At 39.3% G+C, this 144179-nt stretch overlaps 2 protein-coding genes and 1 pseudogene across 6 annotated transcripts; 1 reads left to right on the top strand and 2 right to left on the bottom strand.

Annotated features, from left to right (window-relative positions):
• Positions 1-17416: 17416 nt before the first annotated feature.
• CD163 (CD163 molecule) lies at positions 17417-54340 on the top strand. 4 transcript variants are annotated; one of them, XR_014233083.1, is made up of 17 exons: positions 17417-18448; positions 19592-19678; positions 20338-20658; positions 23588-23908; positions 25839-26159; positions 26681-27001; positions 36102-36416; positions 36514-36828; positions 37201-37293; positions 37372-37686; positions 39110-39430; positions 47731-48039; positions 48397-48432; positions 48634-48741; positions 49984-50079; positions 51059-51155; positions 54106-54340. XR_014233083.1 is itself a non-coding variant. In XM_082349166.1 (17 exons), exons 1-17 carry the CDS (start codon positions 18403-18405, stop codon positions 54115-54117), a joined length of 3351 nt encoding a protein of 1116 aa, XP_082205292.1. In that variant the 5' UTR covers positions 17417-18402; the 3' UTR covers positions 54118-54340. The 4 variants fall into 4 exon arrangements, 2 of the variants coding, with proteins under 2 accessions (XP_082205292.1, XP_082205293.1); XR_014233084.1 differs by having other exon boundaries at positions 51059-51194; XM_082349166.1 differs by having other exon boundaries at positions 51142-51155.
• A 22500-nt stretch (positions 54341-76840) lies between these two features.
• On the bottom strand, positions 76841-141414 carry LOC309609663 (antigen WC1.1-like; the record flags this gene model as incomplete). The annotated part of the gene is made up of 16 exons (XM_082351366.1): positions 76841-77110; positions 84277-84423; positions 84950-85033; positions 85306-85398; positions 85817-85954; positions 86547-86579; positions 86829-87143; positions 87235-87276; positions 94812-95126; positions 96208-96522; positions 96601-96696; positions 102187-102495; positions 102588-102896; positions 118341-118673; positions 140296-140335; positions 141391-141414. The coding sequence occupies 16 exons, from the start codon at positions 141412-141414 to the stop codon at positions 77058-77060; spliced, it is 2646 nt and encodes an 881-aa protein (XP_082207492.1). The 3' UTR covers positions 76841-77057.
• Positions 124095-126768, bottom strand: LOC309608764 (pre-B-cell leukemia transcription factor 2-like; annotated as a pseudogene). The gene is made up of 2 exons (XR_014249699.1): positions 126016-126768; positions 124095-125896 (listed from the first exon to the last, which is right to left on the bottom strand). The product of XR_014249699.1 is annotated as a pre-B-cell leukemia transcription factor 2-like (transcript).
• Positions 141415-144179: the final 2765 nt, after the last annotated feature.

The raw sequence follows: 144179 nt of genomic DNA, 5'->3' as shown, positions 1-144179 counted from the left end.
CTGTGCGAGGGCTTTCTCTAGTTGCGGCAAGTGGGGGCCACTCTTCATTGCGGTGCGTGGGCCTCTCTTGTTGCGGAGCACAGGCTCCAGACGTGCAGGCTCAGTAGTTGTGGCTCACGGGCCCAGTCGCTCCGCGGCATGTGGGATCTTCCCAGACCGGGGCTCGAACCCATGTTCCCTGCATTGGCAGGCAGATTCTTAACCACTGCGCCACCAGGGAAGCCCTAAGTCAAGTTCTTGATCTGGTGGCCAACATAACAGATGTCATTAATCTTGATCATAAAAGCTGTCACACAATAATTACAGTAAATTATTTTTTTGTTCATTTGTTTAGGGTTTGTTTGTTTTTTACCCACTGACCTTTGGTGGTTACTATTTAGGCACTTGTTTCTCTGTGTATTTATAAGTTGAGCTGATTGACAGGTCATGATCTATATGAATGATTCTTCTTTCTTTTTATCCATACTCTGATGGTTTTCATGTACTGATAATTGCAGTCAATGTCAAATCTCTCAAAATTTCTTCCTCTCTGACCTAGTTGCTTGGCAGAAAACCTAGAAGTCATCCACACCACTCCATTATCACTCTCATCCATAACCAAGTCTATTTTCTTCTTTATTTTAATATCTGTTAGCTACAGTCTCCTCTCAATGTGCACCACACCTGTTTCAACTCATCCTTAACATTTCTTTCTTGAATTACTTGTGTAGCAAATACAGCAAAAATTACTTATTTAAAAGCCATCTATAGTTACTTCAACATTCTAGGAATTGCAGAAGTCATCTTTACGGGCTCATTTGTTTGGAAAAACCCATTAATGGACCTCTGATTATAAAAGCTAAAGACACGTAGCTGAAACTAGTAGGAAAGCTCTACAAACAAAGCAAAATAATTATCCTCAATGTGTGTCAAGATTATTATTTGGCTAAATTATGATGGATTATTACTATTTTTATATTTCTTACTCTTAGAAGCCCTGGGACCTGGTAAAGCAGTAATATTAGAAAGAGACATCTGATTTGAGTAGAAACAAGTTCCAGAAACATGACAGAATGTTAGAGGAAGCCCTGTGACAGGGCAAGGTTAATAGACACAAGGGAAAGCACTATCTGAAACTCAATTTTAAGTTTTCAGTTTTGTTTTCCTAATGATTTTTTAAATCTTTATTTAAGAATTATCTGCAGTAATATTAGGAAGAAACATGGACAAGAGAACAGAAGTAATCCTAAGTAAGGAGGAGAGGTAGTTTGAGAGGTAATCAAAAGATGTAAACATCCACTGAAAAGTTTGAGAACTTTTAGGCACCGGGACTGAATTCCTTGACGGATCACAGGGGAAAGGCTCAAATTACAGATGTTTGGGTATTAAAAGGAAAGTTAACTTTAGATGTGTGGGTATTTTGTGCCCACTTGGGATACACAGCCTGCTTTCAATATTGTTCTTTGTTCTCTTTCTGAGCGATCATTCTGTCTTTCGTATATAACCATATTTCCCTCCTGACTAACCTCTTTCATTAAATCCCTATTATCTTCTATACAAAGTAAAGACTGCTTGCTTGTCCTTTTCTCCTTAACTTCCAAATGTAAATCCTTCCATATCTTTAGATAACCTATATTTTATTCATTCAACTTCCAAGTTCCTTAGTGTGTCATATTTTCACATGCTTCAAAGTCTTTGCACTAATTATACCTGTGATGGAAATATTTCCTCCCTTATCTGAATGACGATTATTGATGCAGTTACAGATTTAGCCCAAGACAGAGCTTTCTTGATCCCCTTTATGTCGAGTTAGGAGATACTTATCCATGCTCTCAAAGTATCCGTGTACACTGCCATCAAAACCTATGCCAGACTCTGCTGTAGTTGCTGATTTTCTTGTTTATGGTGTCATGTTCATCTATGAATTCATACCAACTATCCCAGATACTAGCATCTACTGGGTGTTCAGTAAATATTTCCTAAGTAATCAAATCAATAAGTTATAGTAGTTGGGGAGCCACATGATGTTATAAAAAATACTCATTTACTTTTAATATAAAAATAAAATATTTAGTATAGATCAGTCATAAATTAAATACAATTCAATTTTTGTTTTATTACTTCAGAACTTTAAGTAAATGCATAGATGTATGTGTACAAATACAAGTATTTTCAGATATTTGTAAAATTTTATCATATTGTATCATAATATTCCTGCTTCTCTCACTCATAAAATAGTATGGGTTTTCCCAGTCAGTACATAGAAAGTAAATTATTATTTTTAACAGCTACATAAAATTCCATTGAATGGATGTTCTAAATTTTATTGACAATTGTCTCTTGTTAGACATATGCTTATTTCAAAACTTTCACTATCCTAAATGACTATGCATATTTATATTTGCCTACTTGTCCACTTGTTTCCTCTGGATCTATGCCTATGAGTGAATTCATAAATATCTTGGACTTAAGTGTTTAATAGTAAACACAGGGGGAAAGTCTGTGCTGTGTACATTTTGTACCCTTCTTATGGATATAAAAGGCTGAGGTTTTCTGCAAGTAACTGGGTGTGATGTTCCTGGTTTTTGCAACAGCTGCTTTCAAAAAGGGAAGAACATTACACTCTTCCGAAAAGAATCCATTTATGAAAACATTCATCTCTATGCTGACAAAATATAAAGCAATTTTACCAGAATGAATATAGTTTACATACCACTTTTGGATTTCAACAGGAAGAATAATTTTGGTTGCCACCTAACTTACTACTCTTTTTTTTTTCTAGAAAGAACAAGAGAAATGATTCTTTTCACCATAAATAAGTGACAACATCCTTACACAGGGAACATCAACAATAAAAAAAGATACAAATATCTCAGAACCCCACCAAGTTATATTTGCCCACTTGTACTGGCACTTTAGTAAGGATTTAAGTTTTGCTTGAAGTTCAAATTTTCCCTTCTTTCCAATTTCTTCATCCAAAATACAAGTTTCTGGCCTCTGGGATTATGTTCTTCATGATGGAAAGGCATTGTATGATTTGCTTTCCCTTAAGGATTTCTGGGATCTCTTGATAAAGACCTCAAAGAGTTTTCTAACTCTGAAGTAGGATATGCTTAAATGGAAAGGAAAGTGGGCATGGAGTCAAAATGTCACTGTGTCAATCCTTGTTCATCTACATAATAAACAATGTTGGGTAAACCATTTAACTTATTTAAGCCTCAGTATTCTTATCTGCAAGATGAAGAAATTATTAATTATTTCACAAGGTAGCGGGCAAGAGTACATGAAATGTACAGCACATTACCTGAGTAAAGAATGAGTCATTTGCGACTGTTAGCAGACGAGATTAGCTTGTCTTTCACAAAAGCCTTAGTTTCCTCCTCTTTGTTCTTTTGATGTCAGAATTCAGTATTTAGTATTCCTCTTTGTCCCTGGGAATAGGTTTTCCTTCCTCATGTTCAATATCTGATTTTTAGAGTAACTTTTCCTTCATTTTAAAAGAAGAAGTCTAATACTTTCCAATTTTGATACCCATTTCCCAGACCTTATGATTTTGCAGAAAGGAAAAAGACTTCTGCAATGTCTGCTTTCTCTTCTGGATATGCTATTCTGTAGCCCCCTCATACTGGCAATCCTGCTATTTTGTGCATGTATAACAGCACCAGCAAATTTTAATAAACCAAAGGAAGTGCCCTCTTTCCTGCATTCTTGCCTAATGGCTACAACTGGACTCTACTCCTGCCTCATATCCTATGTTTCTGTTTTTAATACTCAAGGGAACGCTTGCTCTGTCCTGTGTCCTAATCCTCTCTTATTTGGTCAGCCTGCTATTTCCCCCAACTTTGATCATTCTTATACCTTCACTATTTATTGGACCTAATTTTTAAATGACCTACTTTTATATCCTGCTTTTTTATTCTTTTAAATTTAAATCATATATGCCTGAATTTATTATTGTGGGCAACTTGGCCACAAAATAATCCAGCTGTGAAAGACAAAGCATCCAGCTCAGAAGACACTTTTAGAAATGCAGTGAAATTCTACTATCTGGGAGGGTCTCTGGGGTCAACTTCTAATATAATAATATCCTCAGCATAAATATTTTCCATTTTCTTCCATTTTATTACTTATTTACTCATATAATTATTTAAAATAGGGTTATCTTATATTATTGAACTGGAATTTGTTTTGAACCTCCGAGTATCAAGAGCAGAGTTAATAAGTTCTGCTTTTTTAATGCTCTCATAAGACTTTTTTTGGTAACTCTCTAAGTTCTAAATTAGATAGTAAATTCTTCGAGGGCAGGGATCATATTTATTTTTATTTTGCGCTTAGGACAGATTCTGGCGTACACTGAGCTGCATTAACTAAATTACATGGACTAATAGATCCATTAAATGAAAATTTTCTCCATGGTCTACTCAGACATTACCTTAGAACAAGACTCAAATGAGAGATTGTATAAAAAAAAACTTTTAAACAAAATATTTTGAAATTACAGGATATTCTTTTATTCATTTACTCAGTAAACATATTTTCATTTCGTGCCCAGTATTATGTGCCAAGCTCAAAAAAATTACTTACATTGGAGTAGTTTTTAGCTTTATCCTGTGACTTGTTTTGTTAAACTAAATTTTGTTTTTGATAATTTATTCTAAGATTCATATTCTACATGTCTATCGATATTTTTCTATCTCTTGCAATTTTCCTTATGGGCCTTAATGACACAGTTTTACCTAGTATTTCATTCCCAAATCTTGACATTTTTAGAACTATGTTTTTCTTTACCTTTCCTGGGAGTTCCACATGCTATTACCTATTTATTTGGTAAAGAAATTTCTGCTAGATTGATTATTAACAGATCTTAATGAGCTCATATGTTATTACTCTCTGATACGATGTTTGCATTTTTGTCTAAGAATCATCTCATTAAGTTTTTTCACCATAATAGTTCATAATTCAGATATAGTTTTCACCTAGGTCAAGTTGCTTTCTGTGCATACATATTTTACTCTTACGTTTGAAGAAATAAATTTTGACACATATTTCAATAATCATTTGATCCAGATGATTAAATTTTATAAATATCTTCTCACCCAAAGGTGAAATTTTCAACATCTGAAAGTAATTCTAGTAAAAACTGTTGAAATGTATTTCTTACATAGTCATAAAGTAAATTGTAGGAAATGCTTTGGCAAAAAGTGACTAGAAGGTAAAAATTCATGTATGATTGGAAAACTTTTGAAAGGGGTTGAAATCAGAGAAAAAGCAAATAAAAATCAGTGGAACTATTTTTCTAAATTAAAAATAAAAGTAAACAGTCAAAACATTCTAGAATATGTTTCTCACATACTGAGAACTAAGATTTACAGTGTTGCAGTGCCAAATATAAACCTCAAATATGCAGGAAGATTTAAAAAGGTGTTTTTTAAGATGCAAGAAACTTGAATGAACTTTCAGGTACTGTAGCAGAATAGCAGGGCTCACACTTCTCCTTTCTCCTCTTATCAGTTCAACCGAGAAGGTCCTGAATTCAAACTCATGTTGACGGTGATTCCCTTTACTTCTCAGAAAAGGGGATTGGTTAAATTCATAAATCGTTTCTTGTTTCTTGGAGCCATATATGCATGTGCTATGTCAATAGAGTACTGAAATTAGCAACCCTGTAGGGCTTTCATCTGCTCTGCATTGCTGTTTTTTTTCTCTTCACTTGTCTGGTGTCAAGTTAAGTAAAAAATTATCTTTCTTGTCTAATTTCTAAGACGATACAAGTTGAACTTTTTTATGTTCCTTCAAGATACATATTATTCCTCTTTTTGAAACCACTAACCCTTAACTCTCCTTTCAGTCAAACTTTTACTGTATCTGTTCCTGGGAATTGCAGTGGCCAGTTGCAGAATAAGAGAATTGTCATCTATCACATTTCTTTAGAATGTTTTCACAGGGGCTAGAAGAAAATATTTACACAATGGTCTGGTGAAAAAAAAAAAAGTGGGATGGGAATAATGGGAAGTGGCCCCTTTCTTGTAGGATTGCAGTGTAATTGCTTCTGAGATTAGTAAGAATGATGAATTGTTACACAGTGGTGGGGAAGTTCTGAGTGGGTGACCCAGAGAGACATTGTCGTTGGATTTTGTTCTGCTCTAGCTTATCTCCCCTGGCTGTGATCACTGCTGAAAAAAATGAAGAAATAGGAACCATTTTAAATGATCTCAGTCCTCGCCTGGGCTCTCAGTTCTGTCATTAGGCTCATTCTACCACAATCTGTGCTATGTCACTTTCTCATATTTCACATAAAAAAAAAATCACTTCACTGAAGCGCTTCTCACCAAATTCCTTATTGACCTCTACATCACAAATCAAAAAACTCTTGCCAGCCCTCATTTTATTTGATATGTCAACATTATTTGACACATGGACTATTTTCTTTTTGTTTGTTTGTTTCTAATATTTTATTTTCTTGAGTATAGTGTTTCATTCTCCAGGATTTTCTCATATATACCTGTACATTTCTCCTCTCTTTTTCTTTGAAAACTTTTTCTGCTTTATTTAACCACTCCATACTGGAGTTTCTTGTATGTTCATCATTACCCATACTCTCGTGGCAAGTGACCTCTTTGATTTCTGTGTCTTCAATTGCCATCTGCATACTCTCAAGCTTACATCTCCAGTCCAGATTTCTCCTCCATGATTCTTAATTGCACATGTATTGTTTACTTATTGTCTCCTCTTGGATGTTTCAAAGAGATTTCAAATGTCACATGCCCAATTTTGAACTTGCTACCTTTCATTCCAAATCTGCCCTTTTTCCATCCAGTGTCTTTATCATAGTTAATGATAACCTTATCTGTTGTGCAATCCATAATCTTGAATTCTTTCACCCCTTCACCATCAATCATCAAGGTTTATCTTTTAGACTACCAGAATGTATTTTGCCCATATCCACGTGTTTTTTTCTCCCTCTATTCTTGGATCTCAAGAAGACATAATAGAATCACTGATATCCTTGAGCTATGGCACATTGTCATTATGCGTACATGTGTACACCTTATTTATTTAGTCAGTCAGTCATTTATTTCTAGGAATAATTAAATGCTGTTGAACCCACCGCTACAGCCAACATCCATACCATATGTCATTTATTACTGAGCCTCGTTAAAGCCTCCTATCTTGCATTATTACATCTACTTTTGCCCTTTTGCAAGCTCTTTTTATAATGTAGCCAGAGTAATTGTTGAAAATAGAAATTTGACCATATTACTATCTTGTTGGCTACCACTCAGGATCTTCTTTATGCCCTTAAGAAAAAGTTCTTAACATGGCTTTGAGTGTTCTGTGAGATCTGTCCCTGCCCTGCCTCTAAACTCATCAAATGCCAATCTCATCCTCAGTTTCTATGTTGCAGCCATACTGCATTTGTAACTCCTTCAATGCAACAGTCTATTTCTTACCTCATGAACTAGAAACATGTTTTCCATTCTGCCTGGAGAAACTTCTGCTCTCTTATGGTAGCTATATAACTCATCCTTCAGAGCTCACCTTATAGGACACTTTCCCCTGGATGTCATACAAACCCTCTAGAATTGGTTGTTAGAGGTTAAGTCCACTTGCTATGTTCTTGCCCTCTATATCACATAGGACAACTTATTTGCTTATGTTTATGTTTATCATCCCTCCTAGACTATATGCTCAATGAAATGAGATGCCTTGAATGAATGAATTCCTAATGTATCCCAAGAAACTAACAGTATTTAATACAAGTAGATGTTTACATATATTTGTTTATTAAATGCAAAAATATAAAATATGGAGTGGAAACCATATTGTATTGAGTTTAGCTGGGTGAAAGGAAAAGCAAACTGTGAACAAAAACTGCTTTCTCACAAAGAACTCTTAAAAAGGAAAAGCTGGAATTGCAAGTCTTTGCTGAAGAATATTGAGAAACTCAAATATCAAATGCTGAGGAATGTCAAGTACGAACATGAAATCTAAGCTACCAGGAATAGATCAGAGTCTAGAGTTAAAGCAAAGAGTTTATATTACAGGATGTGTGGTGGGAAAAGAGCAAGAAAAGATTGAGAACAAGAAGAAAGGTCAGTGTCAGATTATCCATAACGTATTCAATAACTGCTGTGTACAAAAAGTGTAGTTGTGTTTGACTAGCTTAAAGAACAAATGCAAGGCTAAGCAAATGATAATTTTCAGGGGGATCGTGAACATGGAGGGGCACCCATAACATTACTTGGTAGAGAAAAATAATTTATACTCAATATGGGTGTAATCTAGGCCAGCTGTAAACCATAAAAGTGTGATATTAGGTAGGTTAGCCATGGCAATTGTTGGATGGAGTAGAGAGAATGATATCTAGTCTGTGGCTGGTGAGAAAATGGTACAAAGACAACATATTGCTTTTGTCTCATAAATATCTGTTGGAAGGCAGGACCCCCAGTTTTGAAGCACTCATTGATTTGAGGAGGAAGTCAAGATAGTAAGTGAAGCATAAGTGGATCATCTGGAACAAATTACTGGAACTGGTACATGACAAAAACTATCACAAGGCACGAACAAAAGCAGAAGTCCATTTACTAGAATTGGGGGAAAAGAAAATCGGTGTATGATGGAATCAAAGCCAACTATTTGTCAATAAGCAGCCTGTAATGCACTATTTATACACAACAAGCATCACATTATGCCAACATCCACACTTTATATGTTCAACGTAAATGATGAGTTTGCAAGTGTGAAGCTTAAATTTGTACTCAATGTGCTAGAATATTAGGGAAAATAATCTGAGAAAAAGGACAATATTGAGTTAATTAAAGTGAAGAGCACAAAGGAGTCAGAACACATTGCGCTCTGGGGTTTTGAGGGAAAAAAAAAATCAAATATGAGGGACAAAGAACTTTCAAGGAAAGCTGAAAAATAATAGTTGAAGAGTTTGAAACCAAGGGAGTCCTGGCACTCTATCACAAAGGATAATTAGGTCTAGATGACCATTCTTCATGAACTGCAACAGAAGACTAGATAATTAATGGACTGTTTATTCAGTGATTGGTAGCGCCTAAAAAAAGAAAAATTGATCAGCATTACAAAGAGACTATAACTCAGGCAAATTAGAAAGAGAACACAGATATTCTCAACAATTGGGTGGTGGAAGGCTGAGTAAGGCATGGGTGTGTTCCATGATTTGTATAATAATACTGTAAATCTGCAATTTGTATGTAGAGATTTTTTAAAACAGCAATACAGAAGTTTATTTCATTATAAAAACACTAGGTGATTCTAACAAAGCTAATGACTTCATTTAGAGAAGGAATAAATGGGAGAATGGACACAAGGACTTTGCTAACAAGCCCAAAATCTGTTCCAAAATCCAAAATGAGTTCCAAAATCTGGTACCACCTCTTTCTCTATTCCTGTTCCTTCTTCCTTTTGCCATGCACAAGCCCATATAAAAATATAAAAGTTTTCCTACCAAATTATCTTCTAACTTTCAAGTGCACTCAAAATTTTTCACATCTTCAGTTTTTCCCAAAATGGCTCTCATTGAAGGGTTTGCCTTGCACCGTGTATTGCTGTAAACCTGAAAGATGGGGCTAAAGCTAGAGTTTTCCCTTTTCTTTATCCTCCATCAAAAAGCATTCAATGCGACTTCTCTGTTGGCGCAGTGGTTAAGAATCCGCCTGCCAATGCAGGGGATGCGGGTCCGAGACCTGGTCCGGGAAGATCACACATGCCACAAAGCAACAAATCCCGTGCGCCACAACTACTGAAGCCTGCGTGCCTCTTGCAGAACAACTAAGCCTGTGTGCCGCAACTACTGAAGCCTGCGCACCTAGAGCCCATGCTCCACAACGAGAAAAGCCACCACAATGGGAAGTCTGCGCACTGCAACAAAGCCCCAATGCAGCCAAAAATAAATAAATAAATAAATCTATTTAAAAAAAAAAAAAAAGCTCACTAAGATTTTCTAAACAGCTTTATTGAGGTAAAATTGATATACACTACGCTGCACATACTTAAAGTGTTCAATTTTTTATTTTTGATAAACAGGTGTGTACCTGTGAAACTATCAACACAATCAAGACAATGAACATATCAATTACCCTCCGAAAGTTGCGTCATTTTTACCCCTTGGTGTAATCCCTCCTTTTCACCCTTCCCAATCTATCCCTAAGCAACCACTCCTTCCAGACACAATAGATTAGTTTGCATTTTCCAGAATTCTATATAAATAAGATCGCAAAGTATAAGATTCATTGCTGTTGTAACACGTATCAACAGTTCATGCCTTTGTAATGCTGAGTAGTAGTCTCACTGTTCGTTTACCCATTTACCAGTTGAAGGACATTTGGTTTGTTTCTAGTTTTTGCCCATTACAAATAAAACTGGTGCAAACATTCATGTACAAGTCACTAAATGGATATATGTTACCATTTCTCTTAAGTAAAACCTTAGAAGTTTGTTTAGTGTTCAAAAAATAATTGCCAAATTATTTTTGAAAGTGCTTACATCATTTAAATTCCATTAAGACTGTAGGAGAGTTCTAGATCCTTAACATCCTCAGCAACATTTTATGTAGTCAGTCTTTGTAATTTAAAACAGTCTATTAGGTATGTAGCTGTATCTCATTGTGGGTTTCTTGATAATTTGCATTTCCTTATGGACTAATGGTGTTTCGAATCTTTCCGAGTGCTTTTTGCCATCCTGTACATTCTTTGGCGAAGTGTCTGTACAAATTTCTTGCTTATTTTTAAAATAAGGTTGGTTGTTTTCCTATGATTGAGTTTTGAGAATTTTTTATGAATTTAGAGTACAAGTCCTTTATCAGATACATGATTGGCAAATACTTCTCCCAGTCTGTGGCTTGTCTTTCATTCTTTTGTGACTTTTAAAGAGCAAAACTTTTTAATTTTGATGATGTGCAATTTATCAAATTGTTGTCTTCATTATGGCAGTTTTATAAAAAAACTCGAAATAGGCTAGTGTTAATCCTCCAACGTGTTCATCACTTTCAAATTTGTTATGGCTATTCTAGACCCTTTGCAGTTCCAAATAAAATTTAAAATCAATTTTCCAGTTTTTATGGAAAAATGCTCACTGGGATATTGGTTCCGGTTACATTGAATTTAGAAATCAAATTGAGAAGCATTGAAATCTTAATAATATCTTCTAACCCAAGAACGCAGTATACCTCTCGAATTATTTAAGTCTTCTTTAATTTCTTTCAGGAATATTGTGTAGTTTAGAGTGTATAGGACTTTCACATTTTTGGTCGAATTTATTCCTAAATATTTTGTATAATTTTGATACTACTACAAATGGAATTTATTTTTTCAATTTTAATTTCTGATTTTTTTGTTGCTTGATTTTTGTATATTGATCATTTATCCTGCAACCCTGCTAAACTCAATTACTAGTTCTAGTAGTCTTTTTGTAGATTCTATTAGATTCTATTCTATTAGATTGTAATCGTCCTACACAGACGATTGTGTCATCTGCAAAACAAGACTGTTGTACTTCCTTTTCAATATGGATGCTTTTATTTCTTTACCTTGACTGATTGTACTGGTTAATATCTCCAGTACCATGTTGAATAGAAATGATTAAAATGAACATTTTTGTCTTTTGATCTTAAGGAGAAAGCATTCAGTCTTTCAGCATTAAATATGATTTTAGCTGTAGGTTTTTCATAGGTGCCCTTTATGTACCTAGTTCACTAAGAGTTTTTATTGGGAATTAATACAGCACTTTGTGAAAGGCTTTTTTACATCTATCAAGTTGATTGAATTATTTTTCTGTTTAAGTGTCTTAATATAATGAGTTGTGTATAATGATTTTTGAATGTTAAATTAACCTTACATTTTTGGGATGAACCCTGCTTGGTCATGATATATTATCATTTTATAAATTGTTAGATTTTATTTGCTAACATTTTGTTTAGAGTTTTGCATATATGTTTTTGAGAGATATTCATATGTAATTTTCCTTCCTTATAATGTCTTTTTCTGGTTTTGATATCAAGTCATATTGGCCTCATAGAACATGTAGGAAAGTAGTCACTACTCTTTATTTTCTGGAAATGTTTGTTTAGAATTGGTATTATTTTTTTTCCTTAAACATTTGTTAGAATTTACCAGTGAAGCCAATGGGAGTTGGAATATTCATTGTGGGAAGATTTTTAGTAAGTTTAATGCATATACATATATATGTATTAGATGTATGTTTATATTTTTTCAGGTTGTTTCTTCTTCAGTGGTCTTTTGTAGTTTGTGCTTTTTAAGGAATTTGTCCATTCGATATAAACTGTCAATTTATTGGCAAAGAGTATTTATACTAATTTATACTATACCCTTATTTTCATTTAATTCTGTAGAATTTCCAGTGATTCCCATTCTTAATATTGGCAATTTGTGCCTTTCTTTTTCCTAATCAGGCTAGTTTTAGTTCTAACCATTTTATTTGCATTCTCAGAGAACCAGGTTTGGGTTTCATTTATATTCTCTATTTTTCTGTTCTTTATTTCATTGATTTCAGCTTTGATCTTTAGTAATTTCTATCTTCTACTTACTGGGTTGAATTTTCTCTTCTTTTTCTAGTTTCTTAAATTGATGCCATTAATTGAGACCTTTCTTCTTTTTTAATATAGGTGATTAGTGCAATAAATTTCCCCTTAAGTACTGTTTTAGTGATGTCCCACAAATTTTGATGTGTTGTGTTTTCATTTTTATTCATTCCTAAATATTTTTTAATTTCTTTTTTGATTTTTTTCTTTTTGAACCCAACAGCACATTAAAAGGATCATACACCATGATCAAGTGGGGTTTATCCCAGGGATGCAAGGATTCTTCAATATGTGCAAATCTCTCAATGTAATACACCATATTAACAAATTGAAGAATAAAAACCATAAGATCATCTAATAGATGCAGAAAAAGCTTTTGACAAAATTCAACACCCATTTATGATAAAAACCCTCCAGAAAGTAGGCATAGAGGGAACTTACCTCAACATAATAAATGCCATATATGACAAACCCACAGCCAACATTGTTCTCAATGGTGAAAAACTGAAACCATTTCCACTAAGATCAGGCACAAGACAAAGTTGTCCACTCTCACCACTGTTATTCAACATAGTTTTGGAAGTTTTAGCCACAGCAATCAGAGAAGAAAATGAAATAAAAGGAATCCAAATCAGAAAAGAAGAAGTAAAGCAGTCACTGTTTGCAGATGACATGATACTATACATAGAGAATCCTAAAGATGCTACTAGAAAACTACTAGAGCTAATCAACAAATTTGGTAAAGTAGCAGGATACAAAATTAATGCACAGAAATCTCTTGTATTCCTATACACTAATGATGAAAAATCTGAAAGAGAAATTAAGGAAACACTCCCATTTACCACTGCAACAAAAAGAATAAAATACCTAGGAATAAACCTACTTAAGGAGACAAAAGACCTGTATGCAGAAGACTATAAGACACTGGTGAAAGAAATCAAAGATGATACAAACAGATGGAGAGATATACCATGCTCTTGGATTGGAAGAATCAACATTGTGAAAATGACTATACTAGCCAAAGCAGTCTACAGATTCAATGCAATCCCTATCAAACTACCAATGGCATTTTTCACAGAACTAGAACAAAAAATTTCTCAATTTGTATGGAAAAACAAAAGACCCTGAATAGCCAAAGCAATCTTGAGAAAGAAAAACAGAGCTGGAGGAATCATGCTCCATGATTTCAGACTATACTACAAAGCTACAGTAATCAAGAGAGTATGGTACTGGGACAAAAACAGAAATGTAGATCAATGGAACAGGATAGAAAGCCCAGAGATAAACCCATGCACCTATGGTCACCTTATTTTTGATAAAGGAGGCAAGAATATACAATGGAGAAAAGACAGCCTCTTCAATAAGTGGTGCTGGGAAAACTGGACAGCTACATGTAAAAGAATGAAATTAGAACATTCCCTAACACTATACAGAAAAATAAACTCAAAATGGATTTCTTCTTTGACCATTGGATTATTAAAAGTGAGCTATTTTGGTTTCCAAATATTTGAGGTTTTCCAGAGATATTACTGTTATTGATTTCTACTCCCATTGTGATCAGAGAAGATATTTTGTATGATTTGAATTACTTTAATTTGTTGAGAATTTATTTATGCCCCAAAACATTATCTATCTTAGGAAATGTTCTGTATGCACTTGAAAAGAATGTAAGTTCTGTTGTTATAGGAAGAAATATTCTGTATATGTTGTTCAGGTTATGTTGATTGATAGTGTTGTTCTGTTCTATTCCTACTGATTTTCTGCCTACTTGTTTTACAAATTGTTGAGAGAGATTTTGAAATATCCTACTATAATTCTGGATTTTCTATTTCTCCTTGTAGTTTTATAAGTTTTTGCTTCATGGATTTTGAAGCTCTGATGTTAATTTCACAAACATTTAGGATTGATATGCACTCTTGATAAATGTACCATTTATCATTATGAAATGATTTTCTTTATTTCTGGACATATTTATTCTCTGAAATCACTTTGTGCTAATTTTAACATAGTCACTCTGTCTTCCTTTAAATTGGTGTTAGCATGGCATGTCTTTTTCCAATCTTTTACTTTTATTCTACTTTTTCTTTATATTATTTAGACATTATATAGTTGAATTTTGATTTTTAATCCAGTCTGCCAATTTCAGCCTTTTAATTGGGTGTGCTCTATTTACATTTAATGGGATTATAGATACAGTTGGGTACAAATCTACTATCTTGCTCTTTATTTTCTACTTCTCCAATCTATTCTTTGTTCATTTTCCCTCTCTTTTACGCCTTCTTTTGGATTAATTAAATACTTTTTATGATCTCATATTATCTACTTTATTGGCTTATTAGCTATAACTCTGTTTTATTATCTTAGTGGCTGCTTTAGGTTTATAGTATACGATTTTAGCTCACCATAGTCTGCCTTTGACTACTTTACACAGGATAAATAAACTTTATAATAATATTCTTTCATTTGTGTTTTCATCCTTTGTGTTATTATTTTCATACATTTTCCTTTTACATGTTATAAGCTCACCTTGTATAGCTGTTATTCTTGTTTAAACAATCAATTATTTTAAAAAATAAATAATGATAAAAACCACATATTTACCTATGTAGTTACCATTTCTGGTGTTCTACATTCCTTGTGTTGAACCGTATTTCTATCTAATACCATTTTTATTCTGCCTGAAAGACTTCCATTAACATTTCTTGTGGTGTGGGTCTACTGGTGATGAATTATTTCAGCTTTTTAAAGTGAAACAAAAAATCTTAAAATTTGTATGGAAACACAAAAGACCCCGAATAGCCAAAGCAATCTTGAGAAAGAAAAATGCAGCTAGAGGAGTCAGGCTCCCTGACTTCAGACTATACTATAAAGCTACTGTAATCAAAACAGTATGGTACTGGTACAAAAACAGAAACGTAGATCAATGGAACAGGACAGAAAGCCCAGAAATAAACCCACACACCTATGATCAAGTAATCTATGACAAAGGAGGCAAGATTATACAATGGAGAAAAGACAGTCTCTTTAATAAGTGGTGCTGGGAAAACTGGACAGCTACATGTAAAAGAATAAAATTGGAATGCAACTTCTTAAGACATTGATTGAAAGTCTTACCTGAGCAGGTAACTTCTTGTAAAAGAATAAAGTTAGAACACTCTCTAACACCATATATAAAAAATAAACTCAAAGTTGATTAAAGACCTACATGTAAGACTGGATACTATAAAACTCTTAGAGAAAAATGTAGGCAGAACACTCTTTGATATAAATCACAGCAATATCTTCTTTGATCCATCTCCTAGAGTAATGGAAATAAAAACGAAAATAAACTAATGGGACCTAATTAAACTTAAAAGTTTTTGCACAGCCAAGGAAACCATCAACAAAACAAAAAGGCAACCTACTGAATGGGAGAAAATATTTGCAAATAACATGACCAACAAGGGGTTAATATCCAAAATATATAAACAGCTCTTGCAGCTCAACATCAAAAAAAAAAAAAAAACCTGATTTAAAAATGGGCAGAAGACCTAAATAGACATTTCTCCAAAGAAGACATTCAGATGGCCAACAGGCACAAGAAAAGATGCTCAACTTCACTAATTATTAGAAAAATGCAAATTAAAACCACAATGAAATATCACCTCACACCAGTCAGAATGGCCATCACCAAAAAGTCTACAGACAATAAATGCTGAAGAGGGTGTGGAGAAAGGGAACCCTCCTATGCTGTTGGGGGGAATGTAAATTGGTACAGCCACTATGGAGAACAGTATGGAGGTTCCTTAAAAAAACAGAGCCACCATGATCCAGCAATCCCACTCCTGGGCATATATCTTGAGAAAACCTTGGTTCAAAAGGGTACATGCCACCCAATATTTATTGCAATACTGTTTATAATAGCCAAGACATAGAAGCAACCTAAATGGCCACCAACAGATGAATGGATAAAGAAGATGTGGTACTTATATACTATGGAGTATTACTCAGCCATAAAAAAGAATGAAATAATGCCACTTGCAGCAACATGGATGGACCTGGAGATTATCACAGAAAGTGAAGTCAGAGAAAGACAAATGTCATATGATATGGTTTATATGTGGAATCTAAAAAGAATGGTACAAATGAACTTATTTACAAAACAGAAATAGGCTCACAGACATAGAAAACAAACTTATGGTTACCAAAAGGACAAGTTGGGGGAGGTAGGGATAAAGTAGGAGGTTGGGATTAACATATAAACACTATTATATATAAAATAGATAATCAACAAGGACCTACTGTATAGCACGTGGAACACTATTCAATACTTTGTAGTAACCTATATGGGAAAAGAATCTGAAAAAGAATAGATATATGTATATGTATAACTGAATCACTTTGCTGTACACCTGAAACTAACCCAACGTTGTAAATCGGCTATACACCAGTATAAAATAAAAGTTAGGAAAAAAAATACTATTCAACCTCCTTTATTCCTAATGCAGAAAAAAACCAGTGAGAATTGTCTTTATTTCTCTTTATTTCTTTTTTTTTTTTCTTATACCTTAAATCCCTTTCTCTTTTTTCCTTTTAGCAAAGTGTTTCTCATACTTTAGGACACAATTTAAGCATCTTATCACAGAAAAGAGTTTTCTAACTGTTTGTTCCTGTCTTCTAGTTGGTATGACTAGTTCTATCTTTATTTTTCACACTGTGCTTTGAAACTATGTTTATTATTGCTATTAGATGTATTTCTCTTACTTGAATTTGACTTATTTAGAGCTAAAATCAAATCTTGTAAATTTTTATTTCACAATTTGTAGAATTTTTAACAGTCTTGGCTAATTTTATTGCTGCTCTTCATCCCATTAGAAAAGAAAAAGGAATGAAATAATGCCATTTGCAGCAACATGGATGGACCTAGAGATTGTCCTGCTGAGTGAAGTAAGTCAGACAGAGAAAGACAAATATCATATGACATCGCTTATTTGTGGAATCTAAAAAAATGGTACAAATGAACTTATTTACAAAACAGAAATAGAGTCACAGATGTAGAAAACAAACTTATGGCTACCAGGGAGGAAAGTGGGGGTGGGGGGAGGGAGAAGGACAAACTGGGAGATTGGGATTGACATACACACAGTGCTATATAAAAAATAGATAATAAATAAGGACCTACTGTAGAGCACAGGGAACTTTTCTCAATACTCCATAATGACCTATACAGGAAAATACTCTAAAAAAGAGTGGACATATGCATATTTATAACTTATTCACTTTGCTGTACACCTGAAACTAACACAACATTGTAAGTCAACTATACTCCAATAAAAATTTTAAAAAAGAGAAGAAAAGAAATGCAAGTGCTTTCTATAGGTAATCTGCCCAAAATTATTCATTAGACATATTTGATTATGCAAATAATATTAAAAGTTGTTATAACACTCAAGCTTTTGTGATTTAATTATATTTTGCCTATTTTACTTTAATTTTTTGACATAATTTAACTACAAAACAATAGCTATTTTATGCTTCTAATATATTAGTCCAAAACAAAGTGCAGAAATTTAAAATATTCGATTCAATAACAACAGTATATAATTCAGTATTTTCCCTTTAATTTTTATAAATCTGTAGTGAGTGTTTCTCAGTTTTCTTTGGTTGTTTCATGTCCCAAATGGAAGAAAACATCAGCATGAAAGAGAGCCTCCCACTTTTAATTACTTCCCTTTTCTGGTTGACTCCACCTCCATTATGAAGTCTTTCTGTTTTTTTGTGGATGTGAAATGATTTTTAGAATTCTTAGTGGTCCTCTTCTTTAGGAGACCATTCCTAGGGAATAATACAAGAAGATTTAAGTATCATAAAACTTTGGAATGGACAAACTCAGAATGGTGCTACATGAAAACTCTGGATCTACTGGTAAAAGCTTCTCATTTGTTCTATTTACCCTTTAATGGAGTACAGCAATATTCTGGCAGTCAGTGGATCTGATTTAATAGTGATGGGCATCAGGAGGGTAAGTTATAGGAAAAGGGCAATAAGCCTATAAGGCAGTACCTTCTATCTTCCATAGATTCTAAATTGAAGATGTGAGATAAGGATTAGATTTGGCATCAAGTCTGTAAAACTGCTGAGGTGCAATTAAGTAAGGAACTAAAACTAACTGAATTGTATTGAGTTTGAAACTAACAGTTGTTAGAAAAATAGAACAAGTAGGAATGCATATTGATTGAAAGTTGATTCCCTAGAGGACATTTAGAATAACACCCCTGATTGGTGAAATCTACTTCGTGACCTATGTGGATGCATTAAACTTATTTAGCATTCTTACTCTTTTTTTTTTCAAGCTTTTAGACTGAGGTATAACATACCACATGAAAGCATAGGTCGTAAATGCACAGTTCAGTGAGTTATCGCAGAGGAGTGACTACATAGCGTTTTTACTTTTAAATTACTGTTGGGTGAGAGTAAGAAGGAGAATTGAGTGATAGAGCATTTTATGCTATTTTTGGAGATAAGTCCCAATAGTGGGGGTTTCCAAATATGAACTTTGTCACTTTTTACTCCAATGTATTGTTCAACTACTATTTAGCAGGCACTGTGCCAGGTACTGGTGAAACTGGTGAACGTGATAGATATAATTCATTCCCTCATGGAACTTGCCATCTAATAATGTGGATCAGGTAGGCTTGGAGATGAGGGTATCAGTGGTTGAATATTGCTCTGTGTCTGAAGGGAGAACTGCCCACTTCTAAGTTTCATCAATGCCTTTTCAGTTTTCCAGGTTTTAAGGCTCAATCTTGCAATGCTTTTTCCATCCCCAACTCTCTTGTAATTCCTCGCCCCTAGATTGCCTATAAACATGAACGTTTTCAAAGCTACTTCACTGAGGCTGTACGATCCTGGGTACGAATTTTTCCTGCCTGCCTTGCCATTTAGGGGGAAGGATATTCTGTCTTGGTTTGACCTTCTTTATTAACCTCAAACCTCTGAAACCGTCTGTCTCCTCCAAAGCCTCTTTTTGGGAAGACTCTACTTTTGCTCTCTTTCGTCTTTTCACAGAATTTAGAAGATGTTCTGCCCACTTAAGTCCCTTCACTATTGCTGTGGTCTCAGTTCTCAGTGCCTGTTTGGTCACCCGTTCTCTTGGTGAGTACACTGTCAAATTTACTCACAACCTTAGCCCACTGTGACAAGAGTCACTAAAAAGCAAATAATTCTCCTGAAGGCTAAATAGCATCTAAAAACATGCTTCATGGTTTCAAAGTAGAAGATAATAGGAAAATATCTCCATTTCAATTTCCATTTGAGTCAATAAATTTGTTAGATTTTAACTAGCATTTTAAAAATTCATGGTATTTTCCATATATGTGTGAAATAGGCACTAAATTCCTTACAACTGGTCTTTCCATCCTCACCCTCAGCCTTCTTTCTACCGATCTTAGGATTCTGGAGAAACTTACATAGCTTATCCCTATAAAATTTTGTAATATCTTTTTTTATAGTAAACTATCCATGAGAATATATAAATTGACGTTATAAAGAATATCAGCCATTAAATAAAGATACCATACAGTATTGGATTACCCAGATTTACTGGTTTTATGTCATTGCTTAATTTGAAGCCTGTGATACTGACATTTGTTTTTTTAATTTCTATGAAATAACATTCTCCTATTGTACCATGGATAGGTGCAGAAATATTTCTCGAATCTGGCTTTGAAAAATAAATAAGTAATCTAAAGAATAATAATTTTCTACTTGCTCTTTGGATCTTGACCAATTGCTGCCTTTACTTATTGTTACAGGAGGAACAGACAAGGAGCTGAGGCTAACGGCTGGTGAAAACAAGTGTTCTGGGAGAGTGGAGGTGAAAGTCCAGGAGGAGTGGGGAACTGTGTGTAATAATGGCTGGGACTTGTCTGCAGTCTCCATTGTTTGTAGGCAGCTGGGATGTCCAACTGTTATCAAAGCCACTGGATGGGCTAATTCCAGTGCAGGCTCTGGACGCATTTGGATGGATCATGTTTCTTGTCGAGGGAATGAATCAGCTCTCTGGGATTGCAAACATGATGGGTGGGGAAAGCATAACTGTACTCACCAACAGGATGTTGGAATCACCTGCTCAGGTAAGACTTGCATAAGTCAAGCCTTAACATGAAATGCTTTGTGAAAAAAAATCTATGGGTTAAAAATTAAAAGGAGCCAGTTTTCTGTAAGTAATCTAGTCCACGTATAAAATTACCCAATCCATTGCTAAAAGACCAGAAAACACATGACAAAGCCCATATTAAAAAAAAAAAATCAAAAGAGATTCTGAATACTACAATCAATGAGGAAGTGACTAGCTTCAATTTCATATTAAGTAATCCTACTATAACTTACTACTTCTACATAAAAATATCATGATATCTAAGTTAATTCCTTGTCCCCTTTCCCCATAAAATGCTGCTTTCATGCTTTGGCCCATAAATCATGACCCTTTTGCCCATTAATTGATAATCAACTTACTCTATCAGGAAATAAATATTCTTAGCACTAATCCTTTTTTGTTGGAGGAAGGATGTTTTGCACAGTAGAATTGCTTCTTCCACTGTACAATGCTATTCATTTACTATTACAAGGTAGTTTTAGTTTTAATTTATAAAACATTTCATAAGTTTCATCTCACTTGCCCTTACAATAGCCCAGACCTTTCTGCTGACGAATCCCAAGGTCATGTTTCTGACCCAGTTCAGATTCCTGGGCTTCCAATTTCTCTTTGCTCATGTCATTGACCTTTATGCAACTTTATCACCACCCAGCCTTTCTATTAGAGATCATCTCCTCCATAGGACTGATTTTAGATAGGACTAATCTCTATCCAGGCATGGTGGTGTAATGGGAGCAACAGAGGCTAGTATCTAGAAAATTGCTCAGCTGCTCATTAATGCTATTATTTTGAGCAAGTTGCTAAATCTTTCTAAACTTCAGTTTCTGAGCACCCAATGATATAATACATGTAAAGCTACTGGTACACTGGTAGGTAATAGGTGTTAAAAATTAACATTAGTTTCCTCGTGGCTCACTGCCTCTCATTACCTAGACAACTCATTTCTCTTTCTTCTTCCTTCTCTTCCTCCACGCTTCTCCTCTTCCCCCTTCTTCTTCTCTTCTTCTTGTCTTTTATTGTTAATCATTTTGCAGGGAAAGATAAGAAATAACAGTTGTAACATCTACATCAAACATCTACAGCAAAGTTTAAAATGATAATAAATCTTGCCAGGCTCTTACTATAATTATTGCTGTCTATAGAGTTGACTGTTTAAGCTAAGACATCAATGTAGTACTTTTAGCTCGTGTTCTGTTTTTCATACCTTTACATAAGGATCCTTTATATAAGGATGACATTAATCAAACTTGGTTTTTGAAGTTTATACACCTAAACCTCCAACTGGTGCGTAATAATAGAAAGGGATGTGTAGCCACTCAGGGACTCATGAGTTTCATGAGGTTTCTGAGTTCATATTTCTGAGGTTTCAGAGTCTGTATTTCTGAGATTCTCTACCCTGGTCAATGCTAAATCCTCAGAACATCTACTTGGGAAATTCTATTATTATCACATGCATAATAGTAAAGAGGATAGACTCTGGTGCTAGGTTGTTTTTTTGTTTGTTTGGGTTTTTTTGCATTCTGTCTCTACTGTTTTCTGGGTGTTTGATCCTGTGTCAATTATTTAACCTCAGTTTGCTTATCTGGGAAGTAGAGATAGTGGTAATGACACATAATGCTTAATGTTGCTGTGAAAACTGAAGATAGCATATGTAATACATTTGGAACAGCATATGCATATTTTGATTGTAAGCTATTATTATTATTCATGATACAAAATCTTGTTGAGCGGAGGTCCTTGCCTGGAGTTCAGTGCTTTTAAAATTGAATTACTTTTTCAAAAAAGAATTTCTAAGCATTTTATTCAACCATAAACAGTTTCTGGTTTTTAGGTGCCCCAAAATTTCATCCCAAGTCTCTTTTTCTCAGGTATTTTAGTCATCATAGAAAATCTAAGGATAGTGTATAGAGAGAATTTTCTTTATGAAAAAGCCATTCTTTGCTAAAAATGGTAGCAGGTGCTTCGGGGGAGGGAAAAGAAAGCTTTGATTCAGGAAAAAACTGGTAAGAAATAATCTTGATTAATTTTTTCCCCAATTTTTAATGTTTTTTAAAAAATTTGTTTATTTATTTATTTATTTTTGGCTGCATTGGGTCTTCATTGCTGTGCATGGGCTTTTCTCTAGTTGGGGCGAGCAGGGGCTACTCTTTGTTGCGGTGCGCGGGCTTCGTATTGCGGTGGCTTCTCTTGCTGTGGAGCACGGGCTCTAGGCACGCGGGCTTCAGTAGCTGTGGCATGCAGCTTCAGTAGTTGTGGCTCACAGGCTTAGTTGCTCCGCAGCATGTGGAATCTTCCCAGACCAGGGCTCAAACCTGTGTCCCCTGCATTGGCAGGCAGATTCTTAACCACTGCGCTACTAGGAAGTCCTAATGTTTAATGTTTTTGTATACCAATTTTGCAAACTATCATGCATGCTTATGCATTTTTTTTTTTTGCTTTTTCCTGTTTTCTAATTTCAAATTCAACTTCAAGCAATCATTCATGCTCTAAACTGATGGTCATAAAAAAAGATTAAAATAAAAATTTTAACTGTTCAACAAATGACTGGTTTGTCATTTTTGCTTCTTTGTAGTATGAACAAATTTTATTTTTTCAACCTTTTTAAATAAATACTTTGAGGCAAACGTATCTATTTCTACATAGAAGTGTTTATTATGCCTTAGTAATGGAAGGAAACAAAACAAAACACAAAGTAAAGTTTAATCTGTAAAAGTTTTTTTACAGATTAATCGTTGGTTGGTTTTCAAAAGATTAAAATTATCCAAAATGTGAACAGGGACAGCATCCAAAATGAAGCATCATTTTTAAGGATAGGATCAAATCTCAACTGACTAGAGGAATATTATTTTCTAAAATCACTTCTGAATAAATATTACTTCTGAATTCTGGTCTTTTCTCCGCTCTAGATGGATCTGATTTGGAGATGAGGCTGATGAATGGAGGAAACCGGTGCTCAGGAAGAATAGAGGTCAAATTCCAAGGACAGTGGGGAACTGTGTGTGACGATAACTTCAACATAGATCATGCTTCTGTGGTTTGTAAACAACTTGAATGTGGAAGTGCTGTCAGTTTCTCTGGTTCAGCTAATTTTGGAGAAGGTTCTGGACCAATCTGGTTTGATGATCTTGTATGCAATGGAAATGAGTCAGCTATCTGGAACTGCAAACATGAAGGATGGGGAAAGCATAATTGCGATCATGCTGAGGATGCTGGAGTGATTTGCTTAGGTAAGGACTGGCCTGCGTTTTTTCTGTTCTCCATGAGAGGACAAAAAAAGGGGGTAAAAGTCTCAAAAGACTGAACTCCTAAAAACATAATGACGTCTGCTTCTTTTATCGCCTTATTATTACCTAATTTCAGGATGCAGTTCTGATACCTGTGGAATTTTTACCTTAACTGTAATTAGGATAAATAGGTTAGGGGGGAATGATGACAGTGAAACTGAGATCCAAGTCATGAGGGTAGAAGGAAGTGTTTAGAGAATAATCCACTCCCCCCATCCCTCCAAAAAAAGAAAGAAAAAGAAAAAAAAGTTAACTGTTAAAAACAGGTTAGAATTTTGCTTTCTGGATGTTTTGGAGCACCCCCCTTATCATCCTCTACCTACAAAAGTCTCCTCTTTAGCCATTTTAACCCACCCTTTCTTAAACCCACCTTTTCTTAAATCCACAGAATCAAATGATTAAAAAATTGGTTTCCTATTAAAACCTCACTTATGCTAGTGCTATGTTATGAGCAGGCACTGTATCTGTCTAGAAACTTTCATGTTTCACACTTGATTACGGGACAGGGACATGGCTTTGTGTGTACAAGACTGTCACTCTCCTTTCTTCACTTGAGTGCCGAGTTTGAAGAAGACCTAGTAAGTCTTGAACCCCAGGGAATATTTAGGAAACTATAACTAGGGTAAAAATGTCCCTGTATTCACCAGGTATTTTTTCTTCAAATGAAGGAAATTCAATTCAGACTAACTTTAAAATGAGAGAATACTGACTCAGAAAACAGGGAAATCCAGGAGGTACAGTTGGCTCCATCCAAGCACTGCGCGGCTTGCGGGATCTTAGTTCCCCGACCAGGGATCGAAGCCCGGTCACGGCAGTGAAAGTTCTAACCACTGGACAGCCAGGGAATTCCCCAATTTGCTTTTTTCTTGTTGAATAATGTGACCATCTATAGTCTAAACCACAGAGAATGGGATTCCTACAGAAAAGATGGATTCTGTTAGCTGAAGAAAGTGAAAGGGATTTGGCATAGAAAAAACACAGTATGTACCTTCTGTTTTCCTTTACCCATCAAAATCTTTCTAGGTCCCCAATCAGCACGTTTCTTCTCAGTGTGTTTTATACATGCTGAGTAATCACAATAAACAGCAATTATGACAACAAAAACCAAAACTGCCTGAGGAAAAAAGCAATTTATTTATTATAAGGTATTACTTAGAATCAAGTTCTGTTCTTTGAGGAATATTGATTGCGGGAAGTTGAAAGTAGTAATGGTGAGGGCCCTTTTCTCTTTACTTTGTTTTTAAACTACAGAAGTGGTCAGAAAGGGGTGAGGCATGTAATACAAACCAGGTAGTCTGGGTAGGCAATGAAGTCAGAGGCAAAAGTGAGTATTGAGGCAAACTGGAGTGTGTAGGTCCCACCTAGACACCTGCAAATATATATTTAAAAGGGAAAAAACCAAACAATTCCAACAAAAAATCTGTGGTGATCAAACAAGCAAATCTCTAGATAAATTTCAGTCCCTGGGCCTCCCGTTAGGAACTCTTCCTATAATGCATTCTCTCCATAGTGAAAAGCCTTGTCTTCTTTTTTTTATTTTTATTTTTATTGATTGATTGATTGATCTTTTCCATTATGGTTTATTACGAGATATTGAATATATTTCTCTGTGCTATACAATAGGACCTTGTTGTTTATCCGTTCTATATATAATAGTTTGCATCTGCTAGTCCTAAACTTCCAATCCGTAAAAAGTCCTGTCTTCTTGCCTGATCCACTCCTCCTTCCATCTTTAACGATTTTCAGTGGTAATATATCACTGTTTTCTCCATCTCTCCTTATATCTCCCCCTCAACTCATCTCAGGTATAGCTGTTTAGAGTGCCTCCGTTCTTGTTTCTTTATCACTGACTTGTTTTGTTTCCCTCTTACAGAGGGAGCAGACCTGAGCCTGAGACTGGTAGATGGAGTCACTGAATGTTCAGGAAGATTAGAAGTGAAATTCCAAGGACAATGGGGGACAGTGTGTGACGATGGCTGGGATAGTAACGATGCCGCTGTGGCATGTAAGCAACTGGGATGTCCAACTGCCGTCACTGCCATTGGTCGAGTCAACGCCAGTGAAGGAATTGGACACATTTGGCTTGACAGTGTTTCCTGCCATGGACATGAGTCTGCTCTCTGGCAATGTAAACACCAAGAATGGGGAAAGCATTATTGCAATCATAATGAAGATGCTGGTGTGACGTGTTCTGGTAAGTTAAAACAAAACAAAACAAAAAGAAAAACAGAGGAGGAAGGACCTGTGTTCTTTAGGAGTAGGAATAGGTGTGAGATGTGAGAGAGAGAAATATCTAATAATTTCCTTGTTGGGAATTCTTTTACAGTTGTGAGGAATCTTTAACACATTCTTTATATGACTAGTTTGGTGGGTCCTCTGACTCTATTTTCTATAATAATTTTCCGACTGCTATTAGGGACCACACTTCAAATTCTAAATCTACCTGGAGCTCCAAAAGACAAAATGATGTAGGTCTTTGCTTTATATCTGATTTGCTCATATTTTTTAGCCACTGACAATTTTTATTAAGTTTTGAAACTGTAATCCCATTTCTAACAAAATTCATGGTCTATACTGGCTCTTCAAAAAGCCAGGAGATGGGTAAGCCAGAATTTCCAGTGTCTCAGTATTTGGGAAGGAACAAGATTTTTAAAATACCCTTTGGGAGCTAACCTCCATATGTATCTGTGACCTAAGTTTATGTTTCTTTTGCAGATGGATCAGATCTGGGACTGAGACTTAAAGGTGGAGGCAGCCACTGTGCTGGGACAGTGGAGGTGGAAATTCAGAAATTGATAGGGAAAGTGTGTGACAGAGGCTGGGGACTGAAAGAAGCTGATGTGGTTTGCAGGCAGCTGGGATGTGGATCTGCGCTCAAAACATCCTATCAAGCTTATTCCAAAATTAAGGCAACAAACACATGGCTGTTTTTAAGCAGCTGTAATGGAAATGAAACTTCTCTTTGGGACTGCAAGAATTGGCAATGGGGTGGACTTAGTTGTGATCACTATGATGAAGCCAAAGTTACCTGCTCAGGTAAGACTTTCAATCAGCGTGTTAAGAAGTTGCATTCCAATTTTATTCTTTTACGTGTAGCTGTCCAGTTTTCCCAGCACCTCTTATTGAAGAGACTGTCTTTTTTCCATTGTATATTCTTGCCTCCTTTGTCATAGATTAGATGATCATAGGTGCGTGGGTTTATTTCTGGGCTCTCTATCCTGTTCTATTGATCTATGTGTCTGTTTTTGTGCCAGTACCATACTCTTTTGTTGACTGTAGCTTTGTAGTATAGTCTGAAGTCAAGGATCCTAATTCCTCCATTCCTCCAGAATGATTCCTATCATTCCTTAATGATAGGGATTGCATTAAATTTGTAGATTGCTTTGGGTAGTATGGTCATTTTAACCATATTGATGCTTCCAGTCCAGAAACACAGTATATCTTTCCACCTGTTTGAGTCATCTTCAATTTCTTTCATCAGTGTCTTACAGTTTTCTGAGTACAGGTCTTTTGCTTCCTTAGGTAGGTTTATTCCTAGGTATTTTATTCTTTTTTATGTGATGGTAAATGGGATTGTTTCCTCAATTTCTCTTTCTGCTAGTTCATTGCTAGTGCATAGAAATGCAACAGATTTCTGTATATTAATTTTGTATCCTGCAACTTTACCGAATTCGTTGATGAGTTCTAGTAGTTTTTTGGTGGCGTCTTTAGGACTTTCTATATACAGTATCATGTCATCTGCAAACAGTGACAGTATTACTTCTTCCTTTCCAGTTTGGATTCCTTCTATTTCTTTCTCTTGTCTGATTGCTGTTCCTAGAACTTTAGATACTATGTTGAATAAAAATGGCAAGAGTGGGCATCCTTGCCTTTGTTCCTGATCTTAGAGGAAATGCTTTCAGCTTTTCACCATTGCGTTTGATATCAGGTAGATTGCCTATCTGCACTTCACTTAATTCTTATTCTGGAGTTTTATCTTGTTCCTTTGTTTGCAACATGTTCCTCTGTTGCCTCATTTTGCCTAACTTGCTGTTTTCAGTTCTACATATCTGGTAGATTGGTTACATTTCCCAACCTTAGAGAAATGGCCTTCTGTGGGAAATGTCCTATGCTTTCAGCAGCACACTCCCCTCTGGTCACCAGAGCTATATGCTCTAGGGGTGCCCCCCATGTTGACTGCACAAGTCCTTCTGATGTGGTTGGCATGGGGTAGCTGGCTGCAGAGACCAGGGGTGTCCCAGGACTAGTGCTGTTTCACTGTGAGTTGAGCCAAGTTCTACAATGGGTGATTGCAGAGCCAGGGTTCTCAGATCTAGTGTCATACTGCTGGTGGGTGGAGCTTGTTCCTGACATGGCTGGCTGTGGGTTCCGGGGTGTCCCAAAGCTAGTGTTGGCCTGCTGGTAAGTGGAGCTGTTCCTGGGGCAGATGGCTGAGGGGTCCAACATGTCTCAGAGTTGGTGTCCACCTGCTTGTCAGTGGGACCAATGTCCAAGGGATCCTGGGGCTGGTGCCCACCTACTGGTGCATGAAGCCATATCCTGGGGCTAATGCCAGCCACTGGAAGGCAGACAGGTCCTGGGGTCCCAGCTATAGGGCCCAGGGATCCCAGAGCTGGTGTTGGCTTGCTGATGGACAGGGCCAGGGTCCCAGGGGTGCTGGTACTGGCCTCCTGGTGGGTGGGCTGTGTCCTGACAAGGCAGGTTGTGGGGCTACGGTGGTCCTAGGGCTGGGGTCTGTCCACTGGGGGATAAGGCTTGTCCCAGGGCTAGCACCAACCCTCTGGTGGGTGGAGCTGGGTCCCAGGGTCTCTGGCTGCAGGGCCCAGGGTTCCAGGAGCTGATGTTGGCCTGCTGGTAGGCAGGGCCAAGGCCCAGGGTGTCCCCAGGCTAGTGTCAGCTCACTGCTGGGTGGAGCCGGGTCCCAAGGGCTCTGGCTGCAGGGCCCTGGGGATCCCAGGGTTGGTTTGTCAGCCCACTGAGGGCAGGGCTGGAGCCCAGGGAGTCCTGGGGATGGTGCCTGCCCACTGGTGGGTGGAGCTGGGTCCCAGGGTCTCTGGCTGCAGGGCCCTAGCAGTCCCTGCACTCGTGCCGGCCCACTGTTGTGTGGGGCTAGGTCCTGGGCCCTCTGGTGGGCAGGGCCATGTTCCAGGGTAGCTGTGGGCTCAGGATTTCTCAAGAAGCCTGCCTGCTGGTAGGGGCAGTAGTGGGGGAGGGGTGTCGCTGCCTGATAAATTGCTTGGTCTCAGGTGTCTCAGTACTGGTGCTGACAGGCTGGTGAGTGGGTCTGGGTCCTGGTGCTAATAAGCTAAAGAGAGGATTCCAAAAATGACTTTTTCTAACACCAGTATCCTTGTGGTAGAATGAGCTCCCCACAATGACTGCTGCCAGTGTCTATGTTCTCATGGTGAACCCCAGTCACCTCCTGCCTCTCCGGCAGGCTCTCCAAGATCAGCAGGTGGAGCTGACCCAGGCTCCCTTCAAATTACTGCTTCTGCCCTGGGTCCCGGAGAGGGTGAGATTTTGTGTGTGTCCTTTATGAGTGGAGTCTCTATTTCCCACAACCCTCGGCTCTCCCAAAAGTAAGCCCTGCTGGCCTTCAAAGCCAAACGTTCTGGGGGTGCAGGACCCCTGGGCTTGTCTTCCTGGTGCAGGATCCCTGGGCTGGGGAGCCCGATGTGAGACTTAACTTCTCGAGTTGGATGCTTAATTAATTTTGATTCTTTCCTGTTTATTAATATAACCATTTGAGGTTATAGGTTTTCCACTGAGTGTACCAGTAGCTATATCGTATAATTGATGAATTGATGCTCTGTGACTCTGGGACACAGAACTTCCTATGACTGTTCTGTAGTCGTTGTGAATTGCTCTTTTTAGTATTATAAGGTTTCCATCTTTTATGGTTGAACAATTTTTTTTTTTCTGGCTATGCCACACAGCTTGTGGGATCTTAGTTCCCCGACCAGGGATTGAACCCGCGCGCTCGGCAGTGAAAGCGAGGAGTCCTAACCACTGGACTGCCAGGAAATTCCCAAAAACTTTTTGTTCTGAATCAGATTTGTCTGATATTAATATCTCACCTGTTGCTTTATTTTCTATTCTCTTACTTTCAACCTTTACAAATAATTTTGTTCCAGGTGCATCACTTGTACTCATAATAGAATTGGGATTTATGTTGAAAAGGACTCTGATAGAATTACTTTTTTTGAAATGGGAGATGTATTTGACCTTAAGTTAGTCATATTATGCATTATTATGTTGTCATATTATATATACATAATATTTATTGTCGTGTAATATGCTACAACTGAAAACATATTTCACTCTATGACCTTTATGGGGCCTTTGCATGTGTTTGGGAATGTGTAAGCATATTTGTATGTCTGATAATTTCCTTCTAAATTTAGAAAGGGTTGTCTATTTTCCTATTAATTTATTTTATTTAATTAGTATGAAGTTCAGCTGCAACTACAAGAAAAACCACCTGAGTGGCTAAAGAAAAAAAAATTTTTTTTCTCATTTAAAATAAGTCAAATAGGTAAGAAGTTTAAGGCTGCTTGGGTGGTGCTGTGGTCACCAAGAAACACCTAGAGTTGTTCTTCTGCAGTAATTATCAAATCCTACTGGACAAGAATAATGAGTTGCCCTGCAAATGATGACATGTGTTGGTGAGCCAGTTTGATAGACCAGGTTCTGCCCTCTGAGAAGCTGCTCTCTGCGCACTATCCTTCATGAGCCCAGGCGCTCTTCTCAGGGCAGTACTTCCTAGTGCGTTGTTCTCATAGTCAATTCTGAGTTCAGTCTGGAGAGTATACCTGTCCGGGGGCTGCACATCTTTCACAACCCACTTTCTGCTGATACTGATTTAGGGACCCTTGGATTGCTTTTAGGGTTGAGTAATCATAAGCCGATGTCGGCTGCCCTCAAAGTCAGCAAAAAATTCTCTCCAAACTTAGTAGGCTTCTAGTCTGTTTTGCTTTAATCCAATGCCATGTGAAAGTAACAACAAAGAATAAATTACGTACTTTGATCTATCCTGTGACCAGGTCCTTCCTCTTAATTTATTGGCCACTGCCCTAAGGTCATTTGAAACCCTGTGTTTGGAAAGGCAAGACCTAAATCCTGTCTCTGCTGGTAGGCTCATTGTCTTTGTATGGAGAGCATCAATTTTATTGTCTGCTAAATCCACAATTTTATCACCACCTTAATTTAGGGGACAGGATACGTAGGGTTTGTTTTTCTTCAATCCTGTTAAGTTCCAAATTATAGGACTCTCAATTAACTACATATAGTAGCTGCAGGCAGAAGATGTCTCCCTCATGAGATTAGTATTTATCCTTCCATTTCTTCTTGCAGTCTAACTGCTTCTAGTCTGAGCTCATCTCTCTCTTAAGTGTTAAAAGTGGCAAGGAGGATTCATGTCATGTCAACATTCTGATATTTTTCTTTTTTTATACCTTTATAAAAGTATACTTTTCTTTTTTTACACTTTCCCCAATATGTTCTCAACTTTTTCAGCTTTAGTAAGCAGATGGTTTTCTTTTCAAGGTGACATTTGTCCAAATATCTTACCATGGATAACATGACTTATTAGCTTTCCAGCCTACAATATCTGAGTCATTAGTATATTCTGCCCATGAATTCCATTCAACCACATCCAAAATTTAGGTTTTATTACTAGAGTACCTCACTTATGATAACACATTCTGAATTATTTAGGATTCTACTAAGCTGCCTATAATAGAAATCGCAAATAGCATAAATCTGCAACTTAAGGTGGGCCCCTCTCTTTACAAAATTATATTTTTGTTTGCTATCTGCCGTATGTGCACTTTGCTTCCTTTTGTAAACTCTCTTACTATATTTCTGTAGCTTTTTGGAAGCTCTTCTATTAATACTTATTTTGGGGCCTAGATTTTAGCTCTCTCCTTGTTTTTCTAGAAATAGAGTTTGTAATTTTATTTTTTGATTTACTTGATACTTTCAGAAGATTTCTAGGAAAAAATTATGGAAATATTGTCTCTGTGCCTGTCAAGTTCAAACTATGGATTCCATAATCTGTTCAAATTCTTAGACTTTTATAAAGCACAAGGTTTTATGGATGACAGGGGCCAGAACTCAGTAAAGCTGGAAGACTAGAAAGACAAAGTAACAATTTATCCCTGACACATAGTTTAGACAAGCCAGCTACAAAGAGGTCTAAGAATTTTGGCCACAAAATTGCTTTGAATCCCAGACCTTTTGTTTGTGATGACTGTATATTTGCTGTAGAGGACATCTGAACCTAAGAAATGGTTCATTTGAGTTGTGTTTTATTTTACTAAAGTCTAAAAAATAATTTTGAGACTAGAATGATTTATACTTCTTCAGAGTCTGGAAAGGAATAAATGATGAAAATGTATCAATGTTTCTTAAAAGCATATTGTGTATTTTATCTATTACTAAACAAAAGGAAGTAACTCTAATTATTTCTTATATTTGTTCTTCATTTCTCCATTTCTTCATTTATTCATTTCTACAGAAAGAAATTAATACAGATTCAGTCATTGATGTCAGGGAAAGTTTAACTTATTGATTAAAGGAGATAAATCCAGGCACAAAAATTCAATTAATGGCTTTTATGTTAAAATGCACTCATAGGTTTAACAGGAAAAAAAAATCCCTTAAAGGGGTAAATTACCAATATTCTAACCATGTACACAGAGTAAATGGTATAAGGAAGCCAATCTGTGGTACGGATTAATGCGTTACTAGCAGATTCATGAAATAAAGGCTGAGGATACAGTCTCCAAGACATTTCTGGGTGGAAGAATGTCTCTTTTGCCCTGGACTCAAATATTTTATGACAAATGAAATAAGAGGATACTTACAGAAGGGACTTGTTTTCAAGTGCTTCACAAGTTTTCACCATTAAAGAGAAAATTATTTGTTTTTGCTTTTTTTTGGTTGGGGGGAGGTTGTTTTTTCACTGGTTGTGTTTTATTTTGTTCAAGATTGATCTAGATGAGAGAGCAAGAGGTTAAAGGAAAGCTGAATTTGGCTCAATCTAAGAAACTGTTTTTATTCAAAGGTTTAGGTCTGTCCAAAAGTGGAATAGGATTATATGAATATTAGCTAATGATATCTTGGAGGAATTTCATGCTCAAATAATGATTCAACAAGATTAAGTCAAGGACTTGACTCAAGAATCTTTCATTACTTGTGTTGTAGAGGCATTATTTGCTTTAAAGTCTTAGCTGTGTTTAGAAAGCAACGTGTTCTTCAACTCAAATTTGGATGGAACTTGCTTTGTACATATTTAATGGATAAGTGGTGAAAGTTTTGCATGCTGAGTTATTCTATGCTTCTATAATAGAGAATATAGTCAGATCTAGAACACTTTAGGAAATTGGCAAGGGCTGATAGTATATCTGTGTCATGCTGATAGTAGTGTTGAGGGATCGTAAAAATTAGTGATATTTAACAGCAGGCATCTCTAAAAGACTTATGCCTTTTAGAAAGTCCAATTTCATATGCATTTCCTTCCTTTCCTCTCTTTTAAGATGAATTAAAGGAAATAGTTTGCACCTCGCACGTAACTTGAATTACCGCTGAGGATGTTAAAAAAAACTCACACTTGTCTTGATGAGTGTGATCTCAACCTGGCAAAGAATGTCCTTAAAAGCTGAGCCCCATTTCTTCAGCTTTATTTCTGGTGTGTCTTTTCATTACGTTTTAAATTCCAACCATGGTAAATTATCCATAATTTCTCAATTACATCATGTTATTTCATGACTGTATTCTTTAAATGCCATATCACACATTATTTACTTGGCAAACTCCTCATCTTTTTATCAAACTCAGTTCAGATTTAATAGAGCTGATGACTCCTTCATTTGTTAGTTTTGTATCTAAAATATGTATCTAGTTTTGGACTCAAATTATTATTTGAACATGTATATCTTCTACTAAATTATGTGTTCTTGAAGGAGAGAGCAATTAATGAGAAACTGAGCAGCCTTGAAAAGAAGTAACTTTTTCCCAGGTACATAAGGTTGGGAAATACATAATAAGTCGAGAAAAAAGTGTCTGCAGAGGTACAGGAGCTTAAGAAAGCATATTTAGGCTGAGGTGTCAGGTATGATTGGTAGAGTAATAGTTGTTAAGGCTTTTCAGGTGACATCATAGAGTATTTTCAAGTATGCTAAGAAAACAGTGCTTATTATCCCCCCTTAATTTGAATAGCTGGGTGATATTGGGGAAGCTGCCAAAGCTCTCTGTGCTGCAATTTCCTCAAAAGAAAAAAATGGTGATAATAATAATATCTACTCCCTCATGGGAATTACACAGCAAGTGATCAATACATGTTAGCTACTGTGGTTATGATTATTATTAGTAGTATTAGAATTATCTATCCTCACTGATAGACTGAACTCTGTGCCCATCCAAATGCCTAAAATATTGTAGGTGCTTAATAATATTTGTTAAAAAGATAAAGTATTATATAAGTAGTAAAGAAACACTGACTTACCTTGAAGACAAAGAAATTATGTGAAAATATTTGAACTTTAATAATACACTCATGGCCATGGTGTAGATTTATTGGAAAGAGGATTTAGAAGCTAGGAGACCACTTAGGAAGCTATTGCAAAAGTCTACATAACAGGGCTTCCCTGGTGGCACAGTGCTTAAGAATCCGCCTGCCAATGCAGGGGACACGGGTTCGATCCCTGGTCGGGGAACTAAGATCCCACATGCCGCAGGGCAACTATGCCCGCGTGCCACAACTACTGAGCCTGCGCTCTAGAGCCCATGAGCCACAACTACTGAAGACCGTGTACCTAGAGCCTGTGCTCTGCAACAAGAGAAGCCACTGCAATGTGAAGCCCGCGCACCGCAACGAAGAGCAGCCCCCGCTCGCCGCAACTAGAGAAAAGCCCGTGTGCAGCAACGAAGACCCAACGCAGCGAAAAATAAATAAATTAAATAAATAAATAAAAAGTCTACATGACATATGATGACAAATTACATCAAAGTAACGATAAATATGGAGGAAAAATATGCTGGAGGACTGACACATGCTGGTGGCTTCTACATGTGCAGTGTATTGTAGGGGATCAAGATTCTAGGCTCTCTAGTATACTGCCTGGCTTCAAATCCTGGCCCTTCACTAATTTGCTGTGCGACCTTAGCAAATTACCACAGTTTTCTATGTTTCAATTTCCTTGTCTGTAAAACTGGAATGTTATTAATAGTTATACCCTAAGGCAATTGTAAGGATGAAATAATGTTTGTTAAATACTTACTAAAATGCCATATATATATATACACACAAAATAAGTGTTCACTTTAATATTCACTACTATCATTATTACCATTATTTATGGGGAGTTAAAAAGGGGGTTCAATTTCAGGTGATTCTAATTTGGTCCTGGATACCATTAATTGAGTAAGGAATACGGTGGGCTTGTCAGTACATAATTCATTCAATTTTGAACACCTTAAGTTCCAGATGTCCAAGTAGATCTGCTTATAAATATAAATTTAAAGAGAAATGTGTAGATGAAAACATATTTATTGGCAGTTGAGAGAAGATGTCCATTGAGAAGATGAGAAAGGAGGATAGAACTTTGGTTGGGGGACACATGAAAGGTTCTGATAAAGCCCTGTCAGGCAGGAAGGAGGAGAAAACAGGAGAAAAGGAGCATCTCCCGTCAAGTGTGACAGGGAAGAAGAGGTCTGCTGTTCATTTTGGAAACAGGAAGTATTGATATATTAAAAATCCTTACCTAGAACCATTTGCAATGGTTGGGGCAGACCCCTTGGGTGAAGGACTGCATATAGGGCTAAAAAGTAGAGAGAATGGACACCCATTATCTGTGGTCTCCAATGTGATGTATAATATAGGCAAAATAATAAAAGGAAAGAGTAATCATGCTCCAGGAATTACAGGTTCCAGGAGGCAGAGTTCCAGAATTGTCTCTGATGAAGTGGTCTAATGAAGGATGGGGAGGTCTGGAATTTGCCAAGCCGAACTCTAGGCAGAAAAGCCAAGAGGAAAGAATAGCTTCCCTTTCTCACTTTTCACTCCCTGCCTCACTCTCATCATGAAGGAAAATCTTGGAATCATGTTCTCTCTCACTGAAATATTATTTTTCAGCCCACAGGGAACCCAAACTAGTCGGAGGGGACATTCCCTGCTCTGGTCGTGTTGAAGTGAAACATGGCGACACCTGGGGCACCGTCTGTGATTCTGACTTCTCTCTGGAAGCGGCCAGTGTGCTATGCAGGGAATTACAATGCGGCACAGTCGTCTCTATCCTGGGGGGAGCTCACTTTGGAGAAGGAAACGGACAGATCTGGGCTGAAGAATTCCAGTGTGAGGGGCACGAGTCCCATCTTTCACTCTGCCCAGTAGCACCCCGCCCAGACGGGACTTGTAGCCACAGCAGGGATGTTGGAGTAGTCTGCTCAAGTGAGACCCAGAGCACATGTTCAATTTGTTCCCATACTGTGAAGAGGGGAGGGTTAGGTAGTCACAGACATCTTTTTAAAGCCCTGTCTCCTTTCAGGATACACAGAAGTTCGCTTGGTTAATGGCCAGTCCCCATGTGAAGGAAGAGTGGAGCTCAAGATTCTTGGGACCTGGGGATCTCTCTGCAACTCTCACTGGGACATGGAAGATGCTCACGTTTTTTGCCAGCAGCTTAAATGTGGAGTTGCCCTTTCTACCCCAAGAGGAGCACCTTTTGGGAAAGGAAGTGGGCAGGTCTGGAGGCACATGTTTCACTGCACTGGGACTGAGCGTCACATGGGAGATTGTCCCATGACTGCTCTGGGTGCATCGCTATGTCCTTTGGGGCAAGTGGCCTCTGTAATCTGCTCAGGTAAGAGAAAAGGGGCAGCCAACGATGGGCCTCTCCCATGGTGGTGTGCCTTAAGAGAGGGTGTAACTATGGCAAAGAACAGAAGGAAAAGGGAATGATCCATTTTGAGGGATCATGAGAAGTGTGCCAGAATATTAACTTCATTTGTCTTTTTAGAAGGAAAGTAAACTTAATTTTCATGGACCTCATAGTTATTTAGTGCTTACCATGTGCCTTCTCAGAGTACCTGATTCATTCCCAGCCTGGTTGACCCATCCACCTTTCTCTAAAGCTATGTTTGTCCTAGCTCACCTATTTAACACTCCAGCTGACCTCCTTTCCTCACCCCAACTTTTTGTATCTCTTGTGACTGATGACGTTTGGTGTTTGCAGGAAACCAGAGTCAGACGCTACCCCCGTGCAATTCATCATCCTCGGACCCAACAAGCTCTATTTTTTCAGAAGAAAGTGGTGTTCCCTGCATAGGTAAGAATCAGTGACCAGTCTATGAAAATGATCTCAAAATCCTTAGAAATGCATTTATATTTTATTTTCTCTTTGCAGGGAGTGGTCAGCTTCGCCTGGTAAATGGAGGCGGGCGTTGTGCTGGGAGAATAGAGATCTATCATGAGGGCTCCTGGGGCACCATCTGTGATGACAGCTGGGACCTGAATGATGCCCACGTGGTGTGCAAACAGCTGGGCTGTGGAGGGGCCATTAATGCCATTGGTTCTGCTCATTTTGGGGAAGGGACAGGGCCCATCTGGCTGGATGAGGTGAACTGTAATGGAAAAGAATCTCGTATTTGGCAATGCCATTCCCATGGCTGGGGGCGCCACAACTGCAGGCATAAGGAGGATGCAGGAATTATCTGCTCAGGTAAGTTCTGCATAATTACAATAGATTATAATTATATAAGAAAGGACTGAGGTGGGGCAAAGGGTAGTGAAGGATATTAATCTGAGCAAATTCCCTAAAATACAGGTTCAGAGGGAACACTTGTGAGATTCAGGCTGCCAGAAGTGTGGATTTGATGAATTAGTGCTACCTCATGTGCAAGGCAGTATAATATCAGAAAGAGAAAAATTCAGAAGTGAGTTTGCATATCATGAAAATGACAGCAAAACTAATCATAAGTTCTTTTATAAACATATGTGGAGCTGGATATTGGGTAAGGATTTAGTGCACCACTTGATGATAGCTGTATTAATAAAGTAGATTAAAAAGGACAGCAGAAATACATTTGGTGCTACATTGTACAGAGAAGAAGATAATCACCATGCCCAAGTACTTTTTTATTTATTTATTTATTTTTATATTTATTTTTGGCTGTGTTGGGTCTTCGTTTCTGTGCGAGGGCTTTCTCTAGTTGCGGCAAGCGGGGGCCACTCTTCATCGCGGTGCGTGGGCCTCTTACTATCGGGCCTCTCTTGTTGCGGAGCACAGGCTCCAGACGCGCAGGCTCAGTAGTTGTGGCTCACAGGCCTAGTTGCTCCGCGGCATGTGGGATCTTTCCGGACCAGGGCTCGAACCTGTGCCCCCTGCATTGGCAGGCAGATTCTCAACCACTGCGCCACCAGGGAAGCCCCCAAGTAAGTTTTAATGACAGATAAATTACCATAACAGGACACTGCTCTTGTTTTGTATACATGGTAAGATTTTAGAAAGCATTGTGAAGTACAGAAATGTACTCAGTTGTAATGTATTGGAAAAAAGAGTGCTATGACTTAGGGAAGTGAAAAATTCTGTATGCCAGAAGAGATTTTGCTATCACTCACATTCAGTGACGTAAATCTGGTAGAGGACATACACAACAAAACTGTGAAGTGTCAGAAAGGGAAATACTTCATTTTAAGGAAATGTATATAAAACATTGGTTTTAGTGTCTGAGTATCTCAATAAATTTTAACTATCAAGGACAACTGCCAAAAAATGAACAGAATAGGGTTAGAAAGCTAAAATTACAGTAATTTAGGGAGAAAAAAATCCAAACTATGTAATTCATAAAAGGCTCTGGGCCTTTGATTAAGATTTAGAAGTCAACTTAGAATCACTGTTGGCATTTTAAAGAGGTCTCTAATTACAAAATCCAAGACTAGAAAACCAGAAATATTTATAGAACAAATACTATATTTTAACAAAATCTACCAAATCATCCAGAAGTTTCTAAAGAATTACTAGTAATGAAATTCCTAGTGTATCGTACCTATTTTTAAATCCATTCTCACATCAGAGTAAAGGGAGAGAGTCCTCTGAATCTTCAGAAAAGATTTAAAACTGCTAACTCTCTATTTCACCCCAGAGTTCATGTCTCTGAGACTCATCAGTGAAACCAGCAGAGAGACCTGTGCAGGACACCTGGAAGTTTTTTACAATGGAGCTTGGGGCAGCGTTGGCAAGAGTAACATGTCTGCAGCCACGGTGGGAGTGGTATGCAGGCAGCTGGGCTGTGCGGACAAAGGGAGCATCATCCCTGCATCTTCAGACAAGACGATGTCCAGGCACATGTGGGTGGACAATGTTCAGTGTCCTAAAGGGCCTGACACCTTATGGCAGTGCCCATCATCTCCATGGAAGAAGAGACTGGCCATCCCCTCGGAGGAGACCTGGATTACGTGTGCCAGTGAGTATCCGTTGGACTATATGAAGCTTCCATTCTGTGGCTCCACTAGCATCTTCTGATCTAAGCAAGAATGAGTAAACTTTGGTTAATCCTTATTCTACCTGGATAATGTAATGGGTTGTATTTAATTTGGCCTATAGGTACTCAGGATCAGTGATCATTTCCCCGAAGACTATCATATTCTGATGGTCTTCTCAAAAGTTTTATTCAGTTGCTATCTCTGTGAACAAATGAGGAGAAGAGAATATATAATTGAGCATTTGACTATTGAGTCGCCCCATTTTTCTTTCAAATAGTATCTTGTTACACTTAATATTAAGAGAGAAGCAGTCAGAAAGATCAATCCTGAATTATTTTCTCATTCTACACCTTTTTAAACTGGAAGAAGATTTCTATCTACCTGGCAGTTTGAGAGAATTTAACATTATATATTTACAATGTTAACTTTATATATTTGACATTTCCTAAGTCACACTAACATTCTTTTTTTAAAAATTTTATTGGGGTATAGTTAATTTACAATGCTGTGTTAGTTTCAGGTGTCACACTAACATTCTTATGTCCAGGATGAAATACACCCAGTTTGCTGGAGGGACATAGGCTTTCATAAAAGATGAATTTTGTAAAAATGTAAAATTTAAAATACACATTAAATAAGCAAACTTTTAAAACAGATTTTTTTAATATCATAATCCTTTTTTTTTAGACATCTTTATTGGAGTATAATTGCTTTACAATGGTGTGTTGGTTTCTGCTTTATAACAAAGTGAATCAGCTATCCATATACATATATCCCCATATCTCCTCCCTCTTGCGTCTCCCTCCTGTCCTCCCTATCCCACCCCTCCAGGTGGACACAAAGCACCGAGCTGATCTCCCTGTGCTATGCAGCTGCTTCCCACTAGCTAACTATTTTACATTTGGTAGTGTATATATGTCCATGCTACTCTCTCACTTCGTCCCAGCATACCCTTCCCCCTCCCTGTGTCCTAAAGTCCATTCTCTACGTCTGTGTCTTTATTCCTGTCCTGCCCCTAGGTTCTTCAGAACCATTTTATTTTTTTATTCCACATATATGTGTTAGCACATGGTATTTGTTTTTCTCTTTCTGACTTACTTCATTCTGTAGGACAGACTCTAGGTCCATCCACCTCACTACAAATAGTTCAATTTCGTTTCTTTTTATGGCTGAGTAAAATTTCATTGTATATATGTGCCACATCTTCTTTATCCATTCATCCGTTGATGGACACTTAGGTTGCGTCCATGTCCTGGCTATTGTAAATAGAGCTGCAATGAACATTTTGGTACATGACTCTTTTTGAATTGTGGTTTTCTCATGGTATATGCCAAGTAGTGGGATTGCTGGGTCATATGGAAGTTCTATTTTTAGTTTTTAAGGAACCTCCATACTGTTCTCCATAGTGGCTGTATCAATTTACATTCCTACCAACAGTGCAAGAGGGTTCCCTTTTCTCTACACCCTCTCCAGCATTTATTGTGTCTAGATTTTTTGATGATGGCCATTCTAACTGGTGTGAGGTGATACCTCGTTGTAGTTTTGATTTGCATTTCTCTAATGATTAATGATGTTGAGCATTCTTTCATGTGTTTGTTGGCCATCTGTATATCTACTTTGGAGAAATGTCTATTTAGGTCTTCCGCCCATTTTTGGATTGGGTTGTTTGTTTTTTGTTATTGAGCTGCATGAGCTGCTTGTAAATTTTGGAGATTAATCCTTTGTCAGTTGCTTCATTTGCAAATATTTTCTCCCATTCTGACGGTTGTCTTTTCATCTTGTTTATGTTTTCCTTTGCTGTGCAAAAGCTTTTAAGTTTCATTAGGTCCCATTTGTTTATCTTTATTTTTATTTTCATTTCTCTAGGAAGCGGGTCAAAAAGGATTTTGCTGTGATTTATGTCATAGAGTGTTCTGCCTATGTTTTCCTCTAAGAGTTTTATAGTATCTGGCCTTACGTTTAGGTCTTTAATCCATTTTGAGTTTATTTTTGTGTATGGTGTCAGGGAGTGTTCTAATTTCATTCTTTTACATGTAGCTGTCCAGTTTTCCCAGCACCACTTATTGAAGATGCTGTCTTTTCTCCATTGTATATTCTTGCCTCCTTTATCAAAAATAAGGTGACCATATGTGCGTGGGTTTATCTCTGGGCTTTCTATCCTGTTCCATTGATCTATATTTCTGTTTTTGTGCCAGTACCATAGTGTCTTGATTACTGTAGCTTTGTAGTAAAGTCTGAAGTCCAGAGCCTGATTCCTCCAGCTCCATATTTCTTTCTCAAGGTTGCTTTGGCTCTTCGGGTCCTTTTGTGTTTCCATACAAATTGTGAAATTTTTTGTTCTAGTTCTGTGAAAAATGCCAGTGGTAGTTTGATAGGGATTGAACTGAATCTGTAGATTGCTTTGGGTAGTATAGTCATTTTCACAATGTTGATTCTTCCAATCCATCTATTTGTATCATCTTTAATTTCTTTCATCAGTGTCTTATAGTTTTCTGCATACAGGTCTTTTGTCTCCTTAGGTAGGTTTATTCCTAGGTATTTTATTTTTTTTCTTGCTGTGGTAAATGGGAGTGTTTCCTTAATTTCACTTTCAGATTTTTCAACATTAGTGTATAGGAATACAAGAGATTTCTATGCATTAATATTGTATCCTTCTACTTTTCCAAATTCATTGATTAGCTCTAGTAGTTTTCTGGTAGCATGTTTAGGACTCTCTATGTATAGTATCATGTCATCTGCAAACAGTGACATCTTTACTTCTTCCTTTCCAATTTGGATTCCTTTTATTTCTTTTTCTTCTCTGATAGCTGTGGATAAAATTTCCAAAACTATGTTGAATAATAGTGGTGACAGTGGACAACCTTGTCTTGTTCCTGATCTTAGTGGAAATGGTTTCAGTTTTTCACCATTGAGAACGATGTTGGCTGTGGGTTTGTCATATATGACCTTTATTATGTTGAGGTAAGTTCCCTCTTTGCCTACATTCTGGAGGCTTTTTATCATAAATGGGTGTTAAATTTTGTCAAAAGCTTTTTCTGCATCTATTGAGATTACCATATGGTTTTTATCCTTCAGTTTGTTAATATGGTGTATCACGTTGATTGGTTGCGTATATTGAAGAATTCTTGCATTCCTTGGATAAACCCCCTTGATCATCGTTTATGATCCCTTTAATGTGCTGTTGGATTCTGTTTGCTAGTATTTTGTTGAGGATTTTTGCATCTATGTTCATCAGTGATATTGGCCTGTAGTTTTCTTTCTTTGTGACATCTTTGTCTGGTTTTGACATCAGGGTGATGGTGGCCTCGTAGAATAAGTTTGGGAGTGTTCCTCCATCTGCTATATTTTGGAAGAGTTTGAGAAAGACAGGTGTTAGCTCTTCTCTAAATGTTTGATAGAATTTCCTGTGAAGCCTGGTCTTTTGTTTGTTGGAACATTTTTAATCACAGTCTCAATTTCAGTGCTTGTGATTGGTCTGTTTATATTTTCTATTTCTTCCTGGTTCCGTCTTGGAAGGTTGTGCTTTTCTAAGAATTTGTCCATTTCTTCCAGGTTGTCCATTTTATTGGCATAGAGTTGCTTGTAGTAATCTCTCATGATCCTTTGTATCTGCAGTGTCAGTTGTTACTTCTCCTTTTTCATTTCTAATTCTATTGATTTGAGTCTTCTCCCTTTTTTTCTTGATGAGTCTGGCTAATGGTTTATCAATTTTATTTATCTTCTCAAAGAACCAGCTTTTAGGTTTACTGATCTATGCTATTGTTTCCTTCATTTCTTTTTCATTTATTTCTGCTCTGATATTTATGATTTCTTTCCTTCTGCTAACTTTGGGGTTTTTTTTCTTCTTTCTCTAATTGCTTTAAGTGTAAGGTTAAGTCGTTTATTTGAGATGTTTCTTGTTTCTTGAGGTATCATTGTATTGCTATAAACTTCCCTGGTAGAACTGCTTTTGCTGCATCCCATAGGTTTTGGGTTGTCATGTTTTCATCATTATTTGTTTCCAGGTACTTTTTAAATTTCCTCTTTGATTTCTTCAGTGATCTCTTGGTTATCTAGTAATGTACTGTTTAGCCTCCATGTGTTTGTATTTTTGACAGATTTTTTCCTGTAATTGATATCTAGTCTCATAACGTTTTGGTCGGAAAAGATACTTGATACGATTTCAATTTTCTTAAATTTACCAGGGCTTGATTTGTGTCCCAAGATATGATCTATCCTGAAGAATGTTCCATGAGCACTTGAGAAGTATGTGTATTCTGTTGTTTTTGGATGGAATGTCCTATCAATATCAATTAAGTCCATCTTGTTTAATGTATCATTTAAAGCTTGTGTTTCCTTATTTATTTTCATTTTGGGTGATCTGTCCATTGGTGAAAGTGGGGGTGTTAAAGTCCCCTACTATTATTGTGTTACTGTCATTTTCCCCTTTTATAGCTGTTAGCATTTGCCTTATGTATTGAGGTACTCCTATGTTGGGTGCATAAATATTTACAATTGTTATATCTTCTTCTTGGATTGATCCCTTGATCATTATATAGTGTCCTTCCTTGTCTCCTGTAATAGTCTTTATTTTAAAATCTATTTTGTCTGATATGAGAATTTACTCCAGCTTTCTTATGATTTCCATTTGCATGGAATATCTTTTTCCATCCCCTCACTTTCAGTCTGTATGTGTCCCTAGGTCTGAAGTGGGCCTCTTGTAGACAGCATATGTACAGGTCTTGTTTTTGTATCCATTCAGCCAGTCTATGTCTTTTGGTTGGAGCATTTAATCCATTTACATTTAAGATAGTTATCAATATGTATGTTCCTATTACCATTTTCTTAATTGATTTGGGTTTGGTATTGCAGGTCTTTTCCTTCTCTTGTGTTTCCTGCCTAGAGAAGTTTCTTTAGCATTTGTTCTAAAGCTGGTTTGGTGGTGCTGAATTCTCTTAGCTTTCGCTTGTCTGTAAAGGTTTTAATTTCTCCGTCAACTCTGAATAAGATCCTTGCTGGGTAGGGTAATCTTGGTTGTAGGTTTTTCCTTTTCATCATTTTAAATATGTCCTGCCATTCCCTTCTGGCTTGCAGAGTTTCTGCTGAAAGATTAGCTGTTAACCTTATGGGGATTCCCTTGTATGTTATTTGTTGTTTTTCCCTTGCTGCTTTTAATATTTTTTCTTTGTATTTAATTTTTGATAGTTTGATTAATATGAGTCTTGTCATGTTTCTCCTTGGATTTACCTTGTATGGGATTCTCTGTGCTTCCTGGACTTGATTGATTGTTTCCTTTCCCATATTAGGGAAGTTTTCAACTATAGTCTCTTTGAATATTTTCTCTTCTTTCTCTGGGATGCCTATAATTCAAATGTTGGTGCGTTTAATGTTGTCCCTGAGGTCTCTGAGTCTGTCCTCAATTCTTTTCATTCTTTTTTCCTTATTCTGCTCTGTGGTAGTTAATTTCCACTATTTTATCTTCCAGGTCACTTCTCTGTTCTTCTGCCTCAGTTATTCTGCTATTGATTCTTTCTAGAGAATTTTTAGTTTCATTTATTGTGTTTTTCATCATTGTTTATTTGCTCTTTAGTTCTTCTATGTCCTTGTTAAACGTTCCTTGTATTTTCTCCATTCTATTGCCAAGATTTTGGGTCATCTTTACTATCATTACTCTGAATTCTTTATAGGTAGACTACCTATTTCCTCTTCATTTGTTTGGTCTGGTGGGTTTTTACCTTGCTCCTTCATCTGCTGTGTATTTCTCTGTCTTCTCCTTTTGCTTAACTTACTGTGTTTTGGGTCTCCTTTTTGCAGGCTGCAGGCTTGTAGTTCCCATTTTTTGTGGTGTCTGCCCCCAGTGGGTAAGGTTGGTTCAGTGGATTGTGTAGGCTTCCTGGTGGAGTGTACTGGTACCTGTGTTCTGGTGGATGAGGCTGGATCTTGTCTTTCTGGTGGGCAGGACCACGTCCAGTGGTGTGTTTCAGGGTATCTGTGATCTTATTCTGATTTTAGGCAGCCTCTCTGCTAATGGGTGGGGTTGTGTTCCTGTCTTGCTAGTTGTTTGGCCTAGGGTGTCCAGCACTGTAGCTTGCTGGTCGTTGAGTGGAGCTGGGTCTTAGTGTTGAGATGGAGATCTCTGGGAGAGCTTTCATCGTTTGATATTATGTGGAGCCAGGAGATCTCTGGTGGACCATGTCCTGAACTCAGCTCTCCCACCTCATAGGCACAGGCCTGACTACCGGCTGGAGCACCAAGAGCCTGTCCTCCCCATGGCTCAGAATAAAAGGGAGAAAAAGAAGAAAGAAAGAAAAAAATAATAAAATAAATTAAAGTTATTAAAATAAATGAAACATTATTAAAAATTTAAAAATTAAAAAGTCATGAAAGAAAGAAAGAAGAGAGCAACCAAACCAATAAAGAAATCCACCACTGATAACAAGTGCTAAAAACTATACTAAAAACAAACAAACAAAAAAGACGGAAAGCAGAACCCTAGGACAAATGGTAAAAGTAAAGCTATACAGATAAAATCACACAAAGAAGCATACACATACACACTCACAAAAAGAGAAAAAGGAAAAAAAAATGTATATCTGTAAATTAAAAAAAAGGAATAGAGCAACCAAATCAATAAACAAATCTACCAATGATAATAAACTCTAAATAGTAAACTAAGGTAAACATAAAACCAGAAACAAATTAGATGCAGAAAGCAAACCCCAAATCTACAGTTGCTCTCAAAGTCCACTGCCTCTATTTTGGGATGATTCCTTGTCTATTCAGGTATTCCACAGATGCAGGTACATCAAGTTGATTGTGGAGTTTTAATCCACTGCTCCTGAGGCTGCTGGGAGAAATTTCCCTTTCTCTTCTTTGTTTGCACAGCTCCTGGGGTTCAGCTTTGGATTTGGATCCGCCTCTGCATGTAGGTCACCTGAAGGTGTCTGTTCTTTGCTCAGACAGGACAGGGTTAAAGTAGCAGCTGATTCAGGGGCTCTGGCTTACTCAGGCCAGGGGGAGGGAGGGGTATGGAATGCGGGACGAGCCTATGGCAGCAGAGGCCAGCGTGATGTTGCACCAGCCTGAGGCACGCAGTGTGTTCTCCCGGGGTTGTCCCTGGATCACGGGAGCCTGGCAGTGGCGGGCTGCACAGGCTCCCGGGAGGGGCGGTGTGGAGAGTGACCTGTGTTCGCTCACAGGCTTCTTGGTGGCGGCAGCAGCAGCCTTAGCATCTCATGCCTGTCTCTGGGGTCCGCGCTGATAGTCGCGGCTCATGCCCATCTCTGGAGCTTGTTTAGCCGGTGCTCTGAATCCCTTCTCCTCACACACCCTGAAATAATCGTCTCTTGCCTCTCTGGTAGGTCCAGACTTTTTCCCGGACTCCCTCCCGGCTAGCCGTGGCGCACTAGCCCCTTCAGGCTGTGTTCACGCTGCCAACCCCAGTCCTCTCCCTGGGGTCTGACGTCCGAAGCCCGAGCTTCAGCTCCCAGCCCCTGCCCGCCCCGGCGGGTGAGCAGACAAGCCTCTCGGGCTGTTGAGTGCTGGTCGGCACCGATCCTCTGTGCAGGAATCTCTCCGCTTTGCCCTCCACACCCCTGTGGCTGCGCTCTCCTCCGTGGCTCCGAAGCTTCCCCTGCCCACCCCCCGTCTCCACCAGTGAAGGGGCTTCCTAGTGTGTGGAAATTTTCCTCCTTCACAGCTCCCTCCCAGAGGTGCAGGTCCCGTCCCTATTCTTTTGTCTCTGTTTTTTCTTTTTTCTTTTGCCCTACCCAGGTATGTGGGGAGTTTCTTGCCTTTTGGGAAGTCTGAGGTCTTCTGCCTGCATTCGATAGGTGTTCTGTAGGAGTAGTTCCACATGTAGATGTATTTCTGATGTATTTGTGGGGAAGAAGGTGATCTCCATGTCTTACTCCTCCGCCATCTTGAAGGTCTTTCCTTTATTGGAGTATAATTGCTTTACAATGGTGTGTTAGTTTCTGCTTTATAACAAAGTGAATCAGCTCTACATATACATATATCCCCATATCTCCTCCCTCTTGTGTCTCCCTCCCACCCTCCCTATCCCACCCCTCTAGGTGGTCACAAAGCACCGAGCTGATCTCCCTGTGCTATGCGGCTGCTTCCCACTAGCTATCTATTTTACATTTGGTAGTGCATATATGTCCATGCCACTCTCTTACTTCATCCCAGCTTACTAAAACAGAGATTTTTAAAAGAGTTTCACATCTCTCTTTTCCCCTGTGACCTCCTGGGAGTTTTATCTTCTCAGAAATGATCTAGGTGTCTCTCTCTGGCTTTTCAGACAAAATAAGACTTCAGGAAGGAACCACTAATTGTTCTGGACGTGTGGAGGTCTGGCACGGAGGTTCCTGGGGCACAGTATGTGATGACTCCTGGGACCTTGACGATGCTCAGGTGGTGTGTCGACAGCTGGGCTGTGGCTTAGCTTTGGAGGCAGGAAAAGAGGCGGCGTTTGGCCAGGGGACGGGGCCTATATGGCTCAATGAAGTGAAGTGCAAGGGGAATGAGTCCTCCCTGTGGGACTGTCCTGCCCTATCCTGGGGCCACAGTGACTGTGGGCACAAGGAGGACGCTTCTGTGAAGTGCTCAGGTGAGTGCAGGGAGTCTGGACTGAGCTTGGGATCTCTGGCAACAAAGAGAGGGTGGACGGTGAAGTGCATTATGGAAGGTCTGGAAGTACCAACCCAGGGATCTAGTGGAGAAAGAATCATGATGTTTCAGTCTCAAGAATGATGAAAACATGTGTTGTTATACATTGGCCTTCTCCGAGGACAAGCACATAACTTACAAGTATCCGTGTGCAGAGAGACAAAAAACTAGGGGCCTCTAGTTTTGGGTGGGAAGGAGTAATTTTCTTGGTTGAGAGGCTAAAGCCTCAGACAGGAAACAGACATAGTGGTTCCATATATTACTCCCAGAACTGAGTCTCTCCTCTTTTCTCCTACAGAAATTGCAAAGAATGAAGGATCACTAAATGCCACAGGTATACAAGGGGTTTATGAGCATGGGACTAATTGTCTGCATTATTTAGAACCCCTCTTATTAAGATACTTTGGGTCAGAAGTTCTGAGGATTTGAAATTTACTTCAGCAATCCTGTATCTGACTTAAGAGAGGGATAGTAACTGGGGACCCAGGTCTTTTATCTAAGACGTTAACCTCTTGTGATGTTTATCTGTGCTCAGGTCACTCATCCGTTGTTGCACTTGGGATCCTTGGGGTCATTCTGTTCGCCTCTCTCACCGTACTCCTCTTGTGGATTCAGAAGCGAAGACAGAGACAGCGGCTTACAGGTCTGAACCAAATTATGTTGTCTCTAACGTTTCTATGGGGTAAGAAGTTTCTTGGGATAATAAAACAAAAAAAAAATTAGATTCCGGTATCAAATGGCCAGAAAGAAGAAACCTAGTAGAGATCTAAGCGGTTTCCCAAAAGAGGGAACAGGAATTCAGAGAAGAAAAGGGGCACTGCTTGTATTGATGATTGCTATACGTTATGTACATGTATAATTGGGACATTATAGAATTGATAGTTTAGAATGAGTATGCTTGTACGGTTCAGGATGATTCCTTTATTGCCCAAACATTTATTTGCTTGTACTATATACTTATTACTAATTTCACTGTTCTGTCAAGAAATGTGCTAGGTTCTAAAGATGGTTCAGACTCGGATAATCAAATGTTTTTGTCTTCGTGGAATTTCCAGTCTAGTGGAAGAGATATATATGTAAACAAATAAATTGCAATGTATTATTATACAGTATTATGAATAAGGAACAAAGGGGCACAGAGAATAAAGTAATTTACTGAAAGGGGAAGGGGATTATTGGAGGCTTCTAGGAGGTTTTGAGACAAATTTTGAAGATAGAGATCAAAGAACTGGGTAAAGTGCATTCCAGGGAAAGAGAAAAAAATGTACAAGTGTAGAGAAGCTTAGAGGATGGAACGTTTATGGTTTTGGGGGGAAGTAAAAGTTGAGTTCAAGGAGAGAAGCTCCTGATAAGGCTGAAGAAGAGGGAAGAAACGAGTAATGAAGTTCTGTATTGCCCAGTAAGTTAATAGTCGCTAGAGAGTATAGTGTAGAGGAGCAAGGTAGTCAGGCAGGCCCTTACAAAGTTCTGTTTGGCAATGGGATGTCTGAGGGGTTGAAAGAGAACCACATTACTGACAAGGATAGGATTTTGAAATTGTTGAGATGAAAGATGAAAAGGACTTTATAGTGGGAATGAAAGGGAAAGGATAAATTTTATAAAGATGTTAGACAAATCTCCAGTGAACTACAGAAGACTGCCGGCTGCCTTGGGGGAAGAAACTGGGTTGTTATAAGATGGCAACTGGGGACCCAGTTTAGCCTCACCCTATTACATTTGAGTTTGTGGCATCATGAGGGTAAAGCTTGGTAGTAGAATGGAATGGAAACAAGACAAGGGCATGGGTAATGATTAGCTGCGTTTGCACTGCTGGGAAAAAGCACACATAGGGAGGGAAAGTTTTATTATGGCCCTCTGATCCCTAAACTACGACCTCTGTTGCCAGTTTCCTCGAGAGGAGAGAATTCTGTCCACCAAATTCAATACCGGGAGATGAATTCTTGCCTGAAGGCAGATGATCTGGACCTACAGAATTCCTCAGGTCTGTGAGTTCTTTGAGGGTCTGTAGCCCTGGGGTTCAGACCAGTAGCTGCAGTTTAGGCTGAGGCATTCTACTTTGCATAGTAGTGGAAAGAAATCTCAGACATAATAGGAAGTCTGTGATGTACAAAAGGAAGAAAAGCAGGAATGAACTAAAAATTATTCTTAGAGAACATAAAAATTGCAGTCATGAGGAGACCTCTGGCTAAGAGGTCCATGATTATTTCTGACAGAGGAACCATGTGGTAGAATATTATGACTTGGACCTCTTCTTATTAAAACAGAAATTAATCTTCTAAAAGTTAAACTTTTCCTATCTCTCATAGTTTCTTCCATTCCCACTCCCTGCTACTTTCCTTTCTCTAACTTATATTTATTATATTTTTCTAAAAGTTTAAACTTTCTATATCTTCATCCCATCAGAAGCCATCCCTATTCACAGGACTAGCCTTATTTCCCATTACATAATAATTCTTTCTTTGTCCTCTGACTTCTATTTAGCACCAATTCTACCTCTAGGAAGCGTAACTCTGCTGGGTTGTAAGAAATATTGCAATAGCCACTTACTCTGTGAAGGCTCAGTGCCTTCTCAATAGTCCTTACCTTCTGAGAGGGACCTGCCTCACTTCTTCAATCCAAGGGATTTGGTATTTGCCGAAACTAACACAGGGAAATATATATAAGGCATAGGAAAGACTTTCTGTGCCTCTTAAATCACACTGTTTGTCTTCCTAATTGTGAACATTGTTTTGTTTTTTTTAACATCTTTATTGGAGTACAATTGCTTTACAATGGTGTGTTAGTTTCTGCTGTATAACAAAGTGAATCAGCTATGCATATACATATATCCCCATATCTCCTCCCTCTTGCATCTCCCTCCCACCCTCCCTATCCCACCCCTCTAGGTGGTCACAAAGAGCTTCTAAGGCACTTGAGGGGAGGTCTGATTTATTTCCCAGTAATTATTTTCTTCTTTTCAGAAAATTCCAATGAGTAAGATGGTTTTAATGATGCTGGACTAATTTCTGTGTCTAAATCTCTTCCTATTTCTGGATGAAAAAAGGAGACCACTCTGAGGTACAATGAAAAGGAAAATGGGAATTATAACTCAGTGAGGTGGGTGAGAAGAATCTATTCATCATTGTTCAAAACAGTTACATTCCTTTTGAGAATTGAGGACACCTCTGGTATTAAAAAGAAAGAAAGAATGTATATACACATATATTTCCATATATACGTTTATGTTTGTATGTATATCCATACTCAGGATATGCAACAACTTTTTATAAATATGACTCTTGTCCATCCCTTAGTTACATATATTTTAAGCAATAGCAATTGTACATCATGTTGCTAAGGAGAAGCTGGGTAAGTAAATATGAATAACTTTTCTAAAGATATTATAGGAGTCATTTCAGAAAAGAGATAAAGACATATCTACAGTTGCATAATGCATGCTAGGGTAAAGATAGTATAAGATACTATAGGAGTATAGAAATCTTGCCTGAGACAGTTTGGAGAGATTGTGAAGATGTGATGTTCAAGATAAACATCAGATGACTGAAAGATAGACCATTCTAGGGAAAGGACATAGCATGTACAAAATGTAGCATAGAAGAGAATCACACCTTTGGGGAACAGTAAGTTTTTCATTCAAAAATATATTATGAAAAAATATATATATATATATATATTATGTTAAAAAAATATTGAACATATTTGTGGTGACAAGTGGTGTCCTGAGCACTGAAGATACAGATATAAAAGATGCTATTGACAATGACATGATTGTTTAATGAAAGATCTCACAGTCTTTGTGTGGGAGTGTGGAGAGGCTATATGGAGGGAGGGGAGTGATGAGAATCTAGGCGGGGAAGGCTGGGTAGAGCCCAATGACAAATGGTCTTATCTGTTGTATTTCATGTTCATACTTTATTTTAGGGACTGTTGGGGAGATGGTGGGCTTTGGAAGATAAAGCTGGGGCAAGATATGATCAGATTTGCAATTTATAATTTGCTTTCATGAGGAAAGTGTAACCAAAAAAGTGAATAAGGCAAAAAATTTAAGTTATACATCAAAAATAAAAGATGGTGAAATGAGTTAGTGGGTACATCTTCTATTTTTTTAAATTAATTAACTTATTATTTATTTTTGGTTGCATTGGGTCTTTGTTGCCTGCACGCAGGCTTTCTCTAGCTGCGGTGAGCGGGGTCTATTCTTCATTGCGGTGACCGGGCTTTTCACTGCGGTGTCTTCTCTCGTTGCGGCGCACGGGCTCTAGGTGTACGGGCTTCAGTAGTTGTGGCACACGGGCTCAGTAGTTATGGCGCACGGGCTTAGTTACTCTGTGGCATGTGGGATCTTCCTGGACCAGGGCTCAAACCCGTGTCCCCTGCATTGGCAGGTGGGTTCTTAACCACTGTGCCACCAGGGAAGCCCCACATTTTCTATTTTTTAAAACGATTTTGAGAGGACTACACATTTGGAAATTATATATGGCAAAAGTATGGGTTTTTTTGTAGGGATATTTTATATGACATATGAGAAATACAGATTGAGACAGAAAAAATTTGGAATTCTTAAAAGTATATAATGTAAAGTGTAATATCATATTTATATAGACATACACATAGAGCTGTTATAAATTGTATACAGGATAAAGTGTTAATATATGTATATAAAACATACATAGTATTATAATATATATATATATATATATATATATATATATATATATATATATATATATATATATATATATATATATATATATATACATAAAACCAATTGTTAAGACAGAGAACATCTAATAAATAATTGGGCAAAGTTATAAAAACAGTTCACAAAAAATGAATTTTAAATGACTACTAAATATTTTTAAAATGCTCAGGTTCACAGTATGTCTGGGCAATTCAAATTATGATTAACAATGAGATATTGCTTTATATAAATCAGACAAACAAAAATTTAAAACAGCACCAATATTTCTTGCTGGTGGGAATACAGAGAAAAATGTAATTTCAAACATTGCTGTTGGAAATGAGAAGTGTGGTAGCCTTTGGAGAAAGCAATTTGGAAACTTCTATTAATTTTTTAAAAAAATACTTCACGGATCCTTTGATCCAACAATTCTACCCCTAAAAATTTCTTCCATACAGATAAAGCTATTAGTATGTAAGAACAAATATACAAGGGTTCCTTTTTGCAGCCTTGTTAGTACTGCCCAAAAGCTGGAAACATAATGAATGCCAGTCAGTGGGGCTGTGGCTGGAAAAATTATAGTGCAGCCAACTAAAAAAGGAAAAATCATGCACAAAATTTAATAATATGATTCCAATTTTGTATTCATGTTATTGAATACAATTAAACATAATATTTACATCTATAAAATTATCCTGTGTATACATGGAAAGAAACATTAAAAAATTCTAACAGATTGTAAACTAAGGACTATGAATGACTTTTTAAAAAATTTTTATTGGAGTATAGTTGCTTTACAATGTCATGTTAGTTTCTACTGTACAGCAAAGTGAATCAGCTATACATATACATATATCCCCTCTTTTTTGGATTTCCTTCCCATTTAGGTCACCACAGAGCATTGAGTAGTTTTGACTGATAATCTCAAACATATGAATATTATTCTGATGTAATAAATAATGATTAAACTACCTTTTCCTTAAAGAGTAATCACTACTGAACCACTGCTTCAGAATCACATGGGGGTGCTTTTAAAAATGGCATTTCTGCACTGTAGTTCTCTGGAATAGAAGTAATTCTTATGCACACTGAAGTTTGAAAACCTTTGCATTTAAGTTTTCTGTTGAGGAAAGTAGTATGATTTTTAATATATGTGAGTGAGCGAGCATGTGTGTGTGTGTGTGTGTGTGTGTGTCCGTGAGAGAGAGAGAAAGAGAGAGAAAGAGACACAGATGTAATGTAATACATTATATTACATTATAATATAATTCTTCTAGCATGTGCGTATGAAGAGAAAAGTAACATTTTTTCTATGTATGTCTTTAGTTCAGCATTTAAGATACCTTGATGAAGACCTGGACTATTGAATGAGCAAGAATCTACCTGTATACTGAAGATTACAGTACAGTCCTTTGTCTCCTAGTATTCCAAAGACCACTGATGAATTTCTAAAAATTAAATTGGTGAATGTGACCACTAAAAATTGTATGTAAGACTTTCAAGGGTATTAAAAGGAATACCCTTTTAATAAATAAATAAAAAGGAATATTGCTGATTTGAATTTGTCTTCACTTCTTGTTCTTGATTTTATGAATTTCTGAATGGGCTTTCTGACTATTTTAGGATTATATAAATATGTATTTTTATTTGACAATGTTTTCATTTGCATGTATCTTTTTCTAGTTTGGTTTAAATAATAATTTTCTTCTTATTATCAAATCAAACTTATTTTTCCTATACTTTTTTAATGAAGGGAAAGTTAATGATTTTTGAAGGTTTTATTAATAACGTATGGTTATCTCTACAACGCATAATGCTCTTGGGTTCTTTCATTTCTTTCTGTCACTGTAATTCTGATCACTGACAAAAAATACGCAGCAAAGCCTGCTAAGGGTACAAAGACTCAATGGCTCACTTCCTCGTTTCTTAGGGCAGCATAACTAAAGCTGAAATGAATGCATAAATTATGTCTTTTCTATATAAATATACCTCTTACAGTGAAAGTTTATATTTTACTAAAAATCACTTATCCATGTAACATATTAATATAAGGAAAGGTTAACATTTAAAGAAAGATATATAGTAATTCAAGACTGTTTAGAGTTTATTGACTTGTTAAATATCCAAGTGTTAGATGCAACTCGATTTCTAATCCTTTCTCAGTATTTGAGTACTGCATGCACCCTTTTCTAGCACTTAGGGCTTCAAAGCAACTATCATGTAGAAACATGACATTTGGCTCATTTCCCTTTTCTTTTGCACCTCTTGTCAATTTCAAAGACAGATCTTCCTCGACTTCCAATGGGGTTACCTCCTGATAAACCCATGGTAAATTGAAACTATCCTAAATCGAAATGCTTTTAATACTCTTAACCTCCCGAACAAGATAGCTTAGCCTAGCCTACTTTTTTTTTTTTTCTCACATCTTTATTGGAGTATAATTGCTTTACAATGGTGTGTTAGCTTCTGCTTTATAACAAAGTGAGTCAGCTATACATATACATATATCCCCATATCTCCTCCCAATTGACTCTTTTATTGGTTTTTCCTCCTTCTCTACCCAGATCTCTCTGCTCCCTCACCCCTGCTTCCTGTGATCACCTCCTAAATAAACTACTGACACTAAAGTCCTTGCCTCAGGCTCCACTTTCAAAAGAACCCAATCTAAGACCCTGACCTTGCAGTTCTCTTCTTAAAATTCTTTTTTTTTTTTAAACATCTTTATTGAAGTATAATTGCTTCACAATGGTGTGTTAGTTTATCTCCTCCCTCCCGCATCTCCCTCCCTCCCACCCTCCCCATCCCACCCCCCCAGGCGGTCACAAAGCACCAAGCTGATCTCCCTGTGCTATGCGGCTGCTTCCCACTAGCTATCTATTTTACATTTGGTAGTGTATATATGTCCATGACACTCTCTCACCCTGTCACATCTCACCCCTCCCCCTCCCCATATCCTCAAGTCCATTCTTTAGTAGGTCTGTGTCTTTATTCCCATCTTGCCACTAGGTTCTTCATGACCCTTTTTTTTTTTTTTCTTAGATTCCATATATATGTGTTAGCATACTGTATTTGTTTTTCTCTTTCTGACTTACTTCACTCTGTATGACAGACTCTAACTCCATCCACCTCATTACAAATACCTCCATTTCATTTCTTTTTATGGCTGAGTAATATTCCATTGTATATATGTGCCACATCTTCTTTATCCATTCATCCGATGATGGACACTTTGGTTGCTTCCATGTCCTAGCTATTGTAAATAGAGCTGCAATGAACATTTTGGTACATGACTCTTTTTGAATTATGGTTTTCTCAGGGTGTATGCCCAGTAGTGGGATTGCTGGGTCGTATGGTAGTTCTATTTTTAGTTTTTTAAGGAACCTCCATACTGTTCTCCATAGTGGCTGTATCAATTTACATTCCCACCAACAGTGCAAGAGTGTTCCCTTTTCTCCACACCCTCTCCAGCATTTATTGTTTGTAGATTTTTTGATGATGGCCATTCTGACCGGTGTGAGATGATACCTCATTGTAGTTTTGATTTGCATTTCTTTAATGATTAATGATGTTGAGCATTCTTTCATGTGTCTGTTGGCCATCTGTATATTTTCTTTGGAGAAATGTCTATTTAGGTCTTCTGCCCATTTTTGGATTGGGTTGTTTGTTTTTTTGTTATTGAGCTGCATGAGCTGCTTGTAAATCTTGGAGATTAATCCTTTGTCAGTTGCTTCATTTGCAAATATTTTCTCCCATTCTGAGGGTTGTCTTTTGGTCTTGTTTATGGTTTCCTTTGCTGTGCAAAAGGTTTTAAGTTTCATTAGGTCCCATTTGTTTATTTGTGTTTTTATTTTCATTTCTCTAGGAGGTGGTTCAAAAAGGATCTTGGCTGTGATTTATGTCATAGAGTGTTCTGCCTATGTTTTCCTCTAAGAGTTTTATAGTTTCTGGCTTTACACTTAGGTCTTTAATCCATTTTGAGTTTATTTTTGTGTATGGTGTTAGGGAGTGTTCTAATTTCATACTTTTACATGTACCTGTCCAATTTTCCCAGCACCACTTATTGAAGAGGGTGTCTTTTCTCCACTGTATATGCTTGCCTCCTTTATCAAAGATAAGGTGACCATATGTGTGTGGGTTTATCTGGGCTTTCTATCCCGTTCCATTGATCTATATTTCTGTTTTTGTGCCAGTACCAAACTGTCTTGATTACTGTAGCTTTGTAATATAGTCTGAAGTCAGGGAGCCTGATTCCTCCAGTTCCATTTTTCGTTCTCAAGATTGCTTTGGCTATTCGGGGTCTTTTGTGTCTCCATACAAATTGTGAAATTTTTGTTCTAGTTCTGTGAAAGATGCCATTGGTAGTTTGATAGGGATTGCATTGAATCTGTAGATTGCTTTGGGTAGTATAGTCATTTTCACAATGTTGATTCTTCCAATCCAAGAACATGGTATATCTCTCCATCTATTTGTATCATCTTTAATTTCTTTCATCAGTGTCCTATAATTTTCTGCATACAGGTCTTTTGTCTCCTTAGGTAGGTTTATTCCTAGATATTTTATTCTTTTTGTTGCAATGGTAAATGGGAGTGTTTTCTTAATTTCACTTTCAGATTGTTCATCATTATTATATAGGAATGCAAGAGATTTCTGTGCATTAATTTTGTATCCTGCTACTTTACCAAATTCATTGATTAGCTCTAGTAGTTTTCTGGTGGCAGTTTTAGGATTCTCTATGTATAGTATCATGTCATCTGCAAACAGTGACAGCTTTACTTCTTCTTTTCCGATTTGGATTCCTTTTATTTCTTTTTCTTCTCTGATTGCTGTGGCTAACACTTCCAAAACTATGTTGAATAATAGTGGTGAGAGTGGGCAGCCTTGTCTTGTTCCTGATCTTAGTGGAAATGGTTTCAGTTTTTCACCATTGAGGACAATGTTGGCTGTGGGTTTGTCATATATGGCCTTTATTAGGTTGAGGAAAGTTCCCTCTATGCCTACTTTCTGCAGGACTTTTATCATAAATCAGTGTTGAATTTTGTCAAAAGCTTTTTCTGCATCTATTGAGATGATCATATGGTTTTTCTTCTTCAATTTGTTAATATGATGTATCACATTGATTGATTTGCGTATATTGAAGAATCCTTGCATTCCTGGAATAAACCCCACTTGATCATGGTGTATAATCCTTTTAATGTGCTGTTGGATTCTGTTTGCTAGTATTTTGTTGAGGATTTTTGCATCTATGTTCATCAGTGATATTGGCCTGTAGTTTTCTTCCTTTGTGACATCTTTGTCTGGTTTTGGTATCAGGGTGATGGTGGCCTCGTAGAATGAGTTGGGGAGTGTTCCTCCCTCTGCAATATTTTGGAAGAGTTTGAGAAGGATAGGTGTTAGCTCGTCTCTAAATGTTTGATAGAATTCGCCTGTGAAGCCATCTGGTCCTGGGCTTTTGTTTGTTGGAAGATTTTAAATCACAGTTTCAATTTCAGTGCTTGTGATTGGTCTGTTCATATTTTCTATTTCTTCCTGGTTCAGTCTTGGTAGGTTGTGCATTTCTAAGAATCTGTCCATTTCTTCCAGGTTGTCCATTTTATTGGCATAGAGTTGCTTGTAGTAATCTCTCATGATCGTTTGTATTTCTGCAGTGTCAGTGGTTACTTCTCCTTTTTCATTTCTAATTCTATTGATTTGAGTCTTCTCCCTTTTTCTCTTGATGAGTCTGGCTAATGGTTTATCAATTTTGTTTATCTTCTCCAAGAATCAGCTTTTAGTTTCATTGATTTTTGCTATTGTTTCCTTCATTTCTTTTTCATTTATTTCTGACCTGATCTTTATGATTTCTTTCCTTCTGCTAGCTTTGGGGTTTTTTTGCTCTTCTTTCTCTAACTGCTTTAGGTGCAAGGTTAGGTTGTTTATTCGAGATGTTTCCTGTTTCTTGATGTAGGCTTGTATTGCTATAAACTTCCCTCTTAAAACTGCTTTTGCTGCATCCCATAGGTTTTGGGTCGTCGTGTCTCCATTGTCATTTGTTTCTAGGTATTTTTTGACTTCCCCTTTGATTTCTTCAGTGATCATTTCGTTATTAAGTAGTGTATTGTGTAGCCTCCATGTGTTTGTATTTTTTACAGATCTTTTCCTGTAATTGATATCTAGTCTCATAGCGTTGTGGTCGGAAAAGATAATTGATACGATTTCAATTTTCTTAAATTTACCAAGGCTTGATTTGTGACCCAAGATATGATCTATCCTGGAGAATGTTCCATGAGCACTTGAGAAAAATGTGTATTCTGTTGTTTTGGGGTGGAATGTCCTATAAATATCAATTAAGTCCGTCTTGTTTAATGTATCATTTAAAGCTTGTGTTTCCTTATTTATTTTCATTTTGGATGATCTGTCCATTGGTGAAAGTGGGGTGTTAAAGTCCCCTACTATGATTGTGTTACTGTTGATTTCCCCTTTTATGGCTGTTAGTATTTGTCTTATGTATTGAGGTGCTCCTATGTTGGGTGCATAAATATTTACAATTGTTATACCTTCCTCTTGGATTGATCCCTTGATCATTATGTAGTGTCCTTCTTTGTCTCTTGTAATAGTCTTTATTTTAAAGTCTATTTTGTCTGATATGAGAATTGCTACTCCAGCTTTCTTTTGATTTCCATTTGCATGGAATATCTTTTTCCATCCCCTCACTTTCAGTCTGTATGTGTCTCTAGGTCTGAAGTGGGTCTCTTGTAGACAGCATATATATGGGTCTTGCTTTTGTATCCATTCAGCCAGTCTGTGTCTTTTGGTGGGAGCATTTAATCCATTTACATTTAAGGTAATTATCGATATGTATGTTCCTATTCCCATTTTCTTAAATATTTTGTGTTTGTTATTGTAGGTGTTTTCCTTCTCTTGTGTTTCGTGCCTAGAGAAGTTCCTTTAGCATTTGTTGTAAAGCTGGTTTGGTGGTGCTGAACTCTCTCAGCTTTTGCTTGTCTGTAAAGGTTTTAATTTCTCCATCAAATCTGAATGAGATCCTTGCTGGGTAGATTAACCTTGGTTGTAGGTTTTTCTCCTTCATGACTTTAAGTATATCCTGCCACTCCCTTCTGGCTTGCAGAGTTTCTGCTGAAAGATCAGCTGTTAACCTTATGGGGATTCCCCTGTGTGTTATTTGTTGTTTTTCCCTTGCTGCTTTTAATATGTTTTCTTTATATTTAATTTTTGACAGTTTGATTAATATGTGTCTTGGCGTGTTTCTCCTTGGATTTATCCTGTATGGGACTCTCTGTGCTTCCAGGACTTGATTAACTATTTCCTTTCCCATATTAGGGAAGTTTTCAACTATAATCTCTTCAAATATTTTCTCAGTCCCTTTCTTTTTCTCTTCTTCTTCTGGGACCCCTATAATTCGAATGTTGGTGCGTTTAATGTTGTCCCAGAGGTCTCTGAGACTGTCCTCAGTTCTTTTCATTCTTTTTTCTTTATTCTGCTCTGCAGTAGTTATTTCCACTATTTTATCTTCCAGGTCACTTATCCGTTCTTCTGCCTCAGTTATTCTGCTATTGATCCCGTCTAGAGTATTTTAAATTTCATTTATTGTGTTTTTCATCGTTGCTTGGTTCCTCTTTAGTTCTTCTACATCCTTGTTAAATGTTTCTTGCATTTTGTCTATTCTATTTCCAAGATTTTGGATCATCTTTACTATCATTATTCTGAATTCTTTTTCAGGTAGACTGCCTATTTCCTCTTCCTTTGTTAGGTCTGGTGTGTTTTGACCCTGCTCCTTCACCTGCTGTGTGGTTTTTTGTCTTCTCATTTTGCTTATCTTACTGTGTTTGGGGTCTCCTTTTCATAGGCTGCAGGTTTGTAGTTCCCGTTGTTTTTGGTATCTATCCCCAGTGGCTAAGGTTGGTTCAGTGGGTTGTGTAGGCTTCCTGGTGGAGGGGACTAGTGCCTGTGTTCTGGTGGATGAGGTTGGATCTTGTCTTTCTGGTGGGCACATCCACGTCTGGTGGTGTGTTTTGGGGTGTCTGTGGCCTTATTATGATTTTAGGCAGCCTCTCTGCTAATGGATGGGGCTGTGTTCCTGTCTTGCTAGTTGTTTGGCATAGGGTATCCAGCACTGTAGCTTGCTGATCGTTGAGTGAAGCTGGGTCTTGATGCTGAGATGGAGATCTCTGAGAGATTTTTGCCGTTTGGTATTACATGGAGCTGGGAGGTCTCTTGTGGACCAGTGTCCTGAAGTTGGCTCTCCCACCTCAGAGGCACAGCCCTGATGCCTGGCTGGAGCACCAAGAGCCTTTCATCCACACGGCTCAGAATAAAAGGGAGAAAAAAATAGAAAGAAAGAAAGAGGATAAAATAAAATAAAATAAAGCTATTATAAGAAAAAATAAGAAAAAAATTATTAAGAATAAATGTATTCAGAAAAAATTTTTTTTTAATTTTTAAAAATAGATTAATTTTTATAGTAAAAAATAAGAAAAAAATTATTAAGAAAAAATTTATTAAGAAAAATTTTTTTAATTTTTTAAAATAAAAAATATGAAAAAACTTATTAAAATTTTTTTTAATTTCTAAAAATAGAAAATAAGGAAAATATTATTAAGAAAACATTTATTAGGAAAAAAAATTTTTTTAAGTAAAAAAAAAAAAACAAAAAAAAAACATGGACGGACCTAACCCTAGGACTAATGGTGAAAGCAAAGCTATACAGACACAATCTCACCCAGAAGCATACACATATACACTCACAAAAAAAGGAAAAGGGGAAAAATTAATATATCCTGCTCCCAAAGTCCACCTCTTGAATTTGGGATGATTCGTTGTCTATTCAGGTATTCAACAGATGCAGGCACATCACGTTGTTTGTGGAGCTTTAATCCGCTGCTTCTGAGGCTGCTGGGAGAAATTTCCCTTTCTCTTCTTTGTTCGTACAGCTCCCGGGGTTCAGCTTTGGATTTGGACCCGCCTCTGCATGTAGGTCGCCTGAGGGCGTCTGTTCTTCGCTCAGACAGGACGGGGTTAAAGGAGCAGCTGCTTCGGGGGCTCTGGCTCACTCAGGCCGCGGGGAGGGAGCGGTACGGAGGAGGCGGGGCGAGCCTGCGGCGTCAGAGGCGTCGTGACGTTGCAGCAGCCTGAGGCGCGCCGTGCGTTCTCCCGGCGAAGTTGTTCCTGGATCACGGGACCCTGGCAGTGGCAGGCTGCACCGGCTCCCAGGAGGGGCGGTGTTGAGAGTGACCTGTGTTCGCTCACAGGCTTCTTGGTGGCGGCAGCAGCAGCCTTAGCGTCTCCTGCCCGTCTCTGGGGTCCGCGCTGTTAGCCGCGGCTCGCGCCCGTCTCTGGAGCTCGTTTAGGTGGCGCTCTGAATCCCCTCTCCTCGCGCACCAGGAAACAAAGAGGTAAGACAAAGTCTCTTGCCTCTTCGGCAGCTGCAGACTTTTCCCGGACTCCCTCCCGGCTAGCTGTGGTGCACTAACCCCTTCAGGCTGTGTTCACGCCGCCAACCCCAGTCCTCTCCCTGCGATCCGACCGAAGCCCGAGCCTCAGCTCCCAGCCCCGCCCGCCCCGGCGGGGGAGCAGACAAGCCTCTCAGGCTGGTGAGTGCTGCTCGGCGCCGAGCCTCTGTGCGGGAATCTCTCCGCTTTGCCCTCCGCCCCCCTGTGGCTGCACTCTCCTCCGTGGCTCCGAAGCTCCCCCCTCCGCCACCCGCAGTCTCCTCCCGCGAAGGGGCTCCTAGTGCGTGGAAACCTTTCCTCCTTCACAGCTCCCTCCCACTGGTGCAGGTCCTGTCCCTATTCTTTTGTCTCTGTTATTTCTTTTTTCTTTTGCCCTACCCAGGTATGTGGGGAGTTTCTTGCCTTTTGGGAGGTCTGACGTCTTCTGCCAGCGTTCAGTGGGTGTTCTGTAGGAGCAGTTCCACATGTAGATGTATGTCTACTGTATCTGTGGGAAGGAAGGTGATCTCCGCGTCTTACTCTTCCGCCATCTTGCCCCTCCCCCAGCCTAGCCTACTTTAAATGGGCTCAGAACACTTACATTAGCCTACAGTTGGGCAAAATCATCTAATACAAAGCTTATTTTATAATGTTGAATAGCTCACATAATTCATTGAATACTGCACTGAGAACGAAAAATGGAATGGTTGTCTGGGTACAGAATGGTTGTTCGCCCTCGTGATGGTGTGACTGATTGGGAGCTGTGTCTCACCGCCACCACTGCCCAGCGTCACGAGAGTATCCAGCAGCATGTCACTAGCCCGGGAAAAGATCAAAATTCAAAACTAGAAGTACAGTTCCTACTAAATGTGTATTGCTCTGTCTCATCTCTACACGTGCTTGAGTCCTTTTATCCTTAATCCTATTTCAAAATCAAATTTATAACCACTGACTGGAAAAGATTCAGAGTCACCTTTCCTTTTACTGTTTAGCATGTAATGTGAGGATTTCATCCCTGATTCAGTTGAAAGTGACTTTTAATAGAAAGAGGAACATCACAGAAATAGACAAAAAGGAGAAACATTTCCACCTACAGGAACTAATGAGCGCTCAGAATGAAACATAAGTTTGATGTATGTTTTCCCCAGAGAGAAAGCTCAGAGGCTTAGCTGAGAGGAAGGGGAGGTCCCATGCAGAACATGAGGGGGCTGTCTCACTGGGACCACATTTGTGTATGATGTCTCAAACTATCTAATGCATGGACTGTGGACCTGACTAGAGCTGCCAGCTTATGGGCAGAAAAACCCAAAGGTGAAGGGTAGAGAATAAGAGAGGTGAACAGAGGTAAACAGGTAAACATGATAGGTAAAGCTGAGGGAGAATTATGTGTAGAAACTTACATGAAAAGAAAACCTGATGTGGGAGAGGAGCGATAAAAATTAGTTTCACTTGATAATAAAGAAGAAATGTTTGGGGGCCATGAAGCTTTGGGTAGAAAAAGAAAATCTATAGAAATTCCTTCTCTGGGCATCTGTCTCTGTGAAACCATGTTCCACTCCAAGATGGGAGAGAAGCATGGCGCTGATATAAGAAAACAGTGCAATGTGGACAGAACATTTCAGAATGTTCAGATGAGTTTGCTACGTGAACATCTTAGATGGAGAGAGAAAAGTCTCAGCTATGGTCCTGGATTAAGTGACTGCTTAGTCTTATAAGGACCATGAGTTTTTCTTCCCCTGCAAGAATGACTATATATGTTGCTTTAGGAGAATAAGATAATGCAAGTCACTCGCCTAGGATTTCACCTGGAAATAGGAAATTCTCATGAGATTTAAGTTGAGTAAAAGCAGTTGAGTGTAAGAAGGTATCAGTTCAACAAAAAATTCCTGGTAGCACAGAACTTCTCTGAGAGTCTCAAAATATTTATTATCTTTTTTTCCAGTATAAACACAGATAATGAGGGTCTCAGAAGACCTCCCCCATCTGAGATAGGATGTCACAGGACTCCTTGCAGGCTTAGCCACTCTCAAACTGATGGTCCAGGGGCAGAGATCTCAGCCTCAGAATCCCTGGGCCCTCTTGCTACCCTCACGAATAGTGGGGGATCTTCTCTCATCTCATCTTCCTGCCCTCCAAGAACTTCTCTCCTTGGTGACTCCAGGGGACAGCCTGAAACAAGAAGAAAAGTGTTTGATTCTACCTGTGACCCAGAAGAATGAGAACACTCATTTTAGAGAACAGGAGCAATGGAAGAGATGCAGACTGTAAAAATTTCTTTACATCATCAGACACTTAGAACCATCCTGTCACGACAGGACTTTATGACTCTTGGCCCATAGTCTGGGAAAACTTGTAACAAGAGATTACTATTTCTCAAGGTGAATATACAAGAAATGGGAAGGAGGAAAGCACAGCTCCAAAACAGTCAGTCCTCAGTGACAGACCGACCTTTTCTTTGTGACTTGTCCTGATTTCTGAAATATCTATGCAGATAATCCCAAACTTTATAATAATTGTTATATAATGGGAGTTGCTACATGAGCTATAAAAAAAGTCAGCCTTCACCAGAAGGCTTACAACTTTTCACCTTACACAGAAAAAAGAAAACAACAGCTTTCTAATCTGCTAATTAAAAAATATTATGGCTGATATTTTCTACACGAGCTCTCATGCTTCTATCTCTAAGGTCCTATGAGTTTCTAAAGAAATCTGGATTAATGTTCTCCCCCATCTAACCCAAGAAACTATATATCTGTAAGGAAGGTCAATCTAGTATATTAGGGGCAATGGCCCTCATAATGTAAGAAATGTCACAAAATGTTCATATTCTGGCATTTCACCAGACACTCTATACTTCGGATCACATGCAGAATTATTAGTGCAAAAATCATTTGACCGTGCATGGAACTAATATTCAAGTTTGAGAAATATGGTCATAGAAGCACAGCATCAGTGACTGAGAACAGGGGTGGAAGGGAGATGTAACCACAGAAACCGAGATCTAGCCAGCTTCTGTGAGGACACAGAAATGACAGAAATGCCTTGAAAAGGGCAAAGTCGATGTATGAGAGAGATAGGAACCCACTCAGATTTTCTACTCTCAGAAAGGATAGCTGTACTTTCCTTGGTCACTTAGAGAGGCCTAGGTGACAAACCTGTACCCCTCCACGAAGGAGATACCCACTTCACTCATTGCTGGAAAAGGAACAGTTTCAGACAAAGCCACTAATTTGACTTCTTTGAAATCATCACTTGGGGAATTGTGTTCTGACTTTGGACTCTAAGGCAGACAAGGGTCTCAAGGACAGTGGCAGAAGTGAAGTGCAACATGAAATAGGGAAATGGAGACATTTATACAGATGATTGTGAGTTACAGTGACTTCATGTGAAGTTTGGGGCAATTGACTTAAACTTTTCCAACTACAACAATAAAGTATATATTCTCATTTATGTAATGGCAGTGTTGGGTTAGACGCTCTGGTTGCTTACAATTAAAACCATGTTCTACTTTATTTTACCTCAGAGAAACCCAATAACCTTTTACAGACCAGGCATTTTAATTTTGTGTGAGGGAAACCTGGTCAGACTATCTGTAGGACATCTGACGTTCATATTGAAGGAGTGATATGGTTGATTCAGAGAACCGAAGGAGTCCTCTCCCAGTGATGTCACAAGGGAGCCATAGAACAGCACGAAGAAGAAAGGAACGGCCCTTACCTGGAGAGGCAAGTCACCTGACATACACAATCTGCAGGAATTATGGTCAACAGGTGGTCAGAATGTCCCCTAGAAAAATGGACTTTCAGTCTCCCCAGGGTGTTTGTATGATGATCTATCCCATCACTTATCCCTATCACAATGACAACTTTATAACAAGTGCCTGGAGAAGAGGCACTTTGTTTTTCACTGTCTAGCATGAAAAAAAAAAAGGTAGCTTAATCACTGAGTCACTTGAGAGAGAACCTTGATAAGAAGAGGAACATCACAAGTATAGATGAGAAAGAGAAACCTTTCCACATACAGGAGTCCCTAAATAATAAACCTATGTTTATTATGAAGTTAATGAGGAGTTAGTGAGAGCTCAGAACCAGACATCTGCTTGAAAAATGTTCTCCCTAGAGAGAAGACTCAGAAGTCTTAGGCTAAACAGAACATGAGGGGGATGTCTCACTGAGACCAGATTTGAGTTTGGGATTCTCAGATATCTAGCACGTGAACTGTGAGAGTAACTAGAGCTGTCAGCTTATGGCCATATGAACCCAAAGGTGAAGGGCAAAGAATACTCACCTGGTCTTACCAGATGATCCATCTTTAGGTCATTGTTTTCTTTATCCTTATGGACAGCATTATGCAGAGAATACCTGCATCTGAGCAAGACTAAGACAAAGCACACTGGGTCAGAGATCATCATCTGGAAACTCCATATATCCCCAGGTTCCACAGGGTTCCTTATATCCTTAAGCCTGGGCATTATGTAGGCTCAGGCAGGGCCCCTGATACTTCCTCATACTCCACAGGTACCCCAGGAATGGACTTCTTAGCCCAGTCCTGACCTGTGTTACCCAAGTACTTCTATCACATATAAGATTATAATTCTATGACCTTCAGCCCTGGGTCATTGAGACCTTGGAGATCAGAGAAGAGTAGACATTTTTCCTCGTGTTCCCCGCATTATAACATATTATATATAACATATATAATATAATATATTATACATATACAATATAACATATATATAACTATATAATATATTATATAATATAACATATATATAACATATTATATATGTTATATATTGTATAAAATATAACATAACATATAATAATAACACCTTCTCCTCGCTCCATACACACATTCCCTCATTATAGTTGGCCTGTGTCCTAAAGCCCACCATGGCACTTACATTTCTTTACATGTTGGTCTATCTCAAGTAAAAAGGGAGAAAACATGACAAAGAGAAAAAATACAAAGAGCATAGCAAACAAGGCATAGAGCCAAGGAACACCATTTGGGAATAAACTGGCCCCTGGTACAACTTCTGCCATTGAGATCTGAGGACACGGAATTCTCTGCCCCAGCTCTCTCACCTCCTAGGTGATAAGGGTGATGAAGTCACAGCTTCAGGCACAATAGGAATCATGAAGATCTGGATGGGGATTGGCCAAGCCTCATCCTATAACTGCTAGATAGAAACAAGTAATCTCTGGGAACTTCACTTCCACCACAGCTCCACTGAACCAAAAATATTAGACAATCAGATTAGCTTGCCCAAGGTCAAACAGCTTGTGAGCAGCTGATCTGGCACTGAAAGCTGGCCTGCTGAGTCCCAGCTCCAGGCCCTTTCCAGTGCCCACAGGGCTGCCTGCCTTGCTGCCTGCCCTGGCCTGTGTTCTTGCCTGGCACTGATCTCCTCATTCTCTCCCTCACCCATGCCCAGCTCATTTATCACCCAGCCCTTCTGTTTCTTTTTTTCATTCTTTCAAGGAGAACTGCTTCTCTCTCCTGGGTCTGGGGTCAGGGCTCTCCTAGGGCTGGTAGTGAGAGGCTGGCAGGCCTGCTAGCTGGCCGCTCAGTGGTTACTTCCACTGCTGGGGCCCATATTTGGATACCTCAGCACTGACCCCAGATAAGCCACATGCTGCTTTCACCCTGTGCCTCCCTAGCCTCAAGGCCACCCTTAAGTAGAGGACTCGCGTTCCTCTGCTTAACTGGGCAGTAGGGGCTGCTGGGACGGCAACAGTAGACCTAAGAGTTAGAGGAGCCCTGGGTCTCCTGTCTCTGCACTCCCAGGAGAGCCCGTCTCTTACCCTAAAGCTTCCTGATTTAGGGCTCTCTGTGAAGGCCCAAAACGTAATGTGAGCTCCAGCCCCAGGCCCCAGGGTAGATTTTACTACACATATTCAGAATGTCCCTCTCACTGCATCGGAGCCATATCCATTCACAAAATGAAGAAACTATTTCCCTAGACTTCCCTAGACTTCACAGCCCTAGAGCCAGCCTTATTCAGCAGAACAATGTCTAAATTGAAAAACCAAAAAAAAGGACAGATTTCCCCTGCCACAGGGAACACTCTGTCCCACCACCACTCCCCCGTACACACAATGATCTCAATTCCTGGTCTGAACTCAACCTTCTCTAAGGTGACTGACCAGTGCAGACCCACTGACAAGATGCTAATGTGGTTCCACAGTCTTTGCCAGCTCCCAAGACTTCTTATGTACCATCTCCAGGAGCCTTCATGCCTCATCTCCATCTGCCATGAGTGTGTGTTTCCTCTCAAGGTCCACAAACCCCCTATTTCTCAATCAGAACAGCAAAGAGAAATCTCTGATACCAGGACACTGCCTAAGAACAAAAAATGTGCCCAGTGCGGGATTGGATAAGAAATATGAGGTCTGAATTCTGCTTCTCATCCAATTGAGGAAATAAAATCCCAGGTGGAAAAGGCAAGGGTCATTATAGACTGTGATCATCGGGGAATACTTTACGGAACATTAGAGAAGAAAAATAACTTTTCAGCAAATGCAACTGAAAGGAAATTACCTGTTGAGAATCAGAATGACTTCCTGATTCTAAGGGATGTAAACAGGAAACCAAGATGCCTATGTGCCTTTATTGGCTTTATTTTTGGCTGAGTCTCAGATATTATAATTCTCCAAGTTTTTTTTTTTAACTTATCAAAATAAGAACTAAAGTTAGGGGCTTCCCTGGTGGCGCAGTGGTTGAGAGTCTGCCTGCCAATGCAGGGGACACGGGTTCGAGCCCTGGTCTGGGAAGATCCCACATGCCGCGGAGCAACTGGGCCCGTGAGCCACAACTACTGAGCCTGCGCGTCTGGAGCCTGTGCTCCGCAGCAAGAGAGGCCGCGATAGTGAGAGGCCCGCGCACCGCGATGAGGAGTGGCCCCCGCTCGCCGCAACTAGAGAAAGCCCTCGCACAGAAACGAAGACCCAACACAGCCATAAATAAATAAATAAATAAATAAATAAATAAATAAATAAATTTTTTAAAAAGTATTTTAAAAAAATAAAATTAAAAAAAGAACTAATGTTTAAAAGCTGAAACAAAAAAAAGTGTTCAGACTATTTTACTCTTATCATTGCTAATAACTACACTATAATAAAATCTACATGATTGTGTTGTTTTGTTTTGTGTTGACATCTTCACCCAGAAATGTTCACGTTTTGGGTTAAAACAACACTCATTGACTCCAGCACATCTTTCTCCTCCTAATAAAGCTCTTTCCTCCTTATGCAGAACGCTGTTCAATTTTCTATTCTTTTTCATATAAAGTCTGTTTATAACCCCTTGTGTAGGAAAAAAAATCAGGAAAAATGCAATTTAAATAATCCTAAGTGAGGAGGCTTTAAAAAAAACAACATAGCATTTGCCTTATTCTTTTAACAAACCGGGGAATTTAAATCTGAAGTTTCATTTAATGATTCAAAATATAAATATAAGTAATTAAGGAGAACAAAGAACAAATAAGAACAAATAAGAACAAAGAACAAATACAGGAACAAAGAGGTTAAAGTAGTATAGGAAATGGTATAGGACATATATGCACTACCAAATGTAAATCAATAGCTAGTGGGATGCAGCCGCATAGCACAGGGAGATCAGCTCAGTGCTTTGTGACCACCTAGAGGAGTGGGATAGGGAGGGTGGGAGGGAGACGCAAGAGGGAGGAGATATGGGGATATATGTATATGTATAGCTGATTCACTTTGTTATAAAGCAGAAACTAACACACCATTGTAAAGCAATTATACTCCAATAAAGATGTTAAAAAAATAATAAAAAATAAAAGGTTTTTAAAAAATAGAATCTCTTTACATTTTATTTTCTTTAGAATTTTTTTCCAGATTTGTTGAGATATAATTAACATATAGCATTGTGTAAATTTAAGGTATACAACATAATGCTTTGATACATGTATATATTTTGAAATGATTACAATAAGTTTAGTAAAGGTTTCCACCACCTCACATAATTACCTTTTCTTTCTTCTTGTGTTGAGAACATTTAAGATCTACTGTGTAAGAGTAACTTTCAAGTACATAATATAGTATTGTTAACTATAGTCCATGTTGACATTAAATTCCCAGAACTTATTCATCTTATAGCTGGGGGTTTGTACCCTTTCACCACCATTTCTCCATTCTTCCACTCCCCCAGCCCCTGGGAACCATCATTAACTCCATTTTTAAGAGTTTAACTTTTTTTAGATTCCACAAATAAGAGATATCATAAAGTAGTTGTCTTTCTCTGTCTGGCTTATTTCAATTACCATAATGCCCTCAAGGTCCTTTCATGTTGTCACAAATGGCAGCATTTCCATCTTTTTTATGGCTGAATTATATTCCATTATATACAGGTACATCGCATTTTCTTTATCCATTCACCTGTTGATGAACACTTTAATTGTAGTTTCCATATCTTGGCCATTGTGAATAATGCTGCAATTAACATAGGAGTGAAGACATCTCTTTGAGATACTGATTTCATTTCCTTTGGATATATACCCAGAAGTTGGATTGCTGAATCATATGGTGGTTCTATTTTTAATTTTTTGAGGAACCTCCATACTCTTTCCATAATGGCTGCACCAATGTGCATTCCGACCAACAGTGCACAAGGGCTCCCTTTTCTTCTCAGCCTCCACTAAAACTTGTTGTCTCTTGTCTTTTTGATGATAGCCACTCTAGCAAGTGTGAGGTGATGTCTCATTGTGGTTTTGATTTGAATCTCCCTGATGATTAGTGATAGTATCTTTTCATGTATTGTGTTGGCCAAAAAGTTCATTTGGGTTTTTGTAATGTCTTATGGAAAAACCCAGACGAACGTTTTGGCCAACCCAATATCTCTTGGCCAGTTGTATGTCTTCTTTGGAAAAATGACTATTCAAGTCCTTTGCCCATTTTTTAATTGGATTTTTTTTGGCTGTTAAATTGTACGAGTTTTTAGTATAATTTAGATTCTAACTAACTCCTTATCAGATAGATGATTTGCAAATATCTTCTCCCACTCCATAGGTTGCCTTTTCATTTTGTTGATTGTTTCCTTTGTTGTGCAGAAACATTTTAGTGTTATACAGTTCACTTGTTTATTTTTGCTTTTTGTTGCTTGTGCATTTAGTGTCACATCCAAAAATTGGCGTCAAGACCAGAGTCTATGAGCATTTTCACTGTGTTTTCCTCAAGGATTTTTACAGTTTCAGGTCTTATATTTAAGCCTTTAATCCATTTGTAGTTAATTTTAGTATAAGGATATAATAAAGGGGTCCTGTTTTATTCATTTGCTTGTGAATATCAAGTTTTACCAACAGCATTTATTGAAGAGACAATTGCTTCCTAATTGAGTGTTCATGGCACCCTTGTCAAAGATTAGTTGGACACTTGTAAGAGAACAATTTCCAATAGAATGAACATAAATGACACAACAATAGCATGCCAGTAGCTGTTGAAATTGGTAAGCCACTTTAAAAAATCATTTGTTGAAATCTACAAAATATACACATATTATACCCTATAACCCAGAATATTCCAAAGAGTATATTCCTGAGTATATTCCTAAGAAAAACTTTCATCAATTTTGGGTAATAGTGGCTGATATGAATATCTTTTTATATGTGTTTCGGTAGATAAACTCATTTTTTCTTTCCTATTATATAGCTCTGACACCAGTTCTACTTATAATGGCCAAAAACTAGAAATAATTCAATGTCCAAAATGCAAATAAATAGTGATAGAGACTTGCATTAGAATACTAGATAGCAATTTAATAAAATACTGCTACATGTAGTAACTTATTTTAATTTCGCAGACATACTATTTTGTAAAAGAAGCCAGGCCAAAAGAAATTCTCACTGTTCAAACTGCTCAACCACAGGAAGAACTAATCTATGGTGATAAAAGGTTGGTACATATAGTGGTAGGCAGGGAAAGCAAGCATGAGAGTGCCTTCTCTGGCATAGAAAATATTCTTTATCTAGCAAATACATATATGGGTATATAGTTATGTATCAGTTCTTTAGTTGTACACTTAACATTTGTGAAATTTACTCTATGTAAGTTTATAACTCCATATAAAAGTAAAATTAATATTGTACTAGCCTTTTTAAATGAGCTGGGGATTTTTTCCCTCTATTTTCTGCTGCTTCTATTTTTTAAATTTAAATATTAATTATTGCTTGAGAGTTTGATGAAACATACCAATAAAACCATCTAGGACTTGAGGACACAGGGAGGGGGAAGGGTAAGCTGGGACAAAGTGAGAGAATGGCATGGACTTATATATACTACCAAATGTAAAATAGATAGCTAGTGGGAAGCAGCCGCATAGCACAGGGAGATCAGCTCAGTGCTTTGTGACCACCTAGAGGGGTGGGATAGGGAGGGTGGGAGGGAGGCGCAAGAGGGAGGAGATATGGGGATATATGTATACGTATAGCTGATTCACTTTGTTATAAAACAGAAACTAACACACCATTGTAAAGCAATTATACTCCAACAAAGATGTTAAAAAAAAAAAACCATCTAGGCCTGTGTTTTACTGTCGAATTCAGTTTCACTGTTTCTTCCTGTGTTAATAGCAGAATTATATATACGTATGTATTCAATAAAATTGTGGACTTACATATTTCTCTCTCACTTAGGAATGATACTTTTGCTGTACATACAATTCCAAATTGAATGTTCTTATTCTTTTAAAGATACTACTTTATTGTCTTCTTGTAAGTAATATTGCTACTGATAATTTTAGAGTCAGTCTGATTCTTGTTTCTTGGCAGATGATGTGTTCTTTTTTCTGAAAAATTTTACTTTGACATTTAAAAAAATTTTCTATATAGTTTGGGTGTGAATGTTTTTCCTTATCTTATTTCACTGGCAATCTACAAACCCTTTCGAAATGAGACCTTACATATTTTTAAAAATTCTGTGAAATTTATATCTATTGGTTTTTCAAGCTCTTTTCTTCTCTCTAGTTTTATGTTTTTCTTTTTTTTTCTGGGACCCTCTCAAGTCTATGATAATGCTTTTCTCCTGTCCTCTGTATCCCTTACCATTTTAGTTATATTTTCTCTGTCTTTACTTTTTTCTCTTGCCTTCTTGGAAAATGACTCAAAGTGATTTTCCAACTTACCCACTTGCTCTTATCCACATTCACCATACTATTTATTGGTTGATTGTTTTCTTTAACTTTCCAGCTAAGCAGCCCTTTTGTACTTGCCTGATATTAGTCATGGACACAGTGAGTAGCTTAGGTTGCTGCCACAGATTTCCGTGGCTATGAAACAAGTGATAAAATGAATTGGGGGAAATGCAAGATCAGAACTTTCCTCTGGTGTCCACATACAGCTTTCTTCCCAGGTTGCAGCCACTCACCAGCCTCTGCCCGGCCCTCCAGTCTCCAAGCACCATTTCAATCTGGGTTCAATGTACACAGGGGATGGTCTCACTCTGATGTGGTTAATTCTTTGGATACTTACTTCCTTTTTAGCTCTGTTATTTCTCCAGAGCTGATTTTGGGAATTAGCAGCCTCTCTCCGTTCAGTGTTTTGTCAGGAATAGGGTATTGTGGCATAAAAAAGAAATTATCCCATTAAAGAAGAAAGATTTTGAGAGCACAGTACACATATGTGTCTTTTTTGGACCAAACTATACAAAATATGATCAATAAAACATAGAGTTCAAATTTGTAAAATTATAATTACCCTTTTATCTCTATGATTGATCAATGGTGAGCCTTCCAGTTGAGGAAATTCTGTAGATACTGTAGATCTTTCAGAGCAATATAAGATATACAAATTACACCACAAATTTCTGCCAAGTTGAGATCAGCAGGGTCTCTTACATTACTGTTAATCAGATATTACTAAAGGTGCAGGATGTTTTTCTGTTCATCATTAGGCCCGTTTGCAATTATAACCACAGTGGTATGTAACAGGAAGGAAAATTCTGCTGTATCAAAAGAAAAAACAGCAGTTGCTTTTGCATTCCGGAGAAGAGGGTGGGTTGTGGGTAATACTAAAAGTTAACACCCAATGTGTATATTTTATTATAGGAGGTCAGCCAATGCCCAAATATTATGATTGAATGTACATTCCTTATAGCAAGTCTGCTATGTGGACAAGGTAGCTGGGTGTACCTCCTAACTAGACTAATCTGTTTATATGCTAAAATTCTGCCATGTTCCTATACAGAAATTCAGGCAGTCCCTGCCAAACCAAAGCACAAAGCTGGCCTAACATCCAAACAGGCAGAATGTGCAAATCCTATTTAGTGGGATCAACTTGTGCTCAAAGATACCTTAAATATGAGAATCAGGAAACCAAAAAGCTGGCCAGGCAGTGACTGTTGAAAGGATAAGCCTTTTCTCTGATTTCCTGTCCATGAATCAAGCATACAATCTGAAGTGGACAAAATTCTTCTTCTTTGTCTTTGTTGGAGAAAGGTTGTTTTTTTGGTCTACTCTCCCTATACCTCTTTATACCTGAGGCAGGAAGGTCGATTTCAAAATTACTTATGGGAGGCATTGCAAAACTTATAAGAAAAAGAAATTAGGAAAAGTCAATAAAAGGGAGAGTGTTTAAGCAATGGTGATAGGGTGAAAAACAAAGAGAAATTCCCTCGTGCAGGGGGTATGGGAGAGAACAATGGTGGGATATTAGGATTAGGTCAAATTTGCTAACTATTTACATTTTGCACCAGGCTATATCCCCTCCTCTCCCTCCTTTAACACTAAACTTTAGTAAATGTTGACTACGTAAAATAAGCTTTTTTTTTTTTTTGTCCGCGCCTCACGGCTTACAGGATCTCAGTTCCCCGACCAGAGATTGAACCTGAGCCACGGCAGTGAAAGCCCGGAATCCTAACCACTAAGCCAACAGGGAACTCTAAAATGAGCTTTTGATAGTAATATTTTGGAGGAGGAAGAAACAGCAAAATGTCTACACATTAGCTGAAATGAGGCAGAGAGAGGCATAGAAAAAAAAAAGGAAGAAAAAAGAGATTGAGATTTTAACAAAAACACACTTTCAGGAAGTAGTAGTTAGACATATGATAGCCCAAACACACTCAAGAACTATTAGAAATACTAGGTAGAGTATACAAAGCTAATGATTGAAACCACTTTATTTCTTTCCTTTTTTTTTTAACATCTTTATTGGAGTATAATTGCTTTACAATGTTGTATCAGTTTCTGCTGTATAACAAAGTGAATCAGCTATATGTATACATATATTCCCATATCTCCTCCCTCTTGCGTCTCCCTCCCACCCTCCCTATCCCACCCCTCTAGGTGGTCACAAAGCACTGAGCTGATCTCCCTGTGCTATGCAGCTGCTTCCCACTATCTATTTTACATTTGGTGTTAGTCAAAGGACTTGAGAACTTGAACATGTTATATGTAGACAGTATATTTGTCCTCAGCAGATGTGTGAACTCTAATGACTTTCCCAGGAAGTTCAGAAGATTAGCAAGTCTAATCTTACTCTGTATAATACGTAATCCTACTGATCCTAAGACAGCAGGTGTGAAAGTAAGGACCTCATTCTCTTCCCTTTCCACTGATAAGTACACATTAGGTTGGAATTTGGGGATGAAAGTAGACACTTTTTTCTTGTAAGGGCTTATCATTTGACTTTTCTGTACTCCTAGCTTGAATCTAAGGGGTTACTTTATTTCTTCAAAACAAGTAATTCAGAGAAAGTAGAATAGAGAGTAATTTTACAGAGAGAGTACAGCTGCTTATAATAGAACTATTTTCCAAAATGTCATGCATGAGTATCTTCTAGGATATGAGTTGAAAGGACTATCCACATTCACCACAGTTATAACATGCTGAGAGAACAAGAATGGTCCAACTCCTAATGAATCATCACTAACCCTGGCCCTAATCCAGCTCCCAGCTCTTCTCTTATCCACCAAGAGACTCGTAGTTTCTGATCTTTTCTACAGCCAGAGGAAGTGAGAATAGGGAACGGAAACTTGTTTTCCCAACTAAAATCTAACCATACTCTGGGGTAACTTGAATTGATCTACTTTAAAGGGTCACTGAACTCAAGGACATAAGAAATAATCTTCATTTAAATTAACCAGGTTGCACACATTATATGCTATACCTAGTAACTCAATCATGAAAAGACAAAATTGCATTTGAAAAAAAATTGAAGCCTAAGAATCTCTGCAACCAAAGCTACAAAGTTAACATAAAAACATTCTGCTTCCAAGCGACTTCTGTACTTTCCTATTTCAATTATGCCTCTGAGAAGTTTTTAGATTTATTTATTTACTAAGAAAGTTTTGCCACAGCTACAGCTACCTCCGCGAAATCAAATTCCCGGGTCTATAGGGGGAGGAGGTGCCAAAATTACGTGAGGAGAGATGATGTAATTAGGATAGAACATTTCTGGAATATTCAAGTGCTGTTACTATGAGGTCATCTTGGGAGGAGATGAACCTCAACTCTGGATTCAGCATCTCCCTCAGTTTGACCACAGGTCTCTCACCTAGGGTTTCACTCAGGAGAAGAAAATATATATCTGGATGAAAGTGACTAGGGGATGAATACTATAAAAGTAGTTTGGGTTAAAGTGTCTAGATGTTCACAAAAATTTCTGAACAACAAAGAACTTATATGAAAGGACCAAAGTATTTATTATTGGACAATTTACATAAAAATGGAACACAAGTCAGCATTATCCTATATGGACACAAGCAGTGATATTTTTTGAACCTCAAGTTTGGACCAGAATGTAACAGGAGTTTCAATAGACGTGTATTTGTTCTTCAGATGGAATTCCACTGCTTCCAAATGCAGCATCCTCATTTCCAAGCTCATATTCTTCGGTCAGGAGTTTCTCCTTTCCCAGATCTTCTTTCCTGGAGGAACGTGAAAAAAACCTGCAATAGCAAATTTAGGCCCTGGTTATGATTATGACTCAGACTAAACAGAGCCCTCTAGAGGCATCAGAATCAGGGGCAAAGCGAAAACACAGCACTCCTGGCGAATCAGATTGAGATCATTTCTGCACAATATAAAACACATCAGGGGGCTTCCCTGGTGGCGCAGTGGTTGAGAATCTGCCTGCCAATTCAGGGGACACGGGTTCGAGCCCTGGTCTGGGAAGATCCCACATGTCGTGGAGCAACTGGGCCCGTGAGCTACAATTACTGGGGCTGCGCGTCTGGAGCCTGTGCTCCGCAACAAGAGAGGCCGCGATAGTGAGAGGCCTGCGCACCGCGATGAAGAGTGGACCCCGCTTGCCGCAACTGGAGAAAGCCCTTGCACGGAAACGAAGACCCAACACAGCCACAAATAAACAAATAAATAAATTTTTTAAAAACCACACACATCAGGAAAAGCATATTAGATACAAACTTTTTTTTTAAACATCTTTATTGGAGTATAATTGCTTTACAATGGTGTGTTAGTTTCTGCTTTATAACAAAGCGAATCAGTTTTACATATACATATGTTCCCATATCTCTTCCCTCTTGCATCTCCCTCCCTCCCACCCTCCCTATCCCACCCCTCTAGGTGGTCACAAAGCACCGAGCTGATCTCCCTGTGCTATGCGGCTGCTTCCCACTAGCTATCTATTTTACGTTTGGTAGTGTATATATGTCCATGCCACTCTCTTACTTTGTCACGGCTTACCCCTCCCCCTCCCCATATCCTCAAGTCCATTCTCTAGTAGGTCTGTGTCTTTATTCCCATCTTGCCACTAGGTTCTTCATGACTTTTTTTTTTTTTCCTTAGATTCCATATATATGTGTTAGCATACTGTATTTGTTTTTCTCTTTCTGACTTACTTCACTCTGTATGACAGCCTCTAACTCCATCCACCTCACTACAAATAGCTCAATTTCATTTCTTTTTATGGCTGAGTAATATTCCATTGTATATATGTGCCACACCTTCTTTATCCATTCATCTGTTGATGGACACTTCAGTTGCTTCCATGTCCTGGCTATTGTAAATAGAGCTGCAATGAACATTTTGGTACATGACTCTTTTTGAATTATGGTTTTCTCAGGGTATATGCCCAGTAGTGGGATTGCTGGGTCATATGGTAGTTCTATTTTTAGTTTTTTAAGGAACCTCCATACTGTTCTCCATAGTAGCTGTATCAATTTACATTCCCACCAACAGTGCAAGAGTGTTCCCTTTTCTCCACACCCTCTCCAGCATTTATTGTTTGTAGATTTTTTGATGATGGACATTCTGACTGGTGTGAGATGATATGTCATTGTAGTTTTGATCTGCATTTCTTTAATGGTTAATGATGTTGAGCATTCTTTCATGTGTTTGTTGGCAATCTGTATCTCTTCTTTGGAGAAATGTCTATTTAGGTCTTCTGCCCATTTTTGGATTGGGTTGTTTGTTTTTTTGTTATTGAGCTGCATGAGCTGCTTGTAAATTTTGGAGATTAATCTTTTGTCAGTTGCTTCATTTGCAAATATTTTCTCCCATTCTGAGGGTTGTCTTTTGGTCTTGTTTGTGGTTTCCTTTGCTGTGCAAAAGCTTTTAAGTTTCATTAGGTCCCATTTGTTTACTTTTGCTTTTATTTCCATTTCCCTAGGAGCTGGGTCAAAAAGGATCTTGCTGTGATTTATGTCATAGAGTGTTCTGCCTATGTTTTCCTCTAAGAGTTTTATAGTGTCTGGCCTTACATTTAGGTCTTTAATCCATTTTGAGTTTATTTTTGTGTATGGTGTTAGGGAGTGTTCTAATTTCATTCTTTCACATGTAGCTGTCCAGTTTTCCCAGCACCACTTATTGAAGAGGCTGTCTTATCTCCATTCTATATTCTTGCCTCCTTTATCAAAGATAAGGTGACCATATGTCCATGGGTTTATCGCTGGGCTTTCTATCCTGTTTCATTGATGTATATTTCTGTTTTTGTGCTAGTACCATACTGTCTTGATTACTGTAGCTTTGTAGTATAGTCTGAAGTCTGGGATCCTGATTCCTCTAGCTCCATTTTTCTTTCCCAAGATTGCTTTGGCTATTCTGGGTCTTTTGTGTTTCCATGCAAACTGTGAAATTTTTGTTCTACTTCTGTGGAAAATGCCATTGATATTTGACAGGGATTGCATTGAATCTGTAGATGACTTTCAGTAGTATAGTCATTTTCACAATGTTGATTCTTCCAATCCAAGAACATGGTATATCTCTCCATCTATTTCTAACATCTTTACTTTCTTTCATCAGTGTCTTATAGTTTTCTGCATACAGGACTTCTGGCTCCTTAGGTAGGTTTATTCCTAGGTATTTTATTCTTTTTGTTGCAGTGGTAAATAAGAGTGTTTACTGAATTTGTCTCTCAGATTTCATCATCAGTGTATAGGAATGCAAGAGACTTCTGTGCATTAATTTTGCATCCTGCTACATTACCAAATTCACTGATTAGCTCTAGTAGTTTTCTGGTAGCATCTTTAGGATTCTCTATGTATAGTATCATGTCATCTGCAAACAGTGACAGCTTCACTTATTCTTTTCCGATTTGGATTCCTTTTATTTCTTTTTCTTCTCTGATTGCTGTGGCTAAAATTTCCAAAACAATGTTGAAAAATAGTGGTGAGAGTGGGCAACCTTGTCTTGTTCTTGATATTAGTGGAAATGGTTTCAGTTTTTCCCCATTGAGAATGATGTTGGCTGTGGGTTTGTCATATATGGCCTTTATTATGTTGAGGTAAGTTCCCTTTGTGTCTACTTTCTGGAGAGTTTTTATCATAAATGGGTGTTGAATTTTGTTGAAAGTTTGTTCTGCATCTATTGAGATGATCATACGGTTTTTATCCTTCAATTTGTTAATGTGGTGTATCACATTGATTGATTTGTGTATACTGAAGATTCCTTGCATTCCTGGGATAAACCCCATTTGATCATGGTGTATGATCCTTTTAATGTACTGCTGGATTCTGTTTGCTAGTATTTTGTTGAGGATTTCTGCATCTATGTTCATCAGTGATATTGGTCTGGTGTTTTCTTTTTTTGTAACATCTTTGTCTGATTTTGGTATCAGGGTGATAGTGGCCTCGTAGAATGAGTTTGGGCATGTTCCTCCCTCTGCTATATTTTGGAAGAGTTTGAGAAGGATAGGTGTTAGCTCTTCTCTAAATGTTTGATAGAATTCGCCTGTGAAGCCTCTGGTCCTGGGCTTTTGTTTGTTGGAAGATTTTTAATCACAGTTTCAATTTCAGTGCTTGTGATTGGTCTGTTTGTATTTTCTATTTCTTCCTGGTTCCGTCTTGGAAGCTTGTGCTTTTCTAAGAATTTGTCCATTTCTTCCAGGTTGTCCATTTTATTGGCATAGAGTTGCTTGTAGTAATCTCTCATGATCGTTTGTATTTCTGCAGTGTCAGTTGTTACTTCTCCTTTTTCATTTCTAATTCTATTGATTTGAGTCTTCTCCCTTTTTTTCTTGATGAGTCTGGCTAATGGTGTATCAATTTTGTTTATCTTCTCAAAGAACCAGTTTTTAGTTTTATTGATCTTTGCTATTGTTTCCCTCATTTCTTTTACATTTATTTCTGATCTGATCTTTATGATTTCTTTCCTTCTGGTAACTTTGGGATTTTTTGTTGTGCTTTCTCTAATTGCTTTAGGTGTAAAGTTAGGTTGTTTATTTGAGATTTTCCTTGTTTCTTGAGGTAGGCTTGTACTGCTGTAAACTTCCCTCAAGAACTGCTTTTGCTGCATCCCATAGGTTTTGGGCTGTCATGTTCATCGTCATTTGTTTCTAGGTACTTTTTGATTTTCTCTTTAATTTCTTCAGTGATCTCTTGGTTATTTAGTAGCATATTATTTAGCCTCTATGTGTTTGCATGTTTTACAGTTTTTTTCTTGTAATTGATATCTAGTCTCATAGTGTTGTGGTAGGAAAAGATACTTGATAGGGTTTCAATTTTCTTAAATTTACCAAGGCTTGATTTGTGACCCAAGATATGATCTATCCTGGAGAATGTTCCATGAGCACCTGAGAAGTGTATTCTGTTGTTTTTGGATGGATTGTCCTATAAATATCTATTAAGTCCATTTTGTTTAATGTTTCATTTAAAGCTTGTGTTTCCTTATTTATTTTCATTTTGGGTGATTTGTCCATTGGTGAAAGTGGGGTGTTAAAGTCCCCTACTATGGTTGTGTTACTGTCATTTTCCCCTTTATGGCTGTTAGCATTTGCCTTATGTATTGAGGTGCTCCAATGTTGGGTGTGTAGATATTTACAATTGTTATATCTTCTTCTTGGATTGATCCCTTGATCATCATGTAGTGTCCTTCTTTGTCTCTTGTAATAGTCTTTATTTTAAAGTCTATTTTGCCTGATATGAGAATTGCTACTCCAGCTTTCTTTTGATTTCCATTTGCATGGAATATCTTTTCCCATCCCCTCACTTTCAGTCTGTATGTGTCCCTAGGTCTGAAGTGTGTCTCTTGTAGACAGCATATACATGGGTCTTTTTGTATCCATTCAGCCAGTCTATGTCTTTTGGCTGGAGCATTTAATCCATTTACATTTAAGGTAATTATCGATATGTATGTTCCTATTACCATTTTCTTAATTGTTTTGGGTTTGTTATTGTAGGTCTTTTCCTTCTCTTGTGTTTCCCGCCTAGAGAAGTTCCTTTAGCTGGTTTGGTGGTGCCGAATTCTCTTAGCTTTTGCTTGTCTATAAAGGTTTTAATTTCTCCGTCGAATCTGAATGAGGTCCTTGCTGGGTAGAATAATCTTGGTTGTAGGTTTTTCCCTTTCATGACTTTAAATATGTCCTGCTACTCCCTTCTGGCTTGCAGAGTTTCTGCTGAAAGATAAGCTGTTAACCTTCTGAAGATTCCCTTGTATGTTTTTTGTTGCTTTTCCCTTGCTGCTTTTAATATTTTTTCTTAGTATTTAATTTTTGATAGTTTGAGGATTATGTGTCTTGGCATGTTTCTCCTTGGATTTATTCTGTATGGGACTCTCTGCACTTTCTGGACTTGATTGACTATCTCCTTTCCCATATTTGGGAAATTTTCAACTATAATGTCTTCAAATATTTTCTCAGTACCTTTTTTTTTTTCTCTTCTTCTTCTGGGACCCCTATAATTCAAATGTTGGTGTGTTTAATGTTCTCCCAGAGGTCTCTGAGACTGTCCTCAATTCTTTTCATTCTTTTTTCTTTATTCTGCTCTGCAGTAGTTATTTCCACCCTTTTATTTTCCAGGTCACTTATCAGTCCTTCTGCCTCAGCTATTCTGCTACTGATTCTTTCTAGAGAATTTTTAATTTCATTTATTGTGTTGTTCATCATTGTTTGTTTGCTCTTTAGTTCTTTTAGGTCCTTGTTAATCATGTCTTGTATTTTCTCCATTGTATTTCCAAAATTTTGGATCATCTTTACTATCCTTACTCTGAATTCTTTTTCAGGTAGACTGCCTAGTACCTCTTCTTTTGTTTGGCCTGGTGGGTTTTGTTTTTATTATTATTCAAAGAGAAAGTCACAAAAATTATAATCATCCTCATCAGTTTCATCAGTTCACTCAGTCCCATGTAATTAATTTTTTTTTTTTCATCTTGATCTTTTGGTGGTCTGGTGGGTTTTTACCTTGCTCCTTCATCTGCTGCATACTTCTCTGTCTTCTCATTTTGTTTAACTTACTGTGTTTGGGGTCTCCTTTTTGCTGGCTGCAGGTTCGTAGTTCCTGTTGTTTTTGGTGTCTACCCCCGGTGGGTAAGGTTGCTTCAGTGGCTTGTGTAGGCTTCCTGGTGGAGTGTACTGGTGTCTGTGTTCTGGTGGATGAGGCTCAAACTTGTCTTTCTGGTGGGCAGGACCTCGTCCAGTGGTGTGTTTTGGGGTGTCTGTGACCTTATTTTGATTTTAGGCAGCCTCTCTGCTAATGGGTGGGGTTGTGTTCCTGTCTTGTTTGTTAGTTGTTTGGCATGGGGTGTCCAGCACTGGAGCTTGCTGATCATTGGGTGGAGTTGGGTCTTAGCATTGAGATGGAGATCTCTGGGAGAGTGCTCGCCGATTGATATTATGTGGGGCTGGAAGGTCTCTGGTGGAGCTATGTCCTGAACTCGGCTATCCCACCTCAGAGGCTCAGGCCTGACACCCAGCCAGAGCACAAAGACCCTGTCAGCTACATGGCATAGACAACTGTGGTAAAAGTCTAACTGGTGTCTTGGATTTTTCTTTGCTGGGTGATTTATCCGAGCCAGGTTCCCTTTGTCAGAAACACAGCAAGCTAAAACGCTGAGACATCCGAGGTTTGCAGCGAAGACAGGGCTTATTCACAAGGCAGCCAAAGAGAAGACAGGAGAATAAATCTCAAATCTGGCTCCCGGAAGACAAGGGGCTGGGGTATTTATGGGATGAAGAATAACACAGCAGAGCTGTCTGAGGCATAGGAATTGTGGGGCGCATGGGGATCTTGGGGAAAGGTGATTTGCGGAAAAGGTGTGGTAGGTGTGGTAATCACCCGTTCTGCGCAGGTGTAACTAAGCTACAGGCCTCTAGTTTCAAAAAACCACAGTGCATCTTAAATTATCAAAATGCTTCACAAATTCCAGTACTGCAATATCTTTTTTGAAATCTCTAGCTACCTTTCATGTATGAGACAGCATGAAGATGTAGTCAAAACAGTTGTTCCATTTTTGGATTCAGTAAATATGCTCAATTAATCTATAAGCCTTTTTTTCTTTTTTGGCTGCACTGCACCACTTGCAGGATCTTAGTTCGCCTGCAGGGATTGAACCCAGGCCCCAGCAGTGAAAGAGCAGAGTCCTAACCACTGGACAGCCAGGAAATTCCCTAATCTGTAAGTCTTAATGCAAGCACATCACTCATAAAGTGAAAAATTTAGGTCGCACAATTTGGAGACATACATCCCAAGAACATAGAGTGATTCCTCCCTCCCAAGTAGTCTGACAGCATTAAAGATGACATATGTTAGTGGTGATCCTATCAAACACATGAACTCATCCAAATTTTGAATCTCCAGAAAGGATGGGCGTTGAGGAGCTCAAATTCACCCTCTCCAGGACAGAGACCAAAGATTACAGGAGATCAGCTAACCCCACTCACCTGTCTGAGAGGCCGTCACCCCGTTCTCCTTCTCTGGGGGCACTTCCCCCTCACTCCTCAGAGAGGCAGGAGGAGCCCCAGGCACTGGTACCTCTTCAGCATCATCATAACCCTCACCAGCGTCATCAGTCCTCTGCTCTGGGGGTTCTAAGGGCAGAAAAGGGGGTCAGATAAAACCACAGTAAAAGGGTTGGCCTGGGAAATACCTAAGATCCCTTCTGACCCAAAGTTTCTGAGCTGCAAAATAGAGGCACCAGTCACTCCTTGTTTCAACAGATTTTTCCTAAGGCCATATTTCATTTTGATGTGCCCATAAACCAAAACAATGACGTTCAAAATCTCAATATTTCTTGTTTAAAACTACATATCTCAAAGCAACTTTACACCAATGAGCGTTACTAAAATAGTCCAACAAATTATGCTTTCCAGATATTAATTTTTAAAACAATGTGTGCCTGTTGTGACTGAATGAGTGTGATTCTGGACACAGAGAGCCCAGCCCCAATCTGAGACATGGCAGAACAGCCAGGGAAGGGGGAGGATGGGCCCCATCTGGACCCAAGGGATCCCTCTAATCCCAGTCAAAGGAAGACTGTTCCCTTTGCATCTCGTCTCTATAAGGGAAATTCTCCCTCCCCCCAACACCCAGCCGAGGCAGGTCCACCTCTACTACCTGGAGTGGACTTATAGTCACTATTGCCCTCACCATCCACAGAGTCATATGGCAGTTTGGTCAAAGAGTCATCTGACAGGAACCCTAATGTGGAGAAAAACATCACACAACAAACAGAACGACCCTCCCCACCTGTGTGAGGCTGAGAAGAAACGCAGGGACAGGCTTGGCTTCTGCAGTTTAGAGGGAGGCTGGGACCTCACAGGGGCTCTGTAGCGGCCAGCCTGCCGCCTTTGGAGGGGCTGCCTCTGTGAGCCTGGGGCAGATGTGGGGTCTGTGGTTGCTGAGAAGATGGCTCACAGCCAGTGGGGGGCTGACAGCCAGAGGTCCCAGGAGGACAAGGCAGAGGTACCCACCTGGCCTGCCCAGAAGATCCTCCTTCGGTGTCACAAGGTAATCAAGCTCCTCGTACATGGCCTCAGCAAGAGCATCTTCAAAACCGGATACGGCTGAGAAAACCACCAGCAGGTCAGAGATTGCCACCCTAGACACCATGAACCCCCAAGCTAACCCTTCATTTCCCCTATGCTCACAGGTGGAAAAACCCTCAGGGCTGCCGGGACCTGCGCAGAGTCTCCCACGCCATGTACCATGTCTGTACCTTCTGCCTTTGTCCGACCCTGAATCCACAGCTCAGCCCCAACTCTTTCTGGTCTCACAGAAGAGGCCATGACTTATGAGTGTTCACACCTCAGTCCTAAGAACCTCTGTGTATTCAGCCCTTAGAGTTTAACGTGAAGCAGATGGAGTTCTGCAGACTAAAGGGGGAAAGAACAAAGACCTGGCCCAAGTTTCCCCTCCTCACACCTGGCCCCATTTCCTGCCTCCACACGCTTTCCATGGTACCCAGTACCCCCTGCAGCCCACCTCTGCGCTCTGCTCTCCATCTGAGCAGCTGAGTCACCAGGATGACGAGGACCAGGAAGAGAAGGGCCCCCAAGATGAGGCAGAGGATCCCAGGCAGGGAGAAGATGCCAGGGATAGGATATGAGCCTGGTCTGGTCCCTAAGGGTAACAAGGCAAGAGGGTTTGGAGAAGGTCATGGGCACAGAGAAACTCCCTATGCCAACCTTTCCAGGGAGCACAGGACAGTAAAGTCCCAGCCTGAGACACAACTGGATTGACAATGATTGGGCTCCCCTAGGTCTTGCCCTGGGGTAATTCAATACCACTCCAGCCAGTGTGGCCCAAGGGAGAGCTGGGGATTATTAGGGAGCGTCCCTGCTGAGGATCCAGCCTCTGAGTACCCAGCTTACAATTGCATCCCTTCCCATTGGGCTTCATGAGACCAGAGCATCACACAAGTCCTGGGACTGGCACCTAGCTGATGAGGAGCAACACGCAAGGGCAGGTAGGAAAACGCTAGATTCTGCAACACAAGAACCAGACTCCCTTGGGCCTCGGGCATGAGAAACTTCTGGCACCCTGAACCAAGGCACGGGATGTTTCCCGAGGAAAATGCTCTGGTTCCTCCCCACCAGCCAGTGGCTTCTCAGGATCTTTCCTCTCCTGAGTTGGCTAATTCTGCCAGAGAGTCCACAGAACAGGTCCCAAGACTCTGAATATTCTCCCCTACCCAGGGATTGTAGCACAGTACCTGCTGTAGTGGGGGGTAATGTTGTTCTTCCACCTAAAGAGAAAAACAGGAGTTTGGAGCACAGGAATTGGCCAGAATGCATGGGAGCCCATTTCTCCCTCCTGAGCCCTGAAATCACCCCTCAGTCACCACAGCATCAGTGCTGAATCTTCCCAGCTCCCCCTTCCTAGATCATAGCTACAGTACCTGGATGCTTTCTGAATACAAAAATTCCCCAGCCCAGCCCACTGCTCCAGCACTGCCCCAGCTCAACCAGCGTGGAACCCAAGCCCCTCCACTGACCCGAGCACCTCACTCCAGCATCCTCCTCGTGCTTGCAGTCGTTCTGCCCCCAGGGCTCCGCAGCACAGTCCCACAAGGAGGACTCCCGGCCCCCGCACCACACCTCGTCCAGCCAGATGCTCCCATTTCCGGGGCCAAATGCTGCGTCCCTCACGGCTTCCAGGGCATGGCCACAGCCCAGCTGCTGACACACCACCTCGGCCTCTGCCAGGCTCCAGGAGTCATCACACACTGTGCCCCAGGAGCCGCTGTGCCAGACCTCCACCCGCCCTGAGCACACGGTGTCTCCTCCCCTGAGCTGGAGCTTCTCTTTGTCTGAAAAGACAGCAGCCCCTCCTGTTACTGCCCCTGGTGGGAAGGAAGGAGCCCCGGGGAGCCACAGGGGAGGAGGGAGGGGCTGACGTACCTGTGCAGGGGGCAGCAGTTGGACAGGTCTTAGGTCTCCTTCCTGCAGAAACAAACAATGGGAAGTGCTGAATCAGGGACAGCTGGGGGTGGTCTTGTCCCCACGCAAAATTATCTAAGGTCCTTGGCTCAGTCCAAATGACAAGTGAAAACACATGCTTCATAATCTAATGGGATGAGGCATTCACTGGATCTTATCACCAGCTGAAATAACTTTATGTTTTTGCCTGTTTATCACTCTCCACATCCCACAACAAATACATACACAGACATCTACAAATACACACAAACACACACACAAACACACTCCTGAATGAAAGCTCCACTAGAGGAAAGACCCTGCATATATTACTCATCTTTTGGCTATTAAGACAGTACCTTGCACATTGTATGCATTCATTCAACAAGGATGTATGGAGAACTTTCTCTGAATACTATGATAAGGGCTTGATATTTAATGAGTGAATGAATAGATGAATAAAACCCAGTGAAATACAATTTTTTTGAATTCTTGCTAATTAGTAAAACAATAAAGCATATACAAATTAATATTAATGATTTACAGTAATAGAGAAGAGATATTTAAAAAATAATAAGTCCAGAATCACAGAAGTAATTTGTATTCAATATTACATTTATACTTTTTAAAAGGAAATTATATAACAGATTCTAAACTTTTCTTATCCATTTTTCAGTATGACATATGGACAAGCAAAGAGATTACTATAAGAAGAGGACATTTTTTTAAAGGAATAGAACAAGTAGAATTTAGAGAAAGATAGATAAGTAGAAAAACAGCTGGGTAGTAAGTGTCCAGGAGGCACAAATAAATATACTGAGAAAAACTATATTAAGAGGACGCAGAGATAAAAAACACAGAACCAAAAAAAAAAAGCACATAAAAGTATTGAAGACAAAGAAAATAGACATACACGCCAAGACACATCTTAATCAAACTATCAAAAATTAAATACAAAGAAAAAATATTAAAAGCAGCAAAGGAAAAGCAACACATAACATACAAGGGAATTCCCAGAAGGTTAACAGCTGATCTTTCAGCAGAAACTCTGCAAGCCAGAAGGGAGTGGCAGGACATATTTAAAGTGATAAAAGGGAAAAACATACAACCAAGATTACTCTACCCAGCAAGGATCTCATTCAGATTCGACAGAGAAATTAAAAGCTTCACAGACAAGCAAAAGCTAAGAGAATTCAGCACCACCAAACCAGCTTTACAACAAATGCTAAAGAAACTTCTCTAGGCAGCAAGTACAAGAGAAGGAAAAGGCCTACAATAACAAACCCACAACAATTAAGAAAATGGTAATAGGAACATAAATATTGATAACTACCTTAAATGTAAATGGATTAAATGCTCCAACCAAAGGACATAGTCAGGCTGAATGGATACAAAGAAAAGACCCATATATATGCTGTGTACAAGACCCCACTTCAGACATAGGGACACATACAGACTGAAAGTGAGGGGATGGAAAAAGATAGTCCATTCAAATGGAAATCAGAAGAAAGTTGGAGTAGCAATTCTTGTATCAGACAAAATAGACTTTAAAATAAAGACTATTACAAGAGACAAAGAAGGACATTACATAACGATCAAGGGATCAAACCAAGAAGAAGATCTAACAATTTTAAATATATATGCACCCAACATAGGAGCACAATACATAAGGCAAATGCTAACAGCTATAAAAGGGGAAATTGACAGTAACACAATCATAGTAGGGGGCTTTAACACCCCACTTTCACCAATGGACAGATCACCCAAAATGAAAATAAATAAGGAAACACAAGCTTTAAGTGATACATTAAACAAGATGGACTTAATTGATATTTATAGGACATTCCATCCAAAAACAACAGAATACACTTTCTTCTCAAGTGCTCATGGAACATTCTCCAGGATAGATCATATCTTGGGTCACAAATCAAGCTTTGGTAAATTTAAGAAAATTGAAGTCGTATCAAGTATCTTTTCCGACCACAATGCTATAAGACTAGATATCAATTACAGGAAAAAATCTGTAAAAAATACAATCATATGGAGGCTAAAAAATACATTACTAAATAACCAAGAGATCACTGTAGAAATCAAAGAGGAAAGCAAAAAATACCTGGAAACAAATGACAATGAACACACGATGACCCAAAACCTATGGGATGCAGCAAAAGCAGTTCTAAGAGGGAAGTTTATAGCAATACAATCCTACCTCACGAAACAAGAAACATCTCAAATAAACAACCTAACCTTACCCCTAAAGCAATTAGAGAAAGAAGAACAAAAAAACCCAAAGTTACCAGAAGGAAAGAAATCATAAAGATCAGATCAGAAATAAATGTAAAAGAAACGACACAATACAATGATCAATAAAACTAAAAGCTGGTTCTTTGAGAAGATAAACAAAATTGATAAACCATTAGCCAGACTCATCAAGAAAAAAAGGGAGAAGACTCAAATCAATAGAATTAGAAATGAAAAAGGAGAAGTAACAACTGACACTGCAGAAATACAAAGGATCATGAGAGATTACTACAAGCAACTCTATGCCAATAAAATGGACAACCTGGAAGAAGTGGGCAAATTCTTAGAAAAGCACAACCTTCCGAGACTGAACCACAAAGAAATAGAAAATATAAACAGACCAATCACAAGCACTGAAATTGAGACTGTGATTAAATATCTTCCAAAGAAAAATAGCCCAGGACCAGAAGGCTTCACAGGTGAATTCTATCAAATACTTACAGAAGAGCTAACACCTATCCTTCTCAAACCCTTCCAAAATATAGCAGATGGAGAAACACTCCCAAACTCATTCTATGAGGCCACCATCACCCTGATACCAAAACCAGACAAAGATGTCACAAAGAAAGAAAACTACAGGCCAATATCACTGATGAACATAGATGCAAAAATCCTCAACAAAACACTAGCAAACAGAATCCAACAGTAAATTAAAAGGATCATAAACCATGATCAAATGGGGTTTATCCCAGGAATGCAAGGATTCTTCAATATATACAAATCAATCAATGTGATACACCATATTAACAAATTGAAGGATAAAAACCATATGATCATCTCAATAGATACAGAAAAAGCTTTCGACAAAATTCATCACCCATTTATGATAAAAACCCTCCAGAAAGTAGGCACAGAGGGAACTTACCACAACATAATAAAGGCCATATATGACAAACCCACAGCCAACATCATTCTCAATGGTGAAAAACTGAAACCATTTCCTCTAAGATCAGGAACAAGACAAGGTTGTCCACTCTCACCACTATTATCAACATAGTTTTGGAAGTTTTAGCCACAGCAATCAGAGAAAAAAAGAAATAAAAGGAATCCAAATTGGAAAAGAAGAAGTAAAACTGTCACTGCAGATGACATGATACTATACATAGAGAATCCTAAAGATGCTGCCAGAAAACTACTAGAGCTAATCAATGAATTTGGTAAAGTAGCAGGATACAAAATAATGCACAGAAATCTTGCATTCTTATACACTAATGATGTAAAGTCTGAAAGAGAAATTAAGGAAACACTCCCATGACCATTGCAACAAAAAGAATAAAATACCTAGGAATAAACCTACCTAGGGAGATGAAAGAAGTGTATGCAGAAAACAATAAGACACTGATGAAAGAAATTAAATATGATACAAACAGATGGAGAGACATATTATGTTCTTGGATTGGAAGAATCAATATTGTGAAAATGACTATACTACCCAAAGCAATCTACAGATTCAATATAATCCCTATCAAACTACCAATGGCATTTTTCACAGACCTAGAACAAAAAATTTCACAATTTTTATGGAAACACAAAAGACCCTGAATAGCCAAAGCAATCTTGAGAAAGAAAAACAGATCTGGAGGAATCAGGTTCCCTGACTTCAGACTGTACTACAAAGCTACAGTAATCAAGACAATATGGTACTGGCACAAAAAACAGAAATATAAATCAATAGAACAGGATAGAAAGCCCAGAGGTAAACCCACACACATATGGTCAGCTTATCTTTGATAAAGGAGGCAAGAATATACAATGGAGAAAAGACAGCGTCTTCAATAAGTGGTGCTGGGAAAACTGGACAGATACATGTAAAAGAATGAATTTAGAACACTCCCTAACACCATACACAAAAAAAACCTCAAAATGGATTAAAGACCTAAACGTAAGGCCAGACACTATGAAACTCTTAGAGGAAAACATAGGCAGAACACTCTATGACATAAATCACAGCAAGTTCCTTTTTGACCCAGCTCCTAGAGAAATGGAAATAAAAGCAAAAATAAACAAATGGGACCTAATGAAACTTAAAAGCTTTTGCACAGCAAAGGAAACCACAAACAAGACCAAAAGACAACCCTCAGAATGGGAGAAAATATTTGCAAGTAAAGCAACTGACAAAGGATTAATATCCAAAATTTACAAGCAGCTCATGCAGCTCAATATCAAAAAAACAGACAACCCAGTCCAAAAATGGGCAGAAGACCTAAACAGACATTTCTCCAAAGAAGATATACAGATTGCCAACAAACACATGAAAGAATGCTCCACATCACTTATCATTAGAGAAATGCAAATCAAAACTACAATGACATATCATCTCACACCAGTCAGAATGGCCATCATCCAAAAATCTAGAAACAATAAATGCTGGAGAGGGTGTGGAGAAAAGGGAACACTCTTGCACTGTTGGTGGGAATGTAAATTGATACAGCCACTATGGAGAACAGTATGGAGGTTCCTTAAAAAACTAAAAATAGAATTACCATATGACCCAGCAATCCCGTTACTGGGCATATACCCTGAGAAAACCATAATTCAAAAAGAGTCATGTACCACAGTGTTCATTGCAGCTCTATTTACAATAGCCAGGACATGGAAGCAACCTAAGTGTCCATTGACAGATGAATGGATAAAGAAGATGTGGCACATATATACAATGGAATATTACTCAGCCAAAAAAAAAGAAGTGAAATTGAGTTATTCATAGTGAGGTAGATGGATCTAGAGACTGTCATACAGAGTAAAATAAGTCAGAAAGAGAAAAACAAATACCGTATGCTAACACATATATATGGAATCTAAAAAAAAGAAGAAAAAAAAAGAAATGGTTCTGAAGAACCTAGGTACAGGACAGAAATAAAGACACAGACGTAGAGAATGGACTTGAGGACACGGGGAGGGGGAAGGGTACGCTGGGACGAAGTGAGAGAGTGGCATGGACATATATGCACTACCAAAATAGATAGCTAGTGGAAAACAGCCGCATAGCACAGGGAGATCAGCTCGGTGCTTTGTGACCACCTAGAGGGGTGAGATAGGGAGGTTGGGAGGGAGACACAAGAGGGAGGAGATATGGGGATATATGTATATGTATAGCTGATTTGCTTTATTATAAAGCAGAAACTAACACACCATTGTAAAGCAATTATACTCCAATAAAGATGTTAAAAAAAAGAAAACATAAATTCAAAACAATGCAAGAAAACAGACATATACACAGTATTTGTCATAAAATATCAGAATTGGTATATCCTTTCTGTATTATACTATCAAACCTCCTACCCTAAGTAGTAAGACATCACTAAAAATGATGTAAGGAACTCTTTTGTATGGTTGCTCATGTTCAGGATTGGAGAACTCACTACTTCTCAATCCATTGTGTTTGATCATAGAAAGTTATCATCAAAATAAGGTCTTATTGTTTAATATCCCTTCAACCTTCCACAGGAACCAGAAAAAGATGTGGAGAGAGGCAAGGAAGGGAGTGAGCTTCTGCCTTTGCAATATCTATTGTCACACTCCCCCTCGGCTGTGGATTTCAGGCAACTCCTAGCACATCATCCGGGGTATACCAGAATGGTGTGTGCATGCGCGCGCGCACGCGTGTGTGTGTATGAAATAGTGGGGGGGAAACAAAGGGGAATGAAAAAAAAAAGGGTGAATGAAGGGAAGATCCTGTGAAACTGCAAAAGAAGGAAGTAAGGAAAGGATGGAGGGAAGGAAGGAAGTTGAAAGGAACCAGGAGTAAAGCGACTGTCATCCTTATTTCAGACTTCAAATGTTTTAGGATGAGACTTGTGAGCTCTTACAGTTTATTGGTCTTGGAATTTCTCTATGATTTGGCTTTAGTTTAATAGTCAAGTTATTGAAAAATCCCGGCATTTTCTATCTAGATATGAAGACAATTGGAAATAATTAGTCCTAGAAAGTAATTTGACAATATCTATTAAAATTTGTGTGTGATTATCTATGTACATACAAATGTATATGTGTGTGATATATATATATATATATATACACCCTTTTATCTAATAATATCAACATTGGGAGTAATCCTAAGTAATAAACTCAGCAATATATAGAGATACATGTACAAAATGCTTACCACAAAATTGTTTGTCGAGGGGAAAAAAATTTAAAACAATTGACCTACCAGTAAACAGGCAAATGGTAATATGAACTGGAGTACCAACCTCTCATTAATGAAATATTATGCCATTGTTTTACAAGAGTTAGAGCTACCTGAAGGAATATCCATGATATATTATTAAGTGATAAAAAGCAAATTTAATGATAATGTGTATGATAGAATCCCAATCTTGTAAAAATAAATAACAATACACCATCAACATAAACTCTTTTATGGGTATATGTGTTTGGATATAAATATGATAATGGAGGAATGTGAAAAATAGCATATATCAGTCCATTAATCTTGTTTACATCAGGAGGATATGAGTGGACAAGAGGCCATGGGATGTGATTCATTTATCTTTTTACATTTTATATGTCTTCTCTGTTTACAGTAAGTAAGTAATGTCTTTGTAATGTAGATGAAAGAGAAAGGAACTGGTCTTTCTCTAGGCATAAAACAAACCAGTGGAAAGGACACAATTTCCCTAGTGCCAAGCATGCTACAAGTCCAGCAGTAGCAAATGTGGCTGATTCAGGGAAGAGACACAGAGACAGGCAAAAGGAGACATAAGGGAAGGAGGGCTGGCCATCCTTTGTGCCTCCAGTGTTCTTTGACCTGGTAGTATTGTTCTTTCCCTGGGGTATCATCACAGGGGTGAGATTCCCCTACACTGCTTGTACTGAGGGTGAACCCAAACCTGCCTCCCTGAAATCTCCATCCATCATCAGTGTCCTGCCCCCTGGAGCAGCTCTGGTGAATCTCCTCCCTCTTCCATGGGAAAGTCCTTCAAAGTCTGAGGTCAACAATTAGGCTGCATCTACTCTGGCATTTCTGCTAATTAGCCTGATTATAGACTCCCTGTGACATGGTTTCCAGTTGTGTTTTTGCACTTGGAACACATGCACCTAATCTCCATGGTATTTTTCACATAAACTGCTGTCAGCCCAGATTTCTTTACTTTTTCCTTTGAAACAATATTGGAACATATGGATTAAATCATCTTGATCCAAAATTCATTTTGTAGACTCAGTTTAAACTCATCACTTAGATCTGAAAGTACAAAATGTCACTAACAACGACCTACAAGGTTGACACAGACACACAGAAACAGACAGTAAGTCACCTGCACACGAGATATAGGCTTCCTCCTTTGGAAAGCATGAACTGTATTTCCAAGGGTCAGAAGGACATTGCCAGAGAGAGGTATCAGTTTTCCGACAGTAGATTTCATCTACCCACCGGGGTCTAGAACCTCCCCTAAGAGGAACAGAAGAGTTGAGAGTTCCACTGTCCCCACAGCCAAGCTGACTGCAGATGATGGACAAGGTGATGTCTCTCATGGGGCTGCGGCAGACACTGCCCCAGGTCCCGTTGTAGAAAACTTCCAGCCACCCAGCACACTCCTGGTCCTCGCTCACCATCCTGAGGGCCAGGAACTCTAAAATTGAAAGGGAGGAAACAGGACACAGTAAGCACCCCACTCAGTGCTCTGGGTTTCCCTCTCTTCCCAGAAGTAGTGAACAGTCATCCCCGACCCAGCTGAGGAAATACCCACCAGGTGACAAGACTGAAATCTTTCTCCTTTTTTGTCTATTTGTGTCTGTCTTTCTATTTCTACCACAATGATGTAGTGGATATGAACAGAGAGGAAGACCAACCTGGGCACCTGCAGCAGGGGAGGAGCTGAATCCTGCTTCCTGAAAAAACCTCTAAGACAGTATGTGAAAGGGACATGGAAGTGACAGACAGAATAATGGACCCCAGAGACGTCCACATCCTAATCTCTGAAACCTGTGAATACCTTATATTTCAAAAGGGACTTTATAGAAATTATTAAGACTAGGACCTTGGGATGGTGAGATTAACCTGCAATATTATGAATTAACAAAGTAAATCCAATCTAATCACATCCTAAGACCCACTATCCGTAAAACTGGAATACTCTTCCTGACTGGTTAGAAGGAGATGAGACATGGAAGAATGGTCAGAAGAGGGAATGTTGTCTGAAGAATAAGGGAGCTCCAAGCCAAGGAACGCAGGCCACCTTTAGAAATTAGAAAAGGCTGGGGAAAAGGAATCCTCCCCAGAGCCTCCAGGAAGAACGCAGCCCTGTGGACACCTGGATGTTAGCCCTCTGAGACCCTTGTCAGACTTCTAACATACAGAATTGTAAAATAATAAATTCGTGTTTTTGTAACTACTCAATATGTGGTTTCATTACAATAGCAACAGGATCTCGAGATTTTACTACCAAAGGTAACGGAAGAGTGAGCCCTGCTTTCAAGTGGAAACTGTAAGAAACAGCTCTGCCAGGAGCTATTGCTGAGAAGAAAGGACCAGAACCTCAGCAGCTGCAGGAGGAAGTGAAAGAACCTCTTCTTCACATCTGCTGGAAGGACAGGCTCCGTGGGAGGAAATTCCTGCTCTGGCCCTTTCAGGAACTCTTCCTCAGTGCTCAGACCCTCGTCCTCCAGGGTCCCCACCCCTCCTCCAGCCTGGGGACAATGTGCAGCGCAGACCTGAGCAGATGACCCCCGCATCCTCCTTGTGTCTGCAGTCGTGCCGCCCCCAGCCCCGGGAAGGGCACCTCCACACGTGGGACTCCTTTCCTGTGCAGTTCAGGTCGTCCAGCCAGATGGGCCCTGATCCCGCCCCGAAGCGAGCCGACACCGTGGCGTTGAGGGCTTCTCCACAGCCCAGCTGCCTGCACACCACGTGGGCATCGTTCAGGTCCCAGCCGTCATCACAGACGGTGCCCCAGGAGCCCTGGTGAAAGATCTCCACTCTCCCGGCGCAGCGACCGCCCCCGGCCACCAGGCGGAGCTGTCTGCTGTCTGAGGAGAGAGGAATGGGACAATGGGGCATTGACACAGGGACTGAGAAGGGTCTTCTGGTCTAGTGGGACCCCTCACCTGAGCAGTTGGCAGCAGCGCTCTCCTCTGGGGCTTCAGAGCCTGCTGGTTCAGGCACGGAGTCGTTGCACTGGGGCAGCACCTGGGTCTGGTTTCCTGCAGAAACAGTAATGATCAGAAGGTTGGTAGGGTTGGTGGTTTTTCAACATATCCACAGAATCTTTGACGTTACCTCCACTGAGAAGTGAGGTCTATGCCTCCTTCCTTTGAATACCTGCTGACCTTTGTGAGTTCCAAGAAAGCAAGAGAAGGAAGTAAAGGTAGCACTGCTTGACTTTCAGCACTAGGTCTGAAAAGTCTTGCAGCCTCCTGTGAAATCATAGGCAAGTCTACCCTCTTGAGACTCTCGTCCTGCAGAGACTGTCATGTGCAGGTCTCTGGTCACTCAGTTCAGCCCAGCTGAACTTCCACCTTGCCAGGCTTGTTCATGAACCATCCTGGATCCCCAACTCAGTTGGATCCTCAGATGACTTCAGCCCAAGCTGATATCTGACTGCAACCTGATGAGACCCCAAGACAGAACTGCCAATCTGAGCACTTCCCAAATTCCAGCAAATCACGGGCAAAAATAAAAAGGAGTTTTAAGGGAAATTTTGTTCTGCAGCAATAGTAACCAAACACTTATACTCACCATGTTACTAAGTATTTACTGAAGACAAATGAAGTGTTTGTCTTCAAAAGGACTTGTATATGCATATAACATAGCATCTGTATCCATAATGGCTCAAATTTGGGATGCCACCTAAAACATGTGACATTGCTTTTGGAACAAAGTAAGAGGCAGAAGCTAAAAGGGTTGGAGGAGCTTATTAGCAGAAGCCTAACGGGCTTGGGCAATGCAGTCAATGAGGACTTAAAGCAAGTGAGGAAAATGTGATTGGGAGCTGGAGAAAAAACACGCAGTCATCTGTGTTATGCAAACTAAAAAGGTTGCTCTAAGTGACTAGATTTTGAAATAATTTGTTATGCAGCAGCAGTAACCAGAAACCACCTTCTATCAGCCTCAGTAACTGATAGAGCAAACCAGCAAAACCAGTCAGTAAATATTTTGAATATTTGAATGGTATCGCTTAACAAACATGCATCTCAAAACCACAGAACACACCTTATTCCGAGGGCTGATGGGTCTTTTACCAAGGCTGATCATGTTATACAAAAATGCGATCCAAAATTTTTCAAAGGGTTAAAATCATTAAAAATATGGTGTTTTACTGAAGTAGAATTAAGCTAAAAACAAAAGACAAATAGTAAACCATCTGTAGTGAGGTATAATTTTCATGCAATAAAATACACTTATTTTGAATATGTTTTCATAAGTTTTGACAATTGTCTGTGCCAGTGTATCCACTACCACAATTAAAATTCAGGATATATAAATTACCCCAAAAGTTCCTATATGCTTTTTGCAACCAATAAAAGCCCCACTAACCCAGACCCAGGATCTGTCTTCTATAACAATAGATTAGTTGTGTTTTTCTAGAATTTAATAAAATCATATAAAATATAATCCTTTTTTACATGGCTTCTTTCACTCAGCATGCTTTGAGATTTATCTGTGTAGTTGGATTTATGAGTAGTTTATTCTTTCTATTGTTAAAGGTTTACAGTGTATGAATATGCCATAATTTGTTTTCCATTCTTTTGCTAAAGAAAATTGGAGTGGTTTATAACTTTTTGCTCTTTTAAATAAAGATGCTATGACTTTGCTTGCCTAAAGTTTTTGTGGACAAATCTTTTCATTCCTCTTGTGTAACAGAAATTTTGGGTGACATGGTAAGTGTATGCCTACCTTTAAAAACTTGATTTTTCCGGAAGAGTTGTCTTCTTTCACATTATTATCAGCAGTGTATGAGGGTTCTAGTGAATGAATATCCTTCCCCAAACTTGGAATTGTCAGTCTCTTTAACTCTAGCCATTCTAGCTTGTGAATTTATATCTCCTATACTTTAATTTGAATTTCCTTAATAACTAATGATATTGAGTATCTTTTCATTTACTTATTGGCCATTTGTATATCATATTTGGGGAACTGGCTTTCTTAATCTTTTGCCCATGTTTAAACTGGGTATTTCTTTTCTTATTTTTCTGCTATAAATTCTTCTCTTATTCTGGATACAAGTCCTTTGTTAGATATACGTATTGCAATTAATTTCTCCCTATCAGTTGAGTACCTTTTCATTTGCTTAATGTTTTCTTTCAAAAAGCAAATGTTTTAATTTTGATGAAAATCACTTCTCATTTTTTTAATGGTTAATGCCTTATGTGCCTTAGGAAATGTTTGCCTACTCCAGGGTCATGATAATTTTTCTTAGTTTTCTTCTTCAAGTTTTATAATTAAATTTTACATGAGACTGATCATTTATTTGAGATATTTTGATGGATTGAGGGGTTTTCTGCAGGGTGAGGTTGGGGGGAATGGGGCTTATGGTGTGAAGTAAGGATTGTGGTTCACTTTTTTCCCATGCAGATATTCAGTTAGCCAATCATTTTTTGAAGAGATTATATTTTCCCCTTTGAAATATCTTTACGCCTTTGCAGAAAATCAACTTATTATACATGGGTTTGGATCTATTACTGAACTTTATTACGTTCCATTGATCTATTAACCTATCCTTATTCAATGTCCACGTTGCTTTGGATACTTTGTAGGGAACTTGAAGTTAGGTTACTTACATTTTTGTCCTTCTTTTTCAAAATTGTTTTGTCCATTCCATTTCCTTTCCATTTAAATATATAATTTATAATTGGCTTAGAAAGTTGTATAAAAATATTGCTGAGATTTTGATTAGGATTAGATTGATTGTGTTGATCAAGTGAAGAGAATTGACAACTCTATTGAGTTTTCTAATCCATTAACATGGTGTATATATATATATATATTTTTTTTTAGATGTTCTGTGACTTTCAATGTAAAGGCCTTTAAATATTTTGTTTAGTTTCTTCCTACATAGTTAACAGTCTTGATACTATAATAAATGGAATTTTTCCAATTTTTCCCTAGTTTTTGCTAGTAAAGAAATATCACTTATATTTGGTTTACGCCTCATTGATCATTAGAAAGACAATCTGCATACATGGACAAACCATATGTAAGTCATCAATCTGCAACCCTAAACAATGTGAACAAGCTGGTCCTGGATGTTACCAGTAGAGTTTCAAATTTTAAACAGCACATTATAATCATTTAGTTATTCCACTTTATTCAATATTTTTTCTGCTACTTTTATGATTCTTTCTTTGTCTTTGATTTTTACAGTTTAATTATAGTGTTTCTGGGAGAAGGTCTTTTTGCATCCAGATAATAAGGTGATCTATTAGCTTCATCAATGTGAATTTTCAAGCCTCTCCCCAAGTTTGAAAAGTTCACAGCTATTATTCATTTAAATAAACTTTCTCTCAGCATCTCCCTCTCTTCTCATAGAACCCTAATTACTCTAATATTTGTGTGTTAGTTGGAGACCCATAGATCACATAGGATATCTTTGTTCCTTTTTACTTATTCCTTTGGTTCTCCACTGACTGATTATTTCAAAGATTGGATCCAGTAGTCACTGAATCTATCTTGAATTTGATCTACTCTGTTAGAGATGCTCTCTATTGTATTTTTTTTTCATTTCATTTATTAAATTCTTCAGCAGTAGAATTTCTGTTTGGTTCTTTTTATAACTTCTCTTTGTTAAATTTCTCATTTTGTTCATCTATTGTTTTCCTGATTTCATCAAATTGTCTTTCTGTGTTTTCTTGTATCTCATTCAGTTTCCTCAGAAGAGCTATGTTGGATCCTTTATAAGCTAGATCACAAAATTCCATGTCATCAACATGTGTCTTTGTCAGTTTTGGAAGGTTATTTTGACCCTTTGGTGATGACTACTTTCCTTGATTCTTCAAGTTCCTCGCAATTTTGCATTGCTGCTTTTGCTTTAGATGTAGCAGACACCCCATCAAATCTTTACTAATTACATTCAGGTGGTATATACTCTTCTCTGACCTTGTATAGACTCACTTGCTCCACATTTCTTGCTCCTTCTTGCAGCAGAAATCTTAAGCTTTTATGTCTCCTGGTTCTTACAACTCACCAGGCTGCTGGAAACCACTCTTCTGTTTTGCAGCATGTTGTGCTACAGCTCAAGTCTGTGGTTACCTCCTTGCCCACAGACCCTGGTCTGTTTTTTTGAGATCACTCCATTCACTGGAGCTTGCTTTCACCTCCACACTTGGGAACACACAAAAGCAGCTGTCAGGAGAGTGGCAGTAAGTGTGAGTTTAGTACTCAGGGAATTGGAGGTGCCCACAGGCCCAGGGAGGGAGATCTTTGGGTGACATTCTCCCAGAGGATTATGAATGGGCTTCCTGCTGAAGCCCTGAGCACAGTCAGCAGGAATTGCATCCCTTTTATGCCCTTTGACTTTCTTAATGATCTTTCATATCTCCTCTCTCCCCACAGTCATGGAGGTCTGGCCCCAGAACTCTGGGTGCTGCTGGAGAGAAACTGGCTTCTCCAGCAGTACTGAGTGGACACTAGCTCACTGCTCTCCTTTTCCCCCATGGGAGACACACCACTGGCTAGTCCAGTTTTATGCTGTGTCACCTTGGGGTGAGGGGCAGCACTAACAAAATTCTTTAATCCTCTCCAATCATTCAAACTTTTTTTTTTTTTTTTGGCTCCAACAGAGTACTGAAATCTCCTCTGAGGAATCCTGGACTTCTAACAATTTTCGTAAGTGTCTGACCAAATCAGCACTTGCCAACTTTCTCCAGGTTTTCCTTGACCATGGCTCAGGGGGCTGGGACAGGTTCACTAGCTCCTGTTGGGTTCGCAGTCTGTACCAATGTCTATCTGCCTATTACTGGATGCCCAGGTGGGTGATCATCTTCCTGGTCCCTTGGTATGGGATATTGGATCCCACAACTTTCACAGAGGCACTTTTGATCATTAGTTGTTAAAAAGAGAGACAAAAAGGAGGGACATCTTACACCACCATGATGCTGGTGTCACTCCCCCTTTGCCAAGACTTTTAAACATTTAGCTAAAGTGGAGAAATTCTTTGAAAAGCACCAGTTGAAGTGACACAAGAACAAATAGAAAATCTGAAAAATCCTGATTTATTAAAAATATTGAATTTGCAATTAAACTTTTCTACTATAACAAAACCAAATAAAAAGCAAACAACTTCAGGTTCTGATGTATTTCAAATAAACAGTTAATAATATTGTGTGAAATTAAAATTTCCTGCATTTGAATGAATGTCTTTGCACTTAAGAAATACATGCTGAGATACCTAGTAAAGGAATCTGATGGGTATAGTAATTCTCACATGGTTCAGTGGGGAAAAACGCTGACTGAGGTATATACTTACTGCTTATACATTGTTCTCTATGATTATACTCAAATACCTATGTTTATTATAAAAAATATTATTCCCCTTAATGCTTCTTGCCCTGCTCTGCAAAATGAACAATGACAAAAACCATATTTCACCATGCAATATCTAACTTTTGAGGTCAATTTTCCCTCAGTCTCTGCTCTTGGGGACGTTTCACTCAAGGAGCATCCTGAGTACCAGTTAGCCCTTCCCTCTCTCTTACCTGAGCAGATCACAGAGGCCGTGTTTCCATGGGTACAGTCAGGAACACCCAGGGCAGTCACAGGGCAATTCCACAAGAAAGGCTCAGCCCCCAAGCAGTGAAATTGGGCTTCCCAGATTTGATCACCTCCTTCTGCTCCTTTTGGGATGGAGATGGCAACTCCACAGCCGAGCTGACGACAGACAACATTGGCATTGGCCCTAGTCCAGTGGGAAGCACAGAGCGCTCTCCATCTTCCAGAAATATTCATCTCCACTTGCCCCTCACACTGAGAGGTGCCATTTTTCATGAGCCGGACTTCTGTGTATGCTGGTGGAAAAGACAGAATTTTAGCAAAATCTCATGTTTTTCTGACCTGAACAGAGTATGCAGGGAGGTTCATGTCCTGATTTGCATCTCACCTGAGCAGACAACTTGAACAGCTCCACTGTGGTGACAAGTGCCCCCTTGACAGGGCACTCTGGGGCAGGACCAGAGCTCAGGCTCCTCCCCCTCACACCTGAACTCTTCAGCCCAGACCCGGCCATTTAATGCTCTGAAGGGCACGTGTCCCAGGACAGACACAGCCTTGCCACATCCCATTTCTGCACAGATGACCTGGGCCGTGGGGAATGTAAAGTTCCCATCAGACACGGGGGTCCAGTCTTCTCCAGAATGCACTTCTACTCGCCCTGAGCAGGGTCCATCCCCTCCAACCAGACGCACAAATCCTAAAAGAAACAAACAAAGCCAGTGAGTGTTCATGATCTTGGCTTGACAATTGGAAACAATATGTAATAGGCAACGGTGTGAAAGCTTTTCTTTTCCAGGAGTGGGACATGGAGAGAGAATTTGACAGTGTCAGGGTTGCATTTTCATGAGCAAGTTTCTGAAGAGAAACCCAGAAGTATTTGCAGGGTCAGTTAGGAATGACTGAATCCCAGCAACAAATGCTTTGAGATTGGTTAGAAATGTGAATTCTTTATCTAGGGGCCAGGAAACTACAGGGCCCAAGACAGATCATCAGGAACGGCTGAATACCAGGAACATATATTTTAGCATTTGTTGGAGAAGTAAATTTCTCTTTTAGGAGCCTGGGACTTCCAGAGCCCAAGGAAATAATGAATAATATGTGGGCACTCAAACTTGAGTATAGAGATATGAAGAACAGAACAAACCAGAGTGAAATGGCTATGAGAGAGCAGAGACCTATCATCCAGACAAAGTTATAAAGCTTTCCTGAGACTTGTGGGGTTCATAGTCTGATCAGTTTTATCCCCCACGAGCCAATCCTCAAGTGACTTGGGGTAGAGGAAATCATAAAGTCTGGATCCATGAGGGCATGCCAACTGTAGATGGATGATGGCTCAAGAGAAGAAATATAGACATTATAACTAATCCACTTTTATGGTACCAAATTTTATTTTTCTGACAATTTTTGATGGCAAAAAATTCCAAGAAATTCTTAGGTGACCTAAATGAGGAAAAAGATGAGTCTGTTACATTAAGTAAGCTCAGAGAGTCACAGGAGGAAGAAGGGATGGTCCTAGACATTTCTCTTGAAAACTTAGGATTTGTCAATGAACCTGGTAGAGAGTGAGTTCTGAGTGGAAGTGTACAGACAGAGTTTGCCAAACAGTTCCTACAAGAGGTGTTTCTTCTGAGACATGAGTCACAGAAAACACTCAGGGGTGATATTAATTGATTTTAATTCTACCATTGTGCTAATTCTGTATTCATAACCGATGTCAATGAGATGACAGAAAAGGAGGTTCTCCAACCCTCATTCTCCCACAGAAACAGTGTGCCCTCAGCAACATGCCTGCCATGTTGTTGTTCAGACACAACTGTGAACCCCAAAGCTGCTTCACGATGTGGCTCCAACCCTGCACCACCATGGTCCTAGAGGAAGTCCTGTCTGCCCAGATCCAGAAGGAGCCACACCATTTGGCATCCCTGGCAACAGGATTGCCAACTGTGGACATGAGAGTGAGTGCAGAGTCTAATGCAGCCCTGTGACATAGGTTCAGCTCCACTCTACCACAGTAGGGAGGCAATCCTGCCCACCTAGGCACCCAGAGGAAGTCACACCATCCATGTCCCTGCCAACAGGTCCACTGACCAGACACAAAAACCACCCAGCAGCAGCCACATAACCTGACTCCAGCTTTGCTAGACCAGAGGCTGTCCTACCAGTTCAGGGACCTGGCAGAAATGATCTTTATTTGTCAAAAACAGTCTGTAAAGTCTGGAAGCAGTGTCTGCTCTTTCAAATGCACATTCACCAATGCAAGCTTACACATATCATGAAGAATCTGGAAAATATGATACCACTTAAGGAAACCAATAAATCTCCAGTAACCTACCCTGAAGAAATGAAGATTTATGAACTGCTTGACAAAAAATTCAAGAAAATTGTTTTGAACTCAGTGACTACAAGAGAATACAAACAGACAACTGAACACAAACAGACAACTAAACACCATCAGGAACATAGTACATGAACAAAATGAGAAGTTTATTTAAAAAATAGAAAACACAAAAAGAGTCCAGACAAAATTCTGGAACTCAAGAATACAACAAATGAACTGAATAATTCAATAGTGCACTTCAAGCAAACTGTATCATGCAAAACAAAGAATCAGCAAACTTGAAGACAGATTATTTCAAATTATCTGATTACAGGAACAAAAAGAAAAAAAGAGTAAATTATACATACCTGATATATGGGAAACCATACAGCAAAATTATACATGCATTATGAAAGTCCCAGTAGGAAAAGACAAAGAGAAAAGGGCAGAAAGCTTATTTAAAGAAATAATGACTGAGAACTTCCCAAATCTAGGGAGACGAAAGGACATCTTGATTCATGAAGCCCAAAAGTTCATAAATAGGTAGAATCCATAGAGGTCTATGCCAAGACACACTATAATTAAAATATCAAAATTCAAAAACAAAGATAATTTTGAAACCATCAAGAGAAAAGTGACTTGTCACATACAAGGGAGCCCTTATAAGACTAATAGCAGATTTCTCAGCAGAAACCTTGCAGGCCAGAAGAGAGCAGGATCACATATCCAAAGTATTTAGAGAACAAAACCTGCCAATTATCAACACTTTACCTGGCAAACTGTCCTTTAAGAATGAAGGAGAGATTTTTAAATATTAAAAACAAACAAACAAACAAACAAAAACTGAAGGGTTTCACCACAACTAGACCTGCCTTTCATTGGTAAAGATAAATATGAAGAGAAATACAGAATATTGAAATACTGTAATCATGGCACATAACTTGCTTTTAACCCTAGTTTACAAATCAAAAGTCAAACATAGTAAGAATAACTATAACCACAGCAATTTGCTGATGGAAATACAATATGTAAAGAAATAAAATCTGACAGCAATTACATAAAGTGTGGGGGAATAGTAAAATGTAGAGTTTCTGTGTTCTATTAAAGTTGTTACCTTAATTGTACTTAACTTCAGTTATAGACTGCTATAACTATCAAATGTTTGATGCAAGTTCCCAGGTAACCACAATTAAAGTATAGTACAGACACAAGGTAAGGAGAAAAGAGTCACTTCACAAAGACAGCAACAGAAGAGAAGAACAAGAGAACTACAAAATGACAGAAAACAATTAACATAATGGGCAACAGTAAGTCCTGACCTTTCAATAATGATTTTAAATGTAAATGTACTAAACTTTCCAATCAAAAAACACTGAGTGCCTGAATGGATTAAAAAACAAGACCCAACTATATACTTTAGATTTCATGACACACATAGGCTGAAAGTGAAGAGGTGCAGAAAGAGATTCCATGCAAATAGTAAACAAAAGAGAGGAAAGTCAAGCAAAAGAGACTTTAAGTCAAAAACTGTCACAAGAGACATAATGATAAAATAGTTCAACCGGAAGATATAACACATATAATTACATATACATATATATACATATATACATATACACCCAACATTAAAGTACCTAAATATACAAAGCAAACATTGACAGAGCTTAAGGGAGAAATAGAAGCAATACAATAGTAGAAGACTTCGGCCTCTCATGGTGGCCTCAAGAGTCAATTATGTCAAAACTGAGTCTGATACTGCTAAATCATGATGGAATTACAAGCGTAGGTTAGCTGATGATGCAAGAGTTCAGCAAAAATCAATGAAAGCATTAGCCATGTGGCTGAAAGGGTCTTGGTGCTCTGGCGTGGTGTCAGGCCTGAGCCTCTGAGGTGGGACCATAAGGTTAACAGCTGATCTTTCAGCAGAAACTCTGCAAGCCAGAAGGGAGTGGCAGGACATATTTAAAGTGATAAAAGGGAAAAATCTACAACGAAGATCACTCTACACAGCAAAGATCTCATTCAGATTTGACAAAGAAATAAAAACCTTTACAGACACAAAAAAGTTAAGAGAATTCAGCACCAACAAACAAGCATTTCAACAAATGCTAAAGGAACTTCTCTAGGCAGAAAACAAAAGAGAAGGAAAACACCTACAATAACAAACCCAAAACAATTAAGAAAATGGTAATAAGAACATACATATCGATAATTGCCTTAAATGCAAATGGATCAAATGCCCCAACCAAAAGACACAGACTGGCTGAATGGACACAAAAACAAGACCCGTCTATATGTTGTCTACAAGAGACCCACTTCAGACCTAGGGACACATACAGACTGAAAGTGAGGGGATGGAAAAAGATATTCCATGCAAATGGAGATCAAAAGAAAGCTGGAGTAACAATATGCATATCAGGCAAAATAGACTTTAAAATAAAGACTATTACAAGAGACAAAGAAGGACACTACATAGTGATCAAGGGATCAATCCAAGAAGAAGATATAACAATTGTAAATATTTATGCATCCAACACAGGAGCACCACAATACATAAGGCAAATACTAACAGCCATAAAAGGGGAAATCAACACTAACACAATCATGGTAGGGAACTTTAACACCCCACATCCACCAATGGACAGATCATCCAAAATGAAAATAACTAAGGAAACACAAGCTTTAAATGACACTTAGACAAGATAGACTTAATTGATAATAATAGTACATTCCATACAAAAACAACAAAATACACTTTCTTCTCAAGTGCTCATGGAACATTCTCCAAGATAGATCATATCTTGGGTCACAAATCAAGCCTTGGTAAATTTAAGAAAATTGAAAACGTATCAAGTATCTTTTCCGACCACAACACTATGAGACTATCAATTACAGGGGAAAAAAATGTAAAAACTAAAAACACATGGAGGCTAAACAATACACTACTAAATAACCAAGAGATCACTGAAGAAATCAAAGAGGAAATCAAAAAATACCTAGAAAAAAATGACAATGAAAACACGACGACCCAAAACCTGTGGAATGCAGCAAAATCAGTTCTAAGAGGAAAGCTTATAGCAATACAATCCTACCTCAAGAAACAACAAAATCTCAAATAAACAACCTAACCTTACACCTAAAGCAATTAGAGAAAGAAAAACAAGAAAAAAATCCCAAAGTTAGCAGAAGGAAAGAAATCATAAGGATCAGATCAGAAATAAATGAAAAAGAAATGAAGGAAACGATAGCAAAGATCAATAAAACTAAAAGCTTGTTCTTGAGAAGATAAACAAAATTTATAAACCATTAACCAGACTCATCAAGAAAAAAAGGGAGAAGACTCAAATCAACAGAATTGCAGATGAAAAAGGAGAAGTAACAACTGACACTGCAGAAATACAAAGGATCACGAGAGATTACTACAAGAAACTATATGCCAATAAAATGGACAACCTGGAAGAAATGAACAAACTCTTTGAAAAGCACAACCTTCTGAGACTGAACCAGGAAGAAATAGAAAATATAAACAGACCATTCACAAGCACTGAAATTAAGATTGTGATTAAAAATCTTCCAACAAACAAAAGCCCAGGACCAGATGGCTTCACAGGCGAATTCTATCAAATATTTAGAGAAGAGCTAACACCTACCCTTCTCAAACTCTTCCAAAATACAGCAGATGGAGGAACACTGTCTAACTCATTCTATGAGGCTACCATTACCCTGATACCAAAACCAGAAAAAGTTGTCACAAAGAAAGAAAACTACAGGCCAATATCACTGATGAACATAGATGCAAAAATCCTCAACAAAATACTAGCAAACAGAATCCAACAGCACATTAAAAGGATCACACACCATGATCAAGTGGGGTTTATTCCAGGACTACAAGGATTCTTCAATATATGCAAATCAATCAATGATACACCATATTAACAAATTGAAGGATGAAAACCATATGATCATCTCAATAGATGCAGAGAAAGCTTTCAACAAAATTCAACACCCACTTATGATAAAAACTCTCCAGAAAGCAGGCAAAGAGGGAACCTACCTCAACATAATAAAGGCCACATATGACAAACCCACAGCCAACATCATCCTCAATGGTGAAAAACTGAAACCATTTCCACTAAGATCAGCAACAAGACAACGTTGCCCACTCTCACCACTATTATTCAACATAGTTTTGGAAGTCCTAGCCACAACAATCAGAGAAGAAAAAGAAATAAAAAGAATCCAAATCAGAAAAGAAGAAGTAGAACGGTCACTGTTTGCAGATGACATGATACTATACATGGAGAATCCTAAAGATGCTACCACAAAACTACGAGAGCTAATCAATGAATTTGGTAAAGTAGCAGGATACAAAATTAATGCAAAGAAATCTCTTGCATTCCTATACACTAATGATGAAAATCTGAAAGAGAAGTTCAGGAAACACTCCCATTTACCATTGCAACATAAAGAATAAAATACCTAGGAATAAACCTACCTAAGGAGACAAAAGACCTGTCTGCAGAAAACTATAAGACACTGATGATGATTGGTTCAAGACGGTGGAGTAGAAGGATGGGCTCTCACTCCCTGTTGTGAGAGCACCAGAATCACAGCTAACTGCTGAACAACCAGCGACAGGAAGACAATGGAACTCACCAAAAAAGATACCCCACATCCAAAGACAAAAGAGAAGCCACAATGAGACGGCAGGAGGGGCGCAATCACAATAAAATCAAATCCCAAAATTGCTGAGTGGGTGACTCACAAACTGGAGAACACTTATACCGCAGTAGTCCACCCACTGAAGTGAAGGTTCTGAGCCCCAGGTCAGGCTCCCCAACCTGGGAGTCCAGCAATGGGAGGAGGAATTCCTAGAGAATCAGACTTTGAAGGCTAGCGGGATTTTATTGCAGGACTTCGACAGGACTGGGGGAAACAGAGACTCCACTCTCGGAGGGCACACACAAAGTAGTGTACGCATTGGGACCAGAAGAAGGAGCAGTGACCCCATAGGAGACTGAACCAGACCTACCTGCTAATATTGGAGGGTCTCCTGCAGAGGCAGGGGGTGGCTGTGTCTCACCGTGGGGACAAGGACACTGGCAGCAGAAGTTCTGGGAAGTGTTCCTTGGTATGAGCCCTGCCAGAATCTACCATTAGCCCCACCAAAGAGCCCAGGTAGGCTCCAGTGTTGGGTCGCCTCAGGCCAAACAACCAACAGGAAGAGAACCCAGCCCCACTCATCAACAGAGAAGCAGATTAAAGTTTTACTGTGCTCTGCCCACCAAAGCAACAGCCAGCTCTACCCACCACCAGTCCCTCCCATCAGAAAACTAGCACGAGCCTCTTAGATAGCCTCATCCACCAGAGAGCAGAAGCAAGAAGAACTACAATCCTGCAGCCTGTGGAACACAAACCACATTCACAGAAAGATAGACAAGATGAAAAGGCAGAGGGCTATGTACCAGATGAAGGAACAAGATAAAACCCCAGAAAAACAACTAAATGAAGTGGAGATAGGCAACCTTCCAGAAAAAGAATTCAGAATAAAAATAGAGAAGATAATCCAGGACCTCGGGAAAAGAATGGAGGCAAAACTCGAGAAGATGCAAGAAATGTTTAACAAAGACCTAGAAGAATTAAAGAACAAACAAACAGAGATGAACAATACAATAACTGAAATGAATAAAACACTAGAAGGAATCAATAGCAGAATAACCGAGGCAGAAGAACGGATAAGTGACCTGGAAGACAGAATGGTGGAATTCAGTGCTGCAGAACAGAATAAAGAAAAAAGAATGAAAAGAAATGAAGACGGCCTAAGGGACCTCTGGGACAACATTAAATGCAAGAATATTCGCATTATAGGGGTTCCAGAAGGAGAAGACAGAGAGAAAGTATCCGAGAAAATATTTAAAGAGATTATACTCGAAAACTTCCCTAACATGGGAAAGGAAATAGCCACCCAAGTCCAGGAAGTGCAGAGAGTCCCATACAGGATAAACCAAAGGAGAAACACGCCAAGACACATAGTAATCAAGTTAGCAAAAATTAAAGACAAAGAAAAATTATTGAAAGCAGCAAGGGAAAAACAACAAATAACATACAAGGGAACTCCCATAAGGTTAACAGCTGATTTCTCAGCAGAAACTCTACAAGCCAGAAGGGAGTGGCATGACATATTTAAAGTGAGGAAAGGGAAGAACCTACAACCAAGATTACTCTACCCAGCAAGGATCTCATTCAGATTCGATGGAGAAATCAAAAGCTTTAGAGACAAGCAAAAGCTAAGAGAATTCAGCACCACCAAACCAGCTCTACAACAAATGCTAAAGGAACTTCTCTAACTGGGAAACACAAGAGAAGAAAAGGACCTACAAAAACAAACACAAAACAATTAAGAAAGTCGTAATAGGAACATACATATCGATAACTACCTTAAACGTGAATGGATTAAAGGCTCCAACCAAAAGACACAGGCTCGCTGAATGGATACAAAAACAAGACCCGTCTATATGCTGCCTACAAGAGAACCAATTCAGACCTAGGGAAACATACAGACTGAAAGTGAGGGGATGGAAAAAGATATTCCATGCAAATGGAAATCAAAAGAAACCTGGAGAAGCAATACTCATATCACATAAAATACACTTTAAAATAAGGAATGTTACAAGAGACAAGGAAGGACACTACATAATGATCAAGGAATCAATCCAAGAAGAAGATATAACAAATATAAATATATATGCACCCAACACAGGAGCACCTCAATACATAAGGCAACTGCTAACAGCTATAAAAGAGGAAATCGACAGGAACACAGTAACACTGGGGGACTTAAACCCCTCACTTACACCAATGGACCGGTCATCCAAACAGAAAGCTAATAAGGAAATGCAGCTTTAAATGACACAATAGACCAGATAGATTTAATTGATATTTATAGGACATTCCAACCAAAAGCAGCAGATTACACTTTCTTTTCAAGTGCGCACAGAACATTCTCCAGTATAGATCACATCGTGGGTCACAAATCAAGCCTCAATAAATTTAAGAAAATTGAAATCATATCAAGCATCTTTTCTGACCACAATGCTATGAGATTAGAAATCAATTACAGGGAAAAAATGTAAAAAACACAAACACATGGAGGTTAAACAATACGTTACTAAAAAACCAAGATATCACTGAAGAAATCAAAAAACACCTAGAGACAAATGACAATGAAAACACGACGATCCAAAACCTATGGGATACAGCTAAAGCAGTTTGAAGACGGAAGTTTATAGCAATACAATACTACCTCAAGGAACAACAAACATCTCAAACAAACAATCTAAACTTACACCTAAAGGAACTAGAGAAAGAAGAACAAACAAAACCCAAAGTTAGTAGAAGGAAAGAAATCATAAAGATCAGAGCAGAAATAAATGAAATAGAAACAAAGAAAACGCTAGCAAAGATGAATAAAACTAAAAGCTGGTTCTTTGAGAAGGTAAACAAAATTGATAAACCATTAGCCAGACTCATCAAAAAGCAGTGGGAGAGGACTCAAATCAATAAAATTAGAAATGAAAAAGGAGAAGTTACAACAGACACCACAGAAATGCAAAGCATCCTAAGAGACTACTACAAACAACTCTATGCCAATAAAATGGACAACCAGGAAGAAATAGAAAATATGAACAGACCAATCACAAGTAATGAAATTGAAACCGTGATTAAAAATCTTCCAACAAACAAAAGTCCAGGCCCAGATGGCTTTACAGGTGAATTCTATCAAACATTTAGAGAAGACCTAACACCCATCCTTCTCAAACTCTTCCCAAAAAAAATGCAGAGGAAGGAACACTCCCAAACTCATTCTATGAGGCCACCATCACACTATTACCAAAATCAAAGATACTACAAAAAAAGAAAATTACAGACCAATATCACTGATGAATATGGATGCAAAAATCCTCAACAAAATACTAGCAAACAGAATCCAACAACACATTAAAAGGATCATACACCACGATCAAGTGGGATTTATCCCAGGGATGCAAGGATTCTTCAATATACGCAAATCATTCAATGTGATACACCATATTAACAAAGTGAATAAGAAAAACCATATGATCATCTCAATAGATGCAGAAAAAGCATTTGACAAAATTCAACACCCATTTATGATAAAAAACTCTCCAGAAAGTAGGCATAGAGGGAACCTACCTCAACATAATAAAGGCCATATATGACAAACCCACAGCAAACATCATTCTCAATGGTGAGAAACTGAAAGCATTTCCTCTAAGATCAGGCACAAGACAAGGATGTCCACTCTCACCACTATTATTCAACATAGTTTGGAAGTCCTAGCCACAGCAATCAGAGAAGAAAAAGAAATAAAAGGAATACAAATTGGAAAAGAAGAAGTAAAACTGTCACTGTTTGCAGATGACATCATACTATACATAGAGAAACCTAAAGATGTTACCAGAAAACTACTAGAACTAAGCAATGAATTTGGTAAAGTTGCAGGATACAAAATTACTGCACAGAAATCTCTTGCATTCCTATACACTAATAATGAAAAATCTGAAAGAGAAACTAAGGAAACACTCCCTTTTGCCATTGCAACAAAAAGAATAAAATACCTAGGAATAAACCTACCTAGGGAGACGAAAGAACTGTATGCAGAAAACTATAAGACACTGATGAAAGAAATTAAATATGATACAAACAGATGGAGAGATATACCATGTTCTTGGATTGGAAGAATCAATATTGTGAAAATGACTATACTACCCAAAGCAATCTACAGATTCAATGTAACCCCTATCAAATTACCCAAAATTACCAAATTATCAAAAGGAGGCAAGGATATGCAATGGAGAAAAGAAAGCCTCTTCAATAAGTGGTGCTGGGAAAACTGGACAGCTACATGTAAAAGAATGAAATTAGAACACTCCCTAACACCATACACAAAAATAAACTCAAAATGGATTAAAGACCTAAATGTAAGGCCAGACACTATCAAACTCTTAGAGGAAAACATAGGCAGAACACTCTATGACATAAATCACAGTAAGATCCTTTTTGAACCACCTCCTAGAGAAATGGAAATAAAAATAAACAAATGGGACCTAATGAAACTTAAAAGCTTTTGCACAGCAAAGGAAATCATAAACAAGACGAAAAGACAACCCTCAGAATGGGAGAAAATATTTGCAAACAAAGCAACTGGCAAAGGATTAATCTCCAAAATTTACAAGCAGCTCATGCAGCTCAATATCAAGGAAACAAACAACCCAATCCAAAAATGGGCAGAAGACCGAAATAGACATTTCTCCAAAGAAGATATACAGATTGCGGACAAACACATGAAAGGATGCTCAACATCACTAATTATTAGAGAAATGCAAATCAAAACTACACTGAGGTAACACCTCACACTTGTTAGAATGGGCATCATCAGAAAATCTACAAACAACAAATGCTGGAGAGGGTGTGGAGAAAAGGGAACCCTCTTGCACTGTTGGTAGGAACGTAAATTGATACAGCCACTATGGAGAACAGTATGGAGGTTCCTTAAAAAACTAAAAATAGAATTACCATATGACCCAGCAATCCCACTACTGGGCATATACCCTGAGAAAACCATAATTCAAAAAGAGTCATATACCACAATGTTCATTGTAGCACTATTTACAATAGCCAGGACATGGAAGCAACCTAAGTGTCCATCCACAGATGAATGGATAAAGAAGATGTGGCACATATATACAATGGAATATTAGCCATAAAAAGAAACGAAATTGAGTTATTTGTAGTGAGGTGGATGGACCTAGAGTCTGTCATACAGAGTAAAAGTAAGTCAGAAAGAGAAAAACAAATACCGTATGCTAACACATATATATGGAATCTAAAAAAATAAAATAAAATGGTTCTGAAGAACCTAGGGGCAGGACAGGAATAAAGACGCAGACGTAGACAATGGACTTGAGGACAAGGGGAAGGGGAAGGGTAAGCTGGAACGAAGTGAGAGAGTAGCATGGACATATATACACTACCAAATGTAAAATAGATAGCTAGTGGGAAGCAGCCACATAGCACAGGGAGATCAGCTCGGTGCTTTGTGACCACCTAAAGGGGTGGGATAGGGAGGGTGGGAGGGAGATGCAAGAGGGAGGAAATATGGGGATATATGTATATGTATAGCTGATTCACTTTGTTATAAAGCAGAAACTAACACACCATTGTAAAGCAATTATACTCCAATAAAGATGTTTTAAAAAAAAGAATCCGCCTGCCAATGCAGGGGACACGTGTTCAAGCCCTGGTCTGGGAAGATCCCACATGCCGTGGAGCAACAAAGCGCATGTGCCACAACTACTGAGCCTGCGCTCTAGAGACCATGCGTCTAGAGCCCGCACTCCGCAACAAGCCACCACAATGAGAAGCCCGCGCACCACAATGAGGAGTAGCCCCTGCTCAACACAACTAGAGAAAGTCCGTGCGCAGCAATGAAGACCCAGTGCAGCCAAAAATAAATAAATAATAAATAAATAAATTTATTAAAAAAAGAAATACAATGAGGTATCACCTCACACCGGTCAGCATGACCATCATCAAAAAAATCTCCAAACAAGAAATGCTGGAGAGGGTGTGGAGAAAAGGGAACCCTCTTGCACTGTTGGTAGGAATGTAAATTGATACAGCCACTATGGAGAACAGTATGGAGGTTCCTTAAAAAACTAAAAATAGAACTACCATATGACCCAGCAATCCCACTACTGGGCATATACCTGGAGAAAACCATAATTCGAAAAGATACACGCACCCCAATGTTCATTGCAGCACTATTTACAACAGCCAGGACATGGAAGTAACCTAAGTGTCCATCGACAGATGAACAGAAAACAAAGATGTTGCACATATATACAATGGAATATTGCTCAACCTTAAGAAGGAACGAAATTGTGCCAGTTGCAGAGACATGGACGGACATAGAAACTGTCATACGGAGTGAAATAAGTCAGAAAGAGAAAAACAAATATCGTATTTTAATGCCTATATGTGGAATCTAGAAAAATGGTTCAGATGAACTTATTCGCAAAGCAGAAATAGAGACACAGATGTAGAGAACAAATGCATGGACACCAAGGGGAGAAGCGGGGGTGGGGGTGGGATGAATTGGGAGATTGGGATTGGCATATATGCACTACTATGTATAAAACAGATAACTAATGAGAACCTACTGTATAGCACAGTGAACTCTACTCAATGCTCTGTGGTGACCTAAATGGGAAGGAAATCCAAAAAGGAGGGGATATATGTATAAATATAGCTGATTCACTTTGCTGTACAGCAGAAACTAACACAACATTGTAAAGCAACTATCCTCCAATTTAAAAAAATAAAAGAATCAGGATAAGTTAACTGCTGCATCTGCTCAGTCATGACCACCACGCTAGCATGTTCACTGGAAGAGTTCATCTCTACCAAAACTGTTCTTGGACCCAAGAAGATGGGAGAGAAGAAATCCTCTTATTGATGATTCTGTTACATGAACATGGGTCCTTGCTGGAGAAGATCCAAGTCTGGGCAACCAGAAACTTATATAACGTAATATACAAAATGACAAATATAAAATTATGTACAAAAGTGAGCATTTCTTTAGAATAAGAAGAGAAATCATAACAAACTGCACATTTTTTAAAAGGTGATAAATATCACAAATATCGTAGAATCCAAAGCATCCGAGGGCCAGAGCAGTGAGCAGCTCTGGAGTTTGTTCCACCAGGGTAAGTAACTCTGACTTTAATCCTGGAGTTCTTTTTTCTTCTTTGTTTCCTGCCAACATTTTTTTGAAAGGTTGTCTGTCTTCCCCTCTTCCATTTCCTCACCAATGAATCCCTCCCTAATCACAGGCACTTCATTCCAGTCCGCACCACTCCACTGAAACTATCTTCTCAAATGTCCCCAGTGGCTCCTCGTCCCCAAATCAGACAGCTTTTGCTCAGCTTTTGTGCTCCTGGTCTCTTTTTGCTGGTAGACACTCATAACTGAAACCAAGTCCCCCTAAAACCGAGTTCCCTTACTGAGTTTATGATTAATTTTTCTATCAAACACTTTATTCCCTTTCTTATCCCCTCTGACCTCAACCCTGTGCTAACTGAACACTGATCAACCAGAGTCAGACAACTAAGACTGCTGTTGTCCCTAACATAATGCACTAAAGTTGCTGTTGCAGATTTCATCATTAACCTACAAACTCAAGTTGCTTCTCTGGGATAAGGTGAGCTCACAGACCCCTAAGCCATGGGCTGCCTGGCCAGAGAATCATAAACTGGAGGCCTCCTGACTTCCAAAACCACAATTAAGAAATGTCACAGAAATGTCACAAGAGGACGATTAATCCCAGTTTCTTTGTTCTTTCCCTTTAAAACATCCCTAACTCAAAGACCAAGATGGAATGGATCTGAGACTTGTCTCCCACTCCCTTGCTTGGCACCATGCAAATAAACCCTTACTTTGCTGAAAAAAAAAAAAAAGTTCAGCTTTTTGCATGTCAATTGTACCTCAATAAAGTAGCTTAAACATGAAAATAATTATTTTCTTAGGGGCCTCCACTAGTATCATCAAAGATCTGCTGAGGGTGAGATTGGAAAAATCACTTTTCCTGTCATCTTCCCCAAAAGAGCTGATTGGCTATGGGTTGCCAGAACCCTACAGCAGGTGTTCTCAGGGCTCCCCCTGTCCCAGCATCAGATGGTTGACCATTTTCTCAGACCCAAACACCTACGTTAGGAACTCACTGTGATATCTGAATCTGCCTCCAATCCAGCTGTTCTGATGGGATTAATGTCCTGGGCATTTCATCCACCATTGTGATAACAACTGGAAACATCTCTGGCAGATCCTGTGACCACCCACTCACACTCTAGTTTCACTGCTGTCTTTACTGTATCCACCTTGACACAGGTCGAATACACTTAGGCAGTATTGAGCACTTCTTATGAGTCACTTCAGGTTCTCTTAGCCTCATTGGCCTTTGTACTTGTTTTGCTCCAGTTACTGTGTTGTAAATGTTAAAACGTCATGTTTCCCTGCTGCATGAATATCCCCACAAACAGGATGTGAGCACCCCATCAGGTGTCCACGTGCACCTGTGATGACTAACCCCAGCCACAAATTCCCCTTCTTGCCCTCCCCTGACTGTGACCTAGTGACATTCAAATGCATCAATGAAATCCCCTCATGCTTTTTCCTTGTGTCACTCCACTCTTACCCTTAATATTGTCACTTGTCCACGATTCTTCACTCCCTCTTATGGCTCCCCATGTTTCGTTGAGCTTGCTCCCTTGGTGCCTCTCAGATGTGGCCCCCTTATGGTATGTGGTGGCCCTGTCTCTCTAGGACCTCTGAGTATAATAAACTATGTTTGCCTGTCCCTCTCTTATGTCCTCTCTTGTGGCCGAACCTGACTGAACAGCCCATGAAAGAATAAAAAGTATCTGCCATGATGAAGCGAATTCATAAAAGTACAACCCAGCGGTTGTACCTGTTGTAATATTTGACCTCACTTCCCTGCCTCTTATGAAACACCACAGAGATCTGAAGGGTCTGACTGTCCACAGGTCTGGAGACTTTAATGTCCAGGGCCAAGCAAGCCCTTACACCCCCTTGAGCACCTAATGCTCTAGGAATCACTGCGTGGCTGGAGTCTTCCCCCAAGGATGCTCTAAATTCTGTGATCTGGTATTCCCATAGTTATTCTGGGAATGAGACTGAAGCTTTTCCGGCTGGGGATCCCCTCCCAGACCAGACAGGCCTTACCTGAGCAGACTACTCCAATACTCTGGTCATGAGAGATGATATGATTATAGTTTTTAAAATCTTGATGAGCACAGTCTTTGATGCTGAAACTTGATTCTGTCTCTGTATTGTCGCAGTAAATATAGAAAAGCCAAGAGGAGCCAATAAGTCTTGGTCCAAAATAAACCCCTCTGGGAGCATTGACAGCAGCTCCACATCCCAGCTCTCTGCACACCTCATCTGCACCATCCAGGAACCAGAAAGTAGTATACACCGTGCCCCATATTCCTTGACGCTTCACTTCCACTCTCCCCTCACAGCGGTGGCCTCCATCCTTCAGCCTCAGCTCCAGAGCTGCAAGAGAGACAGAGACACAAGACACAGGACACAGGAGAGATTTTAGGAGACCATGCGGTGGTGTGCTGGTAAGTATTAAAAACTGAGCTCTCTGAGGGGAAAAATTCCCTGTGTATAGTATTTGTTCATTTCTGAGGTGTAAATATTCCCATTGTGGCCAACTCTCAGCTACCAATGTGGCATCACTGAACGTGGAGCTGGGGAGGGATGCACCCAGGTATTTCTCACAAGCCTGTAGAACCCACCTCCAGGGACACCACCAAGGACAGGCCTTCAGAGAACTCTGGATGCTGTCCAAAGCTACTAAGGGGTAGATGTGCCCAAAGCTACTAAGGGGCTCAGCTTCCCCATCTCAGTTACAGCTCATGGCCCAGGATGCCAGGGAGGGATCTTCCCTCTCCTTCTCTGTCCCATGGGGAGCACTCTCGGCTAGCTTAGGAACAGAGGACCATGGTAAGCAGATACTAAAAAGTCCCGATTATCCTGCCACCTGGTATTCGTGTCCTTGTATAATCCCCACACTTGAATGTATCTAGTGACATGCACATAACAACTGGAATTTGGCAAAAGTGATGAGATGTCACTTAAGAGATTAGGTTTCAAGACGACCCTGGTTTCTCGCTTGTGACCTGTCTTGCTCTCTCTCTTGCTCTGATGAAGCCAGCTACCAGGTTGTGAGCTGTTTATGGAGAGACCCTCATGACAAGGAATTGAGGAAGGCCTCTAGCCACAGCCAGCAAGGAACTGGGGCTCTCAGTTAAACAGTACACCAAGGCCTGAATGCTGCCAACATCCAGGTGAGTAAGTTTGAAAGATACCCACCCCTGGGTGAAACTTCAGATGACTGCACATTGTGAGACATCATGAGTCAGGTAAACCATGCCAATTCCTAGCCCACAGAAATTATGAGATGCTAAATGTTTGTTTGTTGTTTTAAGCTGCCATGTTTGGCAGTAATTTGTAGCAGAGCAACATATAAGTAATGTAGGGCTTCCCTCCAGCGTCAGAAAACAGCAGGATGATCCAATGCTAGCAAGGCAGATTTCATTCTGAGACCTCTTCTCCTGGCTTGCAAGCCACTGCTGTCTCACTGGTGCTCACATGGCCTTTCCTTAGTGCATGTGCATAGGGAGAGAAAGAGAGAGAGATCTCCCTCTCTTCCTCTTCTTATAATGCTACCTACTGGATTAGGGCTCCACACTTGTGACCTTATTTAACCTTAATTACCTCCTAAAGACCCTATCTCCAAATGCAGTCACACTGGGGGTGAGGGCTTTAATATATGAATTTTGGAGGGACACAGTTCAGTCCATAGACCTGGGTTCATTATAGGAAGGAAATAAAGATAAATGGGAAGGAGGCAAAGGAGGTAGTAGAAGAAGGGAGACATCCTGTGAAGTTTATTTGGGTTTTTTTTAGAAGTCTGACATCGACCTTTTAGGATTGAAATGGGATCCTAAACGCACACGGGAAGCTACTTTCATTAATACTAAAATTATCTATTTTGAGACAGGTCCTGTACTTAGTGCTGTAAATGCAGAAAGCAGTAAGACAATATTCCTGCCTTCATGTACCTTTTACCTAGTTGATGACACAAAACAAATAAGTACATGATTTCATTACTGTGAAAAGTTCCAAGAGATTATCTCAGTGATGGTAGGCTTGGTTATTGAGGCTATCTCATCTGCTGAAAATAAAGTGGAATAAATTTACTAAAAATTGTCTTAAAAGCATTAAAGACCTGATAAGATAGGAACAAAAAATAAGGCCAAATCTGAAGGGAAAATGGAAATTCACTAAGATACAAGAGCATGGAAAGTGCTTTTGCCTTGAGGGCATTAGCCTGTTTGGGGTTGGGGAGGAGTTTCTGCCCTTTGATGGTGAAGAGCCATAAATCAAATCCCAAACCCACACCCAGATGAGACATCCAAAAGAAGACATTCTCCACAATAAGCCAGGACACCACTTGAAATAGACATGCTCTTGCATAAAACTAGATTCAGAGTTTAAATGTACAGACTGTCCAGATAGTATCAATTTTTTGCACTTGTATTAAGGAGATCCACTACTGATAATAGCAGGAAATTATGAAAAAATAAAAATAAAACCCTTTCTAGAGCAAAGTACCTTGTTCAAATTACCTCTATTAATAATTTTTATAAATACAATGACCAGTATATTTTCAAAAAAAAAAAGCAAGCACACAAAGAAACAAAGTTCCATTAACAAGAACCAAGAGAAACTACTGAAGCAGACACAGAAACTTCTCATATTAGATATATCAGATATCAGGCTATATAACTACCATATGTACTGTATTTGAAGAAATAAAAATACACTCTTAAAGAAACTGCAAGGAATTTTTTAAATGCATAGAAACAATTTTAAAACCTAAAGCTAACTTCTATGAATGAAAAATACATTTGTTGAAATTTAAATCTTTACATAATATCAAATTCAGGTAAAGAGCGAATTAGTGAGGTGAATAATAATTAGAATAAATTACCTGGAATACTGCACAGAGAAACAAAATGATGAAAATTACAGAAGAGAAAATCAGAGATAGAAAATGGAATTATGAGGTTTTAATTAAGTTAAAATGAAACAAGGGAAAGAAGAGAGGGAGACAGACACAGAGAGATACAGAAAGAGAGAGTACTGAGCAGAGACAATATTTGAAAAATACTGCGTGAGAATTTTCCAGAACTGATGAAAGACACCAATCCTTAGAGTGAATAAGCCCAACAAAACTCAGGCAAGACATATAAAAAGGAATCCATTTGTAGAAACATCATAGATGGAAACATTACTAGTGTTCAGTGACATTTAAAATTCTCTTTTTCTGAGCACATGGAAATATTAATACTTCTTTGCCTGTTTGAAGTGAAGCATAACCATGTGATCTGGCTCATCCAATGAAGTGTGAGAACAAATGATGTCACTTCCACATAGAAGCATTTAAGAGACAATATATTTTTTTAAAAAAGAGAGGCAATATATTTTTCTGCCACAGCAAATACTGCAGCCTTGTGTTGAAGTGGTAGCATAATAAGATGGTAGGGCATTCAACAACCTGAGTAGGTGAATAATTATGATAGCAGAAATCCTGCCAAAGTGAATAGAACATGTCAAGTAAGAAAAACTTTTGGTTATTTGTTACTACAACATAATTTAGCTTATTATTACTAAAATGGTAAGAAACAGCAGAAACTGACAAAAAGAAAAATACCAAGATATAGACTAGGTATATAAAAATGAGAAACATCTATACCAACATCTAAGTCCCCAAGAACAAAGAGAGATGCCAGTATAGAGTAGACTGAAGCCCTTAGATGTGCCAAAAGAAAAAAAAAATTGCCAATCTAAAATTCTATACTCAAAACCGTTCTCTCAAAGAATAATGTCCTCAAACATGATATCACCAAAATGCTGATGTAGGAGACAGCAGCCTCCATCCCCCTAACAAAGACCAAAAATTAGACAGCTATCAGGAACAAAAACAGCTCTGGAAAGATCTGGAGTCCTCTGAGAAGTTTGATCACACCAAGACACTGTCATTTGGTGGCATCATTCCATCCTCCAAGCCAGCATTGTTCAATGCCAGGGGTGCCAAGAGAGCTCCTCTCACCAGAAAAGTGACAGCAGGCTGAGTAACCAGTGTCCCTAGCCTTTGGGGGGCACGATATGAAAGTCCTGCTTCACCGGTATGGTCCCTAGCCACTGGAACTAGAGGCACTGCTGAGGACAACAACAGCCATTCCAGTGACTCCAGACCCCCTGCAATCCTTGCCAAAGACCACACAGTTGTCAATGCTGTGGACGTCAGCAGCCTGAGCCAAACAGACATCATGCCCTCCCAGACCCAGTGCCACCATATGCCTCTGCACTTGGCACCCTGCAGTACAATCCAGTGTGCCCCTACCCAGAGGCGAAAGGCTTTCCCTACTGAAATCAGTACATAGCGTCTGGAAGAGGTGTCTGCTCCTTTAAACGTGCAGACATCTACAAGAGACTAAGATATCAAAAAGAATCAGGGGGGCTTCCCTGGTGGCGCAGTGGTTGAGAATCTGCCTGCCAATGCAGGGGACACGGGTTCAAGCCCTGCTCTGGGAAGATCCCACATGCCACGGAGCAACTAAGCCCGTGAGCCACAACTACTGAGCCTGCGTGTCTGGAGCCTGTGCTCCGCAACGGGAGAGGCCGCGACAGTGAGAGGCCTGCGCACTGCGATGAAGAGTGGCTCCCGCTCGCCGCAACTGGAGAAAGCCCTCGCACAGAAACGAAGACCCAACACAGCCAAAAATAAATAAATAAATAAATAAATTTATTAAAAAAAAAAAAAGTTTAAAAAGAATCAGGGAAACAAAATTCAACCAAAGGAATACAGCAAATCTCCTGTAACTGGCCCCAAAGAAATGGAGGTCCAGGAATTGCCTGACAAAGAATTCAAAATAACTCTTCTGAAGATTCTCAGGGACTTCCCTGGTGGTCCAGTGGTTAAGAATCCGCCTTCCAGTGCAGGGGATGCGCGTTCGATCCCTGGTCAGGGAACTAAGATCCCACATGCCGCAGGGCAACTAAGCCTGCGGGCCGCAACTACTGAGCCTGCACACTCTGGAGTCCACCTGCCACAACTAGAGAGAAGCCCGCGCACTACAACTAGAGAAGCCCGAGTGCCGCAAGGAGGATCCCACGTGTCGTAACTAAGACTTGACACAGCCAAACAAATGAATGAATAAATAAATAAATAAATATTAAAAGAAAAACAGTGCTGTTTTGAACATGTGTGCACATTTCTGTTGTTTTTCTTTTTTGGGGGTGGGGGAAGAAATTTCTTTATTTAAAACTGCTTTTTTGGGGCTTCCCTGGTGGCGCAGTGGTTGAGAATCTGCCTGCCAATGCAGGGGACACGGGTTCGAGCCCTGGTCCGGGAAGATCCCACATGCCGCGGAGCAACTAGGCCCGTGAGCCACAATTACTGAGCCTGCGCGTCTGGAGCCTGTGCTCCGCAACAAGAGAGGCTGCGATAATGAGAGGCCCGCGCACCGCGATGAAGAGTGGCCCCCGCTTGCTGCAACCAGAGAAAGCCCTCGCACAGAAACGAAGACCCAACACAGCCATAAATAAATTAATTAATTAAAAAATAAATAAATAAAACTGCTTTTTTTTTTTCTGTGAAACTACAAGTGTACAAGTGAGGAGAGAACTGCCCCCGGCCCATGCTTCCCACCCCCACCCATCACACTCCCAACCTGCCCCCCAGTCCTGCCTGGATCTTTGATGGGAGAAGTTCCCCACTATTATAGTCTTGTAAAATCCTGAGGCTATTTGAGGGGTTCAGATAGTAGGGTTCAGGGCCGAGGGTGGGACAGCGGTGATTTTACCTTCCCTCATACCTGGCTCTTTGCAGCCTCCCTCATACCTGGCTCTTTGCAGCCTCCCTCCTCTCTCTCCTCACCCTCTTGATTTTGGACTGAGAAAAAAAAAGATACGTCATTTCTGGGGAAACTGAGGGAGATACATACACAGACACCCCAACCCATGTTTAACATATTTGGCAATAACCCCCTCCCCATTCTTCCCCCTCCAATCTGCAAATGGTAGTTTAAAAAAAAAGATTGTAGAAGTGTCACTCACAGGGGAAGGTGACATTTGCTCAAAATTACTGAGTCTAGCCCTGCCCCACAGTGGTGGGAACAGGGGGAATAGGCCGGCTGAGCAAGCCCTGACTGCTTCCACACCAAATGCAGCGGGAAGCTGCCTGCACAAGCAAAGAACACCTCAGTGACTGTAGCAAAGGAGAGCACCCAAGTGATTTTAGGGGGGGCAGGCGTGGGGCCCTGCTAAATGTACTTTCTGATGGACAGGACTGGATCCAAGCAGGCCTCTACACCAGTTCTATTTGTTCCCCTTTCTCTTATCATGACCCCTTTGGCTATCACCCCTAATATAGGAAAAGCAAGAAATTTTTTTAAAAAATCAACATATTTATAAAAACATCTACTTCCCCAAACTAAATTAAAAATTAAGAACCACCACGAACAACAAAAAAACCCGAAAAAAAAAAAATACAGATGGATCCCAGGGTTAATTTTTCTTTCCTTAAAAAAAAAAAGATTCAACCCCAAATCCCAGTCAACAATTCCCTAAAGTAGCAGAAACTCCCTCTGAGGTAGATATCTGAGTCAGACACTCTCGTCCACAGAACAATTCTATTGGTTTAAGATGAGCTGGTATGAGGTAATAAAGCCATGTGGAGGGGCAGGGGCTGGGGAGGCACAGGGGGCGTGGCCCATGTCCTCTGTCCAGAAGTCATGTCCCCATTTTTGGCATCTCTGGTTGGGCAGGGCTGGCATCTCCACAGATCCCAGAGCATATGGTGGGGGGTGGGGGGGGAAGTGGGGGAGCCCAGAGAGAGAGAGAGAGAGAGAAAGAGAGAGAAAGAAACAGAATAGCTGTATGTGTGTGTATGAGAGAAAGAGAAGGAGAGGAGAGGAAAGATCTGAAAAATAGGATTCTGGGTGTGTGTGTTTCTGTGTGAGAGAGAAAGGGGGAGAAAAAAAGGAAAAAAGGGGAGACAGACTTCACTCTCCCCTTAAGGGACCCCATCTTCCCTGCCATGTAGTCATCATGCTCCCCACATCCAGCAATGAGAGAGTCTGGCTGGGGAGGGGATGACCGCATTTGCCCTTCTCTATCCTGTGCTTCCCCTGTGTCTGGGTTTTGTCCTCTGGATGCCTGCATCCTCTTCAAGAGTTGCCTTGTGAGCCCCCCACCCCTGTGGCCCTGAGAGGCGAGATCAGTTGGAAGTGTCAGAATGAACGCTCCCTGGTCCCTCTGTCGGGGACGTCATCGAGGATGGGGTCACAGCCTCCTGCCAGCCACCGTTTGCCCTCATTTCCCGAGGGCTATACATCTGGCCTTTCCCGAGGTTATCCCCGTAGCCCCCGGCCACAACAAGTGTCGGAGTGATTCCACCTGGGAGGCAGGGTAGGAATCTCCGTTGAGCCCGCCATCCCCAGAAACATGTCACCGGATCCTGAGAGATTGAAAGAGCCCCCAGAGCCTGCGGAGGAAGCGGGTGTCAGGGAGCTGGTGGGGCTGTGGCCTCCCTGGGTGACTGACACAGCAGTCTTGATGGCATAGACGTTTGCCTCCTCTTGGAACTTTCCAATATTTTTCTTACAGCGAATCCGCTTGTTGCCAAACCAGTTGGAGACCTGTGGGGTGTGGGGCAGAAAGGAGGGTCAGGTGGGAACCTGCCCCTCTGTAAACACCTTAGTCAACAGGATGGGAGAGCGCCGTGCCCCCAAAACTCCTGCCCATGCCTCCCCAGTACCTGAGAGACAGTGATTCCGCACTTCTTGGCGGCTCCTCTTTAGCCTCCTCACTAGGATGTGGGTTACTCAGGTGGGAGTAGAAATACTCATTCAGGACCTCAGTGACCTGTTTGCTGAAATTACGGCTTTTTCGTCTGGCATGCAGGAAGCAGGAACGCAGGATCATGATGGCGTCGCAGGCGCTCTGCTTGAGTTGCATCTGGATGGCGCTGAACTTCCAGTGGGTGACGCTCACCATGCGCTCCATCTCCTTGGGTGCCATGGGCCGCGTGCGGCTCTGCTCCCTCAGCAGGTTCATGACGTGGCTTGTGAATTCGTGACATGCCTGCTGATACTTCTCCAGTTCCGAGTGGCAAATGTGGCAAATCTGGGCAAGTTTGCTGCGATCACCGGAGTGTTCAATGGAGGTGTCAGGGGACACACCGTCCCTGGCGGCTGCAGCAGCTGCCGCTGAGCCACCCCCTTTCTCAGGCCCTGCCTCACCCTCTGCCAGAAGCATGTTGTCCAAGCACATCAGCTGTGGGTCCACAGGCTCCTCCTCTTGGGAGCTTCGAGTGCTGAGGCCAGTTTTCTCCTTGATTTCACACAAGACGCTAAAGAGGGCAGGCTTCATTCACTGGTGGTTTAGGGCATGTTTCTTGGCCTGGGCCTCGTCCAGGCTCTGGTCGGTGATGGTCATTATCTGCTACAGAATGTCCCTGATGTCTTGCTTCCCTCAGCCTCCCGGGACCCCACCCCCACCCCCACTGGGGTCTCTGCCACTGGGAGGTTCAGCAGGGCCCCCAGGCTCCCCACCCACTAACCCAAGGCCCCCCTAGCCCCCACCTGGAGGGGGCGGCCCCAGCAGCCGCTTGTCCATAGGTGGGGGGGAGCCCTGAGGCCCCTCCCTGTTCGGCCCCTCCCCCCAACTTGGTTACTACTCCCCCAAACTCGCTGGGGCCACTGCTCTCCCTGCCCCAATGCCTGCCCAGTCTCCTCCCCTTCCTGGCTCTCCCCGGCATTCACCCCGGCCCTGAAGGGAGACCTGGGGTACCATCTGGGCCCCCCACAGGAGACCCCAGCCCCCCGGCAGTGGAGAGAGAGAGTGTGAACATTGCAAAATAATTTAAAAATATAATAAAGATTCTCAGAGAGCTACAAGAGAACATATATAGATATTTAATGATACCAAGAAAACAATACAAATAAAATGAGAACAATAAAGATATAGAAAATATTTTTTAAAAAAGAAGAAGAAGAAGAACTAACCAGAAATTTTGGAGCTGAATAATACGAGTGAACTGAAGAATTCAACACAGAGGTTCAGCAACAGACTTGACCAAGCAAAAGAAAGAATCAATGAGTCAGAAGAAAGATCAATTGAAATTATCCAATCAGAGGAGCAAAAACAGAAAAGAGAATGAAAAGGAACATAGAAAACCAGTGGGAATGATGGACACCATCAAGAGAAACAATGTATGCAATGGAGTCACAGAAGGAGATGTGAGGGAGAAAAGAAATAATGGCTGAGAATTTCCCAAACCTGGGGAAAGATTTGGACATTCAAGTTCATGAGGCTAATAAGTCATCCCAAAATTTCAATCCAAAACAGTCTTCTCCAAGACACACATAATAAACTGTCTAAAATCAAAGACAGAGAATTTTAAAAGTCCAAAGAGAAGAAAAAAATTCTGTCACATAAGAGAACTCACATAAGGAGATCAGCAGATTTGTCAAAAGAAATCTTGCAGACCAGGAGAGAAGGATTGATTACATATTCAAAGTGAAGAAAGAAAGGAAGGAAGAAAGGAAGGGAGAAAATTAAAGAAAAAAATAAAGGAAACTGCCAACCAAGAATACCTTACTCAACAAAGCTGTCATTCAGAAATGATCGAGAGATAAAGAATTTCCCTAACAAACAAAATTTGATGGAGATCATTACCATTAGACTTGCTTTACAAAAACTTCTGATAAGAGGTCTCCAAGCCAAAATGAAAGGAAACTAATTGCTAACATAAAACATATGAAAATATAACACACACACTAGGTATAGGTAAAGTTAAGCATATAGCCAGATTCAGAATCCCCTAATACTATAATACGGTGGTGTGTTAACCACTTTACTCTAGTAAAACGACGAAAGTATTAAAAATAGCTATAAGTACAATTGTCAATGAATACACAATACAAAAATAGGTAAATTGTGACATCAAACACATAAAATTTATGTGGGGAGGAGGATAAGGGTAGAGTTTTGTATGCAATCAAAGTTAATTAGTATTAGCATAAAATACACTGATATATATATATATGATGTTTTATGTAAAACTCTGGGTAACCACAGAGCAAAAGCCTACAATAGATCCATAATAAATAAAAAGAAGGGAATCAGAGCATACCACAATGGAAAATATGCAATACGTAAAGACAGCAAGAGAGAAGAAAGGAGTAAGAGAAGTACAAAACAGCCAGAAAACAATTAATAAGATGGCATTAATAAGTCCTTCCTATCAATAATTACTCTAAAGGTAAATGGATTGAACTCTGTAATCAAAAAACATAGACTAACTGCATGGATAAATAAAACAAGACCCAAGTATAGCTGCCTACAAGAGACTCACTTCAGCTTTAAGGACACACATAGGCTCAAAGTGAAGGATGGAAAAAGATATTCCATGGCAATTGGAAACCAAAAGAGAGCAGAGGCTGCTATAATTATATTAGACAAAGTAGACTTTAAGTCAAAAGCTGTAGCAAGAGAGAAAAAAGGTCATTAAATATTGATTAAGGGGTCAATTTATCAAGAGGATATAATACTCATAAATATATAAGCACCCAACATCAGAGCACCTAAATATATTAAGATCAATGGATTCATTATCCAGACAGGGAACCAGTAAGGAAACAGCAGATTTGAACCACATTGTAAACCAAATTGATCGCACAGACATATACAGAATTTTTCAACTAACAGCAACAGAGTAGCAAATTTTCTCAAATACACACAGAACATTTTCTAAAATAAACCATATATTAAACTACAAAACATATCAACAAATTCAAGAATATAGAAATAATGTAAAATATGTTTTGGACCACAATGACAGGAAAGTAGAAAACAACAGGAAAAAAACTGGAAAATTCACAAATATGTGGAATCTAAACAACATGCTACTGAACAACCAATCAATCAACAGAGAAATCAAAAGAGAAATTTTAAAATATCTTCAGAGAAACTAAAGTGGAAACACATATACTAACAGTATGGAATGCAGCAAAAGCAGTTGTAAGAGGGAAATTTATAGTGATAAATGCATGCATTAAGAAAAAAGAAACATCTCAAAGAAGCAACCTAATGTTACACTTCAAAGAACTAGAAGTGAAAAACAAACTAAACCTAAAGCTAGCAGAGAGAGGAAAAAACAAAGATTAGAGCAGAAATAAACGAAATAGAGAGTAGGAAAACAATAGAAAACGTTAACAAAACTAAGAGTTGGTTCTTTGAAAAGATGAACAAAAATGATAAACAAACCTTCAACTAGACTAACCAAGAAAGAAAGAGGTAACACTCAAATAAATAAAATTAGATAGGAGAGAGGGGATATTCAAACTGATCCCACAAAATACAAAGGATCATAAGAGACCAGTATGAACCATTATGTGCCAAAGAAATTGGATGACCTAGGAGAAGTGGATAAATTCGTAGAAGCATACAAAGAAGAAATGGATAAATTCACAGAAGCATAAAACCTACCAAGACTGAATCATGAAAAAATAGTAAATTGGAAGAAATCAATAATGCATAAGGAGATTGAATCAGTAATTAAAAACATCCCCCCAAAAAAGGCCAAGAACAGATGTTTACCTTTCTTTTTGGCCATGCTGCGAAGCATGCAGGATCTTAGTTCCCTGACCAGGGATTGAACCCGTGCTCACTGCAGTGGAAGGGTGGAGTCCTAACCACTGGACCACCAGGGAATTTCCAACAGATGTTTTCAATGATGAATTCTACCAAATATTTAAAGAAGAAATAATGCCAATCCTTTTTATATTTTTTTATTTTTTATTTTCCTGCTTGGATCTGCTTATCCTTTTTAAACTCTTCCAAAAAACTGAAGAAGGCACACTTTGAAAATAATTTTACATGGCCAGAATTAACCTGATACCGAAGCTATGTAAGGACACTACAAGAAAAAAAGTTACAAGCCAATGTCCCTTTGAATATAAATTAAAAATTCTCAATAAATTTAACCAACTGAATTCAACACCGCACTAAAAGGATTCAACACTATAATCAAGTGAGTTTAATCCCTAGGATGCAAGGATGGTTCAACATATGCAATCAATATTGTGATACACCACATAAATAGAATGAAAGATAAAAATCATATGATCATCTCAATAGATGCAGAAAAAGTGTCTGACAAAATTCAACATCCTTACATTTAAAAAACTCTCAAAAAATTGGGTATAGAAGGAACATTCCTCAACATAATATAGACCATATATGAGAAGCCCATAGTTAACATCACACTCAACGGTGAAAGGTTGAAGCTTTTCCTCTAAGATCAGGAGTGAGACAAGTGTGTCCACCCTTACCATTCTTATTCCACATAGTACTGGCAGTCCCATCCAGAGCAAGTAAGAAGAAAGAGAGGAAAGAGAAGAAAGAAAGAAAGAAAGAAGAAGGAAGGAAGGAAGAAAGAAAGAAAGAAGGAAAGAAAGAAAGAAAGAAAGAAAGAAAGAAAAAGAAAGAAAGAAAGAAAGAAAGAAAGAAAAGAAAAAGAAAGAAAGAAAGAAAGAAAGAAAGAAAGAAAGAAAGAAAGAAAGGAAGGAAGGAAGGAAGGAAGAAAGAAAGAAAGAAAGAAAGAAAGAAAGAAAGAAAGAAAGGAAGAAAGAAAGAAAAAAGAAAAAGAAAGAAAGAAAGAAAGAAAGAAAAAAGAAAGAAAGAAAGAAAGAAAGAAAGAAAGGAAGGAAGGAAGGAAGGATGGAAGGATGGAAGGAGGGATGGAAGGAAGAGAAGGAGGAGGAAATAAAGAAACAGAGAGAGGGGAAGAAAAGCATCCAAATTAGAGAGGAAGAATTAAAATTGTTTCTGCAGATGACATGATGCTATATGTAGAAAACTCTAACACTCCACCAAGATAAAAACCATTAGAATTAATAAAAGAATTCAGTAAAGTTGCAGGAGACAAAATCAACATACAGAAATCATTTGCATTTCTATACATTAACAATGAAACATCTGGGGAAAAAATCAAGAACATAATCTCATTAAAATTGTATCAAGGACTTCCCTGGTGGTGCAGTGGTTAAGAATCTGCCTGCCAACAGAGGGGACATGGGTTCGAGCCCTGGTCCGGGAAGATTCCACATGCTGTGGAGCAACTAAGCCCGTGCGCCACAACTACTGAGCCTACTCTCTAGAGCCCACAAGCCACAACTACTGAGCCTGCGTGCCACAACTACTGAAGCCCACATACCTAGGGGGCCCATGCTCCGCAACAAGAGAAGCCACCGCAATGAGAAGCCCATGTACCACAACAAAGAGCTAGCCCTCACTCACCGCAACTAGAGAAAAGCTCACGCACAGCAACGAAGACCCAATACAGCCAAAAATAAATAAATAACTTTATTTTTTAAAATTGTATTAAAAATAATAAAATACTTAAGAATAAATTTAAGAGATGAAAGAGGTGAAAGATCTTATAAAAAGTATAAGACTGATGAAAGAAATTGAAAAAGACACAAATAAATGGAAATCTATACAATGTTCATGAATTAGAAGAATTAATACTGTTAAAATTCCATACTACCCAAAGCCATCTATAGAGTCAAGGCAATTCCTATCAAGACCAATGGCATTTTTGACAGTAGTGAAAAAAAAATACTAAAATTTGTGTCAAACCACAAAAGACCTCAAATAGCCAAAGCAATATTTGGAAAAAACAAACAGACAAACAAAACCTGGATTTGTGATTTCTAAATATACTACATAGCTGTAGTAACCCAGCAGTAGAGAAATGATATGAAAATAGACACATAGATCAATAAAACAGAATGAGAGCTCAGAAATAAACCCAAGCATATACAGTCAACTAATGTTTAACTAGGAAGCCAAGAATATTCAATGAGGAAAGATAGTCTTTCCAATAAATGGCCCTGGGAAAACTGGATATTTACATACAGAAGAATGAAACTAGACCCCTGTCTTACACCACTCACAAAAATTAACTCAAAATACACTAAAGACTTAAATTCCTTTAGGCTCTGAAACCATAAAACTTCTAGGAAAAAATATAGGAAAAAAGCTCCTTGACATAGGTATTGTCAATGAGTTTTTGGATACGACACCTAAAGCACAAGCAACAAAATCAAAATAAACAGTGAGACTACATCAAACTAAAAAGCTCCTGTAGAGCAAAAGAAACAATTCACAAAATAAAAAGACAACCTACAGAATGGAAAAAATACTTGCAAATCATATACCTGACAAGTGGCTAATATCCAAAATATGTGAGAAACTCATGAATCAATGGCAAAAAAAAAACCCACAAAAAAACCAAAAATAATATGATTGTAAAATGGGTAAAGGATGTAAATACACATTTTTCCAAAGAGGATATACAAATGACCAGTAAGTATATGAAAAGGTGTTCAACATCACTAACCATCAAGAAAATGCAAATCAAAACCATGAGCTATCACCTCACACCTCTTAAAATGGCTATTTCAAAAAAAGACAAGAGATAAAAATTGTTGGCAAAGATGTGGACAAAAGGGAAACCTTGTACACTGTTGGTGAGAATTTAAATAGGTACAGCCTCTATGGAAAACAATATGGAGGTTCCTCAAAAAATTAAAAATAGAACTACTATGTAATCCAGAAATTCCACTTCAAGTATTTATCTTAAAAAATGAAATCATGATCTTGAAGAGATATCTGCACTCCTATCATTTTGCAGCATTATTCACAATAGCCAAGACGTGGAAACAACCTAAGTGTTCACTGACAATTATAAGGATAAAGAAAATGTGATAAATATTTGATGTATAGATTTATAGATATATCTATAGATAAAGATGTAGGTTTAAGTCTATATACAGGCATAGATATTATAGATGTATAGATACACACAATGGAATAATTATTCAGCCATAAAAATGTAGGAAATTCTGTCTCTAGGGACAACATGGATGGACCTTGAGGACATTATGCTCAATGAAATAAGACAGAGAAAAACAAATACTGTTTGATCTCATTATATGTGGAATCTAAAATACCAAACTCATAGAAACAGAGAGTAAATTTGTGGCTGCCTGGGCAGGGGTGGGGGTGGGAGGAATGCATGAAGGTGGTCAAAGGGTACAAACTTCTACTTATAACATGAATAAGCTCTGGGAATGGAATGTACATGTGACTGTAGTTGATAATACTGGATTGTGTACTTGATCATTACTAATAAAGTCAATCTTAAAAGTCCTCATAACACACATATGAAAAGTAACTATGTGATGTGATATATGTGTTAACTGACTTAATGATGGTAATCATTTCATAATACATATTTCTTTTTTTAATATTTTAATTTTGTTGGAGTATAGTTGATTTACAATGTTGTGTTAGCTTCAGGTGTACAGCAAAGTGATTCAGTTATACATATACATATACTCATTCTTTTTTAGATTCTTTTCTCATATAGGTTATCACAGAATATTGAGTAGAGTTCCCTGTACTATACAGTAGGTCTGTGTTGATTATCCATCTTATATATAGCAGTGTGTGTGTGTGTTAATCCCAAGCTCCTGATTTATCCCTCCCCCCCAACATTTTCCCTTTGGTAACCATAAGTTTGTTTTTGATATCTGTAAGTCTGTTTCTGTTTTGTAAATAAGTTCATTTTTATCTTTTTTATCACATGATATCACATGATATTTGTCTATATCTGTCTGATTTACTGCGCTTAGTATGATAATCTCTAGGTCCATCCATGTTGTTGCAGATGGCATTATTTCATTCTTTTTTATGGCTGAGTAATATTCCATTGTATATATGTACCATATCTTCTTTATCCTTTCCTCTGTCAGTGGACATTAAGGTTGTTTCCATGTCTTGGCTGTTGTAAATAGTGCTGAAATGAACATTGGGGTACATGTATACTTTCAGATTATGGTTTTCTCCAGATATATTCCCAGGAGTGGGATTGCTGGATCATTTGGTAGTTCTAATTTTAGTTTTTAAAGGAACCTCCATACTGTTCTCCATAGTGGTTACACTAATTTACATTCCCACCAACAGTATAGGAGGGTTCTATTTTCTCTGCACCCTCTCCAGCATTTATTGTTTGTAGACTTTTTGATGATGGCTATTCTTACTGATGTGTGGTGATACCTCATTGTAGTTTTGATTTGCATTTCTCTGATAATTAGTGATGTTGATAATTAGATTTTTTCATGTGCTTTTTGGCCATCTGTATGACTTCCTCAGAGAATATATATATGCATTTCAAAGCATCACATTGTACACCTTACACTTATACCATATCTTATGGCAATTATACCCAATAAACTAGAAAAAAATAGAAAAAACTATGTATATAGACTAAAACTTTTGCAAATGCAAGGAAATACTGACAGAGGAATAATAGTAATGGGAGCTTGGAATATATTCTCAGCCTTTAATACTTGAAATAAACAATTTAAATAAATTACATTACATAAAAGTGACATATACTAGATATGTATGCATACAAGAGTTTATATATTAGGCTTTACTGTCAATACTATAAATTCTAAACTTTAAATAACTTCATTTCTAGAACACATGGTCTCAGCTTAAAATTTATTTCTTTAGGGACACGTTTTCTGCTTCTCCCAGCTCGATTAAGTAACCCTACTGGTGTCCCGATTGACGGCACTTACCAGAGTTTATTATAAATTCTTGTTCTGGTGCCCAGCCTCACTAGACTATAGCTTTATGGGCCAGGGAACTTCATTCGTCACCATTAGTGCCTCAGCATCTGGTGAACTGCAAAGGGTATGGATTTAATACCCCACAGGACCCTCTTTAAATCAATAAATATTGTGGAATGAAAGTCTAAATAAATTCCAAAAAGAAGGTATGGAAATGATGTAATTTAGCATGTTTTTTTATGTGGCATTCAAATCAGTGAGAAAAGAAAAAGACATACTGTAAGAATGATATATGAAAAAATAAAATTAGAATTTCATATTAGATATAAAATAACTTACACAGTTATTTAGTATTGACATATATTTAAATATATTCATAAAATTATTAAAGATTAAATAATTTATTTAAACTTGAAGTGGAGAAGAACACTCTTAATAAGGCTCTGAAAGCAAAAGCAAAAAAAAAGGGAAATTTTAATAGACAATTAATATTATTAGAAACTTGCATGAAACTAAAAACAAAGGAAAGATAAAATTAAAATAATAAACTGAAGGACATCTCTTCGGCCTATAGATGGAATAATTCAATAAGGACAAGGACTTACACCCACACTGCTTGGGTTCAATTCTTGCCTCTACTTCTTATACCTGTCTCACCTTGGGCAAGTGACTTAACTTTGCTTTGCCTCAGTGATCTGTTTTGGGAGGTAAAAAAGATATTCTTCCTTATAGGATTGCTGTGCACTCAAATGAGTTCATATAAGTGAATGCAGTATAGGTATCTGGTGGTGTAGTTGTAGTAGATAGTAGTAGTAGTAGTACAAAGAGCTTCAATATAAATCATGACAAAAATGACAAACATCACAAGTTTAAAAGGACAAATGTCATGAGCAAGTAATTCACAAATGAAGGATTAAATTGGCTAATATATGCCAGTTTTTGCCTACAAAACAGGCTAAGATTTTAAAACTTCATAAGAAGACAAAGTTGGTGAGGGTATGTGGAAACTAACATCCTCGTACAACATTTGTGGAACTAAAATGCATTGCAAACATTTCTGGCAGGCATTAATCTCTACGTATCAAAAGCCTTAAAGGTACTCATAGCCTATAAAGCAGCAACTCCACATAAAATGTGATTAAGAGAAACAATCATGGATGGGATGGTCCTTACATTTAAATACAGGGAAGTTCAGAGCAACTTTTTTCAAAATAGCAAAAACGTTGAAAACAACTAAATGCCCAATACAGATGGTTAGGTGAGTATATTGCATTTCATTCATATAGTGAAATAACTGAAGACAATTAAAAATTTCAATACTATCCCTGTGATATCCTGTGTTTCTTAATTCTACAATAAAACATTTTAGTGTGTTAAAGCATAGTTAATGATATAGAAAAATGTCCAAAATATATTATTGATTGTAAAAACAGGTTACAAAATCATATATACCAAATTATCTAATCTTGAGGGTCTACATTTTTGTGTATAATGGCATAAATTGCATCTGAGGGATAATTTGATGCCAATGCCCATCATGAATTTCAAGGTGGAGACCCCTGTAATGTGTGCCCAGCTCAGAAATCATCAGATGCTCACAAAGGCCAAGACCACTGTTTTACAAGGAGCAAGTGTGCAACGTCGTATGAAGTAGAAGAATAAAATTTTAGTAGGATAACTCTGAACGGTGTTGTTTCATGGAAAATGAAAATAGTGCTTGTTTTGGTGAAAAGTTCTTGCTTCTTATAAAACTACTGAGGAAATTTCCTCCAGTTTTCCTAGTAAGAGGAGGGGGCCTTGTATCAGAACATCCATTATCTCTCCCCCTCATAGGACCAAAACCCACGTCTGCACTTCAGAGCCGCCAGGAGGAGAATCTTCACTAGCATCTGCCCAGCACTGGAGGAGCAGAGACTAGGAGGGAGGGGGCTTCCCACGGAGAGCTGTGGGACCAGAAGCTGAGGTCTAGGGGGCGACAGTGAGCACTGAGAGGAGATAGGGCTGTACTGAGTCTCAGCCAGACCAACACCCAAATCTGAAAGAGCCGCCTCCTCCAGGCTGAGGACTAGATTTTCTGCATCCCATCCCTGATGCCTGTCATCCTCTCACTCAGTGGAAACCAGCCCCCAGGGAGGGACAGAAGATGGCATGAGAGAGAGAAAATGCACCCTACAGAATTCACAGCAGATCCTAGGGAGGGGAAAGGACCATCCCAGGACCCCAGCACAGCAGGAGACAATTCACAGGGACTGGGGCAGGGACTCGGAAACATTATATAACTGGTGCTATGCATCAGCTAATCTCTATAAACAAGAGGTACCCGCTCCTGGCTGCAGGTTCCTCTTCTCCACAAGGGACACCTGGTGGGAACAGGTGAGGCCAGGAGGCAAAGCCTCTCACAGAGCCCGGTGCTGGGCAAGCACCGCAACGAGCAGAGGGGAGGCCCTGGGGTTGGAGGAGAGGAGCCAGAGAGAAGCAGGCAGGTGCACGAGTATCTATGATCTGGTTACATGCAGCTGACAGAACACCCAGCCGTGTGGGCACCCTGTGTGTTTCACAGACCAACTGACTCAGTCCCTCCTCAGCAGCCCTGTTCCTCTCACACAGACAGGCTTCACGCTCTCCACACACACACACACACACACACACACACACAAGCACAGAGCCTAAAGGGGCATAAACGCATACAACATGGGAATCCCAGGGGCAGTGTCTACACAGCAGGCAAATGGAGTGTATGGGGAACAGCCCAGAGTTCCAGCTGAGGTCAATCACTGGATCTTCCACACACTGGGAGCCCCTGGGACTCATAGAGGCTCCCTGAAAACAAGGGAGACAGTGGAGAGGACCGAAGCTGACCCACCTCAGTCCAGATCAAGCATCATTTCTCTGTAAAACCTGTTGCTACGGTCAGTCGACCCTCCCCAGGAGAGGAACCAATAGTCACAGTCAGCGTGGTTCCTTTTTGGTCAGAAACACAGGGTCTACACCGAGGCTTCGGCTCCAGAACTCCAGAGACCTTTCCCTTTCCCAAGGCGTCCACTCCCTTGCTGTTAACCCCAGGAAAGAGGGGCAGCTCTTACCTTGCCCACTCAACAGAGTGCTGAGAAGGAGGAAACTGAGCCCCTGAAGGGAGAGGCGTCCGTTCAGAGCCATCCTGACGCCCAAGTCATCAAGGTCACAATCCCAGCTGCAAAATCACCCTGTGATGAGGCACCAGGGCACCGACACAGGTCTCTATAGACCCATCCCATGACATCCACCCTACTGAGAGCCAATAGCAACACCTTTTACCATTTCAGATGCTATCGGAGCCTTCATCTGCCACTTTCTGAAGCTCAAACACCAATTAGCTTCTGAATTTTCAACATCTCCTTATATAAGCAACACGGTCCTTTGACCTCCAGCTTCCACGGGCCCCTGAGAACCAGGCCCCCACGACTGGGGCTGGCGTAGAAAAGTTGCATCAAAAAGCATGAATGGCTTTCTCTCCCCCAATCATCCTGGCTGATCTCTGCAGACTGTGAGGTCTCGCAGGGTCAGGGTGCTGGGATCGGTTGGCCCGTGGAGAATATCGTTGGTGGAATCAAGCATTGTTCTTCCCTGTGACAGAGCTCAGGGCCAAAGCAGAGAACCAAAAGAAGGCTTGAAATTCAAGAATAATTATCAGGCCAGCAGAAAATGAGGACCAGGAGCACAGGAATTCACAGGTGAACGTGGAAGGCAGGAGGTGGGAACCATCAAGCTGGGGGGGATGAGATTGTTGGTCTTCCCCCCTGCTCAGAATGATCTGGAGACTGGGTCCTGGAGCACCGAGGGGCTCACAGTGACACGGGGCTTTGACAGACCCTAACGTTTCCCCATCAGGGATCTCTCTTAGCCCCTAAGACCACTCTGTCCAGCAGACACAGGTCACCTGGGGCTAAATTCCCCTTCTCCAGGATGAGAGGGGGATGTAGTCTGCAGGATATTTACAGACCCGATCTCCTCCACTCTAGGCAGCTGCCCAGGGCCAGCAGTCCTGCCCTGAGAGCCGGGTGGGGCTCAGGGCTCAGAGCCACCTGGCTGGTGCACTTTACCATTTTTCTTCCTGCAAAACATAGGCTCAGTGCAGTGATTAGAGTGTGTCCAGGCAGAACCCCCCTTAGACTCAGTCCAGAGAGGCCCCGCCCTGGATGCTGCACTTTACAGGACACTGCCCCGGCTGCCCCCCAGCCAGCCCCCCAAGAGGGAGAGGAGTCTGTGAGCAGAGTGGACACGCGCAGCCAGATGGAGTCTATGCCATCCCCCTTCTAGACCAATCTGGGTTCTCAGAACCAGGAATTCCCTGCCCAGATGGTGCCCCGCCTGCTGCAAAACCAACATGGGTCTCTTCCCAACACGTGCTCCCAAGAGCGGAAAACGAGTGGTCAACCCTGGTCCTGAGGGTGACCAGGGGCCTGCTGTTTGCTGTGGAGATGGGGGTGCAGTTTAGACCAGGGCTTCTCAAAGCGTGGTCCACCTGCAGGCAGCACCAGCAAGACCTGGGAGCTTGTTAGAAAGTTCTCAGGCCACACCCCAGGCCTAGCAAATAGACTCTGTGTGTCACAAGCTTTCCAGGGTATTCTTCTGCACATCAAGATTTGAAGGTACTGGTTTATAGGGAACAAAGACACCCAGACTGGGGTGCAGCACGTGTACACAGGCCAGGCCTCTGGCTGTGTGGGAGGTGAGGAAATGGGAAGAGGAGGAGGGCAGGCCTCAGGCTGGCTCTCCCCGCGAGGCCACATTCTAACCTCGCCTTCCAGCCTCAGATTTCTCTAAGGGGACAGTTTGAAGATGCTTTGGTCGCATTTAGGTAATATCCAGCCCACCTGACAGCTGCAGTTCCCAGAGTATATTAATAAACATGTTCCTATGATGTAAGTTTAAATTGTTTTATGAAAAGTGGCAGTCGGTAGACATCTCATATCCTTTTGAAAATAAGAACATATTAACAGTTGGCTACCTTAATGGTAATAACTTATCAATCATTTTCAGAGAGAAATTTTTTACCATATTGCTATATAGTACCTGGAAATCTATCTATTCTCCTCTGAATCACTCAACCTTCTTGAAAAAGGAAAAGGAAAAAATAAACCTCTCTCTCTCATTCCACTCCAGGTCTAGGTCACTGTCTCTTCCAGGAGTGGCTGGGATGGGGAGGTTTCCAGGTAATGGAGACTTTCATGTTGATGACTCCTCCCAATCTTTAGCCCTGCTCTTTCCCAGGTCTCACTGCCGGCCCTCGGCTCAAGTAGACATGGAATATTTACAAAGTCCTGATGGGTTCTAGACTTCTGAGTTCCAAATATTTAAATGATTAATCTTTACAATGAAAGTCCAAGGTCAAATTGTAATCCACTCACTGTATCTGTGCACTTGTCCAACGCATGAAGGTTTCAGCTTCTACGTAGATGCTGCTTGGCTAATAGTATCAGGTTCCACTTTGCAAGTGTGCAGTTTATAGGATCGCCACGAGGTGGCAGGGCTGGGAATGACAAATTCCTGGAAGCTAAAGTCAAGTAAAATTTAAGGGCTTGGTTTTTTTTAAAAGATCACAATTAATGTTATTTTCATATTTAAACATCTTAGAATGGTCTGTTGTTGAAGACACCAGAGTGTCATTGTTTGAACTATAAATAAATTAATTAAAATAGCAATATAAATAGACACTAAAAAATAGATTAGATAGATGGGATAATGGATTGATGATGATGGTGATGGTGATAGATAGATAGATAGATAGATACAGAGACACAATAGCTATATATAAGGGGCTTTTTAGACATGCTAAATGCCTTTTCCTTTATTGCATTTCATTTTATGTGAAATATCCCTTTCAGCTAGTCACCAAATGAGGCTTCAGGAGAGAAAGAGGTTGCTGTTACAGGAAATAAAGAGAAAGAGGAAGTCATCAGTCAACTATAGCCCTCCAAAATAGGATTTTCGGGTCCCAAGAAGAAAATAAATAGTTTTGAAAGACTAAGCTTTTCCAAACTTCAAATTTTTCCCCTTTATATATTGAAAGTTTGGTTTGGTAGGACTTAGAACACAATTGTATTATAAATCATAACTAAAGAAGATGCAAAATATAATTTAAGGAGACTGCCCAAGACAGAAAGGGGAAATAGAAGGTCTTCTGCTAGAGGGTGGATGCAGGCAAGGGGACAAAGAAGAGGCATGAGAAACAGAAAAGAGATGGGGGTACATGCTGCCTGAAACCATCAGTGACCCCACCTCTTTCGTTCTGCATTTAAGAGGAAAGGTGGCAGCAGGAATGGAAGCCCAGATGGGTTGAGGGGAAAGATCAAAGCAGAAGGGACTTATGCCCAGTTTAGCCATTGCTGCCTTGTTCTGGTTTCCATTGATCACAGAAGCTCACAGATGCTCCCCAGAAAGTAGCCCTGGGATGAGTAGAGAGACTGAGAGGGGCCGTAGGGGAAGCAAGATTGAGCCCTCACCTCAAAATTCAAGGTCACTAACATGCTACCCCCACTCTTCACACCCCCTCAGGCTCAGGGTTCCCATGATGCACCCCTGCGGTTCACACAAGCCCACCCTGTGGCCCCCTCACCCTAACTCTCCACATTTCAGCACACAGACATGGGAAGGAAGCTTTCTGCAACACACATGCCCCTGAGTCCCCACCAGAGCTCACAGACGTGTTCACGCCCTCCCCGTCCCACACCTGATGGTCTCAGTGGGATCAACCCTGAGGGCAGCTGCGGGTCAGTCCACAGCCCCGTCACGTTCCCCACCAGAGGACCCCGTCATCAAGGTGAGCAGACACAGTTTCTCTGTTCCTGCCATGCCCATTCTTTCTCCTTGAGACTCGGGTACATGAAAAGGGAGAAAAGACAACTGAACACATACATTTCTCTCACTAAATATACTTATTATTAATAATTAATAGATAATTAAGTATATATTACCCTTATACTATAATTAAGTATATATTATAGTATAAGGGTAATATATACTTACTATTACTTATATATAATCTAACACCCATTCATTTTACAAGAATAACTTACTTGTCATCTGTTCCTCTCACTCCGAAGCCCCGTGGATGTACACGAGCTCCATCTCCTTCTATATCTGTACTCTTCACACATTAATGATAATCACTGATTATAAACATCAGGACTGGAATTTAAACTCAGGTACTAGAGTAGGACCAGGGTCTGGTCAGTCACTTAGAGCTGACGCTGTACTCCCTCTGCGGCCCTGATTTCATATTCCTTACCCGTTGTGGATTCCACACCATCACCAGAAGCCATTCAGCCAGACACCTAGAACACAGGAGGCGCTTCCTGGACTCCAATCAGCCCTTCCCACAGGATGACATAGGGATGCATTTACAGAACCAGGTACACATGGTCTCCCTTACCTCGGGATTGAGATCTCACAGATAAGACACTGTTAGGGGTTCCAGACCCTGTTCTAGGGAGGGATGGGCTGGGAAGAGGGGCTAACTCAGAGCTGACATGCTGTCCCCAAGCAGCACCCTATACCCCAGAGCTTGGGGTGCAGTATCAACATGGACCACCTCATCCTCTGATGAAGGTAAGTCTTCTTTGTCACATAAGGAAATATCAGTGTACAATCTCAACAAAAATTTGAAAAGGAAGAAAGTTTTAGAGAGGACACCAACCCAGCTGGGTCCCACAGTGAACTTGAGAGAGTGCAGCGCAGTGGTCAAGAGAACAGACTCGGGAGCCAGACGGCCCTGTCTTGACTCACAGCTCAGCCACATACCACGTGTGCGACCTTGAACAGGGTTCTTAAACTCTCTGGGTCTTGGTTACCTCGTCTATAAAAGGAGGGTTATGATCGGGCCTAGATGACAGAGTTTTGGTGAGGATTAAGTGAGTTGGCATTAGTAAGTGATAAGTGCTGGCTACTGGCAATATTTAGTGGTAGTAGAGAAGTAGTATTAGGGCATCTTTCTCCATCCCATCCCAGGAATCACAGGACTCTAGGATGTGAAATTAAACTCTGTTACATCAAGCCTTGACTGGAGCCTGTCAAATTCTACTGGGAAAGCACAGTTGTGTGATGATAATTTGTATCAGTCAGAATTGTGAGCCTTCTACAACTGACCCCTCTCTCTTTGGGGGCGCTCATGAAGCTCTGCCTTACCATCTATAACCCTTTCATGAATTAAGTTGTTTACTTCCTAATTCTACTTTATAAGTGAGAATGTTCTTGGTAGAAGTTCTGTGTTTAATTTGCCTCCAGATTCCCAATGCCTGGCTAATTAAAAATCCCAAACTATGTCTATTGAATACATGAATGAATGAATGGCACTCTGCTAGATGTTTTACACAAATCATTCAAATCAAAAAGAACTGTTTTGAAAACATAATTCAATTTATTGTGAGGACTTAAGAGCACAACGCAAGTTGTATCATTTGTTGTAATGATATTTCAGTACTATTAAATGGTACAAGCTACGCATGGTTCATTACAGCACAATTCTGCAATGAATGCAGTAAATTCCAGTGTCCAGAAACAAATGCAGCCCCATTCCCAGAGCAGTGCTGAGACAGCCAGTTCTAAAAATTTATAGATGCTGCAAGTTTCTTTGTGTATCCAAAGATACAGAAGACAAACCACAATATACTGACAGGAGAAGATCATGAAGCCTCGTGCTCTAGTCCTAATCAGATACGGCCAAGTGGGCAGGATGTTTATATATTTATCATTTGGCACATTTTCAATTACAGCCACACATGACTGTAACAGGAACAAAATTTTGCTCTAAAAATTTAGTTCAACAGCTTCTATATTGAATTAGAAGTGCAGAAGGAAAGAGCAGAAAGAATTCTGTTCTTTTACTTAGGATAACTGTTTGATTGGCCTTATGTATTGTAAAACAATACAGTATGCTGCAACAATATTGTAATGTGGCATTATTATTCCCAATTTACACATGAGAAAATGGAGGTTTAAGAGGTTAAGTAATCCCTTTGCTAGGGCAGTTAATAATTAAACATCTGTGCTTGAGGTACATTTCCTTAGGACCAATCAGAAACAGAGTGACTAAAATACAAAATACTCTTTTTGAATTAAAAAAGATCTATATAACATTAAAAGGAAATTGTTAATTGAGTTGTTTCACCAAAGTATTGGAGACCAACCTCACCATCTGTATTCTTTGCATGGATGGTACAGGGTTAGGAAAGGCTCCTTTACCAAAGACCACTTCATCACAAAGGCATAAAAGAAAGAGCAAGGTCATGAGCTG

Source organism: Balaenoptera borealis (genome assembly GCF_965194805.1).
Source record: "Balaenoptera borealis genome assembly, chromosome: 13".
NCBI classification, from domain to species: Eukaryota; Metazoa; Chordata; class Mammalia; order Artiodactyla; family Balaenopteridae; genus Balaenoptera; species Balaenoptera borealis.
Note: the sequence above shows the minus strand (reverse complement) of the source record. Positions and strands in the feature narration are given on the sequence as shown.

Bases quoted from the DNA above. Each gene is read 5' to 3' on its own strand.
- CD163 (XM_082349166.1), top strand. From the start codon at position 18,403: ATGGACAAACTCAGAATGGTGCTACATGAAAACTCTGGATCTACTG. The intron at 20,659-23,587 runs GTAAGACTTGCA...TCTCCGCTCTAG, and splicing joins TGTTGGAATCACCTGCTCAG to ATGGATCTGATTTGGAGATG. The intron at 36,829-37,200 runs GTAAGAGAAAAG...TGGTGTTTGCAG, and splicing joins GGCCTCTGTAATCTGCTCAG to GAAACCAGAGTCAGACGCTA.